Source organism: Hydra viridissima, unplaced genomic scaffold (genome assembly GCF_058129835.1).
Source record: "Hydra viridissima isolate aposymbiotic clone 2 unplaced genomic scaffold, HvirCarnegie_v1 scaffold_3, whole genome shotgun sequence".
Taxonomy (NCBI): Eukaryota; Metazoa; Cnidaria; class Hydrozoa; order Anthoathecata; family Hydridae; genus Hydra; species Hydra viridissima.
In genome coordinates this window covers 20,537,664-20,651,026 of record NW_028324302.1, presented here as the reverse complement: position 1 = coordinate 20,651,026, position 113,363 = coordinate 20,537,664, and the positions used below count along the sequence as shown (strand labels likewise).

General features: G+C 28.4%; 5 protein-coding genes, 2 long non-coding RNA genes and 1 pseudogene across 10 annotated transcripts; 4 read left to right on the top strand and 4 right to left on the bottom strand.

The window, feature by feature from the left end:
• The first annotated feature begins 2,505 nt into the window (after nucleotides 1-2,505).
• Nucleotides 2,506-3,603, top strand: LOC149891390 (E3 SUMO-protein ligase ZBED1-like). Its single transcript, XM_090082092.1, has 2 exons — nucleotides 2,506-2,682; nucleotides 2,722-3,603. The coding sequence occupies exons 1-2, from the start codon at nucleotides 2,506-2,508 to the stop codon at nucleotides 3,601-3,603; spliced, it is 1,059 nt and encodes a 352-aa protein (XP_089938218.1).
• Nucleotides 3,604-10,519: 6,916 nt separating this feature from the next.
• LOC145180470 (uncharacterized) lies at nucleotides 10,520-15,012 on the top strand. Of its 2 annotated transcripts, none has more exons than XM_090083307.1 (4): nucleotides 10,520-11,220; nucleotides 11,394-11,919; nucleotides 13,467-13,678; nucleotides 14,524-15,012. In XM_090083307.1, exons 1-4 carry the CDS (start codon nucleotides 10,861-10,863, stop codon nucleotides 14,881-14,883), a joined length of 1,458 nt encoding a protein of 485 aa, XP_089939433.1. In that variant the 5' UTR covers nucleotides 10,520-10,860; the 3' UTR covers nucleotides 14,884-15,012. The 2 variants fall into 2 exon arrangements, 1 of the variants encoding a protein (XP_089939433.1); XR_016451207.1 differs by having other exon boundaries at nucleotides 10,660-11,220; nucleotides 11,394-11,965.
• Nucleotides 15,013-25,046: 10,034 nt separating this feature from the next.
• LOC145180677 (uncharacterized) lies at nucleotides 25,047-108,988 on the top strand. The gene is made up of 42 exons (XM_090082091.1): nucleotides 25,047-25,657; nucleotides 25,732-26,381; nucleotides 26,611-26,705; nucleotides 27,303-27,350; nucleotides 34,854-34,892; nucleotides 35,312-35,341; nucleotides 35,991-36,077; nucleotides 36,161-36,293; nucleotides 36,580-36,650; nucleotides 38,012-38,125; nucleotides 38,501-38,565; nucleotides 40,129-40,327; nucleotides 40,904-40,948; nucleotides 41,470-41,508; nucleotides 41,651-42,127; nucleotides 42,687-42,725; nucleotides 42,975-43,466; nucleotides 43,777-43,806; nucleotides 43,910-44,410; nucleotides 75,365-75,438; nucleotides 78,673-78,801; nucleotides 80,210-80,256; nucleotides 93,981-94,075; nucleotides 94,774-94,821; nucleotides 96,929-96,967; nucleotides 97,413-97,442; nucleotides 99,015-99,101; nucleotides 99,185-99,317; nucleotides 99,709-99,779; nucleotides 101,762-101,875; nucleotides 102,441-102,505; nucleotides 102,757-102,955; nucleotides 104,733-104,777; nucleotides 105,320-105,358; nucleotides 105,450-105,926; nucleotides 106,390-106,428; nucleotides 106,608-107,099; nucleotides 107,390-107,419; nucleotides 107,548-107,628; nucleotides 107,927-107,956; nucleotides 108,077-108,577; nucleotides 108,816-108,988. The coding sequence occupies exons 3-42, from the start codon at nucleotides 26,633-26,635 to the stop codon at nucleotides 108,818-108,820; spliced, it is 5,352 nt and encodes a 1,783-aa protein (XP_089938217.1). The 5' UTR covers nucleotides 25,047-25,657; nucleotides 25,732-26,381; nucleotides 26,611-26,632; the 3' UTR covers nucleotides 108,821-108,988.
• LOC149891389 (uncharacterized) lies at nucleotides 30,638-32,724 on the top strand. The gene is made up of 2 exons (XM_090083073.1): nucleotides 30,638-31,529; nucleotides 31,701-32,724. The coding sequence occupies exons 1-2, from the start codon at nucleotides 30,891-30,893 to the stop codon at nucleotides 32,241-32,243; spliced, it is 1,182 nt and encodes a 393-aa protein (XP_089939199.1). The 5' UTR covers nucleotides 30,638-30,890; the 3' UTR covers nucleotides 32,244-32,724.
• Nucleotides 47,530-51,103, bottom strand: LOC149891388 (uncharacterized). The gene is made up of 4 exons (XR_016450705.1): nucleotides 51,031-51,103; nucleotides 50,336-50,423; nucleotides 49,896-50,057; nucleotides 47,530-49,806 (listed from the first exon to the last, which is right to left on the bottom strand). It is a non-coding gene; the product is annotated as an uncharacterized LOC149891388 (long non-coding RNA).
• LOC149891387 (uncharacterized) lies at nucleotides 53,147-53,651 on the bottom strand. 2 transcript variants are annotated; one of them, XR_016450703.1, is made up of 3 exons: nucleotides 53,527-53,651; nucleotides 53,387-53,454; nucleotides 53,147-53,265 (listed from the first exon to the last, which is right to left on the bottom strand). It is a non-coding gene; the product is annotated as an uncharacterized LOC149891387 (long non-coding RNA). The 2 variants fall into 2 exon arrangements; XR_016450704.1 differs by having other exon boundaries at nucleotides 53,220-53,300.
• LOC149891386 (uncharacterized) lies at nucleotides 57,386-76,116 on the bottom strand (annotated as a pseudogene). Its single transcript, XR_016450701.1, has 20 exons — nucleotides 75,978-76,116; nucleotides 74,884-75,793; nucleotides 72,917-73,011; nucleotides 72,190-72,237; nucleotides 68,063-68,101; nucleotides 67,488-67,517; nucleotides 66,250-66,336; nucleotides 66,034-66,166; nucleotides 65,815-65,885; nucleotides 62,323-62,430; nucleotides 61,874-61,938; nucleotides 61,422-61,620; nucleotides 61,176-61,220; nucleotides 60,575-60,613; nucleotides 59,952-60,428; nucleotides 59,411-59,449; nucleotides 58,680-59,168; nucleotides 58,357-58,386; nucleotides 57,753-58,253; nucleotides 57,386-57,522 (listed from the first exon to the last, which is right to left on the bottom strand). The product of XR_016450701.1 is annotated as an uncharacterized LOC149891386 (transcript).
• Nucleotides 76,830-77,723, bottom strand: LOC149891385 (uncharacterized). The gene has a single exon (XM_090081719.1). The coding sequence runs from the start codon at nucleotides 77,604-77,606 to the stop codon at nucleotides 76,926-76,928; it is 681 nt and encodes a 226-aa protein (XP_089937845.1). The 5' UTR covers nucleotides 77,607-77,723; the 3' UTR covers nucleotides 76,830-76,925.
• Nucleotides 108,989-113,363: the final 4,375 nt, after the last annotated feature.

Here is a 113,363-nt window from a genome sequence, read left to right as displayed (position 1 = left end):
TACCATCTCTTCGTAGAATTTATGAAAATAATTGCATTCAAGTTAAGAGTTTAAAATATTTAGGAACTGAATCTAACCAATATGGACCTCTTCTTATATCAACAATATTTTTGGGTTTAAATCAGAAAATTAAAGTTGTTTTGTGGACATTTAAATCCAAAAAATAACATAAACTTTTGGATTAAACCTCAAAATAAAAGTTATTTATCTAATATAAGTTTCTAATTAACAATTCTAGAGTGAATTTCTACTTAATTTGAAATTTTAAAGTTTCTAATTTAAAGTTTCTAATTCAAATTTCTAAAATTCTAATTTTAATAGCTATGAATTACTTCTTTTGATTTTTTTCTACCAAGTCCTTTTTTAAATTTCTCTTTTAAATTTAATTTTTATACTTCCACTAAATTTTTCTAATTTAAATTTCTTAGTTAAATGTTTGATTTAGTTTTCAGTTTAAAATAATCTAATTTAAACTGCTCATTTCAATTTCTTGTATAAAATTATTTTTTTATTTTCCGATTTCTTCTTTAAAATATTTTTATACAATACCGATCTTTAAACTTATTCTCTAAGTTCTTTTATATATAATTTTTTTTTTTTTCATATCTTCTCTACATTTCGTTTAAAGTTCTGTTCCAATCTTCTTCATTAAAATTTTTTATTTAATTTAGCAACTCACATTGTATGTTCTGTTTTTTTATTTTTTTGTTTCCTTCAACTTTGAAAAGATAATAAGCGTTTGTGAATTTGTAAATATTTTTTAGTAAGTCTTCACATAATATATAATCTTTCTCATTTCTGTGAAATTCTCTCTTTTTTTATGCAAAACTAGCGACAAGAATGATAGATTTTTAATTCCCAAATTTATCTCATAAATAAAAGTGCTAACATTTAGGGTGGAATGCAAGAACCGAACTTCAAATTTGAAGTCGAACTTCAAACCTTAATTGCGACTTGAGCAAATGCATAAAGCGAACTTCAACTCAAGTAAGACTTGAAAACCGCCAAAAATAGACCATTTTCAAGTCTGACTTCAAACCAGACTTGAGAGAGCAAAAATTCCTTCCGAATGTAAGAAGCGGACTTGAAATTTCCAGTCAGACTTCAAATCTGAAGTCTGACTTGAACGGAATGCAAGAAGAGAACTTGAACTGAAGTCAGACTTGAAAAACGAGAATCTTTGAATTTTCAAGTCATTTTTTCAAGTCTGCTCCACGGTCGTTCATACTTTGTTAAAATACGACAGGTTATTGTGCGCAAGCGCAGTTGAATTATGAAAATTTTAGAACTTTCAAAATGGCTACGGACCTTCGTTACAGAATGAATTTTTACTTAGCGACCAATTTTTCATTACATATCGCGTTTTTTAAAATCATCTACGTTGATAACCAGCTTTTAGGCTGTTAGTAGAGTCTCGGTAACTTAAATTTATTAAGAAGTAAGTAAAATGAAGGGGAATATAATTTTATGATTGCAGAGAATCTACCTTAAAAAACTTTTTCTTTGATTTGTTTACAAAATTGGAAGTCTTTTTACATTTTTTTTGAGCGGTAAAACTTAAAAGTTTTTCTACTTTTACTTTTATGAACCTTTTAACTTTTTATTACTTATAAAAAATCTTAGCACTCAATTTTTTTTGTTGTTCAAAATTTACATCTAACTATTGTCCTAAATTGATAACATTTTTTTTATATCGTTTGTGAAATTAAAATTGTCCTCATGTAAAAAATGTGACTAAATGTTTCTAATAATTTTAAATAAAAACTTTTACTTTATATGCAGTTTTTTATTGATTTATTAGCTTAATTTACTTCATGAATATAAACACTACATAATGAATGTGGTTAAGTTTGATGTTTGTTTACAAGAACCATCCAAAAAGTTTTATTATTTTTAGATGAAAATCCATTACAAAAATTTGAATCTTATTTACAGGGTCTGAGGATATTTGGTTGGGAATAAGCTCTAGCGTTCTCGAAACTCTTTCTCGAAACTAATCGAGAATCTCGATCGAATCGATAATGATATCGAAATAAAAGTTTCGAGAATAAGGTTGGTTTTGGTATCGATATCGAAACGAGTTTCGAGAATGAGTTGTATTATTCTCGAAATATATCGAGAATCTCGATATCGAAATACATTTCGAGAAATATCAAGAAATATCGAGAGATATCGAGAGATTTCGAGAGATATCGAGATTTATTGATTTTTTAACAAATTTTTCCTACTTTTATATGGCTCGATCACTTCAACATAAGCAAAAATTGAGCATCTCTAATTTCAGATTAACTCGTTAATTTGTTATTGTTTTGAAAATTAAAAAACCACAACAAATTTTTTAAATCCAGCACAATCTCTCTCTTCGAACTTCATGGGGAAAAATAAAAGTTCGAACTAGAGATATTTTCGAATTATAGAAAGTTGATTTTTTTGGCCATCAGTCTGTCCAAAAGTTGCCACAAATTTCCTTTGTCTGAACAAAGAATCAAGAAAGAAATCAAATTCATGCTTAAGGATGATGAAGTTGAAGACAAGGATGCCATCAAGTATCTCAAAATCATCACTCCAGTCAAGACCTGGTGGAGTTCTTATTTTTTCATGCTGAAAAGCATTGTCAAAATGCTTCGATTCCTCTTGTCAATCAAGAATAATTCAGAAAATGACCCATCTAATCTGGCTGAGGTAATTCCATCAGAAGATCAATTTGATCTCTTTGACTAGGTTTTGCCATTCCTTGGACGAGTTGCTGATGTGTCAGAGTCAATCTCAGCTGAAAAAGTGCCCACAATCCACAGGGTTAATGCTCATATCTATGCTCTACATGTTAGGGCTGAAAGAGCTTTGCAAAGTGGTGTCTCTCCAGCTGCTGAATTGTTCTTTCGAAAGTTCATCAAGAACCTGCTGGATCGATTTCCTGCCTGTGGTGCTACAAACATTTTTTACCTTGTTGGCAACATCCTGAACCCCCTTTATCAAAGAAAAGGACTGAAAAAAATTGCAGCTGAAGGCTACGATGTTGCTTACAAAGCACTGATCACAGATCATGATTGCCACAAAAAGTGGTTGAAGTCTTTTGAAGAATCCAGAACTACTGCTTCCGCCGCTCCACAAGTTGTGCCAATTGATGATCCTCTTTTTGAAGTGGCAGTAGAGGTTGATGATCCTGCCCCATTGCCAGCTACAACTCCAACAAAATCCAAAATCCAGACTAAATTTGAAATGTATTCTGCTATGCCTGGATGTGATATGCCAGTACTCCAATTCTGGTCTGAGAACAAGGCCAAGTTTCCTCTCTTGACCGAAGCTGCCAGGAAGTGGCTCTGTGTGCCAGCCTCATCTGCACCTTCTGAAAGAGTCTTTAGTGTTGGAGGTGCCATTTTCACTCACAAAAGGACCAAACTGCAACCAGAACAAGTGGAGAAACTCATCTATGTTCAAACAAACATTGAAAAAGTCACTATGGGCAAAATTTGGCCTTGCTCAAAAGATGAGATTGCAGACCCAGAAAAATCCGATTTGTCTATGGATAATGTCTATGACCCAAAAACTGCCAGTGTTCCACCCTGTGCCCCACCCAGTGTGCCACCCAGTCTTCCACACTGATGATGATGATGATGATGATGATGATGATGATGATGATGATGATGATGATGATGATGATGATGATGATGATGATGATGATGATGATGATGATGATGATGATGATGATGATGATGATGATGATGATGATGATGATGATGATGATGATGATGATGATGATGATGATGATGATGATGAAGACGATGAGGATGCACAAATGCCAGGCCCAAGCAGTTCAATGTGATTTTCATCAACCTTCTAGGCTTTTCTAGCTTTTAGAATCTTGGGTTAAAGCTTTCCTCCATTAAAATTTACATTTTTGAACTTATTTCTGTGTTTTTCCAAGAAATTTAAAATAAAGTATCAGAATTTTTAAGTAAAAACTTTTTTATTTTTAAAATATTTTAGCGTTCTCGAAATTACTTGATATTTCTCGAAATGTCTCGAAATCTTTCAATATTTCTCGAAGTATATTAATATTTTCGATTGAATCGATAATAATATCAAAACCCATTCTCGAAATAAATTTTTTTTCAGTCTCGATGTCGAAATTTCTCGAAATGACTTTTTTATTTCGATATCATTATCGAAATTTCTCGAAACAAAAAGTTTCGAGAACGCTAGAGCTAAGTTGGGAAAAAAAGTATCCTATTGGAATAAACCAAAAAAATAACATTGAAATATGTATTCCATGTCATGTTGTCATATTTAGAGTATGTACACTCATCTAAAATTAAAATGTGATCAAAAGAATGAAATCAACAACACTTTTTTTAAATATGAACTGGAAAACTCATTGTGATGAATGCTATTGTTGTCAGCAGGTAGAAAAACTCAGTAAAAGTTGAAATGTTACTAAATCACTAAAAAAAAAATAAAAAGCTTATTGTTTGCCCTGGTATTGGTAAAAAAGTGTGGTCATCGTCCATGATTGCTACCACTAAAAAAAGCATTGTGACAGCACATGACTTGGAAATAGATATTGAAGAACTAAAAAAAGAAATCAATCCTCATTTACAGCTTTACCAGTGTATGTTTTGTGGTAAAATACCAAAACAACCAGCAACTCTAAAAAAATGTGAACACTTATTTTGTTTTTTCTGTCTTGTGGAAAATATAAAGGTTAACCAACTCAATGAAACATTATGTCTAAAATATAAAGAGCTTATTTTACCTGAAGATTTGATTTCCAGTATTAAAACAAATTCTCTTTTAATTATGTTGGTTGTTGCATGTATATGTAAAAAAAAGTTATGATTAAGATATTAATCGTAAGTCTATCTGCCTTGATAAATCATTAATATAAGCATAATCAGCTTCATCGTTATCATCATCAATATTCTCATTTGCATTTAATTTGGTTTCATCATCATCATCATCATCATCATCATCATCATCATCATCATCATCATCATCATCATCATCATCATCATCATCATCATCATCATCTTCATCATCATTTATTTAACAACAACATTTCTAATTTTAATTAAGGCTTTTAATAACCATTTATTCTCAATTAAACAACTGTATAATCTAATTAGATGTAGTTATATTCTCAATAAATGTCTCTACATCACCAAACTAGAAACCAAGATTGCTCTGGCAAAAGGTGTAACTATGACGAGGGAAACACACCCACACAGCCTTGTCAAAACCAATTCATGAAAAAAAAAGTTTTTTGTCGCAGTTTAATATGATTTATCTTCTCAATTGCCATTAATGTTAGTATATATTTTGATTAATTGGTAATTTATTTGCTTAACCAGAGGCTTAAACAAACCAATAGCAGAAAACTCCTTACTCTGCCAGGTTTTTTTGCAATCCGCCCTTCCTTTTGATTCATATTCATGAACAACTTCTATGTAATGATGCAATTTTTCATCAGCTGTTTAGCAACTTTTCACTGGCCTACTAAATATATATATATATATATATATATATATATATATATATATATATATATATATATATATATATATATATATATATATATATATATATATATATATATATATATATATAAATAGGTATTAGATAAAATTTATGGCTATACAAATATATTTTGGAAATATTTGAAAAACGTTTTTGTATTTTAAAAATTTAATGAAAGTTCTGGTATCATGTCAAACATTAAAAAAAAAAGTCTAATTACATAATTCAGTGAAAAATGTTGAAAGTGTTAAAGAAAAAATTAACCACTATGTTTAGAGCACTTTTTTAATCTAATTTGACCGAAATTGTAACTCAAGGAAACTTCAAGCTAATTTAAAAAGATTTAATCTCTAAAGTTGATCAGTAAAAAGTTGCCAAACAGCTGAAAATATTGCATCAATATATGTCCTTCATCCTAAAATAGCACACAAATATTTATTGTAATAACAAACAATAAAGAGACCAATTATGAATACAAAGCAAAAGTAAATAAACCTGTAAGAGTAAGGAGTGAGAAGTAATTAAAATTAAAAAAAAAAACACCTGAGAAACTAAACAATTCTTGCTATTGGTTTGCCTAAGTAAACGAATAGCAGTCAAACCCAACTCAGAAGGTAAAAAAATGTCAAAATGTAAAAGAAAAAACGTATGTATGTATGTATGTATGCATGTATGTATGTATGTATGTATGTATGTATGTATGTATGTATGTATGTATGTATGTATGTATGTATGTATGTATGTATGTATGTATGTATGTATGTATGTATGTATGTATGTATGTATGTATGTATGTATGTATGTATGTATGTATGTATGTATGTATGTATGTATGTATGTATGTATGTATGTATGTATGTATGCAAAGGCGCCGAGTTCACAGGGGCAATAGGGGCAGTGCCCCCCCAGGAAGTTTATACTAATAATGTATTATCACGGTTTATCATGAGGGCGAGAGTATCTATTCGCCTCCGAGATAATATATTATTAGTCTAAATTTCCTGGGGCAGCACTCCCTCTGTTGCCCCCGTGAACTCGGCGCCTATGTATGTATGTAATGTATGTATGTATATAAATATATATATTTGTATATATATACATATATATATATATATATATATATATATATATATATATATATATATATATATATATATATATATATATATGTGTGTGTGTGTGTGTGTGTGTGTGTGTGTGTGTGTGTGTGTGTGTGTGTGTGTGTGTGTGTGTGTGTGTGTGTGTGTATGTGTGTGTGTGTGTGTGTGTGTGTGTGTGTGTGTGTGTGTGTGTGTGTATATATATATATCTGTGTGTGTGTTTGTATGTTTATTTACAAGAAGAAAAAATTGAGAGCTAAGACCTGATAAAAGTGTTAATTACTATAAAAACTCATCTAAATTAAAAAAAAAAAAATCATTTAATTTCTTCGCTCAGAAAATTAGATTGTGTTTTTAAAAGTGTAGAGGAAAACCTCAATGAATGGGACAGTTTTTTCAAAATGCTTTTTAAACGTTGATAAAATTGTTTAATATATATATTTAAATATGTTTGATAACCACCGACTCTTGCTCAATGATGTATTAAAACAAAAAAATTGGATTTGCATTTGGCTATTGGTAAAAAGAGAGTTTTATTGGAGCATGACATTTGTCCCATTCATTAAGTATGTCTCATTGAATGGGACAAACATAAAAGAATTAAAAATAAACGTATTTAATTCAATCATTTTTCAAATTAGTTTATTAATTGTAAATGTAGTTAAATATGCAGATACATACATAAACATCACACAAAAAATATATTTAACTTTAAACATTTTAACTCTAAATAAATTTCAATCAAAGTAGAACTTTCTCATTTTAGAATATTTTATTTATTAAATTCATTCAATAGGTAGTACTTTGTCCCATTCGATATGCTCATCACTTTATTAGAAAAAAACACCATTAATTAAGCTTGAATGTTTTACTCACTGTAGTACTAGAGACTGCTATCTATTTAAGCATGGAATTTTATTTTCCATAACTTCAAAAATTGCTGCAAAATCAGAAAAAAAAAACATTTTTAAAAATTACTTTTTACATTCGAAAACACAATAACATCAATTGTCATTACGGTCATAGAGCAATAGGCTGGATGAGTCGGTCAGTTGAATTCTTGTTTCTATCACTCTTTGTTACAGGAATTTGAATATCCTTACATCGATGCTTGTATAAAAATCTGAGTTTGTCCCATTCAATAATCGTCCCATTCATTAAGGTTCTCCTTAAACAAATCAGCATATTCAAGAATGTTAATTTTCTTAGAAAAGCGCAACTTTAAACTTTTTGATATAATCTTTATCTTATTTGAATCATTTTCTAATGCAACTGAGATATGCTTATTATGATTTCAGTTTTAGAAAGAGTTTAAAATGTTGATTTATATGGAAACATATATCGATGGCTCCGCACAAAATCGGACTATCTGCAATCTCCGTGGAAAACAAAATTGGACTATCTGCATTTTTGCCAGATACATTTTTGGACTATCTGCGTTTTTGCCAGATACATTTTTGGACTATCTGCGTTTTTCGGGTGCAGAAATTTTTGGTGGTATTTCTTTAAATATTTGAAGTTTTTTATAAAATTCTACAATTTTTTAAATAATAGCAATTATTTAAATAATTATTAATAGCGATTATTTAAACACAAAACTTTGATCATAACTTGATTAAGTTTGTGAGTAATCAAGTAGTTTTAGTTAAAATAAATATGTTAAAAATAACTTATGTTGTTTTTAATAATAACATAGCATATGTAACAAAACATTGTTATGTTGCATACTAATTGCTAAATTCATAATACATACTTAGTCAATTTTATTTAGCCTAATTGTTGTGACTAATAACTTTAGATCAAATGAAATTCTTGTTATGTTATGTTGCATTGTTGCTAAGTGGTCTTTATACGCAAGATCTGCATATATACAGGATGTCTGCCAAATCAGGGAAATGTCAGGGAATTCGTATATTTTCAAAAAAATCAAGGAATTATCAGGGAAATTAGGTTAAATTTTAGAAAAATCATAAAGATGACTCTTTATCAAACTTATATAACTTAATTAAGTTGTATATAGGACACGTAATCTAAAAGTTTATTTGGCAGATAGTTTTATGAACTTCTCTTGATATATTTAATGTGTGTTGTATTATTGTTTATATTTTTGCAGTTGAAGAGCATTTTTCTAAACGATAAATAGGTAAATATATAATAGGGAAAAGCCAGGGAAATCCAACTTAAAATATTGGCAGACACTCTGTATATATATATATATATATATATATATATATATATATATATATATATATATATATATATATATACATACATATATTTACATATACACGTATATATACACACACGCATATATAAATATATATATATAAATATATATATATATATATAAATATATATATATTTATATATAGACGCATATATACATATATATATATATATAGACGCATATATACATATATATATATATATATATATATATATATATATATATATATATATATATATATATATATATATATATATATATATATATATATATATATATATATATATATATTTATATATAATAACGTAGATCGTAACTAACAAAATTATTGTTATTAACCTATTTTTGTTCATTAACCAATCAAACTATGTAGAGTTTTCTTTGTTGTCTACTTAAAACTATTCTTTTTTGGAGATGCCACTTAACTGAACACAAACTAGTTAAAAACTCATGCATGAGTATTAAACATTATGGTTTCCAACTTTTCTTAAATTTGGTTTATCAATAATTAGGATCAAAATCTAACTGAACCCAAGGTTCAGTTGGATTTGAGCTCTAAACCATTAAACATTGGTTTAATCATATGTCACCTCAACTGCAGTGATGATCAAACAATTTTGGTCCGATTATATTTGATAATTTTTACATATCCAAGACTTTGGGATGTAATGATATATAAAAAAGGGTTGTAATTTTTTTGCTATGATAGTAATAACTATGATACTATCAAAAATAGCTGTAATTTTTCTATAAAAGAATTATTACAAAATAACAAAAAACTACTGTTTTAAATAAACATATCCTTAACTTGCACATTGATCTGAATATCAGGCTTTTACTACTTTTACAGTATATCCAATATAATAAATCATCACATTTGTAATAGACAACATTAATGGCTTGAATTTAAATTATAGTCACATTTAGGTAACTTTTAACTTTAGAAATTATAATTTAACATACAAACACAACTTATCTAAAAACATCTATAACTTTGTAGTCCTAACATATTTTTAAGATCTAACATATTTTATATGACGATAGCAATAAAACACTTAAATTAATTAATTTTTGAAGCTAAACAAACCAACTTGTTATATTCACATTTAACCAAAACATGACTGACTACCTATATAATATAGATAACACAGTTACACTACTTTTTTTTTTCTATTGAAAATAGACAAACTTGAAAAACACCAAACAATTTTTCGAATAAGCCTCGTAAAACTGTAAAACGTTTTCTTAATCCAGTAGCATTTTAATTTCAAATTAAATTTAAATACATACAATTGGTTTTGCGATCAGCTACACTTTGATCAATTCATGATGTGTATACGCTTACTAAGTTCAGAATTGAGATTAAAGTAGATGCAGACTGTTCTTAATTTAGCTGCTAAAATGATGTTTTAAAAATATTGTAAATTTTTCATTTGCATTAATATACCATATGTCATATAATTATTTAAAATAATTACTACTAAACAAAATCAAATGTGGCAAGTGAAACTTTGAGTTAAAACTTAAACAGATATATATCTCAGGAATAGATGGAAAATAATGCAATTACTGTCTTCTTATTAAAAACTTTTATCATCAGATCTGCCATTTGCAGTGAAATCACATTTTGACAAGGCGCATAATTTCATGCAATAAAAACTTTGAACGCCCGGAGAATGGAGATAGTTCAAACATAAAGCTGGCGGAAAATGCAGATATAGTCCAATTTTGTTTTACGCGGAGATAGCAGATATAAATAATCAGTCAACTAAATAAGAAAAGTTTGAACTTTTGACGAAGAAATACTTTGACACCCGTAATGCGTGACAACTTCATTTTGGCTATGCTTTACAATATTGGGCTTTCACCGCTTGCAATAATCTTATTTTTAATGTTCTTATTATCATGAAGTCATGTTGATTGATTGTTCTTTTTTTTTTTATCTGATGCCACATAATTTATTGCTTACCCTACTCAAATAAACTTTTACATAACTGAAGAAATTCCATCTTAAAAGATATGGTATTTGTCAGTGGTCAATATACGTTAAAGTCGTTTCAATCAAATGTTAACTATTACATTGACGAAAAACAATTCAAACTTGGGCTTTGTATTGGTGGAGTAATTTTATGTATAAAGCAAGGGCTAAATTTAGCTAGAAGGATTAGCATGTCTGGGAATTCTAATAATCCAATTATTAAAGCTTTACACAACCACTTAAAGTTATATTTAAATTGTGGTCTTTGGGTCAGAGCTGAATTTTCAATCTTGCTACCCTGGCAGTTTTTTATTTTAACAAAAGGGTCTAATTTTATCATAAATTACGGATCCTTTGGAATTGTTCCAATAAAAGTTCTAGAATATCAGTACAACTTGCTGGTGAGAATATTTATTCATCTATAAAACCATCATAAAGAACTTATATGTTAGCATGTGTGTGTGTGTGTGTGTGTGTGTGTGTGTGTGTGTGTGTGTGTGTGTGTGTGTGTGTGTGTGTGTGTGTGTATTATATGATATGGATTTTGTTTATATTTAATCTGAATTGACTTTAGAGGCAGGTTGAATATTTTCCTGACTTTTATTTCCGGTTTACATTCCTTGAAAAGTATGAAAAAAGTCGTACTGTTGTTGCAAAGGCTGTTGGGTGCAAACCTGAAAATCTAGTTTTTGTTGAAAATACAACAGAAGGTATCAATTGCTCCCTTCGTTCTTTTCTCCGAAACTTTGGTAAAAATGATTCAATATTATGCTTGCGCAGCATAGGCTACAGTGCTGTTTTAAAAGCAATAGATGTACTTACAAAAGAATATAATGTAAAAGTTACCAACTTGGATATACAATTTCCGATACTTTCCAAAGATGATGTGTGTGCACAGTTTGAAGCAGCTCTTTTGATGCATCCAAGTATTAAGTTAGCAATATTTGATCACATAACTAGTGCATCTTCTGTAGTTTTGCCAATTCATGAGCTTGGAATCATATGCAGAAAGTACAATGTGATTTCAGTTGTTGATGGAGCCCATGCACCAGGGCAATTATTTCTGGACATAGAGACATATGATGTTGATGTTTATTTAGGTATTTCAGGTGTTTACAACAGTAAAAGTACTAACAATCTGTATAAGTATGTTTGCATTATCTATATTGTTGACAATCCTTTATTATTTATGCTTGTCCTGCATTTGGAATTGTAAAATAATTGGCAAGAGGTGCGATCTTTTAAAAAATGATAATATTTAATTTTCTCTTCAAAAGAAAATAGTGAAATTCTAAAAAGCTAATTCAGTTTATACTTTTTTTTTTACAATGATATAGGGCCTTTTGTTTATTTGAATTAATATATAAAAATTGTTGTGATGGGTTTCTTAGGCACTTTCTCTATTAGCTTTACTATATCTTAATTTATAATATGTCATAACACTTTTACACTGTTTCTGCAAAAAGACATTCAAAGTTTTCATAGAGTCACTGGTTTTTAGTTTTTAAACTTAAACCAAATGTTTAAACAATGTTTACTTTAAAGCATTATGCTAGTTTTGTTTTACTTAACTGCAACTTAAAGAAGTTAATCAATATATATATATATATATATATATATATATATATATATGTATATATATATATATATATATATATATATATATATATATATATATATATATATATATATATATATATATATATATATTTATTAAAGTATAATGTATTTTAGTATAATATATATAAAAAAGTACATAAAATAATTTATTATATTGGGAATAATTTGAATAAAGAAAATATAATAATTTAAATCAACTAAAATGAGGGAAATGTAACTCCTTCTATTTCTACATCTTCAATTATGAAATTTTATATGCTTATGAGTGAATGGGATAATAAAACTCCATTTGCTAAGTTATAATATTACAAATCCAAAAAATGTGCAGGTGTATAGCATGAAAATATGTAGTGTAATACATGATTAGAATAATGCCTTACTTATTTTAGAAAGGAGGTAATTGATTTTAATAATAGATATTTACTTACTTTAATTGTCATAATAAGGCCTTAATTAAATAAAAAAAAATTTTACAAAATTATCAACAACACTATTTAATTAAGTTTTTTTCAAATTAATCAGCAAAAATTGTTCTTTTTTTTTTTTTAAGATGCGGCAAATAGCACAGGTAAAACAAGCTTGACCAAATTGACCAATCTCTTAAGTGTTAATTGCAAGCATTTTACATGTTGAAATGTTTTTTTCTAATCATTCTGCTCAAATGTTTCAAAACATCATGTGTAACTTTTAAATATTATATTAAATGTATTTTTCAAAAGTTATTTTTTATTCTTAAATTATTTAAGTTATTTGTGTTACTTTTAATTTTTTACTTATTATTATCTTATACTTGCACTTATATATATATTCTTTTTGTTTTTATTCCTATTTTCTATACTATAATTTTAGATAAAGTATTGATAAAATAAGATAATGTAAAGAAATAGTATTAGTTTCAAGTTACAAATCATGTTAGTGGAAATGTCATTTAATAAAAATAAAAGTTTAATTGTATTAGAAGGAATATTAATCATGATAGTAATGATCATATTTGTTTTTATATTTTATATTATTATATATTTTTCAGGAAATCTCCATAAATGGTACTACACACCTAAGGGTTGTGGATTTATGTATGTAAAGAGTGAGTTGCATGACCAAATGCAGCCCTCATTGGTTTCACACCATGCCTATTTGACATTTCATCAGCGATTCAGAAGCCAAGGAACAAAGAGTTACTCAGCCATCCTTACTGCTAGTTATGCGGTTGGAGAATTTATGGAAAATATTGGTGGAATCGTGAGTTGCATAACTTATTAACTAATAGATTTTATGTTAAATATGCTAAAAGCTGCATACATTGTTTGAAAATACCAAAATTGACTTGGTAAAGAAATAAACTTTTCAATGATAAAAAAGCAAAATGTTTGTTACCAAATCGTTTTTGTGTTGATAAAGGTCTGTTGCATCAATAATTTGTTCTTATACTCTAAGTGCTGTTTATTGAAGTTTATTCTAAGTCTGTGAGACATTTAAAAGTTGTTTGTTAAGGATTTTATTTTCATTGCGCTATTTACATGCTGAAACTGCTTCAATTTTATTTATATGCTTAAATTGTTTCAATTTTAACCTCTTAAAAATTACTTTCACTGTTGTATATATATTGTACATATTTTGCAATTTATACATACATCCTTTCAATTTCAAAAAATGTTGCATGAATTTTACAATCACTGCCACTCATAAAATCTGAACTACAATTGCGACCGCATTTTGATTTTATGAAAAAAAAATTTTCATCTTTTTGCAGCTGTTTCGTGCAAAAATTGATTAATTCCACTTTTTGAAGAATCCCAAACTTAAATGTTAAAACATTTTGTAGAGTCATAATTTTTAACATTTATAAAAAACTTTCCTGAATAAAAAAATACGCAGACCTAACTATATAAGAAAGGGATTCTTCAGCATTAACTCTATTTTATTTGTTATTGATATTTTTTGTTTATGATAATTTTTACTATTTTGGATTGCCAAAAAAAAATGTTTTTTTTCAATATTTATCAAATAAATATCAGGAGAAGATTTTTATAAACATAGAAACTTATGCGCTTGTAAAATTATATATATATATATTTTTCCCTCAGAGCCATCTTCATTCTTATATTTCACCTCTTGTGGATTGGGCAGTTCAGTTATTCATTCACGAATGGGATACCGAGGAAATTCAAACACCATCAGATATGAAAGCCCCATACATGCGAACAGTATATTTACCAGACATTTATAGCAAAATCTGTGGATTTGACTTGGTTGCTGCTGATAAGTTGATGAAATATTTCTTGCAAAAAGAAAATATAGCAGTTTATATTAATCCTGTTCAAGGACGTTTGACTACCAGAGTTTCTGCGCAAATTGTTAGCAGGCGTGGTGAGTATATTCATGTGGCTAAAGTAGTTAAGAAAAATGCAAATAAAAAAGCACTACAAGAAATTTTTTGTTTTTAAAAGCATTTTTATTATGTATAGTGAAGTCATTTGTTATAAATAATGTATTGTATAAAAGTTTTTTTTAATAAATCGGTTTATTGCATTAATGTAAGTCACAATATCATAACAAAACGTTGTTTCTCTGCAGACCAACCAGTGTTTTTTTGCAAGCTGTCGCTCAGAGTTTCTTACTGATTTTAACGTTTTGTTTCGCAAATTTTGTATTTATGCTCCAACTACCTCTCCAACTGGTTTATATTTAGATCTAAAACTGCTCGAAATAGTATTAGAAAATAATTCTAGGAAAAACTTAAAACAGAAAAAAGTTGGCGCTTTTTTAGTTAGTATCCATTTGTATCCCATTTATCATGCACTGGTAATTACCTATTACTTCTAACCATATACAAGCAAAAAACCGCTGTTGTCAGGGACTATCGAGGTGTTTAAAAATGGCAACATTGGAATGATAATTCCTGTCAAAAGTTAACAGGAGGATGAGTACAAGCCGTTCAAGTCAATTATGTACAAATCAATGAAATACTAAGAAAAGTAACATGAGCAGCTAGCTTCATTCCAAACAACAAAAATGGTGACTTAGATAAGTCAAATGTCAAAGAAAAGCCGAAGAAAAAACAAGTTACTGGTCGAAAAAAAGAGTTTTCTCGAGATTTCTTCATCATCTATAATGGCAACTAGCCATTATAGATGATAATGAAACTGCATCAACTCTTGCTTTTCAAAGAATTATTCATTTGGCGCACTTTAGACTTACTTTAGCTCTGACGTTTACTACTTTTTAGCGTCATTTATTTGCATTTGGCGTCATTTGGTAAACTTTTTAGGATACTATTCTTCTCAGTTGTCGAATATTCATAACCAACTTTCTTTTATTGGAACCAACTCTTCAATAAACTCTAATTATCAATTTATGGTCTATACTGTCCGGTGGGCATATCTATTGTATTTTGTTCATGCAATTTTGTATTGATTAACATTTTTAACATCATATTGAACATTAAAGTATTCAGAAATCAACTGATTTCTTTTTTCATGATTACCAATCTTAAATTTAAAGACATTCTTTTTTACTAAAGATAATTATATAAAACAATTCCTAGCTTAACACGCCTTTTGTGTTTTTGTTCAATCATGGACCCATAAGAGATGGACGTGCAACCTATTGTTTTATATCAAAGAGGCTGCAAAAATCAGCGAGCCATGCGAGTTTCCGACAAACTCTAAATTTTCACCCGTCAACAAAGAAATCTATAAAAATGGCTGCCCACAGTTTTAAAACAGAAACTCTGATCACGTGGTATTAGTTTAAGCTTTTATAGCATTTGTTTTATAAGACTGTTCAGGATAAAGTAACTAGTTCAAGCGTTGACAAAATACTAAACAAATTACACCAAGGTAAAGGAAAATAGGTGTCGGCACGAACAGATTTTCATCATTTTTCCAAGATAAACATTTGTAATTTTGGGAACTTTTTTCGTGGAAACAAAGTTCCGTCAATAACAAAATAGACCTGTAAGGATAATTTTAAAATGACTGAAAAAAGTATAGCGAAATATAAAAAGGCCTAATTAAGATTTTTTGTCAAGGTCTGGTTTCATTCAACTCCTTGGTCCTTCATTCACAGGGCCTAATTTTGTGTATTTTTAGAGTGTTTTTTCCGATATGTCGCCATTTTTTGCTCGACTACTCTTTAAGCTCCATAATATATATTCCACTATGGATTATTTTTTAGAAAGTGTATTTTCTAATGGGGTTTTCTATAATTCATTAGATAATGCAAAATCTTTTAAAAAGTTATTCAAATTTATAATTGTCTTGCAAAATGCGGCCAGATAATTCATGTTTTCGTTTTTCATATTTCATATACTATTTCATCTGTCATAAAAGGCACATAATAACACATTTGCTTTTGTCAAATAAAAATTAGTTTATATATAGCTGGTAAATCATATTATGTTAAAATTAAATACTTAGTTATTCTTGCGGTTTGCCATAAATTGGCTTTGCTAAACTCTTTAAAACTGTGACAATTTTTTTTTTCTTTATTGTATTTACATTCATTTTATGTATAAGTTATTTATCCTTACTGTATACATTTCTCTTGTTAAACAGAAAAATAGAAAATTCTATGATATTAATTAACTGGAAGTTTGCAGCAATATAGTAGATGGAGTAGTTCCCTGGAGACGAAACCAATATGCTCTAGGTAGCTACAAAACTAGTTGATATTTTGTATTATTTATTACATCTCTAATTATACATGTACTAAAGTAGTTAAGTAAATGATCTCAATTTCTATATTATCATCAGCGTTATTTCTAAAAGTATTAAGAATATCTAGCTATATAAAATTAAGGTTAAAACATGATTCTATTGCTGTTATCTTGAATAACTAAAAGGAAGTTGATGTGACTGGTTAGACGAGACCAAGAGTTTTCGACGAATCCGACAGACTTTAATATAATTTAATTTCTATTGTTTAAAACAAAAGATTTGTAACAATGCGCAACGAGCATGGTTTGCAAAAAAAACAATACGTTGCACGTCCATCTCTAATTGGTCCATGGTTCAATACAAATTTACTTTATGACAAGCGTGCGAGAGGCGAACGGGACGATCTTTCCAGGAAATGTTCCATCGGATCCCCTATTTAGTTAATATGAATTTATTTTTTTTTGACACCTCCTAGCACTCTTTTCCATTTATCTAGTGTTCTTTGTTTATTATATGACATTTAAGCATATTCATAATTTATGTAATGTGTTTTTGATCATACTTCTATACTTTATCAACTGTCTTTACTTTGCTAGCAAAATCTTCTTATAAAACAAAATTATCAATGAGGGCTTTTGAAACAATATCATTAATGGCGCTTAGCTTTGCTCCTACAATCATTTTTATCTCTTCATGTTTTTCACCCTTCTTTACCACCTTTTTATTAGCGAAATGACCTTCTAAACTTAAAAAGCCCAAACCAAAGCTGTTGCCTCCATATCTATTTCCATAATTTCAATTAATTCCATAGATATTTAAACTAGTGCTGTATCTGGATTGCAAATTCCATCAGAAATTCAATGAACTTTCTTACTCAATCTTTCTCAAACAATTCTTTCTGCTTTTAATGAATGTTAAATTAGGTTAATTTTTTGTATTCTATGACCAAACCCTTTTCAGTTGATACATCTACAGTTTTATCTCCTTTCCAAAAACTTTTGGGGATTGCAATCTGTCTGGTACTTCGATGTAAGCTTCAAAATTTGACATCCAACACATCCATCACTTTTAAAGTGTAAGCCAATCAAATTACCTATTCATTTTTGAGCACCAGCATTATCAAGACTAGATAGGGCGCCAAGGGCTGGCAATACATTTTTTTTCAAATTTTGGTAGAAGCTGGCTACGAACCTGGTACTGCACCCAAAAATATTTAAAGACTACGTTTATATTTTGAATCGTTGTGTTTTGCTCGTTTTAATACTAACCCCTTTACCACTTTCAAATGCCTTTACACATTTTCTAATCGTGAATTTTTAAGAAAAAGTACATATTGATTGTTTGCAACCAATTCATAATTCTATTTAAGAAAGCATCTTTTAGATCATCATGACTAAAACGAATGCTAATAGTTCCACTGCTAATACAGACTAGATTAGATTAAACTTATTAGCATTTTTTTGTTTCTATCATTCAGAAATTTTAACTTCTACATTAGTATATCTCGTTTTATATATTTACATATACTTTTAAGAATTATTTCCTAACATACAGTGGTCGGCCATCACATTAGGACCAGCTGTAATTTTTTGTAAATATTGTGTAAAAAATAAATTTTTTGGCAAAAAGAAAACTAATGGTGTAATTTAAAGCTTGTTCCTTTATTTATAAATTTACACTTGATGAAAAATAAACAAATAAAATTAAACATTTTGAATATTTATTGGTTATTACAATAAATTATATAAAATATATATTAAGTATTAATATTTTGTAAAACCGCCTTTATTTGTAATAACTGCTTCGATTTGTCGTGGCATGCTTGCAATTGAACTTTTTATAGTTTCTGTCAACTCTGGGTTATTGTGCCAGATCCTGATAATATATTCCATAAGATCTTGCTTGTTAGTAAGATTTTTTTTTCCAACATCTCGCTTTACTATTTCCCAAATGTTTTCTGTGGGGTTAAGATCAGGTGAGTTGCCTGGCCATGGCAATACATCTACTTTTTTCTGTTTTAAAAAAGCCATAACACTTTTTGCTGTGTGGCAAGTTGCACCATCTTGCATAAATATTAGATTTTTGACATTTTTGGACTTCTTTTGAATTTTTTTGACATTTTTAGACCAATCTGCTATTTGAGGAAGCAACTGGTTCTCCAGAACTTCTTTATACTGGTCCTGCCTCATTGTGCAAACTACTTTGTAGAGACGCCCTTTAAAATTTTATTGATCCATTTAGTGAATCTCACTAAAACACGATTTTGAAAAAAAAAAAATCAAACCCACATTTATACTTTCTCTTGTTTAAGTTCCTAGATTGATCTACAACTTCAAACCGATGTGGTTTATTCCAAACTATTTCATATAGCTTCTTAAATTCGTTTATTGTCATTTCTTGGCTAACAAGATCCGAATATTATAAAATTTTACCTTTTGCGTCTTATGAAAGTAAACAAAAAAATTTGCATTCTCAAGCATAGTTTGTAGTGAAAGCGGGATATTATTCTGTGCAAGATAAATACAACCCGAATTTTATGTTATTTACGAGTGTAATATGCTTCATATTTTTTGTGACTTTCTATTAACACATCATCAAAAATGATAACATTTTTGTTTTCTTATAATAAATATCTAGAACGTTTACTCTTGATTCAAAAAACTGCATTTAATGTCCCATTTTCTTCATTTTTTGTTTTTGTTTTTATTTTTGCTATTGCATCGATAAGTGAAAAAACAGGTAATATTGCTATTATAATTACTTGATTATTATATTTACTTGATTATTATCATTATTATTAACTATTTTTTCTCTTTGTTGAAACATCATTCCACAAATACTTTTTAATGTTCTTTTTTAAATACGTCAAAATTAAAAAGTTGATAAAATTTAACTTTTGAACAAACCTCAAATATAAAATACACGCTGATAAAATACACGCGGATAAAACCTATGACAAATATAAAATACGCGCTGATAAAAGCAAAACAGATTTGAAAATGAAAAACTTTAAGGGCGTATATCTACACGATACTGAAAAAGTCTTGAAAAAGTGAGTGCGGCATTTTTAATTTAGACTCTATTGTCTAAACTAAAAATGCCGCACTCATTTTTTCAAGACTTTTGTAGTGAAACTCACTGGGTAGCTTCGTATAAAAATGGAGATGAAAAATTTTATTTCTATAACTATGGTTTTCAACCAAAGAATGAGTTGAAAGACTACTTGCATTCAATATTATATTACAACACTGATCAAGTTTAATGTGGTGATCAAGTATTCTGTGGTCATTCGTGTTTAAACAAAAAATGAAGAAATTGACATGCAATGTGTCACCAATAGAATGATTTAAAAATAATTCTTGCAAAAAAAAAATGCCGGTTAAAAATTTGGGAGAAATATTAGTTTGACTAGTTTTAAACATAATGTAGTTTTTAACTACATTCGTAATTATAAGCAACAAGACTTTCAAGCTCTTAATGAATTTAAAGTTATGAGTGGTGAGCTTGCGATTTTGTTTAATCGAATAGAGCATTTGAGCGATGTAGGCAAAACTCAACAAAATCAAGTTAAACAACTGCTTAACCAACATAATAAATGAAAATGTTTTAACCAACATAGTATATGAAAATGTTTTATGCAAATAACTAGATGGAATGAATAAATAAAAAAGGAGTATCTGAAGGATCTAAGAATCGTTTCGATTTGTAGAACGTTTCTGATTTATGAAATCTTACAGGCTAATTTCTTTTTTTTTTATTATTAATAAAAATGTCTGTAAATAAATTCGAACACGGTTTAACTTCTACAAATTTAAATGAAGGTGGCGAAACACTACCAAACATCCAACAAAAAATTTACGCAAAAAAATGATGATAGACACAAGGTGATGCTACAAGAAAATGTGTTGGTACAATATATACATTTTGTGAAAAAATTGATTTTATTTAGTTATTTGTTATGGTATAATAAATACAGATCGTAAGATATTTTTTGCGAGATATTTAGTAGATTATGATCCAATTACAATATGAATTGAGCTCAACAAAGCGCGGCTTACACGCTCGTCTCCATCGAATCTGATGTCAGATAAAAATATTTACAAAAGTTCTTGAATAAATCGTAAAAATAAAAAAACTAAAAAGATTCGCTTACGAATCGAAAAATTCATTGATACATTGACAGATGGTTAGAAAAATATTTTCCATTAAATAATATATCTTATTTTGATGTTAAGCGAGCCTGCTTGCTCGTCACAACATTTTCATCATAATTTACCATGTTTTCAAACGCCAGCTCCACCACATGGTACACATAAATACCTTTAGATGCCATGTTCAAAAATGCCTTTTCATTCTTTGCAATGACTACGAGCCCTTGGTTAAACGCAAACACCTTTTGTTCTCTTACCCTCCTTCAAGCACTTCTTATATTGTGCATTTTTTCATGTTCCTATTTATTCTTCTCTGTATTAGCAAACTTAATCTGTCTACAAACAATACATGACTTTGATTCTTCACATACATTCATATATTCTTTAATCTCTTTACTTCGCTTATGTCATGTTTAAACTTTATCTTTTAATTTTTTTTTAGTGCAAGAAAAATCTTTTAAATGTTTTTTTCAAAATTCGCATTGATCCTGTTAAGTGATGATTTAGGGAAGCCTAAAAATCAAAAGCTGGGCTGGTAATTTCCTCTGGCAGATCTTTTATAAGTTGGTCATTGCACTTGATAAAAATTATATTATTAATTGCTAAATATTTTATCATCTTTATGGGTTGTTTAACAATTTAAGAAATTTATCACTTTATTGATGGTTTTATGGATTTTAGCTACATTTTTTTTTTTTTTTTATAGGTAACAAAGGCCCCAACTAAGATATATAAGCGATACATATCTATTTAAATCAGCATTAGATATAGACAAATCTTTGTTGTTTAGGTTAGATTCTGTAAAGTATATTATCAAAATATACTAACTGTATATTAAAGCTGCCAGTTTTCTTGATTTAAAAAAATAAACTCTTCGATAATCAGAGTAAAAGCAGCATAAAATCTTGATAAAGCAACAGGCTACAAAAATAATTGTTATTACAAAGTTGTTTAGTTGATTTATTTGAAAACGATTTTTTTTGTTTATGTTTTGTTTGTTTGTTTTTGGTTTTTTCTGTTATGTTTTTTTTTTTGGGTCATTTAACGCTTGAAGCCAAAAATATTTACGCGATTACTCAATTTAAGTTTAAAGTTTGCTCACAAGCAAATAGTGTTTGTCGCTTGTAATCACACGCCTAATACTTCATTCAGTATGTTTTAACCTGAATGGAATGAAATTACAATTTTAACACTATAGTTAAAATTAGAAAAACCGGCACCCGGAGTAAAAGGTAAAGCTTTCAGTATTAAAAAGGAAAAAATGGTTTCATGAAAATTTTTTGGTTGAAATAAAAAAGTGCTTTATTTTTATATTGAGGTTAAAATTCAACTTTTCTGTTTGTTTTCTTTTTCTGTGTCATTTTTTTTTTTTTTTTTTTTGAGGTAAAATTAATATTGTTTGTTTCTTTGAGCCGATAAATCAAAATTTTTTAAATTGTCATAAAATTTTAAATTAAATGAAAATCTTTAAGTTTAAAAATAATTTATGACATATCTTCTCAAGTCTTTGTATCTTTGTTTCTATTTATCATTTTTTCATATTTTTTCATCATGCAATAATAAGTAAAGGTTTTTTTTATACTTTAAATTTGCTTGGAAAATAACTATATGAAAATAGGAGCTTTAAGTTAACAAAAATGATAAACGTAATTTAAACGCAAAAAACTGAAATCAATATTTATTAAAATCGTATTAATCTCGTTGATTCTTATTTCGGAACTCTTATGCTGAAAATAAAAGATTATTACTTGAATTTTGAGTTGATTAGCGAAGAAATAATCAGCATAATTAGTCCCAATTATTTTGAAAATACCACCATTCACAAAATACTTGATACCCCCTATTAGATCACTGATGCATTAAAATCCGTATTTAAATAAATGATAGCACATAATATGGTAGCTAACCGAAATTATAAAAAGAAACATAAATTTCAGTGTTCCAAGGGCAGCCTCAAGTTTAAGAAATATAATAACGCTAGCAATTCTATTTAGAACAAATCCTTTTTATATTAAGTATTTCAGTTATTTATATATGGAACTATAAATTACTCTGCGTTTCAGAAGTGACTGAGCCTAGACTATTTTAATGATCTGTTGCTTGTATTCACACTCTACCTAAAGATTATAAAAATCATAATGGTTCATCAAGGTCATAATTTCTTTTGTTAATAACGCATAAAAATAACGAATAAAGTAGTGTTGTTACAACTTTGAAATTATTCGACTGTCGACTAAATCGATTAATGTGTTTTTCAAAGTCGACCAAAATCAACAAATACACTTTTAAAATCGACTAAGTCGACTAAAAATCGATTTAGTTGAAATATTTGATTAAAAATTTTATAATAATCATATACTTTAATGTTGCTTGACAATTTATTTTTTAGATTAACAAAAAACTTAATAAAAAACCGTTGCGTATATAGGTGGGGGCAGATGGGGCGGTTAAATTTTTTGGGGTGGTAGATTTCTAAAACTTTTTCGCATCCTTAACTGAGTACCATAACAAATTACTTAACTACGTTTTATTTTAAAAAGCATCAACTGGTAACTATAATGAGAAAAAGGAAACATTAATGTTATGGTGCTACATACAGTAAGCTAAGAGTTAAGTTTATGTGATACAGCAAATTTGGTTCAATGTTCAGATATTTTGGTTGAATTAAAAAAACCGCTAAGAGTGATATTCTTACGCATTGCTCAATCTTTATAAATAAGTTATCTTTACAAGATAAAATGCTAATATAGATTCCTCTTTACTAATTGGTCAGCATGATAACAATGTTAAAGGTTGATAAAATTAAATCAAGTGAAAAAATAGAAATAAGAATATCAGGATGATAACCTAACTAAATCGACTTTTAGTCGATTAGTAAAAAACCCTTAGTCAATTAAATCGACTATTTGATTTTTCAAAGTAATTTCGACTTTCGACCAGTCAACTTTTAGTCGATATAGTCGAATTCGATAATAACACTAAAATAAAGTGCAAACTCTTCTATCAGCCATTTGAAATTAATTGATTTAAAAATAATTTATGCATTTAGACGTAAAGTTGCATAAAAAAATTTGCAGTCTCAGATTACTTTTATTTTTGGTTTTAACTCTTTAACATACTGTGCAATAGTGATACTCAATTTAATCAGTTGAACTAATTTTTCAAAAACAACAAAATTTGTATGAATATAAAACCCGTCAAAATTTGCAAGAAACTGGCAATAAATTCGGCAAAGTCTCTAAAAAAAGAAAAAATTTTTAATGCTTGACAAGTAATGCTAAGCAACAGTATATCAAGCCATATATTAAAAGTTGACCTTAAATGAAGCTCAGTTTACCAGAAAGAGGGGTTAACCTCAACTTCTGTTGAGGTTAACCCCTGTTTTTGGTAAGCTGAGCTGACCAATCCTGGTGTCAGCTAGCATCCGACTCAAAAAATTTTCAAAATCTTTTAATAACTTCTTCAAGAAATATTAAAACTTTAATTTTCGGCTTATAATTTTCAATAAGTGTCATCAATTATTTGTCTTATTCGACAAATTTCACATTTATTATACCTTGGTGCTTTATTTCACACAGTATTTTACTAAATAGATATATTTTTTACTCTTTAAGTCACCCAAGCATAAAAATTTTTAATATGTATTTTTTATAAAATTTTAGAAAATGAGTGATTATAATATTAGCTGATAGGTAAATTAGAGTTATTAAAATATCTTTCTTATAATGGAACTAAACTAAATGTATGTGTTCCCGTATTTTTAATCAAAGATATTAAATTTGAACGGACGTAACTTTTACGAAAAATTGTGCGATCCTCATTTTTTGGTTGTCATAACGTCAATTTAATCAACCAAAATGTCTAACCATGAGGCGTGTAGAAAATCTGTTAGTTTCTTGTATATAATGAAAACTGATCGTGAGCTTACAGACTTTATTATTAACAGAGCTTCTAAACTCCTTAATGTCAACCAATGCATGTCAAGTAAAGTTGCAGAAAAAGAGACCAGGGAATTATTCAAAGTCCACTTCTCACTCTTTTTGACTACAAGTTGATTGTTCTGAAGCCTCAAACAAGAACATCCACTGGATGTAACTATCTTCCTTAAAAAATATCCAGAAAGAAATTTCATGAAAAGCATCCACTTGACAAAGCAACTAAACCATCAAAGACTTCGTGATAACGCAGCTGATAAACGATTTACTAAGTGTTTTTCAATAGTAGTAAGAGGATACCCACACCACTTTATATTAGGGACCAAGCATGAAAATCTGAGAAAACTTGTAGAATATGACACACAAGCAGCTGAACAAATTGCATTAACTATCATTTCAAACAAAGGAGCATAACCTTATGGAACAATGAAGTTAGGCAGTCTTCAGGAGGTCATCTTTTCCCACTAGCTCCAGGTAAAATTAGGTTTGGATACTAACCCTCAATCCAGTGTATAGTTAGGTATTTTCAATTTTAATTAATTTTTTAGGATGGTTATGTGCAAAAATTGTTCACAGCACCTTTATCAGCTACTTTATCAAACAATTCAATAAGAAAAATGGCTTCAACATTAAACAAAAACACTGGCACCCAATTGGCTGTACCAAAATTTATAGACAAAGCTGCTCAAGCTGGAGAGTTGTTAACAGAATCTTTTTGCATCACACAAATTGATGTTTCAACAGACAGAGGACAATCATCAAAATGAATTGTGGCCTATTGTTCAAATCTTAAAAATTTCAATAGATATTTTTTTTTGACATCAAAGCCAATTAAAACTTGGGATTGATGGTGGAGGTTCATTTCTGATAATGACATCCCAAAAGTCAAGTGCATAAATCTGCTAAGCTACTGACCAAAAATACTGCTCGAGATAGTGAACTAAGATTATGAGACATCTGTCTTTTGTTATAAGTTAAAACTCCATTTTGGAAGTTTTGTTGATGTAAATTGTTTTAAAAAATAAAGTATTACAACTTTAATCTCTTTCAGTAATTCAAGAATTGTAAATATAGATGGGCACATGTATGAGAAACACTACTAGGATGAAAATGAAGCACCAAGTTGTAATAAATATTTAAGAAATCTGGAAAATATGGCTAATAATTGATGAAGCTTATTGAAAGTTATAAGTCAAAAGTAAAAATGTCAATATCTCTTGCAGACAATATTAAAAGATTTTGAGATAATCAAAAATAAAAATAATTATAAATTATAATTAGTTATTAATTAATATTAATTAATAATTATAGTTATAGATAAAAAATGTTCTTGAGACAAACTATACTGAGAACATTCTATAAAAGCCATTAAGTATGTTAAAATATCAAATGCAGTTGTTGACATTAGTTTTATTTGTTCATTTTAGAACTTTGTGCCCACTCAGTGCAATGAAGTTTTTTTCTTTTGTGTTGATGTTAATATGTATTCAAGGACTAAAAACTGAAAGAAGAAGTCTGAAAGGTATGCCACAAGATATTTTTGTAATAAATAACTAAAAAGATATTTTTGTTGCTGCTGCTTAGTTTTTGCAGTAACAACCATTCACTAGATCATGCATTTAAACTATTTAACTTAAATGGTTCTTAAATCATGATCTACATATACTACTGCTGAATGATTTAAACCACAAATGTATAACATAGTAAAAAAAGCTATTGCTTTTAGTTCAAAATTTACTATTCCTATGACTTTTGTTAGTAATTAAGTTTAAATATTGAAGGTGTTTTCATGTTATTTCTTACTGCTTTCAAATATATTTTTGTTTTCGAAGGATAAACTATTGAGCCTACAACCTTATAGTTTAAAATTGTGCAGTACATTTATACTATTAGCTTTATGATATCTTTTATGCAATTATTTGAAACTGATGGACTTGTGTTCATGGTTAAAGCTAAATTTTTCTTAAAACCTTGTTTTCTTGGAGTAGAATTGCTCAATTAAATATTTCTGTAATTTTCTTTAACAGGTTACTATTATTGCAGATATCATTTAAATTGATTGTTTTAAACTCTCTTTTTTTACTTTTTTTTTTTTTAATATACAGTTTTTCTTTTTTAGAAAAGAATAAGCAGCCAGTTTTGACCACTGTTATTGATGAGCCATTTGGTATATATTAAAATTCTTTATTTATAAAATTTCTTTTATTATTCTTGTCTTAAGAACTTGTGTAAATGTTATTTTTGCTCTTAAATAGTTTTTAATTCTAATTTATGATTAATTTATATATCTAGTAAAGAAGCGTTTCAACTTCTACATGTTTTTTATGTATGTATTATACTATTGTTGCATACATAAATGCTTTCATTTAAGTAACTAATTTAATTCTAGAAGATTTATTTCTAAATGAAAATTCTATATTATTCAAAGATTTGTTCATTTGATAAACAACCGCTGAAGTGATGTTTATCAAATAAACAAACATAAAAAATTCAAAATGTACAAAATTTATTCAAATTCAAAGAATTGATTTTATGTCAAAACTTAAGTGATCTTCTTTAAAAAATGTGTTAACTATCAATAATAATGCACTTTTTTAATTATACTATAAAATGTCACTTCTAGCAAAATATTAAATATTATCATTCATCATTTCAAACTCCAACTATGACACTATCATATTTTTGCCATTTTTTAATTTTAGTAATTGGTCTTGATTTTTTAGAAACCACTACTCTTTTTATTGGTTCTAGGAATCTTCCATGGTGGCCAACTACAATATCTTTAAGATTGTAAAGAGCCATAAAAAACTTGTTCCATGCACTATAGAATTCATGTTTGTCTTGATACATTAGGGTCTTTTTAGGTAATCCCTATTTATTATTTTATTTCCCACTTTACATTGAAATGAATTATAGTTAAAAAGGATTTCTCTGACATATGTCAGCAGTGTGGAAGAACAAAAGAGCAAAGCTTGCTGATTATCAAACTCTTTGAGGCTTTTATACATGTTAGTGAATAGGTTGGGTTGCAAAATGTTAAAAGCTGCCTCATTTGGAGAGTTAGGGTTTGTGCTATAGCAACTTCTTCTTACACACTTCCTGAAAGAAAGTGCAGACTTGACACCTTCCATAGAGGACTGGATGACATTGTTCTATATTTGACACAAAGGCAGCTGTGTAGTTGAAACCATCCTTCGTATTTTTTCAAGGGCTGGAAGGTGATCAAAGATTTGGGATGTAGTTCAACAAGTTTGACCATGTATTGTCTAAAATAAATTAATTGACAATACTTTTTTTCCACTTCTGTCACAAAGCAGATGGCGCTTTCACTTAAAACACACAAAAATCTTGTTTTCTCTATTTTTGGTGAAGCTATTTCTCTATTTTTTGTGAGTCCCCTGCAGTATACACAAATATTTCAAATTTGTCACATCCAATTTTTCTGTATTCTATTTTTCTTTTTTAAAAACTAATATAATTTTTAAATTTGATTGTAAATGATTCCATCCCAACAAGGAATGGTAAGATTCAATTCTAAGTAGTTTAGATTATAAAAAAACTCTCCAACTATTTTATTTTTATTTGGTTACAGTATGTAAGAAATTCAATTCTAAAAAATTTTACTCAAGAAGTGTTTGATGCTAAATTAATTGGCTTTGATAATAACGTTTTTTGAATCATTAAATCTGTAATGAAATTCTATCACCTCATTCTATTCTAAATGCATTCGATTCTAAAAAATGTTTAATATTTTATTGATTATAAACAGCTTTTTGATAGTTCCATTCAAGAACATTTTAACCCATTTGATTATTGTTTTGTGCGCCACTAAAATATATATATATATATGTGTGTATATATATATATATGTGTGTATATATATATATATGTGTGTATATATATATATATGTGTATGTATATATATATATATATATATATATATATATATATATATATATATGTTAGGGCTGTTCATGTGAACACAGGAAAAAAAATTTTTTCTCGGATTTGAATGCATAGTTGTTTATTTTGTGCCATTTGACATAGTAATTGACTGTGGAAAAAATCTTTCCAATCAGATAATGTTTAGGGGGTGCTCAATGACCATAAAGTTTTACGAAAAACGTCAAAAACGTGTAAAAAGTTCCAAAGTTCCAAAAATTTCTAGAACCTGGTTAGTTAGATTTTTTCCACTGAAATATTGTCTGATTGCGTGCTATATAGATTAATTAAAGTGCAGCAGATTAACTGTCATCAGGGCACCAGACTAAAAAATGTCTGCTAGTGTTTAAAACAACTGTGTTTATATCATTTTGTTAAAATTTGTATTCATAATTTTAATACTATTATTTAACTCAATTTAGAATTTGTTCAAACAGAATAAAAAGGTTTACAAGTATAAATATTATTTTTATTTGGAATTTCAGTTTGACAGCAAATGTATTAATATTTTCATAGTACCTAACCTTAGTAACCTATTACAGAAAACTAGCATGGTAGTCTGGTAGTGTATTGTTTGTTATTAAGTGCAGATAATAATAATTTCTAATTTGAAAATATTTATTTAATTTCTTTAGTAATAATTATTATAATATATTGCTGCAGCTGCATAAACCAACAACTGAATGATAAGTTTGTATAATATGGTATTGAGTTTTGATTTTCTCATAATATTTCAGTTATCATTGAAATGGCAGCATCATCTCGTGTTGCTATCTCTACACGACTTCAAACCAAAATCTTTTTAATTGGACAACCAGAGCCAAATCTTCCAGATAAAGTTCTTCCCTTAACATCTGATGTTTTAAAAACATTTTTTTATCATCTTAATTCAACCAAAAAGTCAGTGCCTGAAAGTCTTAAAACAACTGTTGATGAACTGATTATTATTTGGAATAAAGCCCGTATTCCGACAGCATTTCATCCGAATGTAGTCTTAAAGTTGAAAACTTTAGTCCAGGAATTTAAATTAATAAAAAAAAATAAATCCAGATTGTCAGATTCTCAGAAATCGAGAGAGAAATCATTTACAGACACCATTGGCCTACTTTTTGACATTGCCCACAAGGATGCTGAAACCATGATCAGAATTGAAGAAGATAAAGAATTTTTATTGGATCAGAGATGTCAGAGAAAAATGGTGATGTTTGGAGAGGACAAAGAACTTTCAAAATTAGAAGAAAGAAATGAAGCAAGGAAACAAGCAGAGAGAGAACGAAAGCTAAAAGAAGAGCAAAGACAATCTGGTGCGAGTGCAATAGTTCCTGTTATTGAACCTTTACATGACGAAAGTTATAGTGATGACAACGATAACGATGCTGTTGATAATGACAAAATGGTTGATAGAGATTTTGAGATAGAAATCCCTGTTTATTACAGACAACAGGTCAGTAAAGCAATTTCTTCAGGGTCAGCTGAATCAAGTTTAGCAAGTACTCCAAAACGATAATGTATCTTAGATACAATTCTTGACTCGCCTGATGTTTCATCAACATTAGACAGAATTAATCTATCTGACACAAAATTTACTATACTAGCAGCAGCAATTGCAAGGGCTGGTGGACAGAACCTCGATGATGGATCATTGTCACGTTCTACAGTCCGTAGAAAACGAACCTATCATCGATCAAATATTGAAGCCACTGTTCGAACTGAGTTCTGCGATTTGGACAAACCACCATTAATCGTCCACTGGGATGGCAAACTGATGATAGATCGTACAAATTCTGCAGCCCCTAAAGCAAATGTTGACCGGCTATCTGTAGGTGTGACAGGTCACAATGTTGACAAAATACTTGGAATAGCAAAACTGTCAGCTGGAACTGGAGAAGCCCAAGCAAAAGCAGTTATTCATCTGCTTAATTTCTGGGACATAATTGGTGATGTTATTGGAATGAGTTTTGATACTACCGCCTCTAACACTGGCTCCAAAAATGGTGCATGTGTAGTTCTAGAGAAACATATAGGTAGAAATTTGTTATATTTCGCTTGCAGACACCATGTTCATGAGATCATAGTAGCAGGAGTGTTTGGATCACTATTTGGACCATCATCTGGTCCCAACATACCTCTTTTCCAGAGATTTCAGCAATATTGGCCCAAAGTTAATCAAGGAAATTTTAAACCTCTGGATGACATTCGAATGAAAATACCCCTGGTGCAAGAACTACAAAATGAAGTGATTGCATTCCTCAAAGAAAACCTGCATGTTAAAATGCCAAGGGATGACTACAAAGAAATCATGGATCTCTGTCTGTTAATACTTGGAAAACTGCCTGATCAAGAAGAGAAAAATTATCATTTCAAGATCCCTGGTGCTTATCACATGGCTCGCTGGATGGCCAAGGTTATTTATTGTTTTAAGATTTATTTATTTCGTGAAGAGTTCAAGTTGACCACAAAAGAGGAAAAAAATCTCTGTGAATTTTGCTTATTTGCTAGTCTGGTTTATGTAAAATCTTGGATATCATGCACAAATGCCAGCGATGCTCCAGTTAATGACTTGTTTCTGTTTCAGCAACTTAAGCAGTTTGCAGTTGTGAATAAAACGATTTCCGAAGCAGCAGTCAAGAACTTTCAAAACCATTTGTGGTACCTTTCACCAGAATTGGTCCCACTAGCTTTGTTTTCAAACAAACTTCAAACGGAAGAGAAGCGAAAAATGATTTCCAACATGAAATTTCACGGTGAGAACTGGTCTGAAAGGTTGATCAAATCAAAGAACATTGAAAGTCTAGAGAAGAAATCTCTGGACATGCTGGTGACATCAGTTTCAGCAAGTGCGTTGCGGTCAATGAAGGTTGATATTGATTTTCTGTTCAACAACGATCCAGCTACCTGGAATGATTCCCCAGAATACCAAGAAGGAAAAAATTTAGTATATTCATTGAAAGTAGTAAATGATGCTGCCGAACGATCTGTGGCTTTAATGTCGATGTTTAATGAATCGATTACAAGGAATGAATCTGAAATGCAGAGGTTAATTCAGGTGGTTGAGGATCACAGAAAGCGAATGCCAGATGCCAGAAAGTGTACTCTGAAGAGTTATAGTCCTCGCTAGCATTAACATTGCACGAACTATAACATTACGATAATTAAATGTTAATTGCTCATATGTTTTTTTGTTTATAATTCGTATTTTAATCAATGACAAAGAGTCAAAAATCCTAGTGTTTTATTTTGGAAAAATTCTGATATAACAAAAACCGCAGAACTTTAGTCGTATTGCAGTATTTTATTTCATTAATTTCTCTGCTAATAAACCAGTCTAAAGTGGATGTGGATTGTAATTTGTATTCAGAATTTAATATTTAGAGATAATTAAAACTGATCAAATTAAAAATCTAATTAACCGGGTTTTAGAAATTTGTGGAACTTTGTTACTTTTTCCATGTTTTTCACATTTTTCGTAAAACTTTATGGTCATTGAGCACCCCCTAAACATTATCTGATTGGAAAGATTTTTTGCACAGTTAATTACTATGTCAAATGGCACAAAATAAACAACTATGCAATCAAATCTGAAAAAAAAATTTTTTTTGGACAGCCCTAATATATATATATATAAATATATATATATATATATATATATATATATATATATATATATATATATATATATATATATATATATATATATATATATATATATATATATATATATATATATATATAAAAATATATATATATATATATATATATATAGTATTGTAGAAATTATGTTAATACTTCCAGTAAGAGTGCTCCATTTCAGCGTAGAATAAGTAGAGCGAATATATTATTATTATTACACAAACTAAATAATTAGCTTGGTTTATATTACATTACTTAAAGTTTCACGCAATAGCGATCATCAGATGTTATTAACATATATAACACTCTTACTGGAAGTATTAACATAATTTCTACAATACTATATATATATATATATATATATATATATATATATATATATATATATATATATATATATATATATATATATATATATATATATATATATATATATATATATAAATATTACTCTCTATTTGTAAAAAATTGTTATTTTATAAGCATTAACTGATTGGTTTCCAAAATATGTAAGTTTTTTGCTGGATATTTTTGTTTTCTTGATGCCTACTTTTTTTGTCAATTTAAATGATAATAAAAATCCACAAAAAATGTCATGAAAACAACCAAATAAGGATTCACCTGTTTTGTTTCAAAACAATAGATGGTTAGAACAATTACTGTATATCTTAGTGAACATCTCAGTGTCTAAATTATTCACTTTAAAAAGTAGTTTATTGATTTATAATGGAGTTGCAAGGTTTGGAGTGTTTTTAGCAGAAATTTTTTCTAGCTTGTTTTCTTGAATCATCTAAAAGTTTTTTATTTGGTTTAAATTGACCTTTGATCCTCTGAATGCATAATCAGCTTGAGTTAAACAACTTTACTAAAGAATAAAAGATTATTTTTTTTATTGTAATCATTTTTTTGTAATTGTGAAAACTGGCTGATTAGGAAGTTTTCTCAATTATTTTATATCTTGAATTGTATTCAAGTTTATTCAAAGTTTGAATTCATTTTTCTTTCTAAAGATGTTTTATGAATTTAACTAAAACTGAAGAAGTTTAAAGTAACTTGATTGAAAAATATTTTTAACAGCATCAGTTTTTAAAATATTACAGTTACATAAGCTTATATTGAATAATACAGCTTATTGGTTCTAAAATCTGCCTTTATTTTATAAATTCTTGACATTAGATAATAAAGAAATTCATGTTAATTTGTAAAATAATAGCAATTTCTTAAGTAAAAAAAATCAGCAAATGGTTCTTATTTTTTAGTAACAAAATGTGATAAAAAATCATATTTATAATGCTGAGTAATAATGTGAAAGCAGGAATTAAATAATAAAAATAAAAAATGCCAACAAAAAAGAAAGATTCCTTAATTCTAAAAGAGTGAACTATGCATTATCATCCAGGCACTTTAATTGGTTTACTACCCTTGAATAATTAGGAGATTCAGTCAATCTACTAGTTTTATCTGGTAATTGTCTATGAATAACGTTTCAACAAAAGAAATTTCACTTTTCAGCTTGGGAATTGTCAATTGTTAAACAAATTTCAATAGATATAAATAAACCAGTGCTCAGTCTATTTCGAGATTGAATGACACACTGCAGTTGTAAAATGACACACTGCAGAGAAAGATTATAAATATCAACTTGTTGCGATATGACTGGTTCATCTGTTTAGTTTTTGACAAAGCTGCTCAAGATGCTAAAAAAGAAAAATAAACGAAAAAGTAGCTGACAAGATTGTTTGAAAGCTAGAAAAAGCGGCTCTTAAAAATCTTAAAGAATCTTAAAGAATAAAACCTGTTTAAAAAAAAAATTAACCAGCCATTATTAAGAATGGGAGATTAAAAATATGAAGTGGCAACTAATTTACATTCCTGGTGAAATTCAAATTCATGTTTTGTATTTTTATTTGGAATTAAGCCAAATGTGCATATTGCTTTATTTTCTCCCATTCCACAAAATGTTATAATGTCATAGAAAAACATACTTCCTTCTTTTTTTAAACATAAAAAATTCCAAAACATTAAGAATGAAGTGATTTTTACAGAATTTGTAAAAGCTCTTTTTTAAGTAGTAATTTCTTTTCTTTTTATCTTTTAGAAAAGACCAAAAGCATTGAGGAAATTAACATAGCACATGGTAAATATTTTTTTTTTCTTTATTGTAGTAGATAAATATTCTAAATTTCTTGCACAGTTTTCAAAGTGAAGATTATTTGGTAAGCATTGAATTTTGGTGAGAATTTTCTTGTAAGAAAAATCATGTAAGCTGTATCCTAATAAAATCATAAGAACATAGAGAAATACATCTTCTTTTGCTAGGTTTACAAACAATTTTTTGATATATTGTCTCAAACCAAAAAAGTATTGTTGTCATGAAACTGCATGCCTTTAACTACTTGATTGCTTTTCTTTTTATGCAGTAAAAAAATTTTTTTTTGATTTTTATACCAAAAAGTATAAACTTTTATTAGGTTAGATTTGTGTTTCTGCTTTTCTTAAACATTTTTTTCTTGATGGTTTAACTAATGATATTTTTATTTTACAATATCTTTTTAGGAAGGTTCAGTGATGTAAAGATGAAAAAAGGTAAATAGTAACTTCAATCTTTCATTAAAGCATGTAAAAATAAACTTATTAGAAGATAGCAATTTATTAAGGGCAAAACTAATAAGCATCTGATTTATGCCTCAAAAAGCAAAAGCATTCTGGATTTGGAATCATTTCTTTGTTAATAGAAAAGGATTTACTCAAGTCTCAAAGTATTGCAGTGCAGTTTTGGGAACATTTACTATTTATTTCATTTTCTAAAAAGAGTTGTCATTAGCTAAAAAAAGTTCTTTGGGATTGGTTCATATAATTTTTATTTTTTAATGAAAATTATCATTACAATATAAACAATATTGAAACTAATGAAAATATATTACAAATATGTATTATATTAATCAACATCTGCTATATCAAATCCCCCTTATAACAAATGCTACTTATATTAAGCTTTTACTTTATTAAACAAAATGTTCAACCATTGGAAATTTTTATTTTTTCTTATTTTACTTATTGAAGACTGGTTTAAAAATTTCAAATAGATACATCGATCAGTTATTTATACTTTTTATTTGATTTTGAATGATATTGGCATTACAAAGTGATGGTATATCATTATTTTTTAAACTGATTAATTTAATAATTTAGTATTGGATAAAATATAGGATACCTTTACTACTTTTATATTTAGGAAACAAGAGAGGATTGGTGTCTTTATGGAAGGACAACGAGGGAAAACCACGTGTGCCATATGTTTTGAATGTTGGAGCCCAAAATAGTATGTGATGATGATGACAATGGTAATGGTGACAATAATAATGGTAATGAAAATAGTGCTATATACTTTTTTTGATTTTTCAGATTATTCAACAGTTATCAAAGAAACTATTCGTGCTATGAATTCTTATATGTCTCCATGTGGACATGATGTATGGGTTGAAAAAAATGAAAATGATACTTCATATGTTGAATTTGACACAACATTAAATGATGGGTTAACATTTAATTTTTTTTTGATATAATGTCATTTTTAATATATGCATCATTGATGGACTTGTGAAGCTTAATTTTTTTTAGGAGCAAAAATTCCATATTAAAACATCTATTTTACATTAAATATTTCATAATAAAGGTTACATATAAAAACATTTATTTTACATTAAATGTTTTATAATAAAGATTGCATAGAAATATTGTGTAAAATGTTTCAAAATACCTAGGATTAACTTTTTGTTCGATGCACGATAAAGTTATAATTTTGTTTTTTGATTCAAAATTAGTTGCTGGAGCTATGTTGGGAAACAGGGAGGTCACCAGCAAATTGGTATAGGGTATGGGTGCAACACTAAAGGTGATTAATTTACAAATATAAAAGAATATGATAAATTTAAAATCATACAAATAACGTGCCTTTCCAACTTTTTGTTGAGTTCAGTATATCTTTACTTTTTGTATTTTTTAAAACGGTAGAGTAGAATAAAATTAAAATCATATAAATAGCAACTTTTTAAATTATAATTTAAAAAACATTCTGATATAGATAAAAATAAATAAATAAATAAATTTCTGAATTGGGTTTGAAATTAAAATTAAGTGTATATTTAGTATTTAGGCAAGTTTACAATTAACACAATATCAATAAAAAAAAGTTTTTGTTATTAAAAAAAGCTTCTCATTAAAAAATGTAATGTAAAGGTTGAAATCCTCACTTTGTTTTGTCACTTTGTAAATTCATCCACTTATTTGTCTTCTTTACTTTCTTTTCCATCTTCAGTTTCTCCTACCAAAATATTTTACTCTTTCAAAAGTAACATCAAATCATTTGACATCCTTTTAAACTTGAAACTGGTAGTCAAATAATGAGCTAATTTTTATAGCAGATGTTATCTGTAATAATCAGTGAAATATTTAATGTGTATAATTAAAACCAAGTTATTTAAAAATACTGATTAAAATCCAACTTATTAGAAATAGCATATATGACTGATATATCATGTAAAAAAAAAGATATTGCAAGATCAATGAAGAGCAAATTTTGCTGATATTTGGTATAATATGACTAATTTAGAAGTGAGAACAAACCTCACTATCCTATTCACTGAGTGGATGAAAATCTAGTTCCTATTAAAAGGCTCAGGGCAATGAATAGTTTTTTTAGATTCAGGAGCAGAATATTTAGGGAAGTGTTTTGATTTAGATATCTTTGTTAAAAACCTCATAAATCTGAAAAAAAATTATTCTTGAATTCTCTGTCCTTGAAAATAAAAATCCCTTAAGTTTTCATAGTTTTTACATGAGCATTTCTTTTGTTTCAAAATGATTATGTTTCAAAATGATTATGGTAGCAAACTGCTTTTTAATGCTTTTTTATTGTAATTCTTAAGCAAAGTTCAATTAGATACCCTTCTTGCTTCTTTTCTATATTGCTAAGACTTGAGTTTTGATTGCCACTCAGCTTACTGGTTTTGAGCCATTTTTTTTTATCTTCATTATTTCAATATTTTCATATCATTTCAAGCCATTTCAAGTTGTAAAAAGAATATTTAAAGTAGATTGTGCACATGAAATTTTATGGGTTATTTTAAAAGTAGTTTTATAGCTTTCTTTTTATGATAAAAAGTTCCTAAAAATAAATAGAGTATATTTATGAAAGCATTTTTCATTCTAGAAAGTAGTAGCTATAACATCTAAACTAGAAATTAACTTGTTTAGGAACCATTCTGCATGAAATGCTTCATGCCATGGGTTTCTTACATGAGCAACAGCGCTGTGATCGTGACAGTTACATTGAAATTGTGAAGTCAAATATTGCTAATGCTTTCGGCGGTATGGTTTTGAAATATAAACTTGCAAAAGTTATTTGCAGTCTTATCATATATTTTATCAGTAGCAGTCAAAGTTAATATAAAAATTTTAACCAAGTAATTTTTTTCAGTTTGTTCTTTGTAACTTAGCTAAACAAAATTTTTAATGTTTTTCAACAGGTTGTTAATTTTACTATTATCATTTATTTATTATCTTTCAAGAAAACCTATGTTGACTGCATACTTCAGAGCTAATTAAGAAGTGTAAATATTATTGATTATTCTTTTAAATTTGGATTTACTGAATTGAGTTTCCTAAAACTCATCTTTGTGTAAAAACCTTATATTAAAAAAGTTCGTATGAGTGCATTTTAAACATTTACTACTTAATATGTAGATATCGATGAATCACTTGCACAATTTGAATGCATGTATTCTGTGACACAGACACACTATTCTTCAGTAGGAATTTTATGTTAAAGATATTAATTTTTTTTTAACATTTTTTTGATGTTAATAAGAAGTAAAAGTAAAAAGTTGCCTTTTTGCAAGATTCTAATATAAGGTAACACCCTATAAATAAAATTTCAGACAAATTTTAATTGCATTTATTATGTAATTTGATTCATTCACGCAAAAAACCTTTATACTTATTTGGAGGAGGATTTTATAATCTATTTAAATTTAATTTAATTAAGTTAAAAATATTATTTAAATATTGAAAATAAAATGGTCAAAGTAAAGGACCTCGAAAAAACTATGGAAATTTTTTTCCAAAAAAAGTTGAGAAAAAGGTAAAGTGTTTGTTGCTAAGCAGTTTATGGAATGGGGTTTACTCAGATCAACTGCTTACAATAAAATCGTAAAATTGGAGAATAGATCTCTAAAAAGGAAAGTTGGAAGTGGTCGAGTTGCTAAGGTAGCTACTAAAGAAAATGATCCAAAGATTGCTGCATTTTTTGAAAATAAGTCAGGGTACTCCCAAAAGAAAGTAGCTCAAGTTTTTAACTGTAGTCAAACTCGAATTTCCCAAGTATTAAAAACAATGACTAACATTTGAACTTTCAAAAAAACAAATTATCCAGATTGTAGCCATCAGCAGAAGAAAGCTATGCGTCCTAAATGTCGTAAGTTGTACAAAAATTATAAAAACTTGGATTTTGTTAAGGATAATGAAAGCTATTTTACCTTAAACAATAGCACATTAGCTGGTAATGATAGGTTTTATGCCGCTGATCCTTCTCAATGTTCTGACCAAGTAAGATACAATTTTCGTAAAAAGTACGAGGACAAGCTCTTAGTTTCTTATTGCATCAGTCCCCGTGGAATAAGTCCTCTTTATATTCATCACAGTAAGCAGGCAATCAACCAGTACACTTATAAAGAGATACTAGAAAAAAACTTTACTTCCTCTAGTATCAGAATATTATAAAAAACACAATAAGTTTATCTTCTGACCTGATATAGCTCAATCACACTATGCAAGGTCGGTCATCTACTTTTTAAAATTGAAAAAAATCAAAGTTGTACCAAAAGATATAAACCCAGCTAACATTCCAGAAGTAAGTCCAATTGAAAACTTTTGGGGTGATTTAAAACAGCTAGTGTATGAGAATAATTAGAGAGCTGAGAATTTGGAAGAGCTTGAAGCAAGAATTAGATATTGTTATTCAAAGATGAATAAAGAAATTTTCCTTACTCAAATAAAACATCTTTCAAAAAAACTTTATATTATTGCTAAATATGGTATTTGAAATAATTATTTTAATATATTTATAAACTACCTATACTAACATATTAACAGTTGAAATATTAAATAATAAAACTTATTAGTTCTTAAAGTATCAGTTTTTAAATTTAGTCCAAAATTTTATTTATGAGGTGTTACTTTTGTCAAAAAAAATGATAATTATTTACTGATGTTGTTTAACTCATATTTAAGTTTAAATTTAAGATTTAAGTGTTGATATTCTTCATCTGCATTCAAAAATACATGTATAAGTTTTAATCCATAATTTTCTTTAGCCATATGATGTTTTCTCAATAATGCACTATGATTTGTGGGCTTTATCAATTAAAAAAAAACGCACTGCAAACACTAAAACAATGAGATTGAAGCCAGAATTTATGAATTTGACAAAAGACATGGAAGAGCTAATTGGTAAAATAGGCAGAATGAGTGACACAGATAAGCAAGAGCTTAATACAATGTATGGATGCATTGGTATGTGAATGCTATGAATATTTATTTATCTATTTTTTCATTTCTTTCATTAGAGAATGATGCATCTGAATTTGACCCTTATTTGTTTTTGTGTATTGCAAGCATATGCAATTTATTTTAAAGATTAGGTGTTTTAAATTTTAACAAGATTGATCAAGCAGTTCTTGACACGCAGCATAAAGAAATTGATTATAAAAAACTTGTTTTGGAAACAATAAATGCTTATCCAAGAATAACCATGAAAAGCTAGCCTATTTACAGTAAATTGCATCTAAGAATGATAAAAATAGTTTCTAAGCAATCAAGAAAAACTTGGTTTTGGCTATTGCATGCCAATTAAGAGCCAACTTGTCTTTATTACTAAACTAAATTTTAGGTGCTTTAAAAGATTAGTATTTGCACCAACAACTAAATGACTTATTTTTAAGAGCGATTCCACTAACCTTCATAAACCAAAACAAGATTCTTTACAGTATCTATTGTAGTAAATTATTGATTAAAGTTGTTTGGTGACAACTGAGATTATTTTGTGCAAGTTCAATATATGTAATCTGTTTTGTCAATCTTATATTTTAGATCCAACATGTGTTGTTTCTTGTAATGGTACAAATACATGTGCTCGTAAGTTTTTATTTTCTCAACAGTGAAACTTTTTCATTTTTCCTGTTAAAGGTATTGAACTTGTCTATTGTTTTAAAGGATTTTTCTATTGCATAAATCTTCAGTTTTAATTTTTAAGTTATTAAGTTTATAAGTTATTGTTTTCACCATTCCGTTATAAAAATCAAGATCAAACTATAAACAGTAGCATATCTCATTTCTGAATAAGATACTGTGGTGGCTAAGATCTAAAATGTCTGAATTTAGCTTAAAATTGTCTTAAAGATAGAAAAAATACATTAAGATGTATTTTTTCAATCTTTAAGACAATTTTAAGCTAAATTCAAATACATTAAGATGTATTTTTTCTATCTTTAAGATAGAAGAATTTTTTCTGTCTTTAAGATTTTTTTTTTGTGAAGCCTATTTATTGAAAATTTATTCATTAAATGTTTACATTTTCTGTGTTTTTGATTCCTAATAGATCTCATTTACTTTTAATGAAACCTTGTTGAAATTTTTATAAATAATCTTTAATTTAGCACTTCCGCCAACTGCAAATGATAAAATGCAAGCTGAAGGTATCTTTTTATGAACATAATTTTGGATTTCTTAAGCTATTTTTTCTGTCTGGTGACAGGTAATAATCCCCTTCTAATTCAATAACTATCCTAGTGAGTATTTTATTATAGAAGTTTTAATATGATACTATATTTTTTCTAGCAAGAATTGTTAAAGAACCAACTTATCTTTTTCCTGGCAAAATGATTGCAAGTATACTAAAACTTGAAAAAGAGTTCCGTGTTTTTCTAAAAATTCATCCCAATAGTTTTGCTGAAAGCTTGCACAATGTCATTCATTTAACTGTTGGATCTGATAAAAATAACCACGGCACAGATGTTCTAGGAGTATGGTTTTCTGATGCTGGTGATGGTAGTTTGAAAATCACTGTACCAACAAAAGATGAATATTTTGAAGGTGACCCTGTTCCTAAAAGTGAATGGTGTACAATTGATATTTGGCAAGAGCGAGAAAATGGAAAATACAATTATACTATTAAAATTAATGCAGAAACTGTTTATTCTGAAGAAAATGTAAAGCCTCGAACTTTTGAAAATGTACAAGTTTATGGGTCAAATCCTTGGGATCTGGTGCAAGATACATACATATCAAGCATGTTTATTATAAATGGAAAGAGAGGTATCTGATAATTTTCTTTTTGTAGAGAGAAAAAAAAAGTTGAATGTGCTTTTTTAAATTACTTGCTGAGGGAAATTCATTTGGTTGGTATCATTCAAATCTTTAATAATATATTTTAGTAATATAATGTTGTTAGTCGTGATCATTTCTTCTGAATTTAACTCAAATTTAAAATATTAAGGATAATTTTTTTTAGAAAAGGGAATTCACTACATATGTCACCTACTTAAATAAATGTCATACGTTTCTTAACGTTTCTTAAATGTTTCTTTCATTTAAATATCTAAAATAATTTAAATGCTTTGTATAAGTGACTTCATCTGGAAAACATTTATTTTAACACAACATCCATTTAACTGCCACTTCAAATTACAAACTATCTTTCATTTATGTCATTCCAACTTTTTATTCTTTAATATTGATAAAATTTCTTTTTTTGTTTGTGCTTCCTTAGTTTGTCTTCACATTGCAAACAACTTCATTTGAATTCATCTAAAAACCTAACATTATAATAATTATCTTTTAAACAAGTATAAATTTTCTTCTTCGCTGTATTTAGATACACCAACTTCAATCGATCTTACCATTAATCCAACAGGTAAATATATATTTAATCAAATATTCAAAGTTAAGGTCAAACTTATTGTTAACAAAGTGTTTTTACTAACACTTAGCATAACCTTATTTTAACCATTTTATTCTAATAAAATATTTTTTGTTGTTCGATGTTAATTTCTTTTTCTTTTAATTAAATTTTAATTAAATAAAAAAGTTCTTTGAGTTATTTTAGGGAACTCAAGACTACAATTTCTAAATGTTTTTTCTCTATAATAATTTTTTATTTCAGATGAAGTTGCTATACTATCAAAAAAAGAGCTCTGCGAGAACGAGGTCATTGCAACATTGGCTGTTTTAGAAAAAGCATACACTGTATCCTTCAAACTAAAACCTCTTTCATACTCCCGAGAATGGGAAAGTGTTCTCCATTTAAGTAAGGGTCAAAATTATGGTGAATGTGGTGACCGAAATCCAGCTGTTTTTTTTCATAAAGATGGTTCTGGTAGACTAGCCATCTTCTCTGCTATAAGTGGAGAAGTTAATTCAGAATTTATTACAAAGGAGCCCCTTCCTCTCAATGAATGGTCGAGCATTAAAATATCGCAGCAGTTAACCAACGGTGTCTATATGTACAGTATTGATATTAATGATAAAAATTTATATCAGATAGAAAATAATGACCCCAGAAATTATAAAGATGTGAAGGTTTACATTTCGGATCCCTGGTATACTTCACATGACGGTGACATAAAAGAGTTATACGTTTACAACGGAAAAGAAGGTTGTTTCTTTTAATTAGCTTTGTTGAAAATAAGTTTCTCACCGCAGTTCTTTTTTTTTTTTTTTAAAGTTAAGATGGTCTTTATACAATAATTAGCAATTTCAATTACTGGAAATAAGGGGAAGGGTGAGGGGGGGGGGGTTTGTGCTGTGAATTTGTGTACAAAAATGTTAAGAGAAATGTTGAACTCTTAAAAATGTTTTTGTTTTTGTTAAAAATCAGATACTTAATGGGTAAAAGTAAATAAATTTTTTTGCATAAAGATAATATTTTTTTATTATTTTAATTTTTTTTCGATTATTCTCAACAGCGAACTTCGATGCTGTAACACAACCTAGAGGTATGGCTATATTAGTAACTACATCGAAATTTTTCATTAAGATTTCTATGAACACTAAGGGGTCGGTATCATGCCATATGAAATAGCTTCTTACCTATATTAGATAAATTTGACAATGCGACTGAACGAAAGTTAAAAGGAAGTGGACTGGTTGCAACTATGAGCGTCTTAAATTCGACTTTTTCATTGTCCTTCAAGCTAAAACCAACTTCTTATTCCGAAGGAAAACATAGTGTTTTTCATTTAATGCAAGATCAATATGTTGTTCAAGGAGCTAATAAGAAAATTGCGGCTTGGTTTCATGAGGATGGATCAGGAAAACTGGTATTTGTTGCTGGCTTTGCCAATAATGAAGCGAAGATAACGGAGTACGTAACAAAGGATCCTCTCCCTTTAAACACATGGTCATCTATCAAAATATCTCGAAGCAAAGCATCGTCTAAATATAAGAAATCCTATGATTACACCATTTATATAAACAATAAAACTGTTTTTACCGCCCCCACGGACACTGCTGAAACTTTTGAGTTCGTGAGAGTATATTTTAGTGATCCGTGGAATATGGCTCAAGATGGCTTCGTAAAAGATATCCAAATATCCAACGGTAAAATCGTTAAAATGTTCATATAAAATTTTGTGTTCATAATACGTATTTGATTTTACATGTTAATTTTTTAACAAATATTAAAGACTTCTCATCTCGTATATATAGTCTCTATTGTGTGTTTCTATCCTATAAAAGTTACGAAAGCTAGATCCTAACGTTTTTTCTTTCATGAAAGTCATCCTTTTCGATGGAATATTATGAATAATCTTTTTTATTTAGATTAACGGGCTGTGATCGTTTTGTGTGAGTGGAAATAACGAAACTTAACATTCAGTTGTGATGTGGTTATAAGATTCAAAACCTTTATGAAAGACATTTTTATTCAAAGATACAAAATATATTTAAACTGTTTTTAACTATATGTTGTTTATCCGTTCATGGGCGAATATTTTAACATAGTGCATATATATTCCCACGTACAGAATATTAAATTCCATCGTTAGGGGTTGAAATCTTGACTCAGAGTGCATAAGTTTTTGCAATAACTTGTTAAAGGGTAAATCTCGTAAAAAATTAACGAATAAATAACAGTGAAATAGTGAAAACTATATCAAAATGAAAAGTCATTACAACGTTTGAAATTTTTAGAACACTTCTACCTAACAATACACTGGTTTGCTGTGTCTGAAATACAAGAATAGCTATGGCAGCGTTAAATGCAATCAAAAATCCATGCCATTTATTCCTTTTTTTTTTTCAAATAAAATCATGTGTGTGTCTATACATAAATATATATATATATATATATATATATATATATATATATATATATATATATATATATATATATATATACATATATACATATATATATATATATATATATATATATATATTTGTGTATATATATATACATATATATATATATACATATATATATATTTGTATATATATATATATATATATATATATATATATATATATATATATATATATATATACACTGGCGAGCAAAAAAAAGTGAACAGCGACTGCTTACGCATAAAATGAAAGAGCTCTGGTCAGAAACTCATACAAGCTTGTTTATTTTTGTTCGTACTATCAAAGAATTTACGTTTATCTTTCAAAGAAAACATGAATAAACTTCTAAACATTAGATATGAATACAGTGCACGTTGTCAGCAAAATCTGTAGTTGATATTAGAGCGTGGGTGAAATAGGTCGTATTATCGCTATATTATTATTATAAAAAATAAAAGGAAAAAAATGTCTCCAAATAAAAGGTAATTTTTTTTTATTTTTATTTTAGTTATTATTTATGCCTCTAACTTATTTAAAACGAAAAATCCCCTTTAATTTTGATGTTATTGGATTCTTATGAAAAAAAAAATATTCATTTAGAATACATAGTTTATCATTAAATAAATATTTTCTTCATATATTACTCTAAAAATATTATCATTTTTCTTTCACAGAGGACCTCATTTAACAATGGAACAAAAAGGAATCATTGTTGGAATGAGTGCGTCCGGTAAATCGATACGCCAAATTATTCAAATTATGAAAGCTCAAGGTGTAAACATTAGTGTTGGTGGAGTTCACAAGATACTTTCATGTCAGAAAAACAATAAAACAACAGCTAGAAAAAAAGGTTCTGGCAGACCAAGAAAAATGACGGAAAGAGATTGTCACAAGTTAAAATTCAATGTTTTAAAAAATCGAAAAACCACTATGACGCATATCGCAGAAACTTTTACGTGTTCTGATGATAAAAAGGTTAGCCGATGGACAATTTCGAGGCGTCTTAAAGATCAGGGGTTCAAAATACACCCATGTAAAAAAGTACCTCTTCTTACAGCACGCCATAAAAAGGCAAGGTTAGCTTGGGTAAAAAATAATAAAAACACAGACTGGACAAAAATATTATGGTCAGATGAATCACGATTTTGTTTGCATTCAGATCGTCCACAGATGTGCATTAGACGTAAGAACGAACAATTAAATCCAGATTGTATTCACCAAACGGTAAAGGGTAATCTTGGAATTATGGTTTGGGGTTGTTTTTCTGCCAAAGGTGTGGGCAGATTGCATAGAGTCGAAGATGGATTACGAATAAATGCCAAAGAATACATTAGTATTCTACAAAATTCTTTGCTGCCCACACTGGAAGAATTAGAAGAGGATGAAATTAAATTTCAACATGACAATGCTACTTGCCATACGTCTAAACAAGTTAAAAAATGGCTCAAGGATAACAATATCTTCCTTTTTGAAAATTGGCCTGCCCAAAGTCCAGACCTTAATCCCATTGAAAATTTGTGGGACTATATGGATAAAGAGGTCCATAAAAATAATATTTCATCTTTGGATGATCTTTGGGCAGCCATAAAACAAGTTTGGGTTACGATACCTAACCGTTTGATAGCAAATTTAATTGAGTCGATGCCGCATCGATTAAATGAAGTGATGAAAAATGGTGGTGGCCACACAAAATATTAATTTTTTTTTTCAAAATGAGTCGTATATATGTGTATGTATATGTATTTAATATAAGCGATATGTTATATTTTATGTATTATATTTTTAATTGATTAATAATACATAATTTACTGAAAAATTGTACTGTTCACTTTTTTTTGCTCGCCAGTGTATATATATATATATTTGTATATATATATATATGTATATACATACATACATATATTTACAACTGTTTTCCCAGTAACGACCAGAAATTTAGTTGAATCTGCACTGATAAATGCTAATGGTACAATTAGTAAGACACGTGATAATAATGTAATTGTTTAATGATTTTCACAAACAAGAAAAGACCAGAAACAAACGCTAATTAAAAGATAACTGGTTGAACATATTTCAAACAGCCATAACGAAGAGGACAAAATAAAAACCATAACAAACTTTAAATAAAATTCACCGTTTATGCTAAGACAACTCTTCATTTAAGAAACATCTGCGGACACATAAAAATATCGGTTGAGAAATCAAGCAGATGCTGTTGGTATAATTTCATGAGCAGATTTTTAGGACAATTTTATTAAGAGAAAATATTTTAAAAATTTTTGCCAAAGATTTTTGGAGAAAACAAAAAGAAAAGCTTTTTAGGAAGATTTTATGGAAGAATTGATGAGACTTTTTGGGAGATTTTTAAAGAGACATTTTTTGGAAAACTTAGATGAAGAAAAAAATTACAAATCAGATGTAATTCAAATTAAATTTATGATATTTTAAATTTGTTTTTGACAAGGACCAACACCTTTTATTGTTATACAATATTAATATATTGTATAACAATAAAAGGTTTTACTGAATTTTTTGTGGTAAAATTTAAATTTGTTTTTAAGGTGCGTAGACAATATAAAGTGTTACAGTTGTGACCCATTTTTAAAGAAATAAAAAATTAACAAAAACATAGTCATTTTTACTTCCTACGTAAACTTAAACTATGCAAAAATTACAAATTTCTGCCGCCAACCTGCACGTGCGCAGATTTAAACAGAAACGGAACCCCGGCGCTACAAACAAATACTCAAATAAATGAAGGCACCATTCAGTTATCTTTCTAATCAACTGTTAAGTTCTGTTTTCAGCCTGATGCGATGTTCATTGTAATATTAATAGTAGAAGTAATAATAGTATTAATAGTAAAAGTAATAATAGCAATATTAACAGAATAATATCAAAAATAATAGCTAAAGGAACAATCGAACTTTAAGTTTAAATGGAATCAATATATTTAGAAAATACTCTTAAAGTAAAGTTGACATTTTTTTATTAGGAAAAAAATGTCAGTGATAAAACATATGAAATTACCTTTTAGAACTATTAAACTTTTGATAAAGAATAAAGTATCTTATTTAATTTAAAAGTTATCAGTCACGAGCTGATAACCATTATTTAAAATTTAGAATATCTCTTTAGAAAGTCAAACTTTACCTTTTTAAGCTCCCCAAACAACTTCCATAACAACGGTTGAATTTATCACTTTGTCCAAAAATGCTTTCCAAATGTAGATTTTTAAGCTAGAAAATGAACTGCTTGCAAAATGTATGCACAGGAAAACTTAGATCCAAAATGAGTCTTTATATGATGGGAAGGAGTACGGAAAACTGAAATTTGTTCCATGCTACATTTGATTTTTGCAGCATTCGACGCTATTGAAAACTTCAATATTGGCAGAAAACCATCAGAAGTTACTTTTAAAAATTTAACGTAATTCCTGGAAAATTTATGATGACTGATGGAAAATTTATGATGGCTGAAATAGAGAAAGTAAAATGCGTTTACACTGATCGTCATGTAAAATTCAATAGGAAGTAAAGTTGCAATAAAAAAAAACAAAGATGATAAAGAAATAAAAAAACTTCAACGAAATAACTATGCTACTGAGGGTTTTAAAATATTTTTCTCTTACCTTTATATCATGACGTCATTTTTAAACTTGAATTGCTGATTTTTTAACTTGATATTGTTTATTTTAACTGGCATTATTTTGTCTTGTAAGTTATTTAACCTGTTTTCGCTTACTTTTATTTTCGATTCTTTCGTCACAGTTATTTCAATTTTTAGTCATCCATTTTTAAACAAATTTTAAAAGATTGCAGACTTTGAGATAATGCGGTCTCACCAATCAAAAATTGCTAATATAAATATATCCTTGTAATGCTACTAGGAAACAAATAATTAGATTTAAAAACTTTTAACAGGTTGAATAGATCAAAATTGTTTTTTATTTTTAATCAAAGCTTAACTTTGAATACTTTATTAGAACATGAGATATTTTAGAAAACTGCAATATGCATATTTTCTCATTGTATTTGGATGCCACGACAGCATAGCTATCCATAAAATTCTATTTTGCTTTCTACGATCTTTTTTTTGATAAATTTTAACTTTGGCAACATGGTTTCAGTTCTGAAATGTTAATGGGGTATGCCACCTTAAATGATAAACGAACGGTATTATTATTATAATACACTCTCGATGCTAAAGACCTTTAATTTTAGTGATCGACCGGAATTCGGTTCGGATCCGATTTCCGGCCAAAATTACGGCCGGAACCGAAACTCCGGTTCCGGTTCTTGGTATATTTAAGATTTCGGTTCCGGCCGGATTTCCGGTTCAAAATGCTACCGAAAATATATATTATAAAGCTTTATTTAGCACAATACCGTTATTATCATTTTGATAAAAATGATTAAAAAATTTTTAAAATTATTAGTTAAGCTTGAGAATTAATGTAAATAAAACTTGGCTTTGTTTAAAAACTAATCAATTTTCCTGTTAAAATTAATTTTAAATTAACATTCATATCTTGTAATGTTTTCATCGCTATTCTTTGAGTTAAACTTATACCATTCTGATTCTTACCAGCTCATTTTCTTAAACATATTGCATTGTGTAATTGCTGCTCTATGCCTTGGGTTTCGGAAAAACTAAAAAAAAAAAATGCAAGTTTTAATTATTTTTACTATATTAATTTTTGTTTAAATTAGAACTAACTTTTTAAAAATATATTACTTACTATTCGGTTCCGGTTTCTGTTCCTGTTCCGGTTAGGATTTATTTTCGGTTCCGGTTCCGGTTAGGTATATTTAATAATCTATTACCGGTTTTGTTCCGGGTCCGGCAAAATCTCTGTTCCGGTCGATCACTATTTAATTCACACAACTCTATTGTGAAGAATCTAAATGTAAACGAAAGTCTATACAAGATACCTTTAGTATTTAACCAACCAAACTACCACTCAATATTTCGTATAACACCTAATATAAATTTAAATATAACAGTTGGTTTAGAGGCTTTATGAAGTGATTAATTAGTTTGTGAAGATCAACAAGCACATCTGTTAGAAAATCAGAAAGTCAATATTAGAATTAGCAGAAAAAAACTGGCGCAAAAGCAGTACACGTGATTAAAAAATTAAGACGGGGTGCTATCATTTTACAGAAAATTAAAGCATACCTTGCTGGAACAAGCGCATTCAAGACGTTTCAAAGATCTCTGAATTGGGCCTAGACGTTGTATGATATCTTTTCTCATAATGACAAAGCTACATTAAAAAGTAATTTTAAAGATGACTTTTAAGCATACTATTTTTTTAAAATTTATTCTTCATTTTTCTAAGTCTAATTTTGCAACTATATACTTTCTCATCAGCTTTCTAATTTTTTTTGTTTGTGATTTTACTAGTATATCAACGGCTAAGGTAAAGTAAATTAAAAGAATCATTTAACAATGAAAACAAAAATAATGACAGTAATTTGATTTTAAACACCAAAAAGATAAAATTAGAAGCAATTAGAGTACATATCATAATCATAACTTGCAAAACTTTTGGGCGATTAAAAGTTGGGTTTTGTCGTGAATCTTCAAGATGTAATTAGCGTGTGCTAAGGTGTTAATGTTTGTAGGTGCTAATGAGTGTAGGTGTTAATTTTTATGGGTGCTAATGAGTGTAGGTGTTAATGTATGTAATTGTTATTGCATTAAATGTGTGAAAATGACACGATTGTAAAAATGTATAAAAAGAGAGTGTATTTTGTAAAATGTATTGATTCGCAGTCAGATATAAAAAATATTATCAAGTTCAAAAAGTGACTCTTTAGTGTCTCAGGGAAAGTCTAAAGAATTCCCCACAGTTTTTCTTGTATACTTACTCATTTAATTACTGTGAATCTCGCGAATTTAAACAAACTTACTGCTCGGACTCTATTGTTTCAGCCGTGTGTTGGTAAAGTCTATTAGTTCAGTATTCTAAAGTGTTATTAAAGTAAAGACTTAAAGTTCAAACAAATAATACTTCTGAACACGTGAGGCTGCAAAACAAAATCTTAATACAATCAATAGTAGTATAATAATTTCGTGATTGAAATACAATTAAAATGATAATGATATTTACTATTGGTTCTTCTCGTTTTACGTCATAAATATTTATCTCTAGTGAATTTTTAAATATTTACAAATATAGTAACTTTATGCAACTAAGCCACTCAAAAATTTAAAAATCTCCGAAAAAGTCTCTTATCAATTCTTCCATAAAGGCTTTCTAAAAAAAAAAAATATAACTCCTTTCTGATTTTCTCCTGAAATTTTTTAGCAAAATATTAAAGAAATGTTTTAGCAAATATTTCTTTAACATTTTCTCATAAAATCTTCCCATAAAATTCTCTCTAAAAATTTTCTTATAAAATTATCTAAACAAAGTCTACTGGAGTTCTTCAACCGATCTTTTTAAATGCGCCCCCCCCCCCCCCAGATATTTCTTAAATGAAGTGTTATCCCAGCATAATCACTGAGTTTTATTTTCACGCTTTTTTAATATTTTTATTTCGACCTCTTAATCATGGGTCTTTGAAACAGGTTTTACTAGTTAAATTTGGAAAAACTTGCTCTCTGATATGCACTTGTTTGTAAAAATCAAAAAGTTTACAAAAAAAAATCATTTTCACCAAACATGTCACTTAGAGAATTTATCTTTTAGGTATCCGTAGGTATCGGCAGTTATCGGAATTTCTAAAATGGTATACAAATGGTTTTCTGCATCCTTCTAAAACTTTCTTGAAACTCCAAGAACTTTAGGGGATTCTCTGGATCTTCTAGCACTTTTTGGAGTCTTCTAGAAGTTTATAGAAATTAACAAGAATATAGAAAATAAATTGCCTCATAGAGCAATGCAAATAATAATCATTTTAGTTTTTCAGAAATATATCTAAGCATTATTTTCATTATAAGAAAAGTGCCATCATCTATTAAACATCCGGAACTGTTAGAGAACTACGAACAGCTCAAAATAAATTTCAAGAATGGTAAAGAAATGTTTACTGAAACAGTAGGATGCCCTAATGACATGAAATTTCTATTTCATTGGAGTTGAGTTTTCCTGTTTTTGAAAAATCTGGAGTATTTTCTAAAGTGAATTTTCAGAAAATATCAAACTTAAATAATGCAAGATAGAATTCCCGACCAATACTAGCTCTTTTGCCATTCATTCTTCTACTAGAGGGAAGAGGCTCACAACTTGATATTTGATAATTACTTCTTTCGCATGGTCAAACCATTGGTTTACTGACCAAATGTAAAATGAGGAAAATTATCAGAAGCTATATAGCAGTTTGCAGGTTTGTGAGAAAGCGTTAAACTGTAAAAAAGTTTAGGAACCTTTAAGACTAGAAATACCCTAAACAAATCAGTGCACATAACGGGCAATCAAGGGTCAAGAACTTTTCGACGACAGAAAAAAAAGACAGAACTTTCAGCTTAGATTTATTTTTTCTTACAAAACATAAGTAGACCTGTAAATCGAGCCGAACGAGCCAAGCTTGCCAGGGCTCAGCTTGGCTCGTTTACATATTAAGAGTATTCAGGCTCGACTCGAGCTCGTTTCGAACATGAGATTCTTTGTTCGAGCTCGGCTCGTTAAGCATTAGTATTGTTTGGGCTCGGCTCGTTTTACATGTTGCTCGAGCTCGACTGGTTTAAAACTCGAAATAATTATTGTAACCTGTTAGTTTAAAGCTCGTTTAGTAAAAAAAATTGTTCGTTAAAGGCTCGTCTGTAAATAATGCAAGTCCAAATCAACAAACAACATAAACAATCCTACAGTCTATTAAACATGCAAATAAACAACATAATGAAATAAGATCCCACAAATCTAATAGTTCAAAATAAAAGTTAAATCTAATAGTTCAATGTTCAAACTTAATGTTCAAAGTTCAAACATAATGTAAACTCACACAAACATAATAATTCCTATTAAACACTGCACTCTAATAGTTCAAATTAGATTTTCACAAATATAAGTCTTGCTCTCATTGCATTGGATGAAACAAGATAAAAAGCCTCTAATTTCCTCTAATTCTCTTGAAGTTGAACCTCAAAAGTGCGCTGAAAATCTGAAAATTTACAACAAACTTGCATGAGAATGAATCTAGATAATTAAGTATAAGAAATAATTGGAATTTGAAAGGAGATATCATGCTACATAAAAACATAATTAGAACCTTATTTGTTTACCTTTTCATATAGTAGAATTAAGAAACCGTTGGAATAACAACATTCAAATTTGCTTCTTCAAGATCAACCTACAAAATTAGTTGATATTAAAACTTGAATTAAAAAAGATATCATAAAAATAACTAAGAGAATAACATTACCTTTTTCTCATGACTATCATCTTTCAACCAACTTGTACAACAAACCAAAGCTTCCACTGTTTCAGGTGATAATAAACTTCTAAATGAATCAAGCACTCAACCTCCTGCGCTAAATGCAGATTCTGAAACAACTAATGTTAGTGGAATTGAAAGTATTTCTCGTGCCATCATTGAGAGGATTGGTTTATTAATGCTATGCACCTTCCACCAACCTAGTACATCAAAAGTAAAGTGGGTTGACGGTTCACATTTGAAACGCTTTTCCTCAAGATAAAGTTCCAACTCAGTCTTTTCAGCTACTGAATTTGTGTCATAAAACTGCTCTAAGTCAATAACTTGCTGCAAATTTTAGGAAAATTGTTTTTTATCCTTAATGGCTGTATCTTTTGATCCCGTTGTCTCACTTTCACTAACATATGTTTGGTACAACTCTTTGAGCACTTCCATAACCTTCTTGAGATGATCTTGACTATCTACAACATTGTACAGTTGAGGAAAAATGAACTTCAAAAACTCCATTTTGTGATGAGGATCCAAGACAGAAGCAATTGACATCAGCATGTTGCAATCACCCCAACATTTGTCAAACTTAATAGACATAGTTGCTGCCATTTATCTCATGTACTCATCATCACTTGCAAGATGTGTGTTCAACATGTGTTTCACACTGCAAACTTTAGTAAGATATAAATTTGCTGTTGGATATTTGGTTCCTGAAAATAGCTTAAATGTTGTATTAAACACCGAAAAAAACTTGCATATTTTTTCAGCTTTAATCCAATTCTCATCAGAAGGCAACCATTTGTAGTTAGCATCCCTTGCAGCATATTCTTTCAAAACAAGTTTAAATGGCAGAATATGCTCTAACATCATATAAGTGGAGTTCCAACGACGTTGGAACATCCATTTGCTTTGCAATTTGTCCAAATTTATATAAACGAGCAGGAGATTTCTTTAAATACTTCACTGTTTCTCTAATACTTTCAATAGCAAAAGCAATCTCTTTTATCCCATCTTGCACCAAAAGATTTAATATATGTGCAGCACAACGAACATGAAATGTATGAGATTTGAAACGGAGCTTATTTTGTGAAATTAAATTATTTTTCAAGCAAGTAGCAGCTGCATCACTTGAACTTGCATTGTCAACAGTTATTGATTGAACCTTTTCTTCTATTTCCCATAATTCGATACATTTGGCAATACAATCAGCAATAAGAACTCCAGTGTGAGGGGGCTCTAATTCACAAAAGTTTAGGATAAAACTTTTTAATATCCAATCTTTATCAACAAAATGAATAGTGACACAAATATACCCAACTGTTTGATTTGAAGTCCAGTTGTCTGAAGTTAAACACACCCTACTAACATTTTTCAACATGTTCTTTAACTTGTCCTTTTCAGTTTGATACACCTTGACACAATCAGATTTGAGGGTAACTCTTGACACCTTTTGGTACTTGTAATTCAAAGCCTTTGCAAAGATGTTAAACCACTTGTGTTCAATCATATTAAAGGGATACTCATGTGCAATAAACATCCTAGCTTGTATCTCTCGAATTTTTTTTGGATCATAATTTAAAGAGAGTTCTTTAAGATTAACATCCAATCCAGTACTACCTTCTGGCAGAAAAGGTAATACCTTATTCTTACCTCTAGTCCTCAATGGTATGCATAAGCCTATGTGTCTTTTTAGTTGTGTTGTAGCTCCAGATTTTTGTTTTTGCCAAGACTGAAGACATCCTTTGCACTTCACCTTATAAATTATTGTACCATTCTTATCAGTTTCAGACACATCTTCAAAAGATTTCCAAACATCAGAAGTTTTTTTCCTCTTTCTTCCATTAGCAGTACTATTGTATTCTCATCTTCCACATCAATTAAATTGTTACCATTTTCACTGATATTTTCACCAATCAAATCCTCAAAATTATCCCCAGTTTGAACATTATCAACAACATCCATAATATTGAGTTTTTATCTATATTAATGAAAAATATGAAGTTAATTTCAATAAACTAAACATATAATGGAAGAACAGTAAAAAATATAAATAGTTAGCATCTATAACAAAAGAAAGGAGAGGTACCTGTTTCTGTTTGAACTTTGAATAGACAGTAGAAAAATCGTGAATAGTAAGCTTCTGCAATACGAAGAATTCACTTTGAAAAAATTTTTCGAACCTCGAATTTCGCAGTTTAAAGATATGGACTTATAAAACACGGAATTCGATTTTTTCGAAGTTGAACAAAACGGTCCTTATAATTGCGTATACAATCAAAGTATTTCGAAGTAGTGAAATTCGAATTTTAAATTTTCAAAGTTCAATTTTTCTTCAAAGTTTTTTTTAATTAAAACTTTGCTAATTTTTGCTTATCGCAAATTATCTTTTTAAACTGTTTGACGCTCTCCAACTTGTAGTTCTATTAATTATATTAAAAGTTTTATAATCAACATTTTTATTCACAAAGAGGATGAGAAATGAATAAACTTTTATAATAACAGAAAGCAAGAAAAAATGTTATAATGCATTTAATCGTTTTAATATGACGCGAATTGTAAATTAAAGTTAGAAAGTTAGTAGTTCGAAGTAATGAAATTCGAATTTTAAAATTTCGAAGTTTATATTTTCAAAGTTAAAAAAAAGTCTGTTGAGCACTAATTTATAGTTCTAGATTTAGTAAATACAAGTTTTTAACAAAAACAATAATTCACGACTTCACCTGATTAAATAGCAGAGTAAATAAACAAACATTCAATATATTATCACGAAACATTTAGTTGTGCAACTTGAAAAAATACCTCTCTACAAGTTAAAAAATGGCTCCTTCAACAAAATCATTGTGAAAAGAAATTGAAAAAAAATTTTTATATATTTACTTTTCTGTTTTACATAATTTGTACACACTTAAATCCATTAAAAATGGTCTAAAACATATTGGGCCTGTTGACAAATGACAATAGTCAATAGCAGCCTCACGTAATTAAATTATTTATTTTAATCAATTATTTAGTGTAATAAGAGTTATATGGGCCATATCTCATATGGTTACACTAACACTATATTTTTATTATATACTAATATATATAATATCACAATTTTATTTATTACATATATATTATTATATATATATATATATATATATATATATATATATATATATATATATATATATATATATATATATATTCGAGCTTTAATCAAGCCTATATGAACGAGCCTATGATGTTCAAGCTCGGCTCGTTTAATAAACGTGCCTAATTTTTTGTTCAAGCCCGACTCGTTTACCATTCGAGCCGAACATGAACGAGCTCTTGTCGAGCCGATCACCGAGCCGTTCACGAACACGAGCCAGGATTTACAGCCCTAAACATAAGATTTGTATAGTCTTAATTGGATGTACAAATGTTCATCGATCTATGACCCACATATAGATGACATTTATATTTGACAAAACGGAACAATTGACATGGATAGGATGTGATAGGATTTAACACTGCTTTAGCATATCTGGTCATCCTGACACAGCAACAATGTGAAAAGGTGTTCTAAAATTTCAGGCTTTGTAAAGACCTTTCTTCTTGATATAATTTTCACTGCTATATTACAATTTCACTATAAAATAATTTATTAGCTTTTACGAGATTATTTATCGTATATTCACCCTTTAAAAAGAAATTGCTAAAAAAAGCTGCACCACATCGTGCATAATATTCCATTTCCTTTCACACCAAATTTGCGCGAGTTACGATTTTAACCCCTAATGGTGGTATTTGATATTTCTGTACCTAGGAACTTATATGCACTATGTTTTAAGATAAAATATTCGCACATGAATGGATAAACAACAACTTATGGTTAAAAACAGTTTAAATATATTTTGCATTTTTGAATAATAAAGTCTTTTATTAAGGTTTTGAATCTTTTAACCAATTCACAACTGAAGGTTAAGTTTCCCAATTTCCACTTACACAAAACGATCACAGCCCTTTAATCTAAATAGAAAAGATTATTCATAATATTCCATCGAAAAGTATGATTCTCATTAAAGAAAAAACGTTGAGATCTTTCTTTCGTAATTTTTATAGGATAGAAACACACAATAGAGAATATAAATATGAGGATATGAGAACTCTTTATTACTTGTTAAAAAGTAAAGATGTAAAATCAAAACTCATATATATTATGAACACAAAGTTTTATATGAACAGTTTGACGATTTTACCGTTGAATATTTGGATATCTTTTACGAAGCCATCTTGAGCCATATTCCACGGATCACTAAAATATACTCTCACGAACTCAAAAGTTTCAGCAGTGTCCGTGGGGGCGGTAAAAACAGTTTTATTGTTTATATAAATGGTGTAATCATAGGATTTCCTATACTTTAACGATGATTCGCTTCGAGATATTTTGATAGATGACCATGTGTTTAAAGGGAGAGGATCCTTTGTTACGTACTCCGTTATCTTCGTTTCATTATTGGTAAAGCCAGCGGCAAATACCAGTTTTCCTGATCCATCCTCATGAAACCAAGCCGCAACTCTCTGATTAGCTATTTGAACAACATATTGATCTTGCATGAAATGAAAAACACTATGTTTTCCTTTTGAATAGGAAATTGGCTTCAGCTTGAAGGCCATTGAAAAAGTCGAATTTAAGACGCTCATAGTTGCAACCAGACCGTTATCTTTTAACTTTCGTTCAGTCGCATCGTCAAATTTATCTAATATAGGTAAGAAGCTATTTCATATGGGATAATACCGACCCCTTAGTGTTCATAGAAATCTTAATGAAAAATTTCGATGTAGTTACTAATATAGCCATACCTCTAGGTTGTGTTGCAGCATCGAAGTTCGCTGTAGAGAATAATTGAAAAAAAGTAAAAATGAATAAAAAAAAATTTTAAGTTTATGCAACAAAATTTATTTACTTTTACCCATTGAGTATCTGTTTTTTAACACAAGAGTTCAACGTTTCTCTTAACTTTCTTGAACACAAATCAGCAGCACAAACACCCCCACCCATCCCCTTTATTTCCAGTAATTGAAATTGCTAATTATTGCAAAAAGACCATCTTAATTTAAAAAAAAGAAAAAAAAAAAGTTGCAGTGAGAAACTTATTTTCAACAAAGCTAATTAAAAAAACAACCTTTTCCGTTGTAAACGTATAACTCTTTTATGTCACCGTCATGTGAAGTATACCAGGGATCCGAAATGTAAACCTTCACACCTTTATAATTTCTGGGATCATTATTTTTTATCTGATATACATTTTCATCATTAATATCAATAATGTACATATAGACACCGTTGGCTAATTGCTGCGATATTTTAATGCTCGACCATTCATCGAGAGGAAGGGGCTTCTTTGTAATAAACTCTGAATTACAATTTCCATTAATGGCAGAAAAGATAGCTAGTCTACCAGAACCATCTTTATGAAAAAAAACAGCTGGATTTCGATTACCACATTCACCATAATTTTGACCTTTACTTAAATGGAGAACACTTTCCCATTCTTGGGAGTATGAAAGAGGTTTTAGTTTGAAGGACACAGTGTATGCTTTTTCTAAAACAGCCATTGTTGCAATGACCTCGTTCTCGCACAGCTCTTTTTTTGATAGTGCAGCAACTTTATCTAAAATTAAAAAATAGCATACAGTAAAAACAAATAGAACATTGTAGTTTTGAGTTCCTTAAAATAACTCAAAGAACTTTTTTATTTAAATAAAATTTAGTTAAAAGAAAAAGAAATTCACATTGAACATAAAATATTTCTGAATGAAATGGTTAAAATAAGGTTATGCTCATTGTTAACAAAACACTTTATCAACAATAATCATAAACCTTAACTTTGAATGTCTGATTAAATATATTTACCTGTTGGATTGATCGTAAGGTCAATTGAAGTTGGTGTATCTAAATGCAATAATGAAGAAAATTTATACATGTTTAAAAAAATTATTAGAATAATATCAAGTTTTTAGATGAATTCAATTAAAATTTGTTTGCAATCTGAAGACAAACAAAGGAAACACAAAGAAAAAGATAAACTTTATCAATATTAATGAAAAATAATTTGAAAGTTAGTGGCTATTAAATAGATATTGTGTAAAAATAAAAGTTTTCTAGATGAAATCACTTAAACAAATTATGAAACCATAAAAACGATGTAAAAAGATGTAGATAATATACATAGTGATTTCCCTTTTCTAAAAAGGGAAATCACTATGTATATTAACTACATCTTGCAAATTCAGAAAAATTGCCTGTGACTAATAACATTATATTGCTAAACGTTTAGGAACTAAATGAATTTCTCCCAACAAGTAGATAAAAGAGCACATAACATTTCCTTTTTTTTCTTTTTGTTTTTAGAAAAAGAAAACTGAAAAAAAAAAGAAGAAAAAAAACCCGATACCTTTCTTTCCATTTATAATAAACATGCTTGATATGAATGTATCTTGCACCAGATCCCAAGGATTTGAACCATAAACTTGTACATTTTGAAATATTTGAGGCTTCATATTTTCTTTAGAATAAACAGTTTTTGCATTAACTTTAATAGTATAAATGTATTTTCTGTTCTCTTGCTCTTGCCGAATATCAATTGTACACCATTCTTCTTGAGGAACAGGGTTGGCTATAAAAAATTTCTCTTTTGTCGGTACAGTGATTTTCAAACTACCATCACCATCTTCAGAAAACCACACTCCAAGAACATCTATGCCGCGATTATTTTTCTTAGAACCAACAGTTAAGTGAATGACATTGTGCAACTTTTTAGCAAAATTATTCGGATGAATTTTAAGAAAAACATGGAATTCTTTTTCAAGCATTTTTATACTTGCAATCATTTTGCCAGGAAACACATAAGTTGGTTCTTTAATGATTATTGCTGCAAAAAATATAGTACCAAAATAAAACTTCAATGTTAAAACATTTACTAGGATAATTACCTAATTAAAAGGGAATAATTTCATGTCATCAGGCAGAAAAAATAGTAAAAAAAACAAAAAAAACATAATGTTAATTTAAAGGTACCTTGAGCTAGCATTTTATTATTTGGAGTTGGCGGAAGTGCTAAATGAAGGTTTATTTACAAATATATCAAAAAGATTTAATTTGTAATAAATATTACCAAGATTTCATTAAAATTAAACAATGAAATTGAAAAAGAGTTAAAATACAAAAGAGAATGTAGACTTTTAATGAACAAATTTTTAATAAAGAAGCTTAACAAAAAAAAAAAGTGCAAAAAAAAATACCTCAATCTGTTTTTTCTTTGAGGCAATTATTTAATCATTAATCAAATTAAGAAAATGGACATCTTTAATTATGACTATTACAAAGATTTTGACCCATGTTTAAAAAAAAAAATAGTTATAAACAAGCAGTCACCACAATATCTCAATCAGATATAACCAATCAAATATAACCAACCAGATATGACCAATCAGATATGAGAATGGATATTGTTTATAACTTAATCTTGGGTTTTTTCAATGAATTGGTGAAAACAATAACTTAAAAATTGAAATTCTATAAAACTTAAGATTTCTTTAGTTAGCAAACAATGTACAGGTTCAATACCTTTAACAGAAAAAATGAAAAAGTTTCATTGTTAAAAAAAATAAAAACTTACCAGCACAAGTATTTGTACCATTACAAGAAACAACACATGTAGGAGCTAAAATATAATGTTTATAATATTTAACTCACATCATTCACTTCACATCAATCTTGTTAAAATTAATAACAACTGATCTTTGAGATATATTGCATAAGTTTGCTACACATACAAAAAAAAAAGGAGCCAAATTTAGCTTACACCATTCTCTAATAAAAGAAATAGGAAAAAAAAAAAAAAGATTTCATAGCATTCACATACCAATGCACCCATACATTGTATTAACCTCTTGTTTGTCTGTGTCACTCATTCTGCCTATTTTACCAATTAGCTCTTCCATATCTTTTGTCAAGTTCATAAATGCTGGCTTTAATTTAATTGTTTTAGTGTTTGCAGTGCGTTTTTTTTTATGTGCAAAAGCCCACAAATCATAGTGCATTATTGAGAAAACATCATATGGCTAAAGATTAAAACTTATATATGTATTTTTTAATACAGATGTATAATATCAACACTTAACATCTAAATTTTAAATTTTAAGTTAAATATAAGTTAAAGAACAGCAGTAATTGTTAAATAATTTCATTTATCATTTTTTTAACAAAATTTCCTCATATTACAATCTTGCAAAAAAGAAATTTCTTTTTTAGCATTAAGAAAATATTAGAAAAAAAAATAATAAAAAATTAACATCATTAACATAAAATTCTTACTGAAGAATAATGTGTCTGAGTCACATAATACTTGCAGGCAAATTGCTTTTGAGGATCATGGGTTGCTACATTTTTAATATTAAATATTTACAGTATTCATAATTTTTTCTAATGTAAGGTTAAAAATAACTTAATGATAAAAATAGTTATTATGAGTTTTTTAAAAAGATTCATTATTCCACAGGACATTGAACATACTTTATGCCTTCAGATCAAAACAGCATGATTGCAAACAATATAAGCCTAACCATTGAAGATGAGTTTTAAGAAACTCAGGTCTGGCAATCCAAATTAAAAAAACAATCAATAAATTTTAGGCCTGTTTATCATCCTGAAGCATGCAGTCAATTGTTTATGTTTTTTTTGAAAAATAAATTTAAAAAAATGAAGAACTAGTTGCAAAATTTTGCAAATTCAATTGTTACAAATAACAAACTGAAAAAAATTACTTGGTTTAGCAATGTTTGGCTTCACAATTTCAATGTAACTGTCACGATCACAGCGCTGATGCTCATGTAGGAAACCCATAGCATGCAGCATTTCATGCAGAATAATTCCTAAACAAAAAAATGGAAGAAAAATACAAAAAAAAAGTTAAGTTCTAGTTTAGATGTCATGTTACAACTTTCTTGAATGAAGAACTTTTTCATGAATACATACCATCAAACTATTTTTAGTGTTTTTCTTATTATAAAAATAAAACTTCACATGCAAAATCTGCTTTAAACATTCTTTTGCTACAACTTGATTTGACTTGAAATGATATGAAAATACTGAAATAGTGAAGATAAAAAGAAATGGCTTGAAACCAGTAAGCTAAGTGGCAATCAAACTTCCAGTTTAAGTAACTTAGAAATACTAAGAATTAAAAATGAGACAGAAGAAAGTAAGGATTCTAATATTGGTATTACTGATACATAAAAGAGCATTGTTTAATTATTTTTCTTTTTTTATTTATATAGTATTTATTGTAAACCCACCTTATCTAAACTCTAAATATAAACTTGCAGTTTCTTAACTTTAATGCATAGTTTTACTCAGAAGTTAATTAACAAATATATGAAATTACATGACAATCACAAGTGTTTTCAAAACTAACAGTTTCAAGAAGCTGCTTAAAAACAAATGAGATAGGGAATCAGAAGTAAAAAAATAAGAATTTTATACGAGTCGATGATCAGCTCAGATTATTCTTAAAATGCACATTTAAACTAAAGATATCTCCATTTAAATGTACATTTAAACTAAGGATATCTCTATTATGAAAAAAATTTTCCAAGTTAAGAAATGTCCTAGTTAAGAGATGTCAAATTCTGAACATCTTTTTAACACATAAAAATTTTAAGTAACAACTCTGAAAGATAGCGTAATTACAAAAAGTCTGAGGTAAAAGGTCATTAACAGACAAATTTGCAACTTATGCTGAAGAAATGATCATTTTAATAAGTATATTTCTGAGAAAGTAAATACAAAGAAAAAGTTATTTCTATTAGCACAAAGATTTTACTTTATCAGTTTTCAGTAAGATTTTCATTGGTTAATTTATTTCAAGTTCTGTTGGAGGTAAACAATCATATCCAGATTTTCAGGGTCTAGATGGCTTCTGCGATCATTGACAATTTGATCACTTGCACAAAACAAATTTTTGCTCAGGTTGCAGTAAATCAAAATATTTTTTTGACGTACTAAGCAAGTAAGAGGCAAATTATCTTCAGCATTTATCCACTAGTTCATGTCAAATAGTTGATGCTGGTCTTTGACTTTGATTTCTAGAATAAATTGGCCTCACCAGAAAACCTAAAAATTACCAAAGAAAATATGATTACCAGAAAATGAAAATATTTGGCTTTTGGATACCTGGTTATAAGACAGCAAAATATATTACTTACTCCAAGATGACAGGTTCATGATGCTGAACTTGATCCGAAAATGCCAATTTAGAAGGGTTTTCTTCAATATTTTTGGTTCTTGATATTATAGTACATGCCCAACGTCTTCAGTAAGGCACCTTCTAGAATGGATGAAGAAGATTTCCAACAGTAAAGGCAAAATTACTGCATCCAAATTAAGGAAGCATTTTCTCAATTTTGTCTTCAAAAGCTGTTAAGAATGTCAACTTCTTGCTAGTCAGTTTCTTGAGAATTTCAGAGAGTTGCAAACAGGTTCTACAACTAAGAAATCACTTTGGAACAATCAGAAGGTTGGATAAGATGATTTTAGATTTCTTCCAGTGTTGACAATATGAGAGTCATTGTTTCAAAGTCATCTAATGTAGGAACTCTGCAACTAAGTGAAGTAGTTGGATCTTCTTCCTTAATGGTCTTCAGAGCAACTTGGAGACAAAGTATGGACTTCACCAATTAAGGTATTTGAGGTCCATTTTGTTGCAACAGGGGTAATTGGCTTCACATATGAAACTCCCATTTCCTTGCAGCAACAATTCATTGTTTCTGTGGTTGACATGTGTCAACAAGATTTTGAATGACTCAAGGGCTTAAGCAAATATAGTTGGTTTTTTAGACTCCACTGCTTTGTACACAATCAGATTAAGTTGATGACCAACAAAGAAATTACTGTTGGTTAACTCACTCCTAAATCATATACTTCAACTCATACTGCATCTGGAAGAAACTTGGAATCTCTTCAATGATTTTTTCAAGTTCTTTTGAGTTTGCAGCACTTGCGTGGTTTCCCTTGAAAGGAACACAACCCACAATAATATTCTTTTGATTGAAAACTTTTTTGATTTAGTGCTTGAGTCATTACTGTGGAAAACAGGAAGTTTATTCCTGGAAAAGTTCCTACGCTCTTGATAGAAAACTTTTGTAGATTTAAAGCCCATTTTTGGAATTCTTCATTCTTAACAAAGCTGAAGGGTAAGGTGGCACAGATGAGTATTTCCATTAGGACTTGATCAAACTCTAGCTAGCTGCAATTGAACAAGGTTAGTTTCATCTCTATAAATGCAAAAATAGGCTTCAATGATAAATCTTCAGCCATCATTTTTCTTTTTATGATATGAGGCTGCAGTGAAGTATCCTGTGTACTAATGTACACATCTTATTGTTTTTCATATTCTTCTGCTTCCTTGACTGCTGATGCATGTTCTTCAGTTTCCAAGTCATTTTTTCTTTTCCTTGGAGTCTCTTTTTTTTGTAACTTGGTTCAAGATTGATGTGATATCTTTCAAGGTGACTCCTCATTATGAGATTGGTACCTTTTCTTTGTCAAATGACTTTAGGGCATTTGATTGGCCTGTAATCAGCTCCAGAGGTACGATTTTGCTTGTCAAAGTTGAACAGCAGAACTTTAGTTGATATACTGTCTTGCTTGATTGATAAGAATTTCCATCTTGATTCATTTTAAAAAGCAACTTTTCCTACAGTTAATGTTTTTATTATAAATGTGAAAAAAACTTTAATTAAGGGAATTTTGGTGTTCACACATAAAATTGTTCAAATAAAAATTAACTAAATTTTGTGACAAAATAACTTAACTAAAATTTGACAATGGTTGTGTAAAATTGTTTTTAAAACTGGAATGTTAACAAGTTTAAATGTGAACTAACAAAAAAAAATACATAAAAATTATGACTGATCTTTACCTATTCATAAAAACTAACTTTTACCTATTTATAAAAAAAAATAAAACTATTGCACCTTCTTGTAATAACATATTTTTGTAATCCTATGGAAATACCCATTTGCAACGCAAATATCTAATTTACACTAAAAAATATGCTTTAGTTTCTTTTGATTCCCAGGACTATATATTTCACATGAAAAACAGAGTTGTTAAACTTCGTTTGCATTGTTAAAGTGAACAAATGCAAGTAGATGCAAGTAGGCCATTTTTAAAAAAAAAAAGTAAACTGAACTCAATAAAAAGTTATTTGTATGACTTGAAACATATAACATTCTTTTATATTTGTAATTAATCACCTTTAGTGTTGCACCCATACCCTATAGCAATTTGCTGACGACCTCCCTTTTTCCCAACAGAGCTCCAGCAACTAATTATGAAACAAAAATTGTAACCATTGTGCATTACAAAAAAAATTAACGTTTTTAACTGGAAATATTTACTACTAAAAAAACTTAAACTTCACATGTCCGTCAATGATATATACATCACATAAAAAAAAAAAAAAAAATACTTACCCATCATTTAATGTTGTGATGAATTCAACATATGAAAAATCCTTTTTTTCTTTTTTAACCCATACATCATGTCCACATGGAGACATATAAGAATTCATAGCACGAATAGATTCTTCAATAACTGTTGAATAATCTAAAAAATCAAAAAAAATATATAAAATTATAACCATTAGCATCATTATTTACATCATTACCATCTTCTTCATCATCACATACTATGTTTGGCTTCAGTTTTCACAACATATGGCACTCGTGGTTTTAATTTGTTATCCTTCCATAAAGACACCAATCCTCGTTTGTTTTCTAAATAAAAATAATAAATGATTTACCAACACTCTGTGATGTAAACTGTTCAAAATAAAAGAAAATGAAAAAATATTGCTGTTGGATGAAAGTAGGCTTTGTCTTTTTGAAATTATAAACCAGTCTTCAATAATTAAAATTTGGGAAAATAATTTATTTCAGAGAAATAGTTTTATTGGTTAACAGTCAACTATCAGTCGGATAGCTAATAGGGTTGATTAAACTATTAACCTAAAATGATATATAAGCTCAATATTTGGCTTAAAGCTTAACCAAGGAACTCTATAAGATTAGTGTTAACTTAAAACACTCACCAACCAAACACACACGTGGTATAAATAAAATTTACTAAAACTCTTTATAAAAAACTTTATTTATGCATTTCCCAAAGATTAAGCAAAATCTAACTTTGTTATTTAAAATTGGTTTCTAAAGATAATCAAAGTAAATAAAAAATTTAAGGAAGTAGCTTAAGCTTTAGGTATAATAGGTATATACTGGTTTATACAGGTATATACTACTAAATCTTACCTTTAAAGAAAGGAGTTCTTGTTAAGCAAGAACAACTCATTAGAAAAATAATCTAAAACACATTGAGCAAATCTTAATACATAAATTTTCTTTACATATGCACACATACATACAAATATACATACATACAAACAAACATTGTAAGCAGCATTAGTTATAAGTGGCATTTGATAAAGCAGATGTTGACTTACATATATTTGTATTATACACTTTGCACATTGGGTAAAAAGTGTTCATTCTTATTTAAATCTGACTGTAGAATGTAAAGTGTATTAATTAACTTTTTCCAGAAGAATTTCTTCTTAGCTAATGAAAATTCTATTTAGAAAATAATGTAGATAGCAAAGGATCTCAAAACTGTACTGCATTACTTTCACATAAGTAAACCATTTTCTATAAACAAAAAAAAGAGTCCAGTTAACAAAAAAAAGAGTCCAGTTCCAGAATGCTTTTGCTTTTGAGGCATAATTCAGATGCTTTATAAGTTGCCAATTTCTAATAAGCTAATTACAACTTTTACTAAAAGCTTAAAAAATTTCACTTTTTTACCACATCAGCCAATAAAAGTTAAATGAAAGAGAGATATCACATAAATATACTCATAAAAAGTAAATATTTACCTTCTGAAAGTATTATATCGCTGAACCTTCCTAAAAAAATATTGCAAAATATAAGGCTAATGGTAACCTCAAGTTAAAACAATCAATTAAACCATCAAGAAAAGTTGTTTAAGAAAAACAGAAACACAAATCTAAGCTGATAAAAAAATACTTTTTGGTATTAAAACTGAAAAAAGATATAAAAATTTGCTTTTTTGGCATGAAATTGCTACTTCAAAGTCAAAATACCATTATCAATTAAACAGAAATCTAAGCTTTTAAAATATCAATAAAAGACCCATTAAAACAAAGCAGTCTACTAGTTAAAATCTTGAAGTTTCATGACAACAATTCTTATTTAGTAGCAGACAAATATCAAAAGATTGTGGTTTGTAATCCTAGCAAAAGAAGATTCATTTCTCTATATTTTTATGAGTTTATTAAGATACAGTTTACATGTTTTTGCTTATTAGAAGCCTCTCACCCAATTGAATGCATACCAAAAAATCTATCTTTCGTTTGAAAACAGAACAATAGAATTAAATTTTCATTCAGCTCTGCTTATCTACCTAAATAAAGACAAAAAAAATATTTACCATGTTCTAAGTTGATTTCCTCAATGCTTTTGGTCTTTTCTAAAAAATAAAGAAAAAACATTAATTTTATTTAAAAACATTTAATTTATCTTATTTATCTATTTAAAAAACTTTTATAAATATTGTAAAATCACTTCATTCTTAATGATTTGGAATAATCTATTTTAGTGTTTTAAAAAAGAAAATATGTTTTTTCAGGGACATTACATTATTGTGAGGTATGGAAGAATTAAAGTAATATGTACACATGGATTAATCCTAAACAAATAAAAAATAGCTTTAAAAAGAACATGCATTATGTGAAAACTATAAGAATAATACAAAAGAAGTGTAAAATATTTATAACAAAAATAGAAAAAATTATTACACAAAGGAATTCAATTGATTGGATATTAATCACTGACAGAGGTATTTTAAAAACTATTTCAACCCCTTTCATATAAGCCATTCACTTTTCACAATTTGCAACTAAAGAGATATGGGGAACAGCAACTTAAAATGTTACACATTCTGAATTTCAACAAGTAGCTAGATCTGTTGCCACTTAACATATTCAATCTCTCATACTTGTTCTCATTAATAACTAGTTATTATTATTATTATTTTAATCAAATTTGTTCTTTAAGAGCTGCTACAGCTACTTTTTTCTACTTTTCAAACAATCTTGTTACTTTTCCATTTATTTTTTTTTCTTTAGAAACTTGTGCAGCTTTGTTATGAGCTCTAACAGATGAACCAATCATATTACAACACCTTGATATTTTTAATTTTGCCCCTCCCTTAAAAGGTACAGGGTGTCATTCAATATCCAAGTAGATTGAGTACTCATTTTTTATCAATTTAAATTTGTTTAACTATTGATAGTGTCCATGCCAATAAGCAAAATTTCTTTTGTGGGAACTTTATCAATAGATGTTTAATTATAACAGTTTTACCATATAAAACTTGCCAATGGCTGACTCACTAAAAATTAGCTATTGTTCTTATTATTTTTAAAAGCTTGAAATAAGCACATACTGCATTATTCATTGTGATTATCTTTGCATGATCAATAGGAAACAAACCTATTGAATAAACTATGTGCATTTTTAGCTTTAAGACTAATTTTAAGTGGGCAATTTAATCACATTGTGGAATTACTAAGATTCATAAACCCATTCAAAAGTGGCTTTATAATGATGCATAGTTAACTCCTTTAGAATTAAGGAGTCTTTATTTGTTGTTGGCATTAAATTTTACATTTATGAGGGTTATTTCTTGCTTTCACACTATTATTCAACTGATTTTTTTAGTTCAGAAAATCCAATTTCTTTACAAATTAACATAAATTTCTTTATCAAATGTTAAGAATTCTTAAAATACAGGTATAATAAGGCCCAATATGCTTTTGGATACTTTTTTTTTGGATACAACCCAAGATATTAAATAATTGAGAAAATTTCCCAATCAGCCAGTTTTCACAATTGTAAAAAAATGATTACAAGAAAAAAAAATCTTTCATTCTTCAGTTTAATTACTTAACTCAAGATGGATAAGCATTCAGAGGATTAAAGATCAATTTAAACCCAATAGCAAAACTTGTAGATGATTGGAGAAAACAGGCAAAAAAAGATCTCTGTTACAAGAACCAAAAAACTTTTAAATTAATTGTAAACAAATAAACTTCATTTTTCAGTTAACAACTTAGACACCTAGATGTTCACTAAGATGTACAGTAATTCTTCTTACCATATTTTGTTTTCAAACAAAACAGGTGAATGCTTATTGGGTTACTTTCATAACAACTATATAGATTTTAGTTATCTTTTGAATTGATCAAAACCACAAATAAAGTAAGCATTGAGAAAACAAAAACACAGTATATAGTAAAAACCTTATATATTTTAAAAACCAATGAGTAAATGCTTATGAAATAACAATGTTTTACAAATGGAGAGTAATATATATTTATATACATATTTTAGTGGCGCACAGAGCAAGAATCAAATGAGTTAAAATGTCCTTGAATGGTATTGGCTAATGGCTATTTATAATCTGTAAAATATTAAATATTTCATTACAATATAATGATTCAAAAAAATTAATTATCACAGCCAATTAATTTAGCATCAAATACTTCTTGAGTAAAATTTTTTAGAACTGAATTTGTTATACACTGTAACCAAATAAAAATAGAACAGTTTGAGAGAACTAAATTTTTTACTAATCTAAACTACTTAGAATTGAATCTTACCATTCCTTGTTGGTATAGAATCATTTACAATCAGATTTTTCAAAAAATTATTTTTTAAAAAAGCAAAATAGAACACAGAAAAACTGAATGTGACATGTACAGAAACCTTATAGAGTTTGAGGATGAGTTAGCTTTGCTCTTTTGTTCTTCAACATTGCTTACATATCTGTCAGGGAAATCCAGGGAAAGCTATAACTTATTTCAATGTAAAATGGGGAAATAAAATAATGCATAGGGATTGCCTAAAAAAAACCCTTATGTATCAAAACAAATATGTTGCTTATACTGTGTGGAACAAGTTTTTATGATCCTCTACACTGTTAAAAATTAGAACAGCAATTGAAGTTATATATATCAAATCAACAGAGATTAAAAAATTCACCATGAACAATATTTATTAAAATTTATGAGTTCATATCAAAACTAAAATGATATACTTTAAAAATGTTTGTACTAACTATTAATAATACACCTTTTTACTTTAATTGGACTATTAAATGTTACTTTCCACAGACTACTAATTGTCATTTTTCATTGTTTTAAATCCCAGCTATTATATATTTCACAAACTATTAATGTAAATAATTGGTCTGGTTTTTTTCAGAAACCACTATCCTTTTAGTTTGTGCAACATTTCATGTGGTTCCAGCAATCATTCATGGTATTCAGATTTTCAATATTTCAGTAGAGTTTCATGCCTTTCTGTGTGTCCTAATGATTTTGTAAAAGAAGACCTCTACATATGTATTTTTGAAAAACTTCTCAAACCTTTTCCTGTTTTAGTACCACAGATTAAGATGGCAGACTATGAAACTGCAATCAAAAACTCTATCAAAGCATGAATTGTTTTTGGGTTTTAAGAGTGAAAATTTTGACATCAGGAAAATGCTCTGCCACATGTTGCAAATATTGTGAAGGACACTTTAGAGGCACTTCAGTAGGATGTTGTACCCCACCTGCAGTATTTACCATATATTGCTCCTTCCAGTTACCAATTGCTCTGGTCAATGATTCATAGCGTGGCAGAGCATCTCATCACTTTTTACAAAAGCCAAAAATTAGGTTGATTGTTGGATCACCTCAAAAGTAGAAAATCAATGTGGAATCCATATACTGTCTGAAAGATGGGGAAATGTCATAGCTAACAATGGGTAACACTTTGAATAAAATATATAGTAGAAATTTTTTCTAATGTAAAACTTCAAAGTTAAAATAAAACCTAAATCTTTTTTGTGCTCTTAATACTTTTTTTAGGTCATATAGCCAATCAAACTTGAGTTGCGCCAGATCGAAAATGGTTTTTGAACAGGTTAAACATATTTGTATTATGTGAATTAAAAAAATTTGACAAAGTTCAATTTTTAAATGATAAAACAAGGAAAGTAAATTATATACATAGTTTTTGTGCCAGAGAGGCTTGTTGCTACTGTTGTGAGGTGGTGACATATCCTTGTTGGGGCCTAGTCAAAGGTTACCTCTGCCTAATTCCAACAATTACCTTTTTTTTTACCAATCATCCCCAACTAATATCCATTAGGTAAAGTGATATTGGGCTGAGAGACGTCTTACAAAGGACCTTATAAGAAAGATTTCTTCTAGTCAAGATGTTTTATAATTTATTATGTTAATGACTATGATTATTCATTACCATGAAAATTCCTGACAAAAAGTTAATGACAGTCCTTCACTTTAATTATAAAATCTATGTTGATTATAACTTTTTAGGTAATTAATTTAAAATATATTTTTTGTTCTTCATCTAATAATTATTAAAAAATTTTCAAGTTTATACAATCTTAGTTTATTGTTAACAATGTTAGTTAGATTTTTAATTTACACAAGATTGTTAAAAAAAATAAAATAGTTTTTGTAAATGAAGAATATTAATATATACCAAATGGCTCATCAATAATAGTGGTCAAAACTGGCTGCTTATTCTTTTCTAAAAAAAAAAAAAAAAAAGAATGTTAAAAATACAATAAAGTGACTTTGAGATAATCAATTTAATTGACATATCCATTATTAGTAACCTGCTTAAATAAGTTACAGAAACCTTTCATCACTTCTAGTCCAAAATATAATTATCTTTCAAAAGTTATTCCTAGAGGTCATGAAATGGACAAAAAGAGTACTGAGAGCAAATATTATTGAAATTTTAACCCGAGCTGTTAGCACATCAAAACTTTAATACAATAATGTTAAATTGAGTTTCAGAAAAAACTAGTTTTTGCAATGAACACAAAACTATTGGTCTCAAGTAAATGTATTTAAGATACCCATAGACCAAAACTTATTGCATATTGCTAAAGTATAAGGTTGTAGAAAGCAATAGCAAACAACATAAAAACACCTTTATTATGTAAACTTTATTACAAACTAAAGTCATAGGAACAGTTAATTTTTAAATAAAAATAATTTTAGTTCAATACTTGATTTATCATAATTTTAACACAAATGCAGTTTAAATCATTTAGCAGTAGTATACATAGATCATCTTTAAAGAACCATTTAATTTAAATTGTTTTAATGCATGCCTTTTGGATGAATGTTACTGCAAAAATTTGGCAGCTCCCACAAAAATCTATATCTAATAATCTATTAAAATATATATAACAGCATACCTTTTAGATTTCCTTCTTTTTCTTTACGTCCTTGAACACATGTTAATATTGACATGAAATAAAGTAACTTCATTGCACTGAGTGGACACAAAGTTCTAAGATGAAGAAGGTAACTTAGATCAAAAGAATGCGTAAAAGCACTTTAAAGTTTATCAGAAAAGATAAATACATACATGTATTTGCCAGATTTCAGATTTTGATGAAGTGACCAAAAGAAAAAAAGTCAATCTGACTTATTTTGCAGATCATATACAGGGCAGTTTTGTAATGGAACTTTATTGTGGGCATGCACAGTAAAAAAAAAGTTTTTGGTTAGATTTATAATAAAGCGTGCAAAACGCAAAAAAGCCTTGCTCTAATAACTTAATTTAATATATCTTTTTATAAAAATGGCATCTTAAAATTATTATTTTTCTTATAAGTGTTTACTATTACTAGCTTTCAAGAGAGAAAACAAAAACAAAAGAATTTCTCAAACTTTTATAAGATCTAGAACTTTGCCTATTTTTTCGGTATGAAGTTTAAGGAAGTCAGTAATTCTTCATAAATAAGTACTTTAATAAATTTTTTGAGAAAATCTGGAATGTTTAAAAGAAAGTGTTAAAAGGTTTTTAAAGAGTTTGTCAAATTTTGAAGAACCGGTTACTTTTTTTTCTATACATTTTTAGAATTTTTTTCGTTAAAAAAAATAAATTTTTTCCCAAAAATTTCTGTTTTGTAATGGTTACTGATCAAGAAGTAAAACGTAAAGAATAAAAACTAAAATATATTGAATTAATCAAATGAAATATTCTTTGCTGTTCTAATACCAGCAATTGAAATTCAAAAAATAAACCATTTTTATTTAAATCATTTGGAAATATACAATATATAATATATATAACTAAAATTTCTTTAAAAAAAATCATTGAAATTAAGTTATGTTATGTTTTGTTTACACAATTCATCTGAAAAATTTCAAAAAGCTTTTCTTTTTTTAATGCTTGGTCTGATTTTGAAAGCTTCAGGGGAGTTTTTGATGTAATATTCAGAAAGAGTACTTTTTAGTTGTTGTGCTCCTTTTATATGGCAAAAGGTTCATACTATTAAATTAAGCATGCATGCTTTCTAAACCTTACTCTCCATAAATATCAAGATCCAAACCCCAATTTCTTATAAAATCAACACAATGACTTTCCAACAAATGCATTTTAGATGTAATGGACACATTAGGCCATGTTTTACATAAGTAACTTATTAATTATTCAATGGCTCTTTCTAATTCCAAAAAAGTAAATAAATAATAGAACATAGAATACAAATAAAAGAATAATTACGATAACCCTTACAAGAGTAATTTAAATAAGAATACTATTATACAAGACAATATATTTTTAAAAAATGTAACTTCATGTAATTCTGATAATGGATCCTTATTAATAATTTCACTTGAATTCATAGTTGTAGCATGTCGCATATCTGTAGAACAAAACAACAAATTTCTCACTCAAGACCTTTGCCTCATTATGAACATCTGTATCAATAAATCCAAGATAGCTTACTATCTTAGGTATTGAATTGCAAAGATCTAGGACACTGTTTAGCTTATCAATAAAGATAATTTTAGGGCACATTTACAAAATTAGTATTTAAAAACCTTTATGTAATTATGAACTTATGTATTTGAGAAGATATTTATAGAATTCATGTTTACGAGTATGCAGAAATATGGATGAAAAAACCTGCAACATTTTATGAACAAGGTTCCCCATAAAACATTTTCCATAATAAGCTTGCCTTTGAACATTAAGACCACATAGAACTTGATCAAGTATATTCACAAGTGGTGCATGAGATTTTTTAAATGCTTTGGGTCATAGTTCTTCTAATACAAATAGCTTTATAAAAAAAATTAAACATGCATACAATTATACAAATTATATAAATTATACAAAAATTGTATGCTGTAATACTTAAAATGCACCTACCCTTGGTCCTCCAGAAGGGAAGGCAAAAAAGTTTGATTCAGAGTTAACAAGCTTTTGCTTTATAACATGCAATGCAGCATCTTCTACAATCTATGGTATAGCATCATTTTCTTTTAATAAAAATACATCAGCAAGAGTTGAATCAAATTCAATTGTATTTTTTTTGTGGATCTGAGTCTGATATAACTTATCACCAATACAATTTTCTTCATATAATATTTTATGCTCATTTTCTTTAACTGTATATTTAAATTTGCATTCCTTATTGCAACATATTACACTAACAGAATATAAAATTTATTTAACGGAATATGTTATTCACAAAAAAAGCATTTTGCTCCTGTTTCCAACTTTCCTTCAATCTCCTTAAACAAACGCACTGAGCAAAACAAATGTTGACACTCTTTTAGTATAGGTGGCTTGTACATGATGCTGTTGCATAACTTGCATATACATAATTTTAAATATGAATTTGATACAGGATCAATATCAATTGCATTTAAACGCAATGTTGGTTTTGGTATATTACCAATTAAGCTATTTATGATCGGCCTGGTAAATTTTTTTTGATTTTGTTTCATGACACATGGTTGACCAGGTTTTAATTTTTTTAACTTTCCTCCCAGAAATTTTCAGGAAACAAAAACATTTGTCTGCGCATGGTGACAACCAGTTGATTGCTTTAACACTGGTACTAGAACCTTTTTCAATGTTCCTCAAAATGGTTTAGCATCTCCTACACATTTTTTGTGGGTGAACTATTTTATTGTCAATACTAGTGTTTACATAAAATGAATTCTCAATTCTTTCAGAATATTTATTCACATCAACTGAGTCATTCATTGTATCTTCTCCAAATATTTGACAAAAAAGATTTAACTTGGTTAAATGGTCCATGCTTACAAAATATCTAAATATAGTAGTAATGTAAGATGAATAAAAAGTGTGAAAAAAAAAACCGGTCCCCAGAATTAACTTTAAAAAAAGGATATTAAAATGAAGAAAACAAAAAAATTTACAATCAGCTACAGAAAATTTGCTTCAATATAATATAGCTGATTAAAAAACTGAACGTTTCAGGAAAAATATTTTACCTTTTGATTTAAAAACTTTTGTTGAAAATCTTGACTCAACAATAAAATTTATAATATGTATCTGTCAATTCTGAAAAAGAATCGCTACGGTTTAGAAGAAATTTATAATATGTATCTGTCAATTCTGAAAAAGAATCGCTACGGTTTAGAAGAAATTTGAAACATCAAACATAAAGAAATCCAAGTTAGAATGGTTGAGCTTCAGAAAAAAGTAATGGGAAAAACTGGACATTTTTTCATATTTTGCAGTTGTTGACTGCACCAGAATAAAATTTCAAAAATGTATCACTTTGAAACTACCGTGTATCGATCGTAAAACATAAAACATGTCTTAATAAGAAAATTAATTTGCAATTAGCGAATTTTTATTTTGCGGATTCTCTCTGACGTTCGGATTTTTATTATTACCAATCAGTCCTACAGGTATATGCACCGCAAAAACTATTTCACCCCAAAAACCATACTGTTACTTATTGGAATGTAGGTCGTCCGATTTACACCTAAAAAGTATAGATGTTTGATGTTTTTTCATTAAAATGTTCAAGGTAATAGAAAAATAAATCAGCTTTTCTATTTTATAGCTTTAAGTGATTATTTTAAGCCTTTTCTAAAAATTTCTCTGGTTTTTCAAACCAAATATTTCAGTAAAAACACCATAAAACATGTAAATAACAGATAAAGTTTGCAAAGTTGACTTTTTTATGAGCCCTAAAGTGCCCTTTTCAATAATAATCATAAAGTTAAATTCTTTTGCAGTATTATTTTTTACATTTTTGAGCCAAGTTCAACCTAATAGTGATGTGGTTTTTGGGGTGGATTTAGAAAATAAACTTAAAAGTCAAAAACCACAACAAAAATAATAAAAAATTCTTTATAAAAAAACTATTCGTCCCTCTCTGATGTATTTCTATTTGAACTGAATAAACTTTTCCTTGGATTTGTCCCTGTTTATTGCAAAGCTGCAGCAGGAAAAATCGTTGCAGGTTTGTTGCCCTCAACTCGACACGCTAACTTGCTGCACTGAGATTTTAAAATATTGTGGCAATTTGAACATTCCCTAAAAATTGCTACTTTACAAATATTTTCAGTACATACACATATCTCTTTACATTTAATAAAGACTTTCTTTACTTCTTTTTTTTCTGTATTTTGCAATTGTGTTTGAACCTTTTGTTCTTTCTTTTCATTAATCCTTGCAAATAAACTCAAAATGTCTTTAGCTTTCATCGACCCATGAACTTGAGTTATTTGTGTTGAACAGGTAGATAGATTTGGTTTTACTTTTCTAATAGCCATAAATCCTGGTATCTCCTCAAGTTGAATGCTCTTCTTGTGCAGCTCATTAATCAATAATTGAGCACTTTCAAACTTTTCATTCCAATACAATGCTGATCCTCTTCTTCCATCAGGGGAGACAACAAATGATGAATCAGGGGAAGTCAATGTTGATTGCATGAGTGAAACTGATGCCTCTTCAGGAGTCTCTATGCAATTATCTGCTCTATCAAACTTGTCCTGCTGCATAAATTCAATGCTCAAGGCTTCATTGGTTACACCAACTCGCTTTGCAGCTTTTAGGAGAGTGGATTTTTTTGCCCATTTATCCCATATATTTGCTAGAATAAGCATGAATTATTTTCCCATATATTTGCTAGAATAAGCATGAATGATTCTTTGTTTAGAGAATTTGCCTCAGCAAACATTTCATCTCTTTCTTTTCTATATTCATGATGATTATTTTTATTTAATTGCTCAAATAGTTGTGTAACCCCTGTTGTATCTGGTGGGGTTTATTTACCTTGTTCCAAAACGTAAAGTAAACTTTGTTGTCATTTTGAAAATATTTTTTATTTTTTATTTCTGTATAGCAAACAAAATATATATACATAAGTTGCTTTGACAGTAATTTATAGCAAATACAAGTAAACTTGATAAAACTGCTACATGTGGTATAGTTATGTATAACAAGAATATTTAATATATATATACAATTTTAAGAATAATTATTGGGTAGTAAAGAAAAACTAATGTGGTTTTTGGGGTGCGTATGATGTGGGTTTTGTAGCGAATAACATGCTAAATAAAAAAATAAGTTTAAAATCACAAATAAAATCAACTCAGAATAAAATACAACTACCGCAAAACAAATCCTGAAGCTTAAACTTGTTTGGAAAAAGTTTTATTTGAATTTTTGTTGATGTGGTTTTTGAGGTGCGCATCGAAAAAACAGTGAATTTTTGACATGGTAAAAAGTAGAAACCAATCATAAATAATTTTCAGCAGCCCTCTGGAAGGAGTTATTTATCGTAGTAGTAATAAAAAGTATTAAGAAAATTTGTAAATATAAATTTGTAAAAATATATTGTCCATGAGAAAATACGAGTATGCCATCATTCGTACGGTTTTTGCGGTGCACCAACCTGTATTTGGAATTCTTAATCTACAACAATTCGTTCAACAAATCAACATGCCTACTTTTCTTCATCTATATTCCTTACTACAGCTTCTTACTACAAACAACTGACAAATAAAATATTTAATTATTAAAAACGCCGCCATCACGCTATATAAGTTTTTAAAAACTTTAGAGCGTTAATTTCAAAAACATCACTTTCGAAATTATTTCAAGAGCGGCATTTGCCCAAAATCTTTAAGCTTCTATATTTAAATTTTTTGTTTATTTTTTGTTTTAAAGGCTATTTTTAAATCTATTTTATATGATGATCCACATTGTAAACTGATATCTTATTATCTCCGTGTTACATATTATGGTTTAGCAAATTACTTTTTAACAGACTTCAGAAAGCATTTTAGAGCATTCTTGGTAATTAAGTCAGAATAGTTGGTCCAAATCATTTTGTCTATTAAGGCCTAAATGGTAATCTTTCAATGTTTATCCTTCACTACAATGGTTATCATTATAAAATCTTTTTAGAATTCCTACTATGAACATAAAAAAATGTGAATTTACATTCTTCTTACAGATGATCAAAGTTGTTATGCTTTTGATGAACTTTAGAAAGAATGTATGAATACAAGACACTGATCTTAAACCAAGGCTATGTTAATTTACTTTTGAAACGCAGAGTATTTCCAGACCAATTTAAATAAAATAACTTTTAGAATATGCATTTGTTTCAAATAGAACTCTATGCATTATGTCATTTCTAAAACTTGTCAAAGGCTTTCATTAGAACACAAAAATTGTATGATTTTCTTTAAAGTTTCTAGTAGGTACCATTTTAGACGAAATCGTTTATTTTTGAGTGGATTTTGATTCATCGGCGATCTGATTGGGGTTATAAGGTATTTTGTGAGTTGGGGGCTAGAAAAACAAGTTACTTAACTACACGTTCTATGTTTATCATTTTTCAATAATTAGTTAAAAAGCTTTTTATTTCGGATAGAAGTCTAAATAAAAAACAACGATTTAAAAAATTTTAATGAATATTGATTTCCGACTTTTGTGTTTAAATTACACTTCTCGTTTTTGTTAAATTAAAGTTCATATTGTCGTAAATTTATTTTCTAAGCGAAAATTATTAAGAAAGTTTTCATTTATCAAATCATTTGAAAATCAACTAATGAGTAAAATTTTTTTCCTCGGATTTAACTGATGGCTGATGATTAAAGCACTTTAAAATGACAGTGGTCAGATCTACCAGAGCCAATTAACAGATATACGATAAAAATAAGAATTATATAAAAAAGCCATGCTGGTATGATGAATGAGAATATAAAATTCTCGCTAACATGAGAAATGACTTTGTAAAAGTCGTGAAATTTATCAATTTCATTAAGTTTAAAAATACAACTATGACAAATCTGCTGAAAGAATCAAGGGACATTATTATTATCATCCTCAGAAAAAATGATAAAAACGCATAATGAATATAAAACAAAAATCTGAAAGGAAACTTTGTTATAAAAATAAAATATTTTAAAATTTCAAACAAATTTTTTTTTATAAAACCTTCTTTCCTTTTTAATACTTAAAATATTACCTTTTTACTGAGTGCTGATATTTCTAATTTCGTAAAATTGTAATTTATTTCATTAAGTTGAAAACATTCTGAAAGTATATGTTAAGCGTATGATTACAAGTAACAAACACAATTAGCTTGTGAGCAAACTGTAAACCTGAGTAATCGCGTAAACAACAAAATAAAAAAAAACAAAAAAAAAAAACAAATTTTATTGTAGATTTACATTTTAACTAAAAAAGTAAAAAGCATATATTTTGGATATCTAGTTATAATCCTTTGTCAGTAACAATACGGTAAGTATGTTATCAAGTATTGTAATTTTTTCAAACCTAAATACAAAAAAAAAATTTTTTTTAAAAAAAACTACAACACCATGTATTTTTGCTAAAATGTTTAGGTAAAAATTAACATCCCAGAAAAAAAAAATTTTAAAGTTTTTTATTATACTTTTCCCCTGGACCTGCAAAATCGGCTGTTTTTGATGGTTTTTGAGAATTTTTCTTCCAAAAAAGTGCTTAGGGGGTAAGGATAGAGTGGACCTGAAATTTTTAGGAAGTTGTTTTTTTAACATTTGCCCCAAATCTAGAGTGTATGGTATTTTAGATTTGAAAATTTCCTCAAATTGACTACCCCTAATGTATATATATATATATATATGTATATATATATATATATATATATATATATATATATATATATATATATATATATATATATATATATATATATATATATATATATATATATATATATTTGGAACGGTTTTCACAGTATCAACCAGAAAATTTATGGTAACTGCACTGATAAAAGCCAATAGTTCAAGTAGTGAGACACGTAATAATTCTGTTATTACTTTATGATTTTTACAAACAAGTGGCAGACCAGGCAGAAACACTAACTAAAACTGACTGGTAAAGCCTGCTTCAAAAAACCATGACTAAGAGGTCGAAATAAAAATACTAACAAACTTGAAAATAAAATTTAACGTATATGCTAGGATAATCCTTCACTTAAGATACATCGGCGACATACAGTATTGGACAAAACATTTGCAACCAAATAATGCTAATTTAGTTTCTTTATATAAAAGTGCTGCATTTTTTCAATTTAGAGAAATTACTATGTAACTGTTTAGAGACAAAGTTCTTCAAGTTTTATTCATCACAAAGTTCATTATTTGTACACGAAAATTAATAAATTAATCAAAAGTATTAAAAAAAGTTGATTTCCTTCTGGACAAAACAAGTGCAACTCGACAAAATGTTGACCAAGCTGTATTTCGCTATCAATATTTCGTGGCGAATCCTTTGTTGTCGATCACAGCCTTGCATCTTTGAGGCATAGATTCGATCAGGTGATTAATGAAACTTTGTGGAATCGCTGCCAAGGCCTTTTGGATTTTTTCAAACAGTTGATCCTTATTACGAACACCTTCACGATTAGTTCTGCGGTTGACGATCTCCGACAGGTTCTACTTTTGCAGTGTGTTTCGGATCGTTGTCTTGCTGAAAAACCCATTTTATTGGCATATTCCATTCAGCATGAGGTAGCATAACATCTTTCAGGATATTTTTATACATGAAACGGTCCATTATTCCATCGCTTCGATGTATTGGATCTAGACCGTTAGCAGAAAAACACCCCCAGACCATTACATTGCCTCCACCATGCTTCACGGTCTTATGGCAGTAACGTAAATCGATGCGTTTTCCGGCCGGTCGACGTACACGGCAAATGCCATCGCTCCCAATGATGTTGAACTTAGATTCATCACTGAACAGAACAGTTCACCATTTCTGCACATTCCAGTCAATATGAGATGTAGCAAACAGGAGCCTTTTCTTCTGGTTTTTTAGTGAAATCAGCGGTTTCTTTGCAGGGCGTCGAGAAAACAATCCGGTTTCAACAGCACGTTGTCTGATTGTTCGGTCCGATACAGGCAGCTCTAATTGCTTTTGTATCTCGACTGATGATATCCAGGGATCCTTCTTGACGGATCTGACGATCATAGAATCCTCTCTAGAAGTGGTGGAACGCCGTCTTCCACCTTTGTTATCAGCTGCCAACTTCCCCGTAGAACGATATTTGGAACATAGTCTTGATACGGTCCATTTTTTCACGCGATATTTATCACAAATACTTTTTTGTGACATTCCACTTACGTAATCGCCTGTAATTTTCTTTCTTAGTTCGAATCCAAGACTGTCGGGAGCCATTTTTGCACTTGAAGTCATAAAAATAATAAAAATAAATAATCACGCTTCTTAAAGCTTACCGTGTTACATTTACCTAGTGATGATACAATAATGCTCTGTGGAACACAACGTCTTGGTTGGATGTGGACTGTATTGATACAATGAACCACTTGTTGTATTTCACTTCTTGTATTGATGTTCTTCGATAAAACACTTTGATAAAACTCACTTCGATAAACTGTCTTGATAATACTGACTGATTGACTTCCATATACTGACTGAATTACATGTCGATTTACATGTCTCTTATATAGTAAAATGAACCTGTGTGAACCTGTTCTGGAAGATTCTAGATGCTTCTTTTCGATGCTTCTGGAAGCTTCTGGATGCGTCTGAATGCTTCTGAATGTTTCTGGATATTTCTGGATGCTACTGAATGCTTCCAGATGCTTCTTCTGGAAATTTCTGGAAGCTTCTGCATGCTTCTGGAAACTTCTGGAAATTTCTGGATACTTCCTTTAATTATTAAAAAACTTCCGTGACGTTGACACGGACCAGACTTAAGAAAATGAAACAAACCAAAAAAGTTGCACTTGTTTTGTCCGCTGCAAAATGGCACTTGTCAACGAAATTCTGCCTGTGTGCTGTCACCTGTCAGCTGATTGCTCATGTCATGGCATGCTATGACTCCAGACTCCTGAACTGTTTGCTGTGGTAGTATAGTTCGTTTCGTTTTTAAGACATGTAAAATTAGGAAAACTTTTTAGCATTGTTCGATGTTGGTTGCAAATGTTTTGTCCAATACTGTATATAAAAGTATCGGTTTAGAAAAGCAGATGCTGTTGGGAGAATTTCATGAGCAGATTTTTAGGATAATTTTATAAAGAGATTTTATGAGAAGGTATTTTAAGATTTTTTAATGAAGATTTTAGGAGAAAATTAAAAAGGACTTTTTTTAGGAAGATTTTATGGTAGAATTGATAAGAGACTTGGGAGTTTTTTACAGACATTATTTGGAAAAGGAGGAAGACTTTTTAATATATTTCCTGTTTTTATATAGAAATACAACTTTGCTATGAGTCCAAATGTGGCGAGAGAAAATTTTTGAGTGACTTTTGATTGCATAAAATTATTTGTATTAACAAATTAATATCTTTAATTGTAATTTTTGAACATTGGCACGTGTAGATGTAAAAGGTTTTATTTCCGGCAAATTTAAATTTGTTTTTAAGGTACGTAGACAATCGGAGGAATCAATGATTATTTTAACATAAAGTGTTACAGTTGTGACCATTTTTAAAGAAATAAAAAATTTACAAAAGCAATGAGTTCATAGTCATTTTTCCTTCCTACGCAAACTTAAGCTATCTAAAAAATACAATTATCTGCCGCCAACCTGCACGTGCGCAGATTTTAACAGAAACGGAACCCCGGCGCTACAAACAAAAACTCAAATAAATGAAGGCACCAGTCAGTTATCTTTCTAATTAACTGTTAAGTTCTGTTTTCAGCCTGATGTGATGTGCATTGTAATGTTAAGAATAGAAGTAATAATAATAATAGTAAATGTAATAATAGTAATATTAACAAAACTATATCAAAAATAATGGTAGCAAAATGTATAGAGCATCATGACTAAATAAATAATCTTTTTTTCAAGTTTTAATTGAATCAATATAATTTAGAAAATTTTCTTAAAGTAAAGTTCACATTTTTTTTTTTCTCAAATAAAAAGTGTGAATGATAAAACATATTTTGATGTGAAATTATTTTTTAAAACTGTCAAATCTTTTTTAATTTAAAAGTTATCAGAGAGTCACAAGCTGATAACTATTTTTTAAAGTTTAGAATATCTCTTTAGAAAACCAAACTTCACCTTTTTACGCGCGCCTAACAACTTCCATGCTACGGTTTTTATCATTACTTTGTCCAAAAATGCTTTCCTAATGTAGATATTTAAGCTAGAAAATGAGCTGCTTTGCAAAATGCATGCATGAAAAAACTCAGATCCAAAATGATAGTCTTAACATGATAGGAACGAGTAAGGAAAACTAAAATTTGTTTTATGCTACATTTGGAATTTGCAGCATTCGACGTTATTTCAAACTTCAATATTAGCAGAAAAGCATTTAGAATGACTTTAAAAAAACTTTACATAATTATGATAAAAAATTTTTACATAATTATGATAAAAAAATCAAGTAATTATGATAAAAAACTTTACATAATTATGGCTGGAATAACGAAATTAAATTACGTTTAAACCAATCGTCATATAAAATTCAATAGGAAGTAAAGTTTGAATAAAAAAACAAAGATGATAAAGAAATAAAAAAGCAATAACAATTAACTCATTATGTTACTGAGGGTTTTAAAATATTTTTGCATAATTAAACTGTTTTTTTATCTATAGCCAAAGTTTAACTTTGAATACTCTATCAGAACATGAGATATTTTAGAAAGATACGATGTACATAATTTCTCATATCCCACATTATATTTGAATGTCATGACAGCATAACTATCCATAATTTTACAATTCTAATTTTCAGCATTACGTATTCTAAAGTGATAGAGGTCTATAAAAATAGACTGATAGACTTCTAACACTTTTGAAAACGTAAGGCTGAAAAAAAAATTTCTTAATACAGCCAACAACAATATAATAGTTTCTTAATTGAAGTATAATTAAAATGATAGTAATATTTACTATTGGTTCTTCTCGTTTTACTTCATAAATAGAATAAAATATTGTTGTTTGGATGAGATGATTAACAATATTACAATATCTACTCATAAATTAATAGTTTATGATTAGGATAAAATATGATCATCTGAATAAAAATAAAATGAAAAAAATGAAAAATTCTAATAACAACACTTTAAGTTCTATTCGAATTACTGAAAATGTTAATAATGGTGTTTTTGGTTCAGATGAAATTGATTTTTTTTTATTGAAAGCTTTAGCCCTGGCCATTTATGTTGCCTCTGGAGTACGTAAGGATAAGCAAGGATTATCTTTCATAAATTTATAGTACCACTTTTCTGCAATTTCCTTTTCTCAGTTTTTCAGCGAGTTATTAGAAAAGTTTTCTTAAATCAATTGCAATAAGCCCAAAAATAATCAACTATGATAGTTAATTTCCAAAGACCTTGAGTACCTTCATATTATTTATCATTATTCGATGCCAATCTTTTCAAATATGTTGTTGCTTTAGGTCGAAAAAGATTGTATTTTGTGAAGTGCATTTATCAGAATATCTTTTATGTAATATGATAATTATGTTACGTAAAACAAAAAATGCATGCTGTTTTATAGAGTTTTGCACACTCGACAAGAATCGGTTTCAGTCACTATTGTTTCGCACAAAATCGTTTATAGTGCTCATAGCTTCTTCTCTCTTTTTATTAACGTGTGATGATTTTTCATTTTCGTCTATCTTTTTACGTGCATTCTGTCTTATATCTTCCCTCATCTGTCTATACCTTGTCAACTCACTTAGATCAATAGAAAAACTGTATTAATGAAACAAAATTATCTTTGAGGGCTTTTGAAACAACTTGTTTTATCTTTTCATGTTTTTAGTCTTTTTAATTATCTACTTATTACCACATTAAATTAGCAAATTCATCAGCAATGCTTAGAAATCCTGAATTTTAAATTGACGGTATAATAGCTACTACTGCTGATGCTTCAACAATAATGGATAGTAATCCAGCACCAGCAACATTTAACTCTATAGATATAACTGTAAGCATTGTGTTTTATAATATTTTTTGCTCAATTGTTTTCAAAATTACAAGTTCAGATTCTAATAAACATTGTAGTTGATTCTTTCATTCAATTTTTTGAAATCTGTGTCCAGATCCAAGAGCACGACTATCATCCTTGTCTTGTTGAGAAGCACTTAGAAGTTTTAGATTTTTCAATAAAATGAAATTTGACTATGTCATTTTATTGCAAAAAAATGCGACAAAGGTGGTTTTTTCAGATCATGATTCAATGATCTAAAGTACAACAATGGCAGGACTGATTCCAAACCAAAACTATTCAATCAAAAGAAGATAAATGATGTCATTTGAGACTCAAACCTGCCTAAAGAATGATCAGAAGAATTTTTTGCATCCAGATTTTAAAAAAAAGCAACCTACTAGAGCGAGATGTCAATGATACTCCGGGACTCTTTTACTTGATAACTCAACCATACAATACTTCTGACAAGCGTCTTTTTTTATCGATTCTTCCCTAAGAATTCTCAAAGCAGTTTTGCTGCATAATGTTTATATCTTACCTTCTACACTCATAACACATTCAGTTTGTTTTAAAGAAACTTATGATTAATTTAATTAATATCTTCATATTCAACGAAAATATTTAACTCTTTATGCATAACTTAGTTTAATTTGAGTATATATGATGTATCATTTTAATTGTAAGATGCAATTAAACATTTTACATGAATTGTGAAAACTTACAAATTTGAGATATTTGCTGATTCTAGCAACGTCGCTGGCTTTCAGATTAGGTTTTTGTATGGAACTTAAGAACAATAATTTGACGTTAATTTTATTTTTCGGTTAAGTTTTGGAAAAGTTTTAAATAAATGTAGTAAAACATAAATAAACCATAATAAACCATTCATCTTTAGGCAATTAGAAAGGCCGCCCGATAATTTTATGAAAGATATTAATAGCGGTGATATTGAAAATTAATCTTTCTTCAAAACTGAAAACTTATTGCTATTAAGCTTCTGCGTATCATTATCGGCATATCTTAACTAATCGATATTGTGTTACGATAACGATAAAATTATAGAAATTACCTTACGATATGGGCACGCAAAAATTATCGTAATTTAGCTTCTATAGCTATTTGTAATGGTTATCGCTTCAAAGTATGTTATGTAAATTGTTATTTCTTTGTACTTTTTGAACTTCACCGAGAATTAAGCAGTTAAGGCGATAATTATATTTAGTAACTTCACAATGCTTTTTAATAATTAAAGTATATAAATTATTAATTTAGACTGTTTATATATATATATATATATATATATATATATATATATATATATATATATATATATATATATATATATATATATATATATATATATATATATATATATATATATATATATATATGTTTATTATTTATATCTATATACATTTATATTTATTTATTTATTTACATATATTTATATATATTTATATTTATTTATATATTTATATATATTTATATTTATTTATATATTTACATATATTTATATATATTTATATTTATTTACATATATTCATATATATTTATATATATTTATATTTATTTACATATATTCATATATATTTATATTTATTTATATATTTACATATATTTATATATATTTATACAAATGTAAATATTTATATTTTTATCAATTATCCATAATTTAATCACAAGTATTTTATTACTAAACAAACAAAACCGATAACAAATTTTAAAAAAAATGATAAACAATTTTTTTTTTTAAAGTTTAAAAATGTCTTACCAAAAAATTATTGAATAAGGGCAAATTTTGGTTTAAAATTATTATATTTTTATGTATTCATTGTAAAACATATAACAATGTTTGTTTAAAGTTAAACTTTATTGAAATGAAACGAATTGGCCTTTTTTCGCAGTAACGAGTTGCTACTGGTTTGTCATAACTTTACGAAAACATATCGATTTACTTAAGACGATATAATATCGAAACTATAACGATAATATTTACGATAACTAATATCGTATAGAAATGTTATCGGATTTTCATAGTTTTGATTTCAGGAGCTTAATTGCTATTGGAATAAGTTTTCAATAAACTATCAATTTGTTCTGTCATTTAATTTACAGAAAAATATTGGTCTCTATTTTTCATATCCATTTAGATAAAACTTTTAAAAAAAGGTCGTCTAGAATGGATTAAAATGATGTATAAAGCATAATTTTTCAAGTATATTTTATAAAAAAAGTTAACCTAATACAAAAGCATCAGATGAAGTCTTTAAAAGCGTGTTATTCCACGATATGAACTATTCTGCTTTTCTTAATTTTACCCGCCAACTTTTTTATTACATTTATATAACCGTACGATTAAATAATACCATTAGAGCTGTTTAACTCAAGTCCAAAACCAAATCTAGGGGTGGGATATGGTGAGCTCTATTCCCTTTCTTTATCTCAAGGAAAATAACAGCACCCTCGTTAAATATTTTTAAAAGTGAAATAAAATTCATAAAACCATTTTCAACATATTTAGTTTGTTTTAAGTAACTTCAACATGCACCTTAATGATAAAAAGTGAAATATTTGAGTTGTTGTTAGTGACTGATTTTAGATAAGACGAACACTTTGTTCTATTATCAAAATATAACTGGAATTAGACAGTATTATTGAACCAAGTCATGGAAACTATTTAAAAACTAAACTCAGTCAAAGAAAAGAAGAACTTAGTAAGTCACAGGATTTCACTGAAGATATTTCTGAGGTAAATGTGAGTTAGACATTAATTCTGTAGCTTCAAGTGAAGAGATTTTTGAAAGATTGATATTTTTAGATTATCCATAAATTTGAAACAATCATTGCTTAAGTGACATTAGAATCGAGTGAGAAATATATTGATTACATTTGAAAAGTCAGCTATGGTGTTAAAGCTAGACTTTACATCGAACGATTCGCCACAATTTTGGGCTTTTTCTGGTATGGGAACAGACATATATCCATCAAAATCAGCATTAGTTATATACACACCTATGTCGTGTAAGTTAGATTTTGTAATGTAAATTATCAAAACATGCCAACTGTATTTTAAAGTTATCAGTTTCTAGAGTAACAAGAATAAAACCCTGCGGTAGCTACAAGTATGGCTGCTTAAAATCCTGATAAAACAACAGGCTAAAAAAATAGATTATTTATAGATAGATATTTTGCTGAGTTGTTTTAAAATAGTTTTTCTAAATTTATTTACATATTTTTTTGTCATTTAACGCTTAAACGAAAAAAATATTTACGCGCTTACTCAATCTAGGTTTACAGTTTGCTCACAAGCAAAATGCGTTTATTGCTTTTAATCACACGCTTATTACTTCATTTCAGTATGTTTTTACCAGAATGAATAAAATTACAACTTTAACACTACAGTTTAAGAAATCTAAGAAATTAGAAAAACTAGCACTCGGAGTAAAAGGTAACGCTTTGAATATTAAAAAGGATGAAAGGTTTCATGAAAAAGTTTTGTTTAAAATTAAAAAGTGCTTTTTTTTGTTCTTAAGTTTAAATTCAACTTTTTTTCGTTTGTTTGCTTTTTATGTGTTTATCTTTTTTCGTAATCATACTGATTGCACGACTTGATTCACGGTTCATGACAAAAATAATTTTAACGCAAATTGACAAAAATAATTTTAACTAAAAAACTTTTAACAATTACAGAATTGCTTTTTATTTTGGACTGTTTTTCTCCGAAATAAAAGATTCAGCAAAAAGTTTTCTTATCTTGATTTATTAAAAAGTCCTGACATAGTATTTGAATTTATTGTAAATTATCGGAAAAAGGATGACCATATATAAAATGTGGAGTTTCGTAATTTGTTTCAAAACATTTTGAAAATACCATTGATTAGTTCCCTATTCCTAAACACCCCTTTACAGACCCCTGATGCATCTAAATTTTTTCTTAAGAACATTCTTGTAAAAAAACCCGAAATATTGTACAACTTAAGTTTTCTAATAGCAGGAAGAAGTTTTTGAAAGGAAATAACCTATTAAGTTCTATTTAAAATAAATGCATAATCTGTTAGTTATTCTATCAATATATCTATAAGTAACTCTACATTTCAGAATTGACTTAACATAGACTAGATTTAAGGTCTGTCTCTTGTATTTACACTTTTTTTTACTGATTATCAAATTCATAACGAATTTGATCATCTGCAGGAAGTGTGAAAACACACTTTTTCCATGTTTATAGAAGAAGAGAAGCTTTTATAATTATTGTTGGATACGCATTGAAAAATTGCCATTTAGGCCTTTATAGAAAACATGGCTCGGATCAATCGTTGGCTCTGACTTAATTAGTAACAAAGCAATAAAAAGAATTGCCATTCCCGTTAAACAATTATTTACCAAACCTATCATAAGATCTAACACAGAGGAAATAAAATTTCAATTTTCAATGTGGATTACCAAGAACTACATATAAAAAAATTAATAAAAAAAAAGCGATGAAAAAATAATTAATATTTCCTCTGATGGGTTGTTTGCATCATTCAAAAATTGTAATTGTTCAACTTGTTTTAAGTTTTTCGGTCTTTTTATCATTGCAAGTTTGCAAACCAAACATTTTTTTCACTGAGTTTATTTTGAAAATGAGTTTCTTTTTTGACAAATGAAAAAACGCAGTTTAGATAGATGGTTCCTTGTCTCCGCAGCTGAAGTAAAAATGTTAGCAAATCAGTGCATTCATCTAAGTTTAAATTTTTGCATCGAATTAAACTTTTGAAGCTAAAAATGATTATGATAGACAACTTTTAACAATTTTTTTTCAATAAGGCGCATTAGCTTTATCACATTTGAACACAAATTCTACTTGTCATTTAAATTGAATGGGTTTAAAAATAGTTTATAGTATTTAGACACAAAAAATAAGTTCCATTAAAAAAATTATCTCTGATTCCTTCCGTTATCTGATTTCAACATTTTAAGATATTGCGCACAAGTGCCTATAGACATTTCTCTAATTCGATTGCGCAACTAATTTCTCAGCTTGAAAAAGAGGCCAGTAAGGACAAAAATGTAAACAGATTAAAACTCTTTCTCGAAGTGATCTGTTTCAAGATACCTTATTATATGGTCAAATTTTATATATCTTAAACTTGGTGCTATACCAATTTGGCCAAATTTAGATCAACTTAAACATAATATGCCAAAATGCTTTAAAGAGACATATCCTCAAACGAAAGTTATTATTGACTGTACTGAGTTGCTTTGTCAAAGATCTTCCAGCCTAACGATTCAAAGAAGTCTGTTTTCACATAATAAGCATCACGTAACCTATAAAGGATTAGTTGGAATTGCTCCTTCTGGTGCAGTAACATTTGTTAGTGAACTATTTGTTGGCTCTATTTCTGATATTGAAATAGTTAAGCAATCAGGACTTTTGCAAAAAGAGCTATGGGAGAGTGGTGATTCTATAATGGCTGATAGGGGTTTTTTAATTAATGATCTGCTTAAGCCTTTAGGTGTAACACTGAATATTCCAGCCTTTTTAAATGGGAGAGATCAGCTATCATATGAAGAGGTTATAGAAAGTCAAACAATAGCAGCTTTAAGAATTCATGTAGAATGTGCCATACAACGAATTAAGAAAAATAAACAAATACGAAATGAAATACCTCTTGTTTTATATGGATCAATTAATCAAATTTGGACTGTAAGCTGTTTATTGTGTAACTTTATGGATCCTCTTATAAAACAGTAAAAATGTAAGATATGTAATATTTATTACTGAGAAACATAGAATGATAAAATATATTTTTTATAAAAATCGCTTAACTTATCGATAACATCTAAAAAATAAAATTCATCAAAATCAACATTTACAATAATAATTCCTTTATAAACATAAACTATGAACAAACAATGAGTTAGTCCAGATAAACCCAGGGCCATTTGGACTTGTGTATAATAGCCAAATAAGTGATCCTTCTTTAGAAATAATTCTCCTGTAGGTAATGAACCAATATAAAATGTTTCTTCCTTAACTAAATCATTAGGATTTTCATTTCTTTTTGTGTAAGGACACTTAATTTCAATTAAACATGGCTTTGAATAAATTAAAACAAGTCCATCTGGACTTGCACCTAGCCAAGGGATGCATGGTTGAACTAATAACCCAGTCTCAAGTATTTTGATATTTTGGTTTAATCGATAAAGCATTACATTTTAAAATTTTTCTTTTGCAATGTCTTCATTAATATTACCGTGATTTAGCATTTCTTTAACATTGTTGGATTTTTTAATGTCTTCTGTAAGTTGTTTTATCAAAAATTCAAAGTTACTTTTCCTAATATAAATCTTATGTGCATTTGATGATGTTATTCTATATTTTCTCTCCTTAGACCATTGTGCACATTGCCTTTGTTTTACAGTTTTTTTTTTGTAATGATATACTTTCTTCTTGTGAGACAATTATTTTTTTCATAAACTCCATTTCTTTTGGGGAATAATTCCATGTATCAGGTATATCTAAAAATTTACTAGGTAAGGTAAGGTTAGAAGTTATAACAGATTCGCATTCAACATTTTGACATAAGTGTGATAAAACAATAAAATTTCGTTCAACTGGTAAAAGTTGATATGAAAGTGGGGATCCTAAACACTGCATGCCAAATTTTGTGATTTCTGAATCAATGAGAATTTTATTTGGTATAATATGAGCATAGCCAATATTTGGATTAATTTTTTTAAAATTATTCTGTAGCTTCATTACAGCATTTAAGTTGTCTATAAAATTGAAGTTACATCTTGCCTCATATACTGTTGGGTTAATCCCTTTTTATAAAGTTAGCATGAAGTACGTTTTTCATTACAGGATATATTTTTTTCTGTTTCTCACCAGGCACTCCCCATTTTCTTAAAGTACTTGTGCAAGCGATTTCAGAAGGAACAACTTTAAAAGAATTTAATGAGTAATCTGCCAACTCTAACAGTAAACCCATAATGTGATTGCAATAACCACTTAACCCAGCTGGGCAACTGCAAGAAGCCTTATCAACTTGACTATTTTTGCGATTTATGTATATTTGCATTTTACGAATCATTTTTTTCATACTTGCTCGACAGGTACATTTTGCAATGAAGTGTTTGAGTGTTCGTGTTGTAAATAAGCTGTCTGTAGAAATGTAACGTTCTTGCTTAAATTTCAGTCCTCTTTCTAACGTTTTTTTATAGTTTTTCTTTTTAATTTACCGCATTTGTTCATATGATTATCAATTTCACGTCTGGTGAACACTGGGAGAAACTCAAGAGATTTTCCCCAGCACATATCTTCTTTTAACGATACATCTTTTTTTGAATTTAATTCTATCTTCAGATCTCTATTTATATCATCTAATATTAGATTTTGAATTTTTTTATCTTTAAAGCAGTCACTATTAAATCCATTCATTTTTTATTGGACAAGTAATTTATTAAGAATTATCCTTTAAATTGTTTGCAGCTATTTTGTTTACATTTTTGTCCTTACTGGCCTCTTTTTCAAGCTGAGAAATTAGTTGCGCAATCGAATTAGAGAAATGTCTATTCTTTACGAAAAACAAAACGCTTATAGCGAAATCGCACAACATTCTCTCATGTCCTAACTATTTCTATGCTAACTTCACACTTTCTCCTTTTCTGCTACCTTTGCTTTGATTTGCCCTGAATATATGTAATAAAGCAACCTCTGTGCCTTTTTTCCTATTATTGACGACACTTAATCAAGAGTTGACCATATATCTAATAAAGAATTACTCTATAGATAATCTATGCAGACACCATTCTATTAAAGTCAGTAAATATGTTAAAATATCAAATGCAGATGTTGACACCAGTGTTAACTAAAGACAAAAAACCTGCAGAACATTGTAGTTTTAAAGTAAAGGTAAAGATTTAATGCAAATGTAAAAAGTACTTGCGGGAATTTTTTTTTGTCACTTAAATGAAGGCATCAGAATCTTAAGTATGGCAAATATATAAATGTAATTATCTCTTGTGCTTCAAAGTGCTTTTACAGATTTTTTTAAATTCAACTTTTTTTTGTTTATCTTAGAACTTTGTGCCTGCTCAGTGGAATGAAGTTTTTTTACTTTGTGTCAATACTGATATGTATTCAAGGACTAAAAACTAAAAGAAGAAGTCTGAAAGGTATTCCACTAGCTATTTTTATAATAAATTACTAGGAAAAAGATTAATGTTGCAGCTGCTTACTTTTTGCAGTAACAACCATCCACAAAACCATGCATTAAAATAATTTCAACTAAATGGTTCTTCAATTGCGATCTACATATACACACACACACACACACACACACACACACACACACACACACACACACACACACACACACACACACTAACACACACACACACACACACACACACACACACACACACACACACACACACACACACACACACACACACACACACAAATATATATAGCAGTAAAAGAAGTTATTGATTTTAGTTCAAAGTTTGCTGTTCCTATGACTTTTGTTAGTAATGAAGTTTAGATATTCAAGGTGCTTTCATGTTGTTTCCTACTGCTTTCAAAGATGTTTTGTTTTCTAAGGATTCACTATTGAGCCTGTAACCTAATAATTTAACAATGTGCAGTATGTTTTTACTCTTGGTTTTATGTTATCTTCTATGCAATTATTTGAAACTGATGGAATTATCTTCATATTTAAAGCTAGCTTTTTCTAAAACTCTTTTCTTGGAGTAGAATTGCATGATAAAATCTTTCTGCAACTTATTTAAACAGCTTCATAATTATCTATATATTAATTAAATTTGTCTTTAACTCACTTCTTAATGTATTTTTTAATACAATTTTTTTTTAGAAAAGAATAAGCAGCCAGATTTGACCACTGTTATTGATGAGCCATTTGGTAAATATTATTGTTCAAAATTTATAAAAGTGCTTTTTTTATTCTTGTCTTAACAATTTACTCTTTGTAAAAGAGTTTTCAATGCTAATTTATGATTAATTTGAATACCTAATAAAGAAATACTTCAGCTCCTACAAGCTTTTTATGCAGGTTTTAGGTTAAAAATCAGGTAAAAGCAAACATACAGTAGCATGCAAATGTCTATTAACAGCTAGATTCTTTGAGTTTTGTCATAACTTTTTTGTCTTTTCACTGAAAATAAAACTTGTAACAATTGTAACATGGTGTAATTAACTAAAAAAAAAGTTAACTTGTAGCAGAAGGAAGAAAATATTATTACTTTTTTAATTCGATTGTGCAAAAGTTTATAAAAAAAAAAAAAAAAAAAAATCAAAAAAAAAAATCTTATTTCTTCAAATTTTTTTATCACAGCACATCAGTATGGAACATGGCCAGTCTAAAAATTGGTTTTGGACAAGCCATGTTGCAGGATAACATTCTTGGTTCTATCTAAATATGCATTCTGATCCGTTATACCTTTGATACTATGATGAGGACAAATAAAATTCCACCTGAAAGATCTCTAAACCATTATATTGTCACAACCAAGTTTAACTATTGGCATTTGATACTTAGGAGCAAATTTTTCACCACTGCTACTGAATTTACAAAACTTTGATTTGTCACTGAATAAGAATTTGACCATTTTTTTGAAGTCCAATCCAAATGATCTTTTACAAGTTTCATTTTACAGTCTTTTTATCTCTTAACAACTATGCTAATTGTTGATTAATCCACTTCGGAAGGCTCAGAAATTTGTTTATCTTCTTGTCTGTAACACATTTTATCTAAATTTTTTTTTTGTGTGACAATTCCTTAGACTTTCCTGTTACTTCTTAAAAAATGATGATGAAAAAGCTCAAAAGGTTTTGCTGCTTATAAACCTTTGCATGCATCTGTATTATGTAATCATTTAAATTTAATAATATTAAATAGATGAAGAATAAAATATGTTTTCTTGAATTTGTTTCTTAACTAAACCTAATAAAAATTACTTTCCTTTTCATAAATGTTTTAAAAAAGAGAAAGAATAATTGCACTGAACGATTAAATAGCCAAGGCAAAGTTAGTCTTAAAGCTAAAAATGCATGTAGAAGATTCAAAAATTTAGTTTCTTATTGTGCAAAGATGACCTCAGTCAAAACTGCAGTATGTGCCTTTTTCATGTTTTAGAAACTGATAAGATCCTGGGTTTTATTTAGGAGAGTCAGTCAACTCCTCAGTTTTATGTGGTAAAACTGATATAATATAAGGATATGATTTTAACAAAAGAAATTTTGCTTATTGGCTCAGACACTAAATGTATTAATAAATATAAATAAGTGCTCAGTCTGCTTTGAGATTGACACCTTTCTGTAGTTGCAAAGAGAAAGGTATAAGATTAAAAATAGAAACTTGACAAAGTTGCACAAAGCTGCTCAAGATGCTAAAAAAAAAAATAAATGAAAAAGTTGCTGAGAAGATAGTTTGAAAGCTAGAAAAAATGGCTGTGGCAGATTTTAAAAAATAAAGTCTGATAAAAATAAAAACTTTATTAGTCATTAACAAGAACAAGTATGAGAGATTAAAAATAGTAAGTGGCAACAGATCAATTTTAATTCAGAAAGTGTAGCATTGTAAATTGCTTTTCCCCGGAGCTCATTGGCTCTAAACTGAACATTAAATGGCTCATATATGAAAAGGGTTGAGGTAGTTTTGTAATACCAGTGTCAGTAATTATTATCCAATCAATTGAATTAGTTTGTGAGGAGTGTCAATATTTTTTTCTCTATTTGTTTTATTTTAAACTTCATTTGTATTATTCTTATTGTTTTCATGTAAAATTCTTTTTAAAGCTATTTTTTATTTATTTGGAAATACGCCTTGTGTAAATGTTACTTTATTTCTTCCATACCTCAGAATGTTGTAATGTACCAGAAAACATGCTTTCTTTTTTAAAACATTAAAATAGACAATTCCAAATCATTAAGAATGAAATGGTTTTACAGTATTTATAAAAGCTTTTCTTAAATAATGTTTTTACTTTTTTTTTTTTTTTATCTTTTAGAAAAGACCAAAAGCATTGAGGAAATCAACTTAGAACATGGTGATTATTTTTTTTGTCTTTATTTAGGTAGATAAACAGAGCTGAATGAAAATTTAATTTTATTGTTCTAAACTTACCTAGTTTTCAAAGTAAAGTTAGATATTTCAGTATGCATTGATTTTTTATGAGGAGCTTCTTATAAGAAAAATCATGTAATCTATTTCCTAATAAATTCAAAAAGTTTTAGAGAAACACATCTTCGTTTGCTAGAATTACAAATCACAACCTTTTGATATTAGTTTCATACCGAAAAAGAATTGCTGCCATGAAGCTTCAATTTTTTAACTTGTAGACTGCTTTCATTTTAATGGATCAAATGCATTTTCTTTATCTTTTTTTTATTTGATGTTTCTGTTTTTTTAAAAAATTTTTTGATGGTTTAATTGATGATGGTAATTTGATTAATGTAGTTACATTTTGTTTCTATTTTGCAATATATTTTTAGGAAGGTTCAGTGATGTAAAGGTGCCAGAAGGTAAATAGTATCTTTTTATAAGTATATTTTATGTGACATTTCTCTTAATATTCAGTCATATTTTTTTGGCTTAAGTAAAAAAAAGCAAAATTTTTTATCATTTTATTAAAACTTGTAATGTTACACTTATTAAAAATCAGCCATTTATCAAGTGTAAAACTGATCAGCATTTGGATTATGCCTTAAAAAGTAGAAGCGCTTTGGAACTGGAATCATGTCTATGTTAACAGACAAGAGTTTGTTTGAGTGAAAGTATTGCAATACAGCTTTGGGGACCTTTCTATTTACTTCATTTTTTAAAAGGGTTTTTCATTAACTAAGAAAAAATAAATATTCTTCAGAAACAAAATGGTTTATAAAGTTTACATTTTACAATCAAATTGAAATAAAAATTAGCACTTTTTACCCAATATGCAAAATAAAGATTATGCATATACTATGTAAGTCCAGATCTGCTATTATCTATGACCCTTATAGCTTATAATGTACTTTTGCTTTGCAAACAAAATGCCAAGTTTTTAGATCATATGTCTGTTTTGCACAAAATTAGATAAAAAGTTTTGAGGTTATTATTTTTTAAAAAAAATTTCTTGAAAAATGACTGGTTCTCCATTTATCCAATTTCCTGATGGAAGAGCATGATTTTTTTAAAATGTCTAAATGCACTTCTTTCATCATTGTTTTGTCTATTTTAACAATATCACCAGTATTACTATTATTCAAATAACCCCACACCATGAATGCTTCCTTTATGTTTTACATTTTGGCATAACACATTGTTTTATCATCTGTTCACCAACTTTTCATTAAGCAATTATTCTTCTCTTCAAAACAAAAATTTAGAACTTTGACTTATAGTTCAAAGAACATATTTCCAGTCATCAACATTTTTTATGTTGTTTTGCACACTGTAGTCTTCTTTTCCTATTTTGGGGCAGGAGTGTAGTTTCCTTGCAGCTATTCTACCACCAAGCCCTGCTTCCATCAATTGTCCAGCATTAAGATTTACTCATCCAATGAAAAAAACAACAATAGCCTATTTCATTCTACATAGTTATGAAAAGATCCTTAGTCATAATTTCTTCTTTCAGAAAAATGGGACCTACAACATTCCATAAAAAAAACCTTTAACAAAGATATTTCTTCCTCCATGTTTTATGGTCTTTCTTACATATAATGGTTAAAAGCTTGACTTTTGGGAAGTCTAACAAATTTTCATAAAAAACTTGGCTTCATCATTAAACAAAATATTTTACCACATTTTAAATCCTATGCCCCCATCCCAACTTAAATGGTCTCTAGCAAAATGCTTTTTCTTAACAATGAAACTTTACAAGGTGAAAAACTTTTAAAACATTGTTCAACTATTTATCTTTGTATTGTCCATCATAAGACAACAGCTCCAGAAACCAAGAATAAGAAAAGTTCCCAAGTAGATACAATATCTGTGACAACAGGGAAAAGATTCTGTGTAAACCAGTATATACCTGTTTTAAAACCTAACCTGGAGATGATGTTGCAAAATTTTGAATTGCTTTTTTATATAATAATCATGTAGGATTTTATATTTAGGAAACAAAAGAGGATTGGTGTCTTTATGGAAGGACAACGAGGGAAAACCACGTGTGCCATATGTTATAAAAACTGGAGCCAAACATAGTATGTGATGATGAAAATAGTAGTAATGTAAATAATGATGCAAATATGGCAATATTTTTTTTATACTTATTTTGATTTTTTAGACTACACAACAGTTATCAAAGAATCTATTCGTGCTATGAATTCTTATATGTCTCCATGTGGGCGTGATGTATGGGTTGAAAAAAATGAAAATGATACTTCATATGTTGAATTTAACACTACATTAGATAATGGGTTACCTTTTTTTTATGTGATAAATTGAAGTTTTTAAGGAGAAAATAGTTCCATACAAAAACATTTGATTAATATTATTACAAAAACATTTTGTTTTATATTAAATGTTTCACAGTAAAAATTGCATAGAAATACTATATAAAATTGCATAGAAATACTATATAAAATTGCATAGAAATACTATATAAAATTGCATAGAAATACTATATAAAATTGCATAGAAATACTATATAAAATTGCATAGAAATACTATATAAAATTGCATAGAAATACTATATAAAATTGCATAGAAATACTATATAAAATGTTTCAACTACATAGTTATACCTAGGATTAAATTTTTGTATGATGTGCAATAAAGTTATAATTTTGTTATTTATTTCATAATTAGTTGCTGGAGCTATGTTGGGAGGGTGGGAGGTCGCCAGATAATTGCCATAGGGGAAGGATGCAACACTAAAGGTGATTAAAAAGTCATTTTTTAATTTACAATTATAAAAGAGTATAGTAAATTTAAAATCATACAAATAATGTGTCTTTCCAACTTTTTACTGAGTTCAGTAAATCTTTTTTTATTTTTTAAAACTGGTAGAATGGAGTAAAACTAAAATCATATAAATAGCAACTTTTTAAATTTAATTTTAATAATTTTGTTACTAAAGCTAGTTTTAAAAAATTTCTAATACAGATTAAAAATATATATATAACTGACACCAGCTTGAAGACTCGAGGTATATTGCTCAGTACTTTTATGAAGGACTTGATTTATTTGATTATTTGTAATTTAAATATGAAACAAAGTATTTTCTAAAAAATATTAAGACCAAAAAATCAACTTAAAATGTGATAAAGTTATAAAAACAGGAAAGCATGTAAAGTCATCTTGAATCATCTTATTAGCTGACGTAATTTTGCACCTATTTGCATTTGTTTACTTTAAAAATGCTAGTTGAGTTTAACAAATCTGTTTTGCATGTGGAACACAATTAAAAGATATGGTTCTGGGAATCAAAAGAACAAAAAGAGTCTTTCATACTGTAAATGTTCTTTTTAAAGATAATACAAGCTAACTAAACTTCAACTCCCTAGTATTGAATTCTTACTCCTTTTTCTTCTGACTCCTTATCTTGTTAGTTTTGAAATTACCTGGAACTTTCATGTAATTTTTCATATAATTGCTTTTGCTAACTAATTTCTGAATAGAACTATCTAATTAAAACTAAGAAATTGCAGGTTTTTATTATTTTTATTTTTTTAATTAATTTATTTTTTTATTATTTTATTTTTCATCAAAATATAGGATTTAAATTAGAGGGGTTTAAAAATAACGCAATATCAATAAAAAATAAAAATAATTCATAATTAAAAAATGCTCCTCTTTGCTATACAATGTATTAGTAATATAAAGCTGTAATAATATAAGTAGTATAATGCTATACTATGTATTAGTTATATAAAGTTTGGAATTCCACTTTCTTCTGTCACATATATTAGTAATATAAAGTAATATTTATATAAGTAATATAAAGGTTGGAATTCCACTTTCTTCTGTCACATTGTAAATTTAACCACTTCTTTGCTTTCTTTGCCATCTTCAATATCTCCTATCAAAATATTACTTTTACTCTTTCAAAAGTAAAATCAAATCATTTGACATCCTTTTGAACTTTAAACTTGCAGTGAAATGTTGGGCTAAAATTTATAGTTTATTTTATCTGTAATAATTAGGGAAATAATGTGAATAATTAAAACCAAATTATTTAAAAATGCTGATTGAAACCCAACTTATTAGAGATATCATAGATGCTTGATATATCATGTTTTTTTACATTAGGGGCAGAAGATTTGTCACTTTTAAAATTCTCATAAATCTGAAAAAAAAAAAATTTTTTTACAGATTATAACAGCTCTTTTATTTATTTCTGTCTTTATTAATTGTTATTCTAAAATTCCCCATCTTCAAAAATAGAAACCCTCTAAAGTTTCATAAATTTTAAATGTACATTTCTTTAAAAAAAGTTCTAAAGTACTCCTGGGTGCAATATTTTTTAACGGATTTTCAGAGTACCTCTTAAACAATGTTCAAACTGATTCCTTCTTGCTATTTCTATATTACTAAAACTGGAGTTTTGATTGCCACTTAGTTTACTAGTGCTAACCCATTTCTTTGTATCTCCACTATTTCAATATTTTCATATCATTTTAAGTCAATTCAGATTGAAACAGAATGTTTAAAAATGATTTTGCATGTGAAGTTTTATGTGTTTTTAAAAAGTATTTTTAAAGTTTTCTTTTTATGATCAGAAAATTTACTAAAAATAAACAGATGGAATATATTTATAAAAGCTTTTTTTTTTTCTTCATTCTAGAAAGTTGTAACTAGACATCTAAGTTCGACGTTAACTTTTACTTGTTGTTTTCTAAAAATTTTTTTTTTTATTTAGGAACCATTCTGCATGAAATGCTTCATGCCTTGGGTTTCTTACATGAGCAACAGCGCTGTGATCGCGACAGTTACATTGAAATTGTGAAGTCAAATATTAAGAATTCTACAGATGGTATGGTTTTGAAACTTAAACTTACAAAAATTTTTTGCTCCTCGTATATTTTATATACATACAGCAGCAGCCAAAGTTATTGTAATATAGTTAGCCAAGTACTTATATTCACTTTGTTCTTGGCAACTGTGAAATTTGCTAAAAGAAATTTATGAATAATGGTTTAGTTTTATTATTATTATTTTTTTATTATTTTTTTTTTTCAAAAAAAAAAAAACTTAAAAGAGGTGGGTGAATGCTTCAGGACTATTTATCAGGTCTAAAATTTATTGATTGATTTCCTTAATTATGTTTCCCAAAACTCATCTTCATTGGACATTAAAATGAAATTTTTTGGAATCATTATTTTTGCTGTCTTGATCTGAAGGCAGTATGATCAATGTCCTGTGAAAATTGATAGAATTGGTGGAAATAATGGATTTTTTTTAATAACTCATAATAACTACTTTTATTATTACAAAGTACCAATTTGTTTATTCATTGTGTTTTTGCTAATAATATTTCTAACCTTACATTAGAAAAGTTCATTTGAGTGCATTCTAAACATTTATTATTTAACATGTAGCTGCTTATGACGCACTTGCACAATTTGATTGCGTGTATTCTATAACACAGACACATTATTCTTCAGTAAGAATTTTATATTAAAGATTTTTTTTTTTAATGTTTTTCTATTGGTAAAAAAAAAAGCAAAAGTAAAAAACTTCTTTTTTGCAAAATTGTAATATGAGGTACTTTTGTTAAAAAAATGATAAATGAATAATGAAAATTTGTTAGGACTTTATTATTTACTGTTGATATTTAAGTTATATTTAAGTTTTAAAAATATGCATTAAAAAATACCTTTATAAGTTAAAACTTTTTTCAAAAATGTTTTTTAGTCATATGATATATTCTCAATAATGCACTATGATTTGTGGGCTATATCACAAAAAAGCAAACGCACTGCAAACACAAAAACAATAAAATTGAAGCCAGAATTTATGAACTTGACAAAAGATATGGAAGAGTTAATTGGTAGAATAGGCAGGATGAGTGACACAGATAAGCAAGAGGTTAATATATTGTATGGGTGCATTGGTATGTAAATGCTATGAATATTTATTTATTTTTTTTTTTCATTTCTTTCATTAGAGAATAGTGCAGGCTAAATTGGGCCCCTTTTTTTGTGTTTTTATGTTGCAAGTTTATGTAAGTTATTTCAAACAATAATTGTTGTAAATTTTAACAAGATTAATCGAAAAATGATGCAAATGGGTTACAACCGATTAATAAAAACTTTTTTTTGATTGATATAAACATTTTTACATTTCCATGATCTAAGGCAATGTGTTCTCTAAGTATAAAAATGTATTAAAAGAAATTAATATTGTTAAAAGCATCTCATTTAGCAGTGTTTATAGTTCACGAAATTATGAAAGGTCATAGAGAAACTTTAATGACTTCATCAAATTTTATTGTTGATTGACTGTTAAAAGATATTTCACAGAAGAATAGTTGTTTGTAGCAACAACTTAATAACTTACATTTAAGAGAGATTCCACTGACCTCTATGAACCAAAACTTTATTATTCTAAGTAGCTTACAAGATTGGTCATGAAAAGCATTGCACTGAGAAAAAGTTTTATTTATCAGAAACCTCTGTAAACTAAGTTGAACTTTATATATTTTCAAAGGTTTAACACCTTGGTTGTCAATACATTGAAGATTGATTAGAAATGTAAACAAGAGGAATTAAGAGAACTACAACTGCTGGAAAAGATCCAAATTATGTGCAATTAGTCAACAGAACTTCAAAGTTATCTCTTCCAAGATTAAGCATGATTTGAATAAGACTGCTGTTAAAGTGACAATAAGCTAGTACTCCTAAAAGAGTGCTACTTCTAAAGAAAAAGCATTTAAAAATTGGTTACTGTTTGCAAAGAATTGTGTCAATTGGTATTTGTAAAATTGGCTCAATATGTTGTAGTCTGACAAAAGCAAGTTCTCCATTTTGGTTCTCCAGGAAATGTGTTAATATGTCCAATTTTTTGCAACAAGTAGCTTAGAAGCCTCAGTAAATGTTGTGTAAAGATAAATACTTGCGACTCTTTCTCATGCTATAGATTTGGGCCTACATTATGAATTAAAAGAATTATTGATTAATACCTCTACATAGATATTCTTAAAAATACCATGCTTCCAGTTTTTTTAAAATAGTTATTTATGAAAAGCAATCACACTAAGCAACACTGTGAAAAATTGGACTTAGATTATGGACTGCCTATATACCAGAACTTAATACTATAAAAAAATCTATAAACTGATGTTTGAAAACCACCAAAACAAAAATCATAAAAAGAAAGATCATAAAGACAATTAAAAATGAACCCATCACAACAATTTAGTTGTAGGAGGTTGTGTAACTGTCTTGGCATGGTAAACCATCTGAAGGTTTGCATGACTTGTAGCGACTTAATGTAGCATTCTTATTCAGCTGTTATTAAAAATAAAGGATAATGTTCTAAATACTAACATTTCCATTTATTGCAAGTTTCATTTTTTGATAGCATCATTCGCTATTGTTAATTTTGCTACTTTTATTTTGCTCTATAGCTTAAAACAAGGCACCAATTTTTTCTTGCCTTCTTCTTTAGAAGTCAAGACAAAAACTGTTTCCTTTCACGCTTGGTTTTTTTTTAAGTTTTCATTGTTCCAACTTTAAACTTTTAAATCTTTTTAACTTTATTTCTTTCTATGAGATTTTTTTTTTTTAATCCATTGTAGTAAATTGTTGATTAAAATCGTATGGTGACTACTAGGAATATTTTGTATGAGCTCAATTTATACAATCTGCTGTTTCAACCTTATATTTTAGCTCCTACATGTGTTGTTTCTTGTAATGGTTCAAATACTTGTGCTTGTAAGTTTTTATTTTCTCAGCAATGAAACTTTTTCATTATCCCTGTTAAAGTGATTGAACTTGTACATTGTTTGCTAAAAAGTTTTTTCATGAATTTTTGTAAAAGAAATCTTAAGTTGTACAGAAGTTAAATTTTTTAGTTTTCACCAATTCATTGAAAAAATTCAAGATTAAACTGTAAACAATATTATTGCTCATATCTGATTGTTTATATCTGATTGAAATATTGTGGTGACTGCTTGTTTATAACACTTTTTATAACAAAATGTATCGTTGTAATAGTCATAATTAAAGATCTCCATTTTCTTAATTTGATTAGTAATTAAATAATTGCCTCAAAGAAAAAAATATTTAGGTATTTTTTTATTTGCACTTTTTTTTTTTGTTAAGCTTCTTTATTAAAAATTTGTTCATTAAAAGTTTACATTCTCTTTTGCATTTTACCTCTTTTTCAAATTCATCATTTAATTTTAATGAAATCTTGGTAGTATTTATTACAAACTAAATCTTGTTGACATAGTTGTAAATAAACTTTCATTTAGCACTTCCACCAACTCCAAATGATAAAATGCTAGCTGAAGGTACCTTTAAATGAATTTTATCATGTTTGTTTGTTTTTTTACTATTTTTTCTGAATATTGAAGTTTTAATATGGTACTATAATTTTTCCAGCAAGAATCATTAAGGAAGCAGGCTATCTATATCCTGGCAAAATGATTGCAAGTATAAAAAAGCTTGAAAAAGAATTCAGTGTTTATCTAAAAATTCGTCCAAATAGTTTTGCTAAAAAATTGCACAATGTCATTCATTTAACTGTTGGGTCTAATAAAACTAATAGTGGCACAGAGATTCTAGGAGTTTGGTTTTCTGATGCTGGTGATGGAAGTTTGAAAATCACTCTACCAGCAAAAGGGAAATATTTTAATGTTGACCCTGTTCCTCTAAGAGAATGGTGTACAATTGATATTCGACAAGAACTAGTAAAATGGGATTACATTTATACTATTAGAATTAATGCAGAAACTGTTTATTCTGGAAAAAATGTGAAGCCTCAAACTTTTGAAAATGTACAAGTTTATGGTTCAAATCCTTGGGATCTGGTGCAAGATGCATACATATCAAACATGTTGGTTAGAAATGGAAAAAGAGGTATCAGTTAAATGTCTATTGTTAAGTCATAAAACCGAGTGTGCTTTTTTAAATTACTTGCTGAGAGAAATTCATTTGGTTGTAATCTTTTAAACCTTTAGTTATGTAAAAGTTAGTCACAGGCAACTCTTTTGAACTTGCTCAACTCAAGTTTTAAATATAAAGGATAAGTTTTTTAGAAAAAGGATATAACTTTGATATTATCTGCTTAAAATATAAAAAGCTAAGAGTTGTTTAAGTGGCTTCATCTGGAAAACCTTTGATTCCTTACAGTTTCCATTTAATGACCACAAAACATCATTTCAGTTTTTTATTCATTAATACAAATACAGTTTATTTGTTTCTATGTGTTTCATTTGTTTGTTTTCACATTGCAAACAAATTTTAATTGAGTTCATCTAAACACTTGGTATTGTAATAACTTTATAAAACATGTATAAATTTTATTCTTTGCTGTATTTAGATACACCAACTTCAATTGATCTTACCATTAATCCAGTAGGTAAATATATTTAATCAGATATTCAGTCAAGATTTAGGCTTATTGTTAACAGAGTATGTTATTAACACTGAATGGTTATTTCTTTTTTTAAGTTAAATTTATTTAAAAAAAGAGTTCTCTTAGTTCTCTTTTAAGGAACTCAAAACTACAATGATATACATAGTTTTTTTTTATTTTAGATTATGTTGGTTTGCTATCAGAAAAAGTGCTGTGCGAGAACGAGATTTTCGCAACAATGGCTGTTTTAGAAAAAGAATATGTTGTATCCTTCAAACTAAGACCTCTTTCATACTCCCGAGAATGGGAAAGTGTTCTCCATTTAAGTAAGGGTCAAAATGTGGGTGAATGTGGTGACCGAAATCCTGCTGTTTTTTTTCATAAAGATGGTTCTGGTAAACTTTATATCTCTTCTGCCATTAATGGAAATTGTAATTCATATTTTATTACAAAAAACCCCCTTCCTCTCAACATATGGTCGAGCATTAAAATATCACAGCAATTAACCAATGGTGTCTATATGTATAGAGTTGATATTAATAATGAAAATGTATATAAGATAGAAAATAGAGATGCAAGAAGTTATAAAGATTTGAAAGTTTACATTTCGGATCCCTGGTATACTGCACATGACGGTGACATAAAAGAATTATTGATTTACAATGGAAAAGAAGGTTGTTTGCTTTTAACTAGCTTTGCTGAAATAAGTTTCTCTGTAAACCTTTTCTTATTATTTTGAAGTTAAAATGGTCTTTATGCAATAATTGCCGATTTTAAATACTGGAAATAAGGGGGAGGGTGGGAGTGTTTGTGCTGTTAATTTGTGTAGAAAGTTAAGGAAATCATTCAACTCTCAAAAAATACTTTTGTTGTATCATTTAATACTTCTAATTTTGGGTGAAAGTAAATAGTTTTGCAAACATAAAAGTAAAAACTGTAAATTTTTTTTGCTTATTCTTAACAGGTGCCTTGAGATTTTCAACACACCCTAAAGGTAATGGCCATCTAAATAAACTGCATTTAAAATCCTTATAAAAAACTTAAGTTTTTTTTATTCAGATGTCTATGAACATAATGGAGTCGGTATCATGCTATTTTAAATAACTTTTTAACCTTTTTTAGATAAAAATTACATTGCGGATTTCTGGTCTGCTGCACATGACGATGACATAAAAGAATCATTGGTTTTTAATAAGACCAGAGGTTGTGTTTTGTTAGTTTCTCGTAATTTTTTTTTTTTTGTTTTGTTTTTGTTTTGTTTTTGTTTTTGAAATTAAATTAATACTAATAGAATAATTGCCTATTTTAAATATTAGAAGGAGAGGGGATGGTATAGTTGTATATGCTAATTATTTATGTACAAGGAAGTTAAGAAAATCATCCAACACCCAAAGAATATTTTTGTTGTGCCAAAAAACAGCTACTAAATTTGAGGGTGAAAGAAAATATATTTGATTGTATAAAAATACTTATTTAATTTTTTTGTGATAATTCTCAACAGGTGTCTTCGATGCTGCAACTCAACCTAGAGGTATGACTACATAAATAACTACATTAAAAACCCTTATTTAAACTGAAAATTTTCCATTAAGATGTCTATAAACACTAACTAGTCGGTATTTCATATAAAATAAGTTCCTACCTATATTAGATAAATTTAACGATGCAACTAAACGAAAGTTAAAAGCAAACGGTCTGGTTGCAACTTTGAGCGTCTTAAATCCGACTTTTTCATTGTCCTTCAAACTGAAGCCAACTTCCTATTCAAAAGGAAAACACAGTGTTTTTCACCTTTTGCAAGATCAATATTTCGTTCAAGGAGCTAATAAGAGAGTTGCAGCTTGGTTTCATGAGGATGGATCTGGAAAACTGGTATTTACCGCTGGATTTGTCGACGCTGAGCAAAACATAACGGAGTACGTCACAAAGAATCCTCTCCCTTTAAAAACATGGTCATCTATCAAAATATCTCGAAGCGAAGCATCATCTAAAAACAAGAAATCCTATGTTTACAGCATTTATTTAAACAATAAAGCTGTTTTTACCGCCCCCATGGATACTGCCGAAGGTTTTGAGTTCGTGAGAGTGTTTTTTAGTGATCCGTGGAATATGGCTCAAGCTGGCTCCGTAAAAGATATACAAATATCCAACGGTAAAATCGTAAAAATATTTATATAAAGCTTTGTGTTCTTATTTTGTATTTGAATTTTGACTTTATATCTTCTGCATTTTTTAACGATTACTAGAGAGTTCTCATCTCGCATTTATAGTCTCTGTTGTATGTTTCTATCCAATAATAATCAGCATAGTATGTTTTTACTACGAAAAAAAGATCTTAACGTTTATTCTTTTATGAAAATCATCCTTTAAAATAAACTTTTTTTATTTAGATTAACGGGGTGTGATCGTTGTGTGTTTGTGTAAATCACAAGCTTACGAAACTTAACCTTCAGTTGTAATGTGGTAAAAAGATTCGAAACATTTTTAAAAGACCTTCGAGATGAATATCATTATTAATAATAATAGTATTATTCAAAGAAACGAAATATATTTAAATTACTTTTAACGATAAATTGTTGTTTATCCATTCATGCGCAAATATTTCAACTTTGTAACATAATGTATATTATTTCCCAGAAGGTAGAGAAATATCCAATTCTACCTTTTTTTGCAATTTTGCGAAAACTAAGTTACTTGTTCTATTTTTTAAAATAATTTATCATCTAGATAATGTTACTTTTTAGGTCCATATATACACATAATGACTCAGTTTTCCAACTTCAATTATGTTACGGTTCCCAAATTTGGGCTTTAAAATTCACGTTTTTTTAAAGAGCAAAGTATGCGCGGTTTGTCTTAACTTTAGTTTGGTTCGTCCAAAAAATAGTTGCAATCAGTTCCTAAGCCCCGATACCTCAAACTTAGTCCTAACGCGATCTTATGAGGTTAAGGGAGTTTGCAAATATTAGCTTATTTAATAAGAAGTTTTGGTTTGAGGAAGGTCTATTTCTAAGTTGATTTTAATTTTTTTTTTTTTTTCCTAAGTTAATATTTAAGTTTTTAAGGATTATTAACAATTTGGTTGATGCAAAGGGAGAAACTTTTTGCGACGCAGAGCGCTATAATTGCAACAGAATTCTTCATTTTTGATGCAGAGGGGGAGAATGTAAAGATGCTACTAAGCTCGAAAGATGAGGATGAAGGGGGAGGGGGTTTGTGAAAAGTTATATTTTGAGAGGATTGTGCAGATATGAGTGCACATGAAAAAAATGTATAAAATTGAAAAAAACATGAGGTTATCACTTCAGCGTAGTAATTTGACTTAAATTTTGCAATGTTCCATATAACCATATGTTCAACCATCAACAAATGGTTAAGATAGTAGTTAAAAGTCGAAAGATGCCACATATCAAACATAAAAGCAACCATCATCACATGGTAAAATTTTATCCATTTATTAACACCTGTTTCATAAAATTTGAGACTGGCTTTAAACTTGAATAAAAACTTAAACACGATAAAAATTTTTTTTTGGTATGTTCTTAGAATTAAATATGCAGAATAGGAGAATAAAGATAAATTTATCACAAGACTCCATATCTTCGAATTTGATCAAGTCTGGTATTGGTACCTTGTACCAGCTTTTGTACAGCATTTAGGTCAAGTCTACTGGCACAATAACGAATCCGACGCTCAAGGTTCGATATATTATTTGTAGACCATTCATTCTTGTACACATCCCGCTTAAACATTACCTAAAAATCCTCTATAGCACGAGCTTCTGGTAAGTTTGCTGGATTGTCTTTATTTTGAACAAATGGTATCTTCTGGGTTTTTAACCAATTTATTACCGAACTAGAATAGTGAGATGTTGCTAAATCGGGCCAAAAGATAGAATTGGTGTCTCGATTATACTTATTAATAAAAGGTTGCAAGCGCTTTTGTAAACACTCTTTTAAATAGATCTCTTGGTTTACCGCTCGGCCAGAAGGAACAATGTAAATAGATGTGACCCCTCGAGGGGAGATTGCCATCCATACAAGTAATTTTTTTTTAAATTTTGCAACATCATTATACTTAAAAATGTCTGGTGTCAATTTTTGATCATTTGAATAGTATGTATTATTACCAGCCAGTGTGCTATTCGACAAAGTAAAGTATGACTCATCGTCAATAATAAATTCATGATTGTGATATTTTGAATAAAGTCGACCACATTTTTGGCGATCCCAAAGCCTCTTTTCAGGAGTTCTGCTTGGTCTTTTATTTCTTTTATAACAAAGAATAGGCATTTTAAAGCATTTTAAGATTCGTCTGATGGTGCTTTAGCTACAACCAAGTCTTCTAGAAGCCTTTGAAAGTGACACACCTCTTCGATTGTTAAACATTTTCCTTAACTTGATGCGGTTGTTTTGTGTATTTAGAGTAGGCCTTCTTTCACTTCCAGCTTTGCGACCCAATGGTTTATTTTGATCTTGACTGTTCATATATCTATAAATTTTAGCTTTTGAGTAGCCCTCAATCTTGAAATGGTTCCAAACAACGTGTTTTCCATCTTCATGTTTGTTTTTAATAAAAATTGTACACACGACTTTTTAGCGCTTGTTGATTTGGCATTTTAAATTGTTATCTAAACGAAAAATAATCAGAGAATTTATATGCTTATTGAAAGAGGAAAGATAGAACTTTTATTTGATATTAAATACTAATTATTTTATCAAGCTTACTAATTAAATATCGCTAATTCAAGTTAGTCTCAAATTTTATTGAACAGGTGTTATAATTACAACAGAACTCTCAAATATCTCTTTCTCAACCATTAAGCAACCATCAACACATGGTAAAGTTTCAGCCATTGTATTAACAAGGGGTATCATTGAAATCATGTAATAAAGAAAGGTGATATATTTTTTATACTAAATAAAATACCAGTAAATAACGTATAATGTTAAATATTTTCCGTTATTTGCTGATATGTTATCTTGTATAAATGATATATTAGTAAATAACGTAGAACATTTTCTTCATTTTTGGTACTATATCTTAACAATACATTGTATATCTCTATTATAAAATTCTTTAGACCCAACTTTTTAGACCCAACTTTTTCTTGGGTTTTTTTTTATTGTATTAAGCGTTAAGTGTTTTCATTGAATTAAGTGTTTCCTCGAATTGAGCTTTTTCATTGAAATAAGTGTAATTGAATTAAATGCTTTCGTTACAGTTGTACCGGATTTATCTTTAGAGGAATCAGCTACATTTAGAGAAAATGTCAATGAATGCCAACAAAAAATTTTACCTTAGTTAAACTTGGAGAATACTTGCATATCAGCAAGATGAGCAGCCCATACTTCATCTACATCATTGATAGTAATTTTTCTATTTGAATATTTTCTCTTTTTTTTATGTAAATTGCTCGGCCAATTTAGACATGCGGGCGTGGGAGATTCGAACGATCTGCTTGCTGGGCTTAGATCTCCTCGCAAACAATGTAGGTTTTTTTTTTTTTTTTGCTTTTTTCGAAAAATCAGATATACTCATTAATATTCCAAACTTCCTCTTTGTTCATATAATCTTTTCAACAACAGACTTATCCATCTTTTCTTCTAACTAAAGATTATCAACACTATCCATTTCTTCCAACATATATTTATCACATATGCTATTACTAGTTTATGTGTCTTAATTCAGTAGATATGCAGATGCAGAGAGTACTACTATACATTGCCGGTTCTGGCGCATTGATACTTTTCCTATACATTGCCGGTTCTGGCGCATTGATACTTTTCCTATACTTAAGGATTCTGACGCATTGATACTTTTTCTATACTTAATGAAATCAAGATGGTGTTGTGTGTTTTTTTAATAATATGTTGTCATTATTAAAAAAGGTGTTAATAATTTTTTCTTCGCGTTTCTCTAATTCAAGGACATTGATATATTTAGTCGTAAGCTATTCTAGTCCAAAGACTTGATCATAATCCATAAATTTAAAACAGGGTTTTAGTTTGTAGTGTCCGATAGCCAAGGTGTGTATTCCGTCATCTGATATAATTCTTTTGTCGTCGTTAGCGCTGAGTGCGACTTTGTTGATTTCTTCGGTGTATATGTCGTGATCATGGGATCGGATAACGTTCATGGTTGCGAGCTTTTCTGTCTTGTTCATTAAGCATTCTTTATAGTCTTGATGAGTGATTTTCTTTTCAACTACGCATTTCTGAATTCCTTTGCATTTTTTGTGTTCTTCTTTTTCATTAAAGACCTCATAGAAGTAGAGTTTGGGTCGAAGACCAACAAACTGCGTGATTTGCTTGCCAGCAGCCTCGTCCTTGAACTTACCGATAACCTTTTTATTTTTAAACCCAACGTCAAATGCAAAGTTTTGAATGGCAGGATGATCTTTAGGAAAGTCGCTCGTGTCAAACTTGCTTTCTACATCGTCAGCAATGTCCTGATAAAAATCTTCCGTTTCAATTTCGTAAAAGAGCGAGTCAGTATCCGTCATGAGTAATTTCAGCTTATCCCCGTATTTAGGTTTCATGTAGTCGTAGTGATGTTCATACATGAGAGTTTTGCTGATGTCGAGGATGCTCATTCCCAAGAAAACAGGTTTGTCGTAAAAGACATTTGTTTTTTCCATGTGAACCGCGATTAGGTTTTCATCAAAAATGGTGTGTCTTTTATATTGAGGACTTTTGGATAATTTTAGAGCTTCTTTTCTCGTGGTAATGAGTTTAACATCGACGCGTTTTAGAATATTCTCCATTGTTTTTCCAAAGACGGAGTTGTTCATAAGCTTGAAAAATTCCTTATCAGATTCGTTTGTAGCTTTTGCTCTCTCTTTAGTATTGAGGTCAATGTAACCTTCCATAAAAGGTTCTTCTTCAAAGGTGATTCCTCGATGAATTTTTGTGATGATCAATCCCATTCGTTCATAG

Excerpts from the sequence above, each read along its gene's own strand:
- LOC145180470 (XM_090083307.1), top strand. The coding sequence starts at position 10,861 with ATGGTATTTGTCAGTGGTCAATATACGTTAAAGTCGTTTCAATCAAAT. Across the intron at positions 11,920-13,466 it reads TGATGTTGATGTTTATTTAG|GAAATCTCCATAAATGGTAC; the intron begins GTATTTCAGGTG and ends TATATTTTTCAG. Across the intron at positions 13,679-14,523 it reads TGGAAAATATTGGTGGAATC|AGCCATCTTCATTCTTATAT; the intron begins GTGAGTTGCATA and ends TTTTTCCCTCAG.
- LOC149891389 (XM_090083073.1), top strand. The coding sequence starts at position 30,891 with ATGATAGATCGTACAAATTCTGCAGCCCCTAAAGCAAATGTTGACCGG. Across the intron at positions 31,530-31,700 it reads TGGCTCGCTGGATGGCCAAG|CAACTTAAGCAGTTTGCAGT; the intron begins GTTATTTATTGT and ends TTTCTGTTTCAG.
- LOC149891390 (XM_090082092.1), top strand. The coding sequence starts at position 2,506 with ATGCTTAAGGATGATGAAGTTGAAGACAAGGATGCCATCAAGTATCTC. Across the intron at positions 2,683-2,721 it reads ACCCATCTAATCTGGCTGAG|GTTTTGCCATTCCTTGGACG; the intron begins GTAATTCCATCA and ends CTCTTTGACTAG.
- LOC149891385 (XM_090081719.1), bottom strand. The coding sequence starts at position 77,606 with ATGCTTATTCTAGCAAATATATGGGATAAATGGGCAAAAAAATCCACT.
- LOC145180677 (XM_090082091.1), top strand. The coding sequence starts at position 26,633 with ATGAAGTTTTTTTCTTTTGTGTTGATGTTAATATGTATTCAAGGACTA. Across the intron at positions 36,294-36,579 it reads GACACAACATTAAATGATGG|TTGCTGGAGCTATGTTGGGA; the intron begins GTTAACATTTAA and ends ATTCAAAATTAG. Across the intron at positions 99,318-99,708 it reads AACACTACATTAGATAATGG|TTGCTGGAGCTATGTTGGGA; the intron begins GTTACCTTTTTT and ends TTTCATAATTAG.